This window comes from Leuresthes tenuis, unplaced genomic scaffold, assembly GCF_036924035.1.
Source record: "Leuresthes tenuis unplaced genomic scaffold, fLeuTen1.0.hap1 SCAF_8, whole genome shotgun sequence".
NCBI classification, from domain to species: domain Eukaryota; kingdom Metazoa; phylum Chordata; class Actinopteri; order Atheriniformes; family Atherinopsidae; genus Leuresthes; species Leuresthes tenuis.
In genome coordinates, this window is record NW_027325362.1 from 6800985 (window position 1) to 6945163 (window position 144179).

The 144179-nt window shown below is 40.5% G+C and overlaps 1 protein-coding gene across 3 annotated transcripts; it reads left to right on the plus strand.

Moving 5' to 3' along the window:
* Positions 1-7526: 7526 nt before the first annotated feature.
* LOC140312800 (homeobox protein Meis1) lies at positions 7527-84343 on the plus strand. 3 transcript variants are annotated; one of them, XM_072390616.1, is made up of 13 exons: positions 7528-8235; positions 9923-10143; positions 11252-11393; positions 11698-11748; positions 12288-12338; positions 13479-13622; positions 22275-22386; positions 43990-44135; positions 61835-61911; positions 75090-75152; positions 76871-76956; positions 77764-77861; positions 82494-84343. In XM_072390616.1, the coding sequence occupies exons 1-12, from the start codon at positions 8224-8226 to the stop codon at positions 77820-77822; spliced, it is 1164 nt and encodes a 387-aa protein (XP_072246717.1). In that variant the 5' UTR covers positions 7528-8223; the 3' UTR covers positions 77823-77861; positions 82494-84343. The 3 variants fall into 3 exon arrangements, with proteins under 3 accessions (XP_072246715.1, XP_072246717.1, XP_072246716.1); XM_072390614.1 differs by lacking the exon at positions 77764-77861 and having other exon boundaries at positions 7527-8235; XM_072390615.1 differs by lacking the exons at positions 7528-8235; positions 77764-77861 and adding an exon at positions 8661-9267.
* Positions 84344-144179: the final 59836 nt, after the last annotated feature.

The window sequence follows — 144179 nt, forward strand, 5'->3', positions numbered from 1 at the left end:
CAGACAGATTTATAGACAACAGTACAATGTAAAACCCAAAGTTGCAGATCCCCCTACAATACTAACGGCAAAATATTGACTTTTCATTCCCACTTTTCATTTCCAGGTGATGCAGTTTGTGGCACTTTGGAGCATAAATATTCACATTCACAAATCATGTCTGCTTTTAGAGATTCAAGGATGAAACACAAAAAGTGAGAGTGAAGAATAATTATCGGAGGCAGGTGTGGTATAATGTGTCATAAACAAAGGAGGGAAAGAAAGAGCGCCGGAACAAAGGGTATAAAGATAGAGGTGTCAAACATTAGTGAGCGCCAAGTCGTCTGTTGTTGTCTCTTGATGGTTATGACACTCATGATAATTAACAAAAGCCAAGTTGAATGTATTTACATAAAATCACGCTACCTTGATTCTTTGACAGCTGGCATGTGGATATAAAAGAACTTCTCACAGAAAATAAGTTTGTTTGAAAGACCTTGGTGGATTTTTATTTTTTTTCCCACTTTTTTCCATTTCCACTTACTGCAGCAAAGCTGGAGATGATGCACGGCAAAAGCAGCCTTCTGCATTTCACCGAATCTCTGACAGAAATTTATGCTTTGAAAGCTTTCCTATTAAGATCCAAAGGGTTGTACAGTACATATGAGAGCTAAGATGAGATGATGTGACCACTGACCTCTTCATGAACTTCGGCAGAGATAATTTTGTTTAGGAGAGATGGCAGTAGGTTTGTGAGCAACCGCTGCAGTCAATCAGTATGTTTGGTAATCTGATTCGCTGCTGCAAGGATGGACGAGTGCCTTGCTGATGAACTGCAGTGCGCATACCTGACCTGATATGCCAAATACTTGCTCTCAATTCTATCCCAACATTTTCCTCACTAATTTTGAAGTCCATAGCATAACGATCACTAAAACAGATTTTTGTTTTAGGTATATTTCCATGATGTTTTAATGCTGGTAAACCTTAACTAAACCCATGTTTACGTGAATGGCAGATGACTGAAAATTCTGACCAAAAGCTCTGAAGAAAAGCATCAACTTTACTTCCTCCCATTGGCTTGTTAAGAATCTGTTAATAGTTTTCAGTCAGTCAGTAGCACAGTTGTGTTTTCGTGCTTCTCTGTGTTTCCATCGCTGCAATCACTCTCCACGTTAAGATCGAGATTAGAGAGGAAGCAGCGTTTCATGGTCGTCGCCCCTGTAGCGGCACACCTGAAGAAACCCCCCATCTGATGCACTGTTGTGGTCCTCTCATCACCTGTTATCTGGCAGATCATTGATCTGATGGCTTTTTATGTTATGTGCTGTTGCTTGAGTTAGGATTTCCGAGTAACACCTAATTCCCATAAACTTATTGTTTCTTTTGTGTTTTTGTTTAGAATTTTAGCATTTAGAAAATAAGAAATTATTATGGGTTTTTTTGCACATTTTTTTACTTGATTATTGAGTATGACATTGCACACACTTAGCAAAGTTGAACCTAAATCACTGAACATTGTACTTATGTAAGAAATGAATGATTTAGCTGAGAACTCAGTCAAAGAAGTAAATTAAATGTTCCAGATTTTGTTTCCTTTATTAATTGTGTGTTTCCCAGCTGCATTTCAAGCGTTTAGGGCTGTCTGTGAGATACATGTGAGAAACACGCCAAACTCTGGCAGTGGATAGTGTTTTTATTCTGCCAGCTATTTTGGCAAGAAGCTGCCCATCATCTGGAGGAAAGGTAGAAACTGAGGAAAACATGCATCACACTGAACATCTAATTTCAGGTTTATAGTCTTGATACAATACAGGTTCTTGTCAACAATTTAAAGACTTACAACTTTTTACCTCCAGGAGGTTTATATAGATAATCTAAATAGTTATATATTTTAGTTTAAAAGTTGTTTTATGCTTTTACATAATACATATGTGATGTTTAACACGCAGCATTTTTAAATTGATCCATGAACTTGCACAAACATTCCCAGCACACAGTAAATCTTACATTCTGAATTTCAGATCACTTCATATAGCTGATGTCGGCTGTTTCTCTGGGGTGTGCTGGTTTATTACCACTAGGCTATGCTGTGCTCCCAGGCCACTCTCCACCCTAGCCTAAACTCACACCCATCCAGGAAAAGATGAGTCTTCACACCTCCTCTGCAGCCTTCCCTCACTCCTCCCTTCCTATCGCCCTGTTTCTTTCCCCCTCCTGGTTTTATAGCTCAGCTCCAACACCCAGCTTTTTCCACTCATCCTCTCCTCATCGTCATCCTTCATCTCTCTCTGCCTTGCTTCTCTCCTTTTTTCTCACTTTCCATCCCGCCACCCCTTCCTCTCCCTCCAAGGTGCTGATCAATTCACAGTCTCCCTGGGAGGTGTGAGAACTCCCTCCCCTCATCCTCACCCATCTACTGAAAGCCACCAGCTCCCCTCCACCCTGAATGGTGCTATTGCCCAGCACACGTCACCCCTTTACCCTCTCCTCACCCAAATCCTTCACCCGTGGATTTTTTTTTGGGAGAGTTCATATGACAACGATGATAATCCTTTCTTTCTCCCCTTCTCTCATTCATCCTTTCTTTTTTTTTTAAATCCATCTGTCTCTTGTGCTCTCTGCAAAAGTGTCTGCGACACCATTAGCACACCTGAAATAATAGTACTGGTGACAAATGCTGCTGGAAGGGTTTGGCGAGACACAGAGGGAAAAAGATAGAGAGGTAAGGAGGTGTGTGTGATAGAGTGATGAGATCTATTTCTATCTGTGGGGTTAATTCAGATGCAGCAGTCTCTCGGAGTAAAAGTGGAGCTGCTGACCCCATGGCCAGTGACACAATGTGAAAATTGACTGGCAGCGTTCAGCACAGCTATTATTATGGGAACCTGCTCTGTGTGTGTGTGTGTGTGTGCGTGCGTGAGAGCTTGAATATATATGTTTATAGGTCTATAAATGTATGAGTGCGTCTAATTTCACACAGTTCTCACTATAGCAGAAAGCAGCTGTTTATCACATATGTATCTATAGGTGTGATGCAGTGATGTCAGTGTTACTGTCACATTAAAGCTGTTCAGGTTCAGATGTTTGCTGTTTTTTGTCATTAATCCACATGTTCACATTAATAAGGTAAAGGTAAAGAAGCAGCAGCTTTCTTAACTTGAACCTCTAAAGGCCCAGCAAAGCTCGGAATTATTGTTTTACATGTAAAATAGGCAGCTTAAACTCTATAATCATTCTTAATTTGTGCATTATATTTAAGCTAAACTTTGAATACCTTATGCTTTTATCTGTTAAATTTAGGACTTTTTTATGGAGTACTACAACAAAATGTTACTTGTGTTTTTTCGCAGTAAATCAGCAGACGTTGCAATGTTTTGTGAAACCTTATCACATTTAATCATGCTTAATATGGAGAAAACATTATTTAAAAAAAACAGTAGACAAAAATAAGACACATCTGCAATCAAAGGCAACACTCCAGAAGGTGCTTTGCACTCTCACTTATTTTATTGGCATGTTGAATGATAAACACGAATAAAGATAATGAGAAATATAACAATAACTTTCAATCTTACACTTCACATACAACAGAAGTAAACTTGGAAGTTTTTGAATCCTCTTCTGCATGCAGTTTCCAACAGCGCCGGTAGAAGGCGCAAATGATTAAGCATTAATGTGTGAGAGAGACGAGACCAGCTCAGATAAACATTTGAGCCAAACTGTAGGGTCCAGCAGGAGGGAATACTCCCAGAGGAAAGGCTAAGTCCAGATAAAATAAAATGCTGCTGATTTCAGGGTTGAAATGAATTTTGCGATGCATTATTGTCATTGTGTCAAAGCTAAGCCATAGTATTGAAAGTACCATCAGTAGAGGTTTTTAATGCCATGTAAGCGTACTCTCAAGATAAAATAAAATCACGAAACTTCCCCCAACCCCCTCCACCCCCCAAAATAATCGCCCACTCTCTTTTAGAATGGTTTACTTTGTACACCTTCTGCATTTTGATAATAGCAAAATTAAAAAATGATAGATAAACATATATTAGAGTCATTATAAATCATGCCTTTCTGCTGAAACGCTGGATTTTACATGCATATTACCTGCGGGTTTTCAGACCAACTTGTAACTTCGTCATTTATTTGTACAAATCCAAGCACCTTTTTCTGACTGAATCATTTCTCAGCCGGAGCTCACTGCGCTTAAATACGCCCTAATGAGCCCGGCTGGAGGCTCTGACAGGCAGTAACATAGTAGTAGTTTCATATAATTTGATAAACTGTGAAAACTTTGTAGCAGGTCTGATTGTGTGCTGCAGCAGTGATACAAACCAGAGAAATCAGTGGCCTTCTCTGCAACTCCCAACTTGTTTGGGCGCAGAGCTGCGGGGCTGCAAAAAGTTTGACCTCAGTTTGACTTCCCAGCCTGACAGTTGTTCCCTAAACAGAGATACAAGCAACCACATAAAGTCCGACAATTCTTCAAATATGTGACCTGGTGCCATTCATTCATTTACTTGCCTCTCAAAAACTGCTTCCAATAAAACTGAGCTCATATTTGTATTTATTTCTAACAAGATCTGAACTTATTTAAAACTGACGCATACAGCGCAGTGTGGAACATATTGCACATGGATGTTCAGTATTGAGAATTGCTTTTCTTGAAGAAACTCAAATAAAAGCAACAATTTCTCTTTGTCTACACAAAACAAATCAAGACGCAGGGGCCATCTCATGAGACTTTGTTATTTCTTCAGTCAAACATGCTGTCAATTTACATTCAGCCGCCTGAAAGTAATAATTACTGATTTTATTCAAACGACTTAGAGCATTACCGTCATCGCAAAGCGGATTAAGCAGAAGTGACGGTATTTGCCCCCATGCTCCTTTTCAAGATACCAAGACGCGCTGACCCTCACGAAAGAGCAGCTCCAGGAGAGAAAGTGGTGCTCCACTTTGCTTTTATGGATGCTAATTGAAGAAGCTTAATTGCTTTATAATGCCATAGAAGTTATTTTACAGGGAGCAGGCGTTGATGTGAACTCCTTTCATGTTAATGCAGGCGTATTTCTTCTCAATTACTCACTAAAATTTAGTTTGTCTTGTATAGTGGGCAGCATAATCTTGATTGTGTATCAGTAAACCCACAAATTAGGCTGAAAGTAGATTTAAACTGCATCTTCTACTTTGGTTGAAATAACTTTCCTTCGAGAAAATATGTTTAATTTAATACCTATGCCTTTAAATGATTTACACTGCCTTAATATGAAATTTTAAAAAATTAGAGAAAGGGAGAGCTTTTACTCACCATCAACTACTGAAATAGCGCACCGGACGAGCAAAAGTCAGCCCAATTCATTCTTTTGGTCCGGTTTTTCTGCGCGTAAAAGTCCGCGCCTCGTGGCTTCTCCGCCATCCGAGCCCCGGAGCCTCGTCGGCTGGACTGCGGGAGGCTTTAACAGTCATTTCATGCCTGTAAAATTGTCCCATCGGATCCCACCGCTCGGGATTTAGTACCTCACGAATCACCGCCGAATGTGTGAAGCCGCATTATCATGTTATGACACCGTCTGTGGCACCGAGGGCAGATGATCGATGACTTAGACGCGCTGCACTGGGGGGAAAACTTCAAACAGAATGTCAGCGACCAGCAACACCTTATGAGCATAATCAGGACATAATAAGGCTCTTTAACACGCTCTCTGTTAATGTGCGATGGGCTCAGAGATAAACGAAAAGTTGAGTAAACCTCCAGTGGGTGATCATCCGGGCAACGACCACAAATATACACTTTTTTTTGGAATTTTTGGAAATCCTTACTGCATGCAAGAGCCATAAAAACTAATCGTGCTATTGCGATTTTATATCTCATTAATATTTAATGCAGATACTGAAGTCATAAAACCCAACTCTTGATGAAAATAAAAGGGATAATATAAATTAAAAAAAATTTGTGCACCTTTGTGTCCTGTTGACGAATCAAATATAGATAACGCGAGAACTATTTCAGTAATATACAGCCACACAATACTCAATTATGTTATTACTTTTTTTATTATTATTCCTTCAGAATGTAAGTTCCCCATCCATAAATTGAAGCGCATCAATATTTTTCAAACTTTTTACAATCTCTGTGGAGAAAACATTGAGGCGTAAGTGAACGGCTCATTAAAAAGAGACAAAAGTTGACTGTGGCTGACTCCAACAGCAAAAAGTTCTAATCTGAGTGTAGTTTGGCTCCGATAACTTGTGTCAATGACTGAGGTTGTTCGGAGGAATAAAGTCAGAGATGTAAAAATGAGTGTATGTGTGTGCGCGTGTCCGTGCACGAGACAGAGAAACACAGACAGTGAAAGAGATGTCTCGGTCAAATATTCGGTGTTTTGGGGGAGTTAAACTCTGTAGAAGCTGACAGAAGCGCAAAGTGTGTGTTTTCTCCCCGCCGAAGATGTTTTGTTTTTACGCCTGCTAGCCAATGTGGCCTAAAACCGATCAATCAACCCCGGATCGATCATGTGGGGAGCCAATAGGGGGCTGCCATCCCTGTGCCTTCCTGCCATTGGACAACCCGGGCAGACTGGAGCGACCCATTCAGCGCAGCTGTGGGGGAGAGGGACGGAGACCATTAAAGCTTATTTCCACATAAAATATGCTTTTAAAAAGCTGCAACAATATTCTAATGATTCATTTCTGAATTAAGCCGTCTGATGACAACATAGTCCCATAGCATGAACTTCATATGATGTTTTTATCTCGGCAAAAACAGACACATTCTTTAGGTTAAATATGTAGATTCCTCCCAAATGACTTGGAGAAAGTTGTTTTAATCGACCTTTTTAATAGGTGATGGCTCTTTTCCAGTCATATATATATTTATAAGCTGAGCATCTAAATTCTTAAATCTTGCAAATATCCTTGCAAACAGGCTGCAATTAGAGTAAATGCTGATAATGAGCTGAAAGAGGCCCACAACCTGCAAAACTGGATGTTTGGCTGCAACATTCTCTCTGGATATCATGCAGACATGATTATGGCAGCTACCAGAAGCTCAACCTCACTATAAAACTATTACAATGCAAAACAAAAAACAAACAAACAAAAAAAACTAGCCTTGGACAAGTTGGAGGCATATATCTTATTCGTAGAAATAAGATGAAGCATTCTTATTGTACACATCCTCCCCTTGAGAGTACAGACTGTCAAGGCTCTTAATTACATACCTGATAACAGCTCACACCTCAGTTGAAAGCTGCCTCAATTAGACGTTTCTAAACTATTTGGATGTAGAGAAGTGGATGTTGGACACATCACTCCCGAAATTATCATGATTCAGTGTCCGTCACTGAAGAATAAACTCAGTTAGTGAGGATGAGACGTGAATCTGGAGCCATAGGTGGATTTTCTGTGTTGATTCCAGTGTGGTTCCAGCTCGCAGTGCGGTTGGCTTGGCTCACAGGGTCCTCCCACCCCTCCTCTACGCACGACTTGCTGCAGCCCGGTGCGTTGTGTAAGACGCGACCTGTTATGGCCACCACTACTTCCGGGTTTCAGCAGTCTGGTCCAGATCCTCCGCTCCTCCTCAGCTCAACACACACATCCATTGTACACAAACGGGCAGGCAGCTCACGCATACACACGCGCTCACACACATACAGACACGTTCACACACACACACGCACAGCATCGATCGTGGCTCCTTTAAGAAAGGCTAAACCAGAATTATCACCCCACCTCCTCTTGATCTCCTCTAGACGCTTTTGCATAAGAAAATCAAGCCGGGAGCCGAGAGTGATCAAAGAAAACGAGAGGAGAGCTGCTTCATTTTTTAACTGTGATTGTGACCATTAACATTTAGGTGGTGCCGATCCCGTGGAGACGCGCGTCGGACCATCATTCATCCAGTACTTTTGACAAGCCCTCGCTTTCTGACTGACAGGCGGAGTGGCAAAAAGCCATGAGAGTCGCCAGTTTTGTTTGAGGGGCTGTTTTATTTTCATCCTGGTTTTGGAAAAGGAGCCCGGTGCCGCTGCCGCGAGGATAGCCGAGGACATATTCGCCGCGGCTGGGCTAAACTTGCACTGAGAGCGGGAGCTGGCTTCACCGTTCCGTGGAAAAAAAGGCATACGGGATTTTGGCTGAAACATCTTCTCGTTTGTTTGGATTTTCTTTCTTTATTTCGTGTCCACCCTGGCCTCAGAGGGGATTTACCTAAACTGAAAGGACGACCAGGGAGTGAGGAGGGTTATGGCGCAACGGGTACGTAGGGCAGTCCTCCCTAAAAAGTTTCTCTAAGTCCAACGCGCTTGAACGCAATGCTGCACTGTAACGTGGCTTAATGACACACATACCCACACGGACACACACTCGCGGCGAAAGTTTCTGTCGTCTTCCTGACACATGGAGACACAATTTCATGTTTGGCGTCTTTTGGCACAGTGTTACGCACAGCCGCACTCGTTTGCTCCACAAACCGTCCCACTGTGGGATATTGGAAGCGTGATCATATCTCGCATCGGCTATGTTTTTTAGATTAGTTATGACAGGCCAGTTACTGGAAGCGAAATGGGGGAGGGCATAGAGGCAAAACAAATCCCCACATTTCTCTGCTGACTGTTTCATTAAGACTTTATATCGAGAATTTGTGCGCATAAACTTCTAATTAAACTTCTCATTTCACCCGTACTTCTTCACCACTCGGTCGGACAATTGCTCTAAAAGATGCAAAATTAGCATAATGCCAGAGAGGCAGTTTTTAGTAATGAGGTGATGACAAACGCTTTGATTCATAAAGGTACGCCAGGACTGCCTCAGAACAGCGACTGAGTCCGACACAGATAGTTAGCGGTGTAAAAGTAGGGATGTTAGTGGCACTGGACACATTTAGCTGCTTACTTTGGCACTGGATCTGCACCACGCTGGGGTTTGCACCTCTTTTCCTTTAGGGTCGAAACGTTCAGCTTTAAGTGATAATGCATTTTACTCTCTCCCCGACACTTGTTTGTCACGTCTTGAGAGCACTATCAATAATTCAAGCTTAATTTCATTCTCCTAAAGAAGCAAGCTTCCCTTTAAGGTTCTTACTATTGAGCTCTTTTAGACCCGTATAAACATTTCGGAGTTAAACAAGCCAAACGGGCTTTTAAAAGCTACTAAACAACAGCAAAAAGACGAGACGGTGTTCTTCAGCTAAAAACTGACACGTGAAAAAGTTTCAATCTTCTGCTGAACGTTGTCAGAAAAAAAAACACAACACGCCTTTACTTGCATTTGTTGCACGCAATAATCATGGTGAGTTTGATGGGTATTAAAGTTCTGCACAGTTATGAGCCTTTAAAATTAGAAAGCACTGCAATTAACAAGTTTAAGACATGTTGTTGTGCGCCGTGAAAACACAGGACATGGCTGGTGCTGTTAAAATCCAACAGCTGCATGCTTAATGATATTTTAAAAATGGGCAGATTGAGCTGTGTTGCTGCAGTTTGTGCACTTTTTTTGTAATTTGGAACTCCTTGAATATTTTTTCCTCCGGGTTTCAGGGGTCACTGTGAATACGCTGAGAACAAAACTAATTTGCACTTCAGAGTTGTAGTTTTTCTTATTGTCCTGCTCCAGTATTTCAAACTTTTCTAGAGAGGGCGTAAAACATTAAACCACTGAGGTGAATTTGCTGGTTTGTCATGTGTTTTAAGCTCGCGCCCTTGTAACAAGAAAACATTCTGAATTTAGGAAAATATTAGACTCCTAACTTTGTGAATTAATACAGCTGCTTTACTTGTTTCGCAGAATTACACTTTGTTTTTAATAAACAAAACTTAAAGTTGAACTTCTACTAACTTTTGCTGCATTTCTCTGACTTTTGGTTTTCGAGCAAAGTTTTAACCAGAGTCCAATATGTCCTTGTGCATGTGTATTAACGGTGGACCCGCGTGTTTGTTGTGTGCAGTACGAAGACTTGCCCCACTACGGGATGGACGGGGTGGGCATCCCGACCACCATGTACGGAGACCCGCACGGCGCCCGGTCCATGCAGGCGGTGCACCTCAACCACGGTCCCCAGCTGCACTCTCACCAGTACCCGCACACCGCCCACACCAACACCATGCCTCCTAGTATGGGCTCCTCCGTTAACGACGCTCTCAAGAGAGATAAAGACGCTATTTACGGGTAGGTGCAAGCCTCCGGTCCGCAGAGGAAGTCTTTCCCGGATGTATCCAGGCCTGGACGGGGCTGCTGGAGAGGGCTTGTGGGTGCGAATTCAGTCATGGAAAACACCGGCTGACTACTCGGGACTGCACAGTGTCTGGAACCCAAAGTGCTGCAAAGGCGCTGGGACAGAAACAGGCTGCATGAGTTTTTTGTGCTCTTTTATTTTTGCATAATTTTGAATATTATTTCCCCCAAAAGTCAGTCATGTTTACTGCTTGTTCCTTCTGATTAAATGATCTAAATACTTGAGGAGTAAAAAAGAAAAACTCGTCTAAGTTTTTCTGTTTGAAGGAACAACCACACGGATGTACCATCTGCTTAATATTTCAGCTTAACATGGTTTCTTGAATTATGAGACAAGCATCCACTTTACTTTTTCTTAATTTCTTTCTTTTTTGTAATAATTCACCTTGCTTAGTTCTGTTTAAGAGGTTAATCGTTTATTAAGAGAAAAATAATTACATCTCCGTTTGAACCATTTCTGCTCATTTTCCAGGCTCCATCCTCGTAAAATACACCATAATTAAAGTAAATCCCACAAATACGCATCGCTTATTAATTTGTTTGAGTTAATTAAAAAAAAATCAAAGAATGATGTTTTCAGGGTGATTGAACCTAAGCAGAGACCGTTTCAACATCGTATCCCTCGCACTTTAGGAGGCGTGTTGTTTTCAGCACATATAATTACTTTAAGGACTTAAACAATAAATAATAAACAAACGTGCGCCCATGTAGCCGCAGACATCTCCAACGTTTTTTCTCTCCTAACACACACTCTCACACACACACGCCTGTGATCCAAACGGAGACCTTGTGCAAGAAATTGTTAGACAGACTCTAAAGCTTTCATGCTATTAGGCGCGACTAGATTTAATCACAGAAGTCCGCCCGCTGTTTGCAGCCTTTCTCAGAGCCTCTGCATAATATAATAGCACGGGCTGCAGGCAGCAGCGGTCCCCACGGGCGAGTTGTGGAAGAGTAGCATGGCTGGCTAAATCTAGCCTGAAGTAGTCTTGACCCCGGCGCTGTTCTCTCTGGTGACATTTGCTATTGTGTGTGTTCCCAGGCACCCCCTGTTCCCCTTGCTTGCACTGATTTTTGAGAAATGTGAATTAGCGACGTGCACCCCCAGAGAGCCCGGGGTGGCGGGAGGAGACGTCTGTTCATCGGAATCTTTCAATGAAGACATAGCAGTGTTTGCAAAACAGGTCAGGAAAGTTTTGACTTTTGGAAGCTGCATGCTCGGGCTGGTTCAGCTCCCACCTGCATGTCCAAAGTGTGGAGCTCTGACTTTTGTGCCCCACACTTAGATCTGCATTGACAGACAGTAAACTCGCATTCACTGATCAAACAAGTCATTTTAAGATGTTTGGATGCAATCTAAAGTTGTTGCTGTGCGAAAAGAAAACTGTGTGTGCTCATTTGATTTCATATTCCCTGTTATTTATAGCTGTGTATTTTATTTTATTATTATTTCCCGTTCACACATTTTCTGAAATGTTTTGTTTTTAGATTCGGGCAGAAAAACCTTTATTTTCATCGAATCCCGAGTTGGATAATCTGGTAAGACGCATCATGTTATTTTGCAAATTTGTATTTTCAAACAGTACTTTTGAATAGGCTGTACAGATGTTTACCGGCGAGCTGCTGCTATGCCAGAGAGCCACGTGGTGCTGAAAACCTAAAGCAGGATTGCACATCATGTTTCTCCGTTTGAGCTGTTTGATATCATGATGGCCCCCGGTTGTATGTGCACATGAAGGACAGCTGTCACGCGCCTTTGAACTCCTCCTGGAAAGTTATTTTATTCACTATTTTCACTTTGCTCAGCTTGATATTTTAAACGTGACGTTAGAGCAACCTTTTCCACAACTAGATGGTGGCTAATAGATCTCTGACTCTGAGGCTTATTGCAGCTTCAGCCTGTACTGCACGCCTGCTCTCCATATTGCAATAACGTCCAACTTTAATATCAGTTCCACATAAAATCCACTCCTATGAATATTTTCCTCATTTTCAGTTACTTGTATTGAGAAAAACGTGCCTGTTTAATATCAAAAGATGTGAACAGCTCATTTTTTATTGTTATTTTAATTTTTCAGATGATTCAAGCCATTCAAGTTTTACGATTTCATCTCCTGGAGCTGGAGAAGGTAATATTCTCTCGCCATTTCTGTCCAGCGTGCCACTCCAGACCTATGGGCTGTATTTGCATAAATGTATTTTTGCTAGTCGGTTATAATTAGCGTCAAAATCAATCATGGGGCCATTTCTCTTCCGCGTTTAATCACGACGCAAGCTGTTACAACTGGAACGGATATCTCTGTGCCCAAATTCTCCCCCATGTTTTAATGAAGTTTAATTCTGGCAGCAATCGCATGCAAGGTGAAACATATAGGCGAACTTTGCGAGTTTTAGAAATGATTCTTTATGGAGGGCAAAAGGCCCCAGCCGACCATCTGTGGACAGATCGAGTAGTGGGTGTAAAACTCCGATTTGTCTCTGTGTCAGATGGACTGCAAAGCCTGCACCGTCAACTTTAACTTCAACTTTATATTGAGACACAAAATCAAAGAAAGTTTTAGCTTAAGTCTGTGCATGTTTTTCTTTTTCTCTTTTGCACATCTTGTCTGTAACTCAGATTGCAAATGAAAGCTTTGCTTTGTGCAGGTATAAAGAAACTCAGTGAATAAAGTATTGTTCTCCTGATGCTGCAGACATTTTCTTTTGTTTCTCCTGAAGTAGGAGACGCGCCACATTGGCAGTGATAATGTAATAAATTGGCGAAATTAAACAGTTTACCTTAAATGTCAGTTAAGCGGGTCATCCTCCGCTAATGGCCACTACCCAGGGCACCGATGATGAATTTAACACGGGTGTTGAGTGTGTTGTAGCCTCTGAGCCCTCTTGTCACTGTCAATTTTGGACGATATCTCTATTTTGAGAGGAGAAAAAAATAAAAACTAAAGTTACCATCACAGTGTGAACAGGGCGCGCGGCCACAAAGACGTGACAGGATACGCCTCAAACTGAATGAGCCCAAAGTGATCGAGTTTTTGTTCAATTCTTAAATATGATTTTGAGCAAGAAAAATAAAGTAATTTGAGTTGTTGACCATTTTTGCAAACATGTTTGAGTCGTCAGTGATCAGACATTATGCTGACCCCTAAAACATTTCGACATTTTTGGTGCATGCTGTGATTCTGCCAAAGCGACAGTGTGTTGCACATGTCGCTGCTGTTTGATGTCCATTTTGGGTGAGAGCGTGACGCCTCTTCCTCCTCTCTCTGCAGGTTCACGAGCTGTGTGATAATTTCTGTCACCGGTACATCAGCTGCTTGAAAGGCAAGATGCCCATCGACTTGGTCATAGACGACAGGGAGGGCGGGTCCAAATCAGACAGCGAGGAAATCACAAGATCGGTGGCCCTAGATCAGGTAGGCTTCATCTCTCTCCTTCTCTGTCTGTGTGTGTATGTGTGCGTGCTTGTGTGTGGATGTGTGTGTTCTCCCTGTTGGCTATTCAGCTATTCTGGGTCACTTCTCCGCTCCGCTGTTATTTGCATATGATTAAAGCCGTTTTACATTCCATCCATCGGAATGAAAAAAATTCTGAATAATGTTGCTATTATTGGTCCATTAAGACTTGAACCCGGAACCGACCTGGGAAGATTACCTCGAAAAGGCATCGCCATAAACGTGACCTGTTCCATGTCGATTTTAATTTAGAGCCTCTCTTCATTTTTCTCTCCTCTCTTCCTCTTTTTGAACCCATAAACGAAGCGTTATCAGCTCCTCTGTGTTATGCAGCCCAAGAGAGTGCAGCAGCCTGGGCTGCACACTGTGGTTTAGATGCCTTGGTTTCTCCACTGTAGAGTTCACGGTTCATTACGCGTCTTGTCAGTATTTTTGCTTAGACATGAGTGCACATTGCTTATCGAGACCCCTCCTCTCCTCCTCCTCCTCCTTTATTTCGCTCCGAGCGCACAGATTCAGCATCAATAAGATGGTTTATTTTCCAAAGCTACAGATGCAGCGGGTATTAAAGGTAGATTAGGGAGTGTTTCCTTTTGTGCAGATATCAGAGATAACTACAGCCTTCATTATGTGCTCCACTGACTGTTGGCACTCCGGGGACACCGTATGCGCACAGGCATGACCCTAATGGTCCGTACACTGCCGTTAAATAATGATAACGGCAACCGATGATTAGAATTATGCAAATCTGGATTTTCGGCCATTAATAGCTTCAGTCATTTGAGGAGGCCACGAAGTTGCAGGCTTTGAGACCACGTTTCAGTAAGTTAAACTATCCCAGAGTTTTAAGTGAGGGCTGAGGAGTGTAGCAGCTATAAGCTAAAGATTGGAAGGAGAGGGACAAATTAAGTGTCCAAATTAAAGGGATTATCTGGATGGTCCGATATAAAAAGTAATGAAGTGATTAGGCTAAATAATTTAAATCCGTGGACTTCCATATGGTTGAGTGGTTGGTCTGAGTAGAGAGCGAGGCAGCCACGGGCTTTTATGTCCTGTGCTGAATGGCAGGACTGGGAGCGACTGGGAAGATCCCCACCCCACCGCGCATGCACTCCTCTATCCCCGGCCCTTATGTCTGATTATGGAAATGAGTAGGATCACGCGGAAGATAATACTTCATTTAATCCAGGAACAGAATTAAATAACACAGACGCCACTTGTGCATTTAAGTGTCTCTTTGAACAGCTTGTTGTATTCTCCCAGGGATTCAGTTGTCAAAAAGTTTTTTTTCTCTTTCTTATTTTAAATACTTAATATAGATAGGTCAGGACATGGAATTAAGCGTTATGGTATAGAGATATGGAAATAGTGTGTTAAAACCCTTGGGTTTCCAGGTACACGAAGAAAATGATGTTGTGCTTGGGGCACTGATGCAGATCTTTAATTGACTGTAAGCTGAAGACATGGCCTATTTTAATATAATGATGATGGTCCTTATATAGCCAATTCAGGGCAAATTCACATTAGCTTGTATTTACGTTGACAGAATATTATAAATGACCTGCAGGCGTAGTTTATATGAAAACACTGGGAAAACTTTTTGACAGATGTGTAATGTTGAGGGATGGGCTGATGTTTTATTAGGATAAGACTATCCACAGCAGCAGGCTGTGTGTAAATGGGCATATCCAAACAGGCAGAGGGTGCACGCTTCTCACTGCTGAATACTTACATTGTCAATCTTATGGCTCTGCACTTCATGACTTACTCGTGGCCGAATATATATATTTTTGAATTCTGAGAGCTATTTTTGTGTGACATCTTATCTGCGGTTGTTAGGCAGTGACATCCTTAACGAATTTGCATTGTGTGTGCATTATCTCTTTCCATATGTATTTTTAATATATGCCCTCGGGCATAAAGTTGAAGTGGACTGGAAAAAATGCTGAGAATTTGCACAAAAGAACAATGTTAACAAGATGGAGAAAGCAGGCTCATTTATTCATAAACCAATTTATTCCAGTGAGGCGACTGGAGGAGAGAAAAAAAATATGTCGAAAGAAAAAAAAAAACACTTTGAATTTATTAAACTCAACAATCCAACAACACTGACTTACTTGCGCATTATGCAGCCTTGCGTCATAACAGTAATTTTCAGCATATCCTTTACATGGGTTTACATTGTATTTTTTTTTTTTAAAGCCTGCACGCAGGCAAGTATGAAGGGACACTGGGCGCCTCTTTCAAAAGAAAGCAGAGCATAGCTGAGAGGTGAAAAAGTCAGAGGCTCTGCGCTGGCTTGTGAATGCAGCTCAGCTAGTTTGGGCTTACCCTCCGATGTTTGTGTGTGTCGTTCTCTGTGTGGAAGTGTGTGTTCAGACTGGCCTGATAAATGCAGCACCCCCCTCAGGTGTTATGTGAGTGGAGTGACTGGTTAGCACCAGTTGGACTTTAACTCTTTCCCTGCTGGTCTCTGGAGTGCTTCCCTACCCATCTGATTTCTTTACTTGAGCTGCAAATGTCTAGTTGCCTCATTAGATCCATTTCAAGCTCATCTGTATACAAACGTATAAGGCAAAACTTCACCAGCAGTTAGAACTTGTGTTTACACAGAATTTAGCTAGTTGTTTTTGAAATATGGCTGCAGTCACTCTGCTGATTGGCACACATGTTCACCTTAGGCTGAAGAACTGGGGAGGTATTTCCATGCTGCTGTACATCATTTGCACAGTTGCCTTTAATTGCACAGAGAGCATGGGGAGGGGCGCAGCAATTTGCTAATGAACTCTGAGGGCTTAGGCTCTCCGCTGTCGGGTTGAACACTACTAATAGTACTGAGGACTCACTCCAAGTCTCAAGAGCTCCTCTACTTGATTGAGCCATGCAGGTTGAAGTTGGGCTGGATATAATTGAAACTTCCTTTACAATATTTGCTGCCTGGCTTTTTTATGGATGAATCTTAAATGATTATGAATGCTTAGCAGTCAATCTGTTGGGTTAATTTAGTCCAAAGCATTTTTATTCTGAAGAGGCTTTGTGGCACTGCTGCTGAAATCATGTAAGAAGAATGTGAAATGGCAGACAATCTGAAATAACATCTATACATTTGGGATCCATTGCTGTTTTTCTTACATCCTGCTCAATCTTTCCTAAACAAACCCTGCTTGTGTGAGCTAAGTGTTGTGGTCACTGTGTAAGAATTTACTCTTGATAGCGCTATCGCGGTATCTTTTCCCAACAAACGGCACTGTTATGCCATACAAGTGCGGGTTTCCAGGTCAGTGAGACCCAGCAGTGTTGGTTTAGGTAACTCTGGCGGTCAAAGAGTGACCCCTGTCCCCCCTCAACTCCTAACTCAATGGAAACCATGACTGTTGGGGTCAGCCACTATTTGCCTAATCAGTACGCTGCTATCGCTAATCTATCTGCCTCTCGTTGAGGTATGGATCGAGTTTCACCCGACTTAACAGGCACACTCACTGGCTCTCCTACAGTGGCACACTGCTGTTCTTAATACAAACTTTTGAATCATTAAAGTGATTGTTGGTAATGGCAGCTTTTGTAGTTGAATAGAGGAGAGGTTTGACCCTCCACTCACCCCCTCCCTTCTCCTCTCCCCCTCATCCCTCTCCTCCGCTGAACTCCCCCTTTTTCCATTGGGGAGTGAATGCAGAGCGGCTGTTCAGGATTCAACAAGTGATACAAAGAGATGACCACGTGACTTGTGTGTTTCTTAGCCTCTTCATTATTGTGGTGGAATAGCAAGTAGGGGTGATTATGATTATGCAACTCAAAGCCAGAGTGACTTCAAAGAATGGGAATGTCGGGAGCCTCATAAATGCCTACATGTATTCAGACATCAACCATGCTTTTTTCTTTCTTTTGGTTGATTTATTGTTTTTTTTTTTTAATTTTGCAGTATTGCTGGAAAGTATTGCTTAGTGGAGCCACAAGACCCCACTTGCAAATAAAGTTCTTGGCTTGTGTCTCCTGTTACTTATGATGAGCAGGCATGACTGTCCCTGAGGCCTGCTGCGGTTTCTTTGGCTAAGTAAACAATAACCTGGCTTAACACATGTGTACATAGCTAATGGAAAGTTCCTCTCCCCCTTAACCCCCCGCAAGCCTCTGACAAAGGCCACCGTCACAAACAGCCGTCTCCAAGGAATCCACTGAGAACATCCCAGCACATCGGCTGCAAGTCCGGCTAGGCTAGGCTAACGAAGAAACCGCAGGAAAACATGTCATTAAGAAAATCCGCCTTTTCATTCACAACTAAAGAACAAAAAAAAAGACAGAAATATGCTTTGTTTTGTGTTGGATAGCATGAAGGGTGAGAGCACTTGAGTTGATGTTTTTGTTTGGATTTCAGCTCTCGCAGGGTAAACAGTAGGTATATTGCGAGATCTTAAGTGGGAAAGGCCATAGAGAAAGAAAATCAGTTTGTCAGTTTCCACGAGTGCCATCTTAATGGACTTTGAAAGCACTGGTAATTATCTCAAACATGTAATTATCTTTGCTTGTCTCTATGAGGTTAACATACCAGTTTTAAAAAGCCGATTGAAGAGTACCTGACGGCTATTCAATGTAGCATACTTCCCTTACTCAAGAGACCAAATCCAGTTTTCTCCCTCACCCTCTTCAGCAATTATAAGGTTATTTCTTCTTTCTTTGTCTATTGTTAAGAGTTAGGGAGGAAGGGGAGCGTAGAACAGAATGGGAGGGAGTGAGGGGTCTTTTGCTCTCTGCCACGCATACCATTATCAGCCCTTTTTTTTTATTTTAGAAGCACTAATATTGCTGTGAAGGGAAAAGAGGAGTGGAGAGAGTAGAGAAAGCAGAGGTAGTCGGGCAAGCACTTGCCTGGCCGGTTATCAGAGAGGCAGATCCTGCTTTATCTAGTCACAGTGGAAAGCAAAGTAAACAAGAGTTTACAATAGCTGGCCTTTCAGCCCCTTTCACTTACAGCTTTCCCACCAGCATTAAGCCGAGTGGGAGAATGTGTCCCGAGTCATTGCAGGCCAACTTGCTGCTGCAACACATGGCATTCTCGCAGATTTCAAATCGAGGAAGCAGCGCTGTTCCAAAAGGTCAAAAATGGTGTAAAAGAAAACAACCACAGAGAACAGATGCATCAAAAAATTCTGGGGTATGAAGTAACCCGACTGTCATCTTCAATTCAGATGTACCACCAGAGTGTATGTGTGGGGGGTTATTTGGATATTTATGTCTGTGCTGTTAAGTATGCACATATGATTATTTCCGCTCGCTCACTGGCACAGAGTGAAAAGTAAATATCCATATCATCACAAAAAGATATTTCAGAGTGAAGAAAGAGGGTAAAGCGGGGGGGGGGCAAGGCACAACAACCTTAACCATTTTCTTTATTATTGCAAATGAATTGGCAAGGCGACATTTCTTGCATGAGTGCTTGTATGATATGGGGCCTGGCACAGCGAGAAAGGGAAGCCCCTCTTGCATCTTAGACGCGGCACAATGAGAATGCATTGGATTGGAATGCCTCACCGATCATAGCAGAATCAGAATTTCCAGCAAGGAAAATCTTTTCATGGCGAATTAGGGTGGTGTAGGGAAGAAAAATGGCGGTGAAAAAAAGAAAAGAGGTATGTGTGGCTCAAAAACAGGGTTCCCTCAGCTTGGCGCTGCAGATTTAAGAACTTTAGTTAAAGCTAGGCAGAATAGAATGTGGAAAATTGAATTTACTGAACAATTAAGCATAGAATTAATCTACCCTCTGCTCAGGAGACGGCAAGCAGGAGAGAGTTAAGGAGATGGCGAGAGTGAGTGAGAGACCATGGTGGCTCATTAAGGGAAGAGAGAATAAATCAAGTGTGCAGCTTTGGGTGCTAAGGGACTCTTTACCCCCTCACTGTCTCTTCAAGCTTTCTGTTTATGGATCTTTTCATCCTGTGAATGTATATGAAACATATTTTGAAGGTGTTCCTCTTTATTATGAGTTCAAGTGCTGTTGGCACAGAGTGAGTGTTACTCTTTGTTCCTGTGTGCCTTGTGGTCAAGGTGTGTGCTTTTGTTAACATGGCAGGTGTGTGTTGTGTTTGCATAAGAGGCAGATAAAAAAGCATGTCTGTGTGTGGGAGTGTATAAGTTTACCAGCCAAAAAAAGTGTGTTTGTGAGTGTCTATTTGTGTGTGTATGTCTGAGTACACATGCTGTGCGACCTGTGTGTACTGGTAAGAGTGGGTTGTGTGATCTCAGCCGTGTGTGTATTAATTGCGTGTTAGATCAGTGCTGGGCCTGTTCCATCCAAGGGCAGCCTGTGATTATAAATAAACTCCCCGTCCCTGCGGAGATGCCACCAGGCCCTGTCTCAGCCCCGCCCAGTTTCCCATGGGGCCTCTGTGGCCACCTCCCAGCAGGCACAGCACTCTTTTGTTCAATTACAGTTAATGCAGTAGTTTGCCATTTCCCCTTCCACTTTCTAATTATATTTTCAAATGGAATTTGTCGGAGAATTACAACAAAAAGAACATAAAACAGATTAATATTCCTTTTTGTGTGCTGAGACTCTTGGGTTTTTGATAGATGTCGTTTGACATCCCCGGGGTACTGTGCAGCTCTTTTTCACAGCATTCTGAATAAACAAATTCTGCTCATTTTTTAAAAGCTGCACTTTTGGGGAAATTGGGGAAAGCCAGTGTTAACTGTTTTCATGCTGAGCATGTGGTCTGGATTACCTCACTTCTGATGTTCCCTGGAGTCACTCGGCCACGCACGGGTGTTTCATTCTTTTTGTATTCAATGGTCAGCAAAAAAGAATTTCTAAGAGGTGGAAAAAGGGATCGTCTTGATATTTCATCCCCCGTTTAAAATCAACGTTTATCTACCCAATCAACGTCCCAGTCATGCCTTTGTGCTGTGACTTTCCTCTTTATTGCAAAGCCTCAAAGCCTTATTTGGAAAATGATTATATCGTCCATGTAAGCACTGGATTATAATTTCATACCCCAGAAACATCAAAAGAGCTCTAATACACCCCAAATGTGTTGAATTTGCTGACTTGTATTTCCTTTTCTGTTATTCCATTCCATCTTCATTTTGTTTTACACAAACCCTGTGTCATGAATTAATGTCTCCTTTTTTATACATATATAAACAAAACGAAACTCAAATCCAAACCCTTCTTGCAGCAGCAACAATTGTAATATCCCAATTGAAACCAGTTGTTCCCCCCTCTCCTCTCCCTCCTCTCTTCCTCTGTGTGGGTTTCTATCACTCATTTCGTCGCAAAGCCCTAAAAGCGTGATGCAAGCACCACATTGCCCCCTTGATATCTGCTTCATTTGATTTCACTGAGCAAAGATAGGCTTTGCACAGGCGGTAGAGGAGGCTCGATAAGTGTTGTGTGTGCGTGTGTTTTGTTTGTTTGTTGTAGCTAACTGTATATGATAAGACATTAGATTCCATTTTCTTCTGTTCTGAAGTCTCTTTTCTCTCTTGTCCTGAACACTGATGTTACTTCTCAGAGGCACTGGGAGATGGGAAGTAACATCTGGTTTAGTTTCAGCAGTATGTAGCCGCTTGGTACTGCATTGAGCAGGGGGAGATTTGTGCATATTTTCTATATGTGCATACATCAAATCTGAATGTGTGTTGAAACTTCAGATGTTTCTAACTGGCTGTATGTGTTTGTTGTATGTCTACCTATCTGCTGATGCTATTTATGGTGTGTCTTACGTTTTCACTCCTCTCTGGGCCATTTGCTCTGCTGTCCAGTGTGCAGCTGACGCTCATCTGGTCTTAGACACATTCAGCTTACTATATATAAACCCAGGTCTCCCGAGTCTCTCTTGTCTAGTCAGCTGCTACAAGCGTAAAACTAGTCTCTGTTTGATTCAAGTCAGTTTGATTCAAGTGTTTTTCCTGGAGTTGGCTATACTTTAACTTTTTCATTTGTTTTTAGTCGGCTTCAGTTTGGCTGCTCATGCAATATTGTGTTGTTTGAGAAAAGACTGTGGGAAAACTTCAGCTCATTTGATTATGTCTCTGTCTTGCTGCCCAAAATGAAATTGAATTCTACAGTAGTGGGACTGGTCATCAAATTTTTTTTGTTGTTTAATATTTGGACAAACAGAAGATTTATACTGATGTGGCAATACATGAGTTATTTACCTCCGGTTGTCTCCCTCTGTTTGGATGACATCACTCCCTGGCAGTCCTCGCTGCCTATCTTAAGTTGTAGCTGTTTTGTGTTTTCATCTGTTAGTGTTTTGAGCCAAATGGAGGCAGCCGTGGATTGCATGCTTCAGAAAGCTGGGAACTAATACAACATGTTTGCTTGCTATTCTTCTGGGCCTTTCTCGTCATCAAGCTCTGATAATCTGCATTTTATAAAACTGGTTCTCTCACTCACTCACTCACGCACGCACACACACACACACACACACACACACACACACACACACACACACACACACACACACACACACACACACACACTGTGTGACTGGTCTGAGAGTTGGCAATGCTGATTATATTTTGAATGCAATTTTGTGTCCCTCTGCATAACAGTTTTCAAAAGATAATAGCTGACAAGTTTTATTGATCTTTCTGTTTTGTTTTTCCTCTCATTAGACATCCTGGAACAGAGATCATGATGACACAGCGTCCACACGTTCTGGAGGCACACCGGGACCATCCAGCGGTGGACACACATCGCACAGTGGCGACAACAGCAGCGAACAAGGTAAGAGTTCATGTGGAGGAGTTCAAGAAGAAAACTGGGACAAACTGTACACTAACATTCAGAGCATATTATAGGCTACATTTTAAAGTACAAAACAGAAAATTTATCTGTGTGTTATTTAGGTTTTGAATGGGGTTTTATTTAAAACAGTAGCTCACAAGCGCTGTTAATTATTCAGAGAGGTCAGAGGTCAGAGTCGGATATATAAGAGCCCTCCTTGGATCTGTTAAGGGTTTTTCACTTAGCTCTCGCACAAAGTAGACATGTTGTGGAGCAGGGTTTGTATTTGGGTCTCGCCGCTGGTTTAATTCCTCCTGGTGTCTGCATGGTGACTTTTAGTTGTATGCACCTGTTCAAGAAAAATCAGGCATGTAAAAGCTCCACAGATCCTCTGTGGATTCTGTGTCAGACAGCACAATCTTTCTAAAACCAAGGTTCTTTTTACAGAGTATGAGAGAAGTGTTTTTGATGTTAATGACTGTGTGTGATCAAGAGGAGATGGCTGAGAAGCTTGCAACCATTAAGTTTATTCTGTAATAAAATGATCTGAATCAGGCTGTTGACTGAATATGCAAACTGTAAAAAATATTTGCAGTTTCTTTTTGATTTATCTGCTTTTACATTTCTGCAGACCCCAAAATATAATGACCTCAACCTCCTGCTGAGGCTTGATGTCTTTCCATTGTAAGGTTATGTGTGTATGTGTGAGTATTAAAGACAGACTCAGACAGTAGAAGGCAGCAGTAGGAGAACGGGGTGGTGGTGGTAGGGGGGTTGGTGCTGCAAACAAACTGTAGGCAAAAAGCAACTTTATATATTATTGAAGGCAATGTCAAGGCGAGCAGTTTGCAGGGTTGCCAGTGCCAGGAGGCAAGGCCTGGGTGGGAGCAGAGAGCACCGTCATGTCTTCCACTCCAGCGAGCAGCCATTTATATAGTCAACACTCATTCTGTCCATCTTTGTCTCTTACCCATTCTCTTTTTACCCCCCTCCCTCCCTCCCCTTTTTTTTTTTTTACATACATTGTCTCTGACCAGCTGTTTGTCTTTCCTTATCACTTCTCAGTATTGCTCAGAACCAAAGTTTAGGCATAGGTTTAAATAATGCTACATAAAATATGATCTGATGGTCTGGAAAAGAAAACCATTGTTATAAAAGAGCACAGAAATTTCAGAGAAACAGGGCAACACAAAGAGATATTGTGTAAGTGTGTGTGCACTCCTGTACCTTTGATGAGTAATGGTCTGGGGCAGCCAGGCAAGTCTGATTGGTTGCTCTAATGAGCGTGCTCTGTGCCGAGTTTGGGCTCCTGCTTCTGTGACCTTTGCTCCCTATTGACCAAACTGACACTTCATTTTTCACATCTTTCCAATTATAGACTCGCTCCTTATGTTTGCCCCCTCCAATGACTCTGTCTCATCATCTCTCTGTCTCTTCAAATCTTTGTTCCCCCAGCTTTCTCTGGTTATTGTAGTTTTTTGTTTGTTTATAGAGTTCATCGGAGGGTAAAATATTGGGTAGTGTCTGTATAAATGTCTGTGTATTGGTTTCTGTCAGCATATTGAATTTGCTGTGATTTGTCCAGGTGTCACAAGTTGGGAACTAAGAATGATTCACATGTGTGTGCTTGTGTGTAAGAGGGTATCTGCAGGCTTTGAACTTGTAACTGTAAAAGCCAAGTTTTGGGGATGAACGCTGAAAGGCTCCCCAAATAAGTAAACAATGTTGTTGTGGTGAATGATGGTTTTCGCTAGTTAGCCAAATACTAGCCATGATTGTAAAAGTGATAAAACTCATGAGATTCTCATAGAAATACTTGTGATCATGGAGAGGAAAAAATTATCAATATTGTATTTATTTTATTTTATTATTTTATTTTGTGCCGCTGTTATGCACTGTTTGGCCCAAAAAAAATAAGCCATTACCCGGATTTAACAAAGCAAATTATCTGGGGTTGCTTCAGTTGTTCAGGTCTAGGTTCAGCAACGTTATCCACCTTAAAAAAAAAACAGTTCAAATATACTTAATAACCAGGCACAGGCATATTCTAAGATGACAATGTCAGTACTCCTCAGATTCCATTGAGAATCTTTGGGATAAGCTGGAGAGGACTTGATGTTTTTCTGACCGTTTTCCCGTAATCAACACAAGAGCTTGGCAAAAAATTCATGCTGCTCTGGTCAAAAAGGAATGTTGTGAGATTGTATAAACCTTTAGAAACAAATGCATGTCGTAATCAAAGTTAAACAAAATATTAATGTGCTCTTTTTGGCAATTTATTTTTTATACCTAATGATGGTTAGATAGTAGACACACACCCTAGATTCACCATTCTTTTGCATTGAAGCTTTTTTAGTTAAAACTGCACAGGGTAGATAAAAATAACTTAACTGTGACTGTTTTTCTAAACTCGATAAACTTGAAGATATTTTTTCAGATTAGTGACATTAGTTCCATTGACTGTTACCCTTTTGCAGCAGCATATCTTCTTTTATTTTTTGGCTCTACTTTATCATTTCTCATAGATTCCAGTCTGTAGGACAGTGTTTCTCAATTTCATGTAGATATTTCCCTGCTCCACGACACCTGATTCAAATAAAATGGGTCTCTTCAACAGCTTGTCCTCGACTTCTGCAAAAGCCTGTTAATGACCAATTTATTTGAGCCAGGTGTGTTGAAGCCAGGAAGCATCTAAAACATGTAGGACAGGAGTTGGCAAACACTGCTATAGGATTTAGGGTGTAGAATAAGGAGAAAATAAGCATTACCTCAGAATTGTTTTACATCAACATTTTTACTCCTGTTGTAATTAAACCATAGCAAAAAAAAATCAACACATCTTAAAAACTGCAGACTCTGGAAATGTGATATTTCTGTTCTGAAGGAAAACGAGTATGCAAAATGACTGCATTTAGCTCAAATAATCACCATCAGGTAATTATGTAATATTTGTGACATGTCTGCATGTATGTCAGTAATTGTCAGATGTCTGCATACATCTGGCCATGTGGTGTATTCTTCTTGATTTGGGTTTGTAAACTCGGGTAATATTAAATTGCTCTTGCCTTTCTAAAGCCTGCAGCTACCGTAACATGTGTGGGCCCACATAAACAAAACCCCCCCACACACACACACAACATCAGGACATGGTGACAACAGTAAATACCACAGGACATCTTGGACTGGTTTCAGGTTTATATGGGTTAAGAGCTATCACTGCCACGTCATATTGGCTCTGGCAGATTCTGTGTCATTCACTTGGTAATCCCAGTAAGCTGGTTATTTATCTGTTTGGCACTTTGCTCACTCTCTCCCTGACAGCTTCACCCTGTTGTCTCTCTCCCCTCTCTCACACCCTTTCATCTTTACATCCTCCCTCTGTTTTGCAGTTTTCCCTTGTCTCCCACCTACTCTTCAATCTCTCCTTTCATTTTACTGTCAGCCAGTTTCTCTCTCCTCATGTATCCCTTTGCTTTTCTCTTTCTCCTCCCCCTTTTTTCTTCCATGCCTCCTACTCACTCTCAAACATCACCTTTGTTTATCCCTCTTCTTTCCCTTTCTCTCACCTCTCGTTGTTCGCTGTCATTCTTTTCCTTCATTCTATCTTTGACATTTTTGCCACTTCTTTTAATGTTTTTCTCTTTTTCCCTTTTCCTTCTTTACTTTCCTGTTCTTATTTTCCTATCTTATCTTTTTCTTGAGATCCCTATCTTTCCATCACTCTTCTTCTTCCTCTCCCTTACCTTGACACAATTTACTTTTCTCTCAAACCACTTCCTCTTCTTTCTCTGTTATGTCTAATATAAGTGCTTCTGAAATTAGTTTTCCGTCAAGTTTTCAGCTCTTTTTTTTGGTCACTTTGTTTCTTTTAGTTATTTGGAGTTAAACTTAATGATTTCCCAATGTCAAACTTTTCAGTGTTTACTGTATATTTGTGAGCTCCAGTTATCTGGTTGCCTCGGTGACAATTTCTTTGGAGATTTTTTTATAGGCTGTCATAGATATCTTATCTTTGAAATGGAATTATAAGTCATAATAACAACTTGCCCTAAATACCCTTGATGATGTTGCTAAGGGATGGACAGTCTTGGCTACTTCCTTACTGATCTTTCTGTCTATGCCTCTTCCTTCCCCTTTACCTGCAGAGCAGCACAGCTAATGTCATCTTTCTCTCCTTGACCCATTCGCTCCCCTTTCCTCTCATCCATCTTTCAACCCATTTCCTTTACTTCTTCCCTGAGACTTTGTCTACCTCCTTTCTCCCTCAATTTTTCCCTGATTCTTCCCCTCTTGTTTCCCTATCATCTACTCTGTGTTCATCTCTCCTCCAGCCTCCAGCCTCCCCCTCCAGCAAAGTGAAGCAGCTCAGAGGAAGGATGCTGGATAGTCAAGGGGCCTTTAACACGTGAACTCTCCTCTGTCTCCTTTTTCCTTGCTTTTTTTCTGAGGCTATTCCTGAGACAAACACATGCTTCACTCTGTCCTGTTTTTTTAATGGGTCACTGCTCACTGGTATAAAAAGTTCTGCATCTACCCGGAAGTGTACTCGCACTCAAATCCAGAAGCTGGAGAAATCGTCGTGATGTCCATGCATTATGTAAAATCAGTAGTCACCATATTGACGAGTGTTGAAAAAAGGAAGACATTTTCATCCGAAAGCAAACTATTTAATCATTAGATGATGTATTTTTCAACAACAAGATGGTTAATGATGACTCTTGAACTAGCAGATGTTTTGCAGTGCTTTCTCAGTGTCACAGAGACGATGAGAAAAAAGTCCGTCTTTTATTTTTGCATGTGGTTACAATTCTCAGATGCTGCATACTTAGTTATGGTGTTTATGCTTTGACCACAATGCCAATGGTATTTTTTAGCACTAAATTCCATTGGCAGTAACAAAAAATAGAGGGAGGATCACATTTGCTTCACACATGTCATTAAAATCAGTCCTGGGTGTCTCCTTTCTCCCTAAAGAGCAGACAAAGAAGAAAGCCTCTTATTTTTTCTCCTCCCTTTCTCTGGGAGATCTTTGTAAACATCCAGCAAGCATCGACAAGAAAAGTCAGAGAGCAACCCTGTAGTTAATTAGTCCCACTCCATTAGCCCAGCTGTGTGTTAGATAGTTCCTACCAACAGGCCCCTTTGTTTAATACCCACAAGCCCTCTGGAGAAGCCCCTCTGCAGCCTTGGATCATGCTATTCTGTGAAAAGTAATGCTCGAAGGGCAAAGGAAAAGCTAACAGATCATATATGCCTGCAATGGAGGGGAGTCCCTCATGCACATGAGCGAGCCTTCTCTTTTTCTCGCAGTATAAAGTACTCTTTTTTTGCCTGTGTGAATTTGTAAAGACACCCCTTGGCTTCTCTGAGGGCCTGGCGTGCGAGGGAAACAGAATAACATTCAGGCACTGAATCGGTCAGCTGCAGCGATGTGGATGCAGGCTGAGCAGAGGAACAGAGCAGTGTTTGCTCTGTTTTTGAAAGCTACAGGGTTTCCTTCTCTGCTTGTCAGAAGCATCCAGGGAGTGAGGCGATGACTGGTGATATTAGATATGTATCACCAATTACCCAGACCGTTTGTAAAGAGTACAGTGTGCTGCGCCAAGACAAATGGCTCCCTGTAAGACTGTGTTAGTGTCTGCCTACATTTCTGGTGTCTGAGTAGTGGCCTGAGATTACTGCTTGTTGTGTGATGTCTAGCTCTGAGTTTTGCAGTTCAGTTGATGTGTTTTGGACAAATAGATTAATGCTGATATTTGCCATGCAAACCATCTAATCTATAGGAAAGAGTGCCTAATGTGGTTATTTCAGAGACCAGTGTGGTCGTTAATTTATTATTTTTATTATTAGTCAAGTCAGCTTTACAAATGTTATATACGGTGAATATATAGATGAAAACATATAATATCAGAAGGATTTAATTATCACTTCATGAAAACAATAGATGGAACTGCAAAGACAAGGGAAGAAAACATTTGCTAATATTGCTGACAGTCCCAGCTGGGATGAACATGGTTGGGTATGAGGTTCCAAAAACATTTGGACTGCCAACTTTCTTGCTGTGATTATTTTGTCCTAGAGCAGCTTTTGCCTATTCATTGTTGATCACTGTTTATAACCTTCACTGGCTGTAAACCCCCATCGATCAGGCTGGAATATTCTTGATGCTGTCATCCATTCATCCATCCATCCATGCATCTACTATCCAACCTCTGTACCCTCCAACAAGGTCAGGCCACAGAGTAGCTTTTGATTTCACTCATCCCATTGGGTGGTTTTAAGAAGTAGGGTGGGCAATCATGGACATTGACAGGGGTGCCAGGCAATCAGCAGCTAGCTCCCAGTTGTCCAATCATTCAGCTTCACGTGGTCCTCTCAAAGTCACTGATTAAGTGGTCCGATTGTCCAGTAGACTGGAAGAGAGAACTGCATGTGTTTGTGTGGTATTTTCCCCTCCCTGACTTGATTTTCTCTTTCAGTAGCTCACAGATGCTGTCTATTTTCCTTTCAATTTTAACTGCAACAATTAGATGCATGACAAGCTAAATTAGCACTATCAAGCAATACTGTTGTACGGCAGCAACTTCAAATAACTGTTTTTATTAATCTGTACTAAAGTGGTTGCTCTTTTACACCAAATATTAAAAGGCATAAAACTGCAAATAGAAACATGGACATTAAAAGAGACAGCACTGAAGTTTTTGTGTATGTTGTCTAGACATTGTCTAGACGTAATCGAGCAAGATCCTTGGTCCGGTAATTTTCTTACTGGTGTCCAGCGTTACCGGTAATCTGTTTAAATGTGGGGCTTTGTGGGTGGATAAAAGGTATGTGGCTCCCTTGATTATTCTACAGTCGGTATTACTGGAGGTGGAAGTACAGTAGCTGGCAGACACAAACAGGATTCTCTTTTTGATTTCCTCAGGGTGTGAACGGAGGGAAGAGGATGAAAGTGGAACAAAAGACAGAAAGAAACAGAGTAAAATGCGAGAGTGAGATGAGATGGAAGAGAGAGAATCTCAGACTGAATACTGTGGAAGCGTTTTGATGCTGGAGCAGTGTCTCTGTATGTGTGTGAGAAGAAGAAAGAAACGGAGCAGTTACTGCTGATTACTGTGTTAAGTGCTGCTGAGTGTTTTTTGTGAGTCTATTGAGGTGCATACACCACTGCTAGCAAAGAGTTCTTTGCATGAGTTCAAATATCAGTTCTGGTCAGGCCAACTTAGGCCCACATTTTGCCTGAGTGTGTGAAACAAAATGTGACTCAATATCTGCAAGAGCTAAAACCAGACTTTCTGTTCACATGTCTTTCATGAAAATCAATACACTGTATGATGAGCATGAAGGGTAATGGGCTTTAAAATACCTTTATAAATCACCCCACAACAACTCTGTGTTGTTGGTAGCAGCCTCAGCTGGATTTACTGCATCTCAAACATTATTACCTTTAGTTACCTGGGAAAAGACATGTTTGGCTTTTCAGTGTCCAGCAATGACCTTCCTCTCCCTGAGTTTTACAACCTCACTCTATTGCAGTGGCTGACACGTCCGCCGTCAAGTTGTGACTTGTCTTTCAGAAAATGATGGCCCTTGATGACTTTTTATTGCCTCGTAGGCAGCAAGCAAACTCAAGTGGCCCGAGTTTGCCCCTCTCAAAAAAAAGGGGAAATTGTATCAGGTTCCCACAGAGAGGAGTCAGTTTGCTTTTAGGATTAAGGCTGGTGTCACACAGCCGCTGAGGTCACAAGGAAAAAAGGGTCTGAAATAAAAGTAAACAAAGTGGTTTCCTCTCCTTTCCTACCCTCCTTTCACATGGAATGATCTTCTGCTTTCTAAATCAGCTCATGTAACTTGGTTTTATTGGCTTGAGTCAACATTTCATATGTGAGAAGGTAAATAACCATAAAACCATTTGATAAGTTTTTTTTTTGATAAGAGCTTATTTGACTCATACTTTCGGAATTATACTATGTGAGTTCCTGAGCGTATTCATTATGTGAGTCTTATATTTGTGTGTATTGTCTCTATTTTTCCCTTTGCCTGTCTTTTTCATTTTCCTCTTTTTGTATACTCTTCTTGTATCCTCGATTTAGACTTTCTGTAATAACATTCAGTGGAATCACTGGCACATTTTGAAGGTGAATGGAATCTTTCCTCTGCTCTCTGTTACTTTAACTCTCCCCTGCATTCATTCAGTTTGTGCCTCTCCGTCTGTTGGTTACACGTGGGCATGTTTGCATGACCAAAGAAATGCAAAGTCTTGCCTAGACATTACAATATGCCCCGTGTGCAGAATTTACATGAAATACATATTCATTCATGACATGAATCCACACAAAATAGCTTCCTTCTCCCTGCCTTTCATATGCCTTCACTTTCTGAGCTTGCTTAGAATGTGTTCTGTACAAAAAGTCTGTCAAATAAATAAACATTGTTTTGTTTGTCTTTTAAAATTGCCTGTGTTGCCTTTTATCTCCCTTATTTCATCCATAAATGCACTTGGATCAGATTGTGTAGTTTGCTGCGGCACAGAGGAAAAAAAACAAGAGGTTCTACTCCATTTGCTCCACAGAGGGAGCGCAAGTGGGAGGGAAATGTATCTTTAGCTCCCATGTTATAATTGTGGCACACTAATGATGTAGACAGATTCTCACTGTCTGTTTACAGGAAGCACTCTTCTTTAATTTGTGACTGGTGTGAATGCCAAATGCCTATATCTAATTACTGGTGTTTGCTAAAAGATACTATTTACACACCCTCTGTGCCTTGTTGATGTCTCTTGTGTGTCCGGGTGGGGAGATTATGACAAAGTTCTTGAATGTATAAAGGTGGTGAAGACTATTCCTCCTTAAATTTTTGATGCAACATTTTCTGTCTGCAGTGCCTCTCAGTTCATCTTGTTTAAAAACTGTTAATTGAGAGCTCTGTTGAAGTTTGTTTTTGTACAAAGCACCATCATTTGCTCAGTTCAAGTGTACATCTGTTCCAAAAGAAGATGCCACTTTTGCCAAATTACTAGATATCTCAAGTAAATTCTTTCACTTTGATTCACATATCTAAACAAAGTGAAATGTGGTGTTCCACTTGTCATGCAAATGACCTGGAAAAACGGCCTTCTCACTCGCTCAATTTAAATTTTAGTGTATGAGTGTCGGTCTATGTGAATAGTATTGTGTTCTTGTGATGACAGCGCAAAAATGGTGACAAATTTGGAATTGTCAACAGTTTGTGTTCCGTATTTTGTCTGTTTTCAGTTTCGCACCAAATTCAATTGAATCGCATGCAGACCCACATGCACAGACCAGTACACAGAGTCCCAAATCCACACAGTGAAGCGCTCACAACAGAAAATGCCCTGGCTCTTCATTGTGGCAGTACAGGTTCATAGGGAATCTGACAGTAAAATCACAGCGACTCATCACTGATGTGACACAACGCATTAGGTCTGGCCCATAAAAAGACCTTAAACTCTGTCGTCCTTCTGTCTTTGCACCCCTCTCACTGCTGATTGTGTCTGATTCCTCCTCTCCTCATCTTTCTCACTTGAAAAGCAGCTGAGCTCAGGGCCCATGAGGCCTCTGATCAGATAGATGTTAACTTTTCAGGGAAAACCCTGATAACAGACTGGAGGACTGGAGAATATAGTCAGTCACCTCTGCCTGCAGATTACAGGAGTGAAGGACAAGATGAGCTTTTTCCATGAATAAGTTCCTCTTTTTTGTTGGAAAAGTAACAGTTACACTTACACAAGGTATACATTTTAGATGGATGTGGAGGAGACACCGCTGTGACATTCGACTGTATGTAAAGAATGACAGGAAAGCAAGAGAGGTAATTGAGGGGGAGAGCAAAGAGACAAGGTATTAGTACTTTGTTTGGAAAAGAAGCTTTGTTTGGCCCCTTGGCACACACACGAAGACACAAACGAGCAACTCACACACACACAAATACACACACAGACACATGTTTATTTAGGCTTTTGATAAAGAGATTAGCCTCATCATCCTATGCTCTTAAGCTGGCCAAGGGGGTCCGTGTTCAGGAAATCCTGGCTTTCCTGACACATGGGCTTATTGGGGAACCTGGCTAAGGCATTGCTCTTCTGATATGAATACAGCTCATATTGGTGAGTTTGGCATGATTTGATCTTTATATCTGGGCAGTTTAGCCTGAAAGAGAAGTGGTGAAGGAGAGACAAGGATGGGTACAAAAAGTTTTCTAAAGAGAAACACAGAAGGTGGAGGGGTGTGGAGAAGTGCCAACTGTTTTTTCTCTTTTTTTTTCTTTATTATTAGTTCTATAGCAGTGGTTGGAGTCCAGCTTAAACCTACAAACAGAGGAGTGCTAATTTTAGACTCCAAAGAGGATAAGGATAAATAGCTTGCTGCCAGTTTGCCATATGGTCTCCTGCCGATTATATTGTGTCAGGAATATTTTCACCCCACCTCCACCCTTATATACACACATACCAGCATATTTGCTGTTTTAGTATTTATGAAGTTAGGAGATTCTCTGCATACACAAAACCAAGCAACTTGTTTTCATTTTATTCAGCTGATCTCTTGGCAAGAAGAGAAAGATACTGAAGCTGTAATGTTCAGATGGGACAATCAGCAGTCTTTTTCTTATCCATGACTACAGCTTCCAGCTGCAAAGTAACATTTGGTCTCTTCTATAATCTTCTGCCACTTGGTTTTTATTCTCACTTGTAAATATGAACCCTGAAGAAGAATAAAAATGAGCCCCTCTCAAGCAGCACACATGCATATGTTCACATGTAAATGCAACACACACTCTCCCAGCTCTCTCCATTATTTTCTCACTCTCTCCCTCAAATTGAAATAATTCAATTTATGGACACAGTTCCAGACCTCCCTGGCTAAGACCATTATGCATGGAGCCCCCCCCCCCCCTTCTGAACAAAAGAAAGGGAGAATTTACCAGCCAACTCTCCAAACTACACCCACACAAAGCCAGTTTCATGCCAGGAAGACACCAGCAGAATCACCATTTTTGGTCGCAACCTCCATCCCTATGGATTTTCTTTACTATTGATATGAGTCTGTGCTACTTAAACTTTTTGCTAGTAATTGTTTTGTAACTCTTATAGTTGAATTAAGTTAGATTTTACTCAAATTTGATCCCTGCAGTGAACCAGGTCTCTGTTTGCATGTGTGCTGTTGCAGTTACGAACACCTGTCTGTTCAGTAATTTGTTTCAGTTTAGACTGTCATGTCTGTGAGAAGCAAAAAGTTGTGAAATATCAAAGCTGAGATGTTGTGTTGTGAGTCCAGGTGACCGAGCATGCAGTAAGTTGAAGGTTGGTATGTTTTAATGCAAGTCTTCTGGCCAAAGCTTGACCTAAGGCTGACCCAGACCAAACATGCTGTCCCCAGAGGCCGCCTCCCATTGGTCCCTTTGACATGGATACCTGCTATAGGGATTCGATTTGGAGATAAAGACCTCGCCAAGCTTTTCTAAGAGTTCGGGGAGGGAGAAAGAGGAAAGAGAGGGGCTAGATAACAAATACCTGTAGATAAACAGAGGAGTAGCAGGCTAGGCTGGAGGGCAACATGGGCGTTTACTTTGTGTGTTTGCGGAGCAACACAAAGCTTGCCACTTGTGGGGCACACACTTGTGAACACACATTTGGTTGTAACCCGATCGTCCCCTCTCGCTCCAAGCCAGTGAAACTCAAAGAGATGAGCGGGAACTGTGGGCAGAGATTCTCCCTGCGATAACCTTTGCAGTAAAGACCTGAAAGGTTGTATCAAGCACACACACACACACACACGTGTATATATATTTATATATATGATATGATATGATATGATATGATATGATATGATATGATATGATATGAATATTGTACACACCAACTCCCATGGGCAGTCCTGGGTCTTTGTTCCATTGAGATACTCTTAAGCAGCAGAGAGGTCATACTCTTACAGGAAGTCACCCCGAGAGAGAGCTGCCTCTATCAGGAAGTGACTTGGTGGGACTGTGTGGCGAGAGCACCGACATCCATGGGGGGCATATCACTCCTGTCCACATGGGCCCATGCTCCACAGGACGTGGGTCGCTGTAAACCCACTCGCTTCCTCTTCCTCTGCTTCTGTCCCAAAAGTCTTATCAGGGCTGCGTATGGGTAGGGTGATAGGACTACAAATCCCCCACATCCACATCCTGTGTCTATCAAGGCCATGACAAGGAGAGAGGGGTGGGGGGCCTGGAGATGCGGTGTTCCTTAAAGGCGGTAATCTCTAATACTTGAGCTTGTGAAACCTAAATGTGGATGTTATTGAAGCACACATGAAAGAGTTTTTAAGAGGACATCATAAGATAAAAAAGCTTGTTTACCTATTAGAAATAAGCTAAACCCCTCAAATTTAAAGCAACCACCCAGCAATCCAAAATACATTGATAGAGTGGGTTGGGGCTCAGATGATGACTTAACCTGTTTTCCTAACCCTCCCCTCACTAACCTGAGCTTATGGGTGCAGGCAGACCATCTTATACTACATAAAATTCACAAAACTAAATCTTCTGCCCCCGCCCTCCCAACACACACACACAGACACGCACAAAAAAAAAAGAGAGAGAGGGGAAAAAAACAAAACTTCTCTGCAAGTTAATGCGCTATTATTAGCACATGCCACCACAGGATTAGCGTGCCTGTTTTATCTAACTACATGCTTCAGTTTGGCCGGCGCTGATAGGTTGGCGTGAGTGGGAAAATCCATGTGCATTTAATACATTTATCAGACATTGTGTCATACATACACTTACACAGGCTAGAAAATTGCAGACAAAGACGAGGGCTATGCACGGTAGCTTTGAAAAACCGAGAGTCTGTTGTTTGGTTAATGGTAGTACACCCCTAAACATGAAGGCGTGATTACAGACTGAGCAGAGTGGCTGTTGGGGCTGAAATGATACATTTAAACTTAATTTTACTTAATTAAACTGGTGGTGTTGATATGTTGGGTAAAGTCAAACAAGTTAGTGGTGCAAGATATAGTTTCACAAATTTTGGTTCTCTGGAAAAGTCCATTTCAAAGGATGTATTTTTAGTATTTCAAAGGATGTATTTTTAGTAAATTCATGTTGGCTAAAAATAATACCTTGATACCTCAGATTGGAAGAGGGCTCTCAAAGGAAGCATGTATTTACTGTCGGTTTGAGTTTATCGAGAGGCATTTTTTATGGCTCATGAGTTTCACAAGTTTATCACATAAAAATCTGCTGAATTTGGTCTATGGAAAAGTTATATAGGATGTTTTTCCTTCAGATTATCTAAAAGTTCCCTTTCTTTGTCCTACATCTTCATTGAATGACTTTGGAACGCCCTTCAGCACATCAGCTGAGTTTTGGAAAGCACCGCCGAGCCATTGTGCCGTTAAGTGCTCTTAGCTTTTGTTATAGTCCTTGTCCTCTCTACCATCCCCTCCCCCCCTTCCCGTTTTCTTCCATAGTCCATTTAACTCTCTCCTACTCTATCTGTTTGCTGTGTGCTGAGTTTGACTGAAGCTCCGTGAGTCGAAGGTGTCAAAAGCCATTTGAGAGGTAGTAAAACAATTGAGAGTGAGAGTTAAGAGTGAGAAATCGGCAAAAGAGACACAGTTTCAGTACTCTTTTTGTGTTTGTGTCAGAGGCAAAGAAGCTTTGTGCCCCTCTCGCAAGTGCTCCAATTTGAACTAAGTCAGGCCCTCTGTCTTCAGGTTAGAAAAAAGAAAACGGCAACACAAAGGAAAGAGGGAAAAAATCAATAGTTACACAGCAAAAGTGCTCAACATTAAAGGGTGAATTCATCGGCCTGCACTTTCATTTGAGCTTGTACTGTGTCTGTCCCTCATTCTTTCTTTTTCAACCGATCAAGAAGTGGCAGTACAAGGCAGTTGGTGTGTGTGTGTGTGTTGCGTGTATGTTTCTGTGCGTAGAGGCATACTGCAGTTTAATGTCGTGTCGCTGCCCTGCGCTTGAGGCTGTTTCCAGCGTGTCAGGCAGCCTGTGGTGATGACCCTTTTCAGGAAAATGGCACAGAGAGAGCAGTCACATTTACACTGACATTTTTGCCATCACCTATGGCTATGTCAACAGGCCCGACCCCCCCCCCCCATAGCAAACAGTGGATGGACCTCAGCCATAAGACATAGAAACACAAGCACACTTTAGCAGAGAAAATGACCATTTAAACAGATCTAAAATTGATTATTTTATAAGATTTGGCCTGTAACACTCAAAACATTTCCAAAGCCCAATTTGGTGTTTTCAGTGATTGCTGTGCAAAACTGAAAATATTCACTTTGTAACCATATTGAACAGAGAAAAGCAGCATGTTTGAGAATATTGAGACACAGAATTTTTGGCACAGAATTTTTGCGTTTTTTAAATTTTTTTACAAGCCAACCGAATTATTGATTTTATCACTAAAATCTGTAAACCAGAATATATTGCAGTGTCTTCTATGCCTATCTTTTTACTTATAGAACAGCCCAGCAAACACGGTAATGTGAAACACATGGGAAAGCGTACATGAATGTCTACTTATATTCAGTCTGAATACTAACAACACTGTACCCAAACCACTCAAACAAAAGGGACATGAACCTCAGAGACCTGAAGTTTTTAATGAAATACTTTTAATTATTACATAAATATGAAACTTGCTTCTTTTTTTTTTTTGGTTGTTAGGTTTATTTTGTGTCTGACTTCTTTATCACCTCCTCGAATCAGATCACCACAAATGAAATAATTGCTCTAAACTCGGCTCAGATTCTCACAACAAGAACTCTCCAGTGTGCTTTAATAACAAATAATCCTTGTAAATGACTCATCAGTTACAGTCATTATTGAGCATGTCAGTACTGATCCACAAAACTGTCATCATTCAAAGTAACAGGCTTTGTTCTTGCAAAGCACTCTTTATTTACTGTAATTACTTCACTGGAATTATCTTTGATTACAGGAAGCAATTACTTTGTCTCCTCTGATTGTTTACCTGGTGAGCCCTATTTTTTTTCCTTTTGAAATAATGACAACTTTCCCTCTTTGCCCAAACTATTTATTAATTATATTATGGCTGGTTTATGTTCTACAATGAATAATCTTTTCTTCAAAATAAAATGATCCCAAGAAAGTGGCTGAGGTTTTAAGGAAAGATGTAAAAACTGGAGAGACTCTGCAGGAAGGGAAGTCTAGACTAGCCATATTGTTTTTTTTCGACAGCGCATGTCATTATCTGTAGAGAAGTTGTGGGGATTTCTTTCCATCTCTCCTCCTCCTTGGGAATAAAAGGGAGGCGAAACAGCATTGGTCACAGAGGGTGTTTTGTATTGAAGTGTGTGAGTGTGTGTGTGTGTGTGTGTGTGTGTTGGTTTAAAGTACTTTGCTAGTCATTATTGGAAAGTTGCCTCATGGAGGAGCTGAGGAAACCGGTGCATGTGAGTGGCGTGTTTCTGTTTTGGTGCACTAAACAGGGAGATGCTTTTGAAAATGTGCCCCTACTTGCATTGCAAGGAATTCCTGCATGTTCAGAATATTTGGAGGTGGGAGGGGCCTCCAGAGCCATGCAAAGGGAACCCCCCACAGCCTGCAACCCCCTTATGCATCCCCCTGCATCCCCCTCAGTCTAGAGCTTATGAATGGCCTGAATACAATAAATGCCACTTTTTTTCTTTGCTCCCTCCCTCTTGCAAGCCCGTCTTTACCCCTCTGAGGATTTCGGGGAATGTAATGTATGTGTGTTTGTATGTGAGTGTGTGTGTGTTTTTGTGTGAATGCCAGTGAGGAAAAAAAAAGCGAGATGGAGAGCACTTTATTGAATGTACACCAGCAAGAGTGTGTGCACTTTGTCCATCATGCTTTGAGTGTGCATGTGTATATGTATGACTTTCTCGCCTGCCCATATGAGATGTGTGTATCCCATGTGGAACGGGATAGCAGGCCCTTGAGGCCTGATCCTTTCCTGGGCAGCCAATCCAGGGTCATGTGAGCTTTCTAGGGTGTGAAACTTTAGGAGTGGCCTATGAAAGATCAGCTGCAGGTCACAATCTGTGAAAGACACACGCACTCTGTCTTGGAACAAATAGCCGTTAGACTAAATGCACTGTTACAAACTAAAAATACCTGTCTTCACTCCTTCTTCACTCAGGCCATCCACAGCCTGTTGAGCAAAAACATCTCACAATATCCCCGAAAAACATTTAGCCATCTGTGAAAGGCTCCTCACACAGGATCCCACTCATGACATCTGGCAAAAAGCTAATATTCAAAACCTTTATTTCTCATAGCAGCAGTGCTTCTAAGAAGGAAAAATTATTAGAAAGCTGAATGTCATAATTCTCCTGCATTGCGCTTGAAGCATTGTCGCTGACAAGATTGCTGTTCGCAGATGAATGACTGGTGAATTTGTGGCTGTTAATTTGCCAGGCAGCAGAAAAATGGCTGACACCTCAGAATGGCACGTGTGTCTGCGCTCAGGGGGCAGGTAGTACCAGTTTTGCTCCTATGCTGTGAGATGGTTCATAATCAGATCAAAACAGATTAGCCTAGATACTGCTTGATAATGTCAGAATATGCCTTGAGAAAGAGAGATGCATAGAAGTGATAAAGACATGAGAGTGAGGCAAGGTTAATTTGCACTGATGAAGAGGTAGACTGAAAATACAAAGATTGGGGACTCTAAAAAATGTCAGCTTCATGTCTACATCAACTTTCAGTCATATTTTATCTGTAAAATAGCAGCCATTTGATATATGGAAAGCAAGTTCAAGCTTCCATTGAGGGAAGATAACAATGCCTCACTCTTACGCCCCCAATACTGTGCAAATATGTTTCATTCAAACCCAGCAGTGCAGTAGACGGAGAGGAAGAGGAAAGAGAAAAGTAATGAAGTAGGAAGGAGGGGATGCAAGAATGAAACATGAAGTGGCAAAATGGCTCAAACGAAAGCCACTGAAGCTGAATGAGCACAGTAAGCGTAAGTTTAGCCAATGCTAACAAACCTACCAGTAATGCATGAGGAGAGCTAACCTAATTTTTGCGTCATTATCTCTTTGCTCAAACTGTATGTGTGTGAGTTTGTGTGCAAGTGTGTATTTTTGTATACAACGTGAGAGGGGACTGATAAAATATTCCTTCCCTTGGTTGGCCCCGGGGCATTTCAACTGCCCCTGGCTCCTTCCAGTCAGTGGCCTGCTCCTAATTGCCACACACACACACTCACAGATCCTCTGTGGCTGAAAACACACATGCATGAGGAATGGCAGAGATACACACACATACAGACGAATGCACATGTATGCATGCGTACATTCTTCACACACAAACATGCACCCCCACCGCCCAGCATTGATTTACCCCCCCATCCCCCTCCCAGTCCCTCCTCTAACTAGTTGCAAAGACGTTGTCATGGCTGATCAGTGGGCCAGGCCCAGAGTCGTGCCTGTGGCTTTTTCCTTGTGGGGGGACTGGAGCTTGCTAGCTTAGCTTCCCAACGCTGTATGCACGCAGCCCAGGGTTACAGCCTGGTGAGGCCCTTAATAAGGCTGGCAGCCTGTATATGGAAAGTGACTGACTGGTTTATTGGTTGACAGGCTTACTGGCTGCCTGGCTAGCTTTCTGACCGACTTATTGAATGGCTGACAGGTTTGCTTTATGGCAGACTTACCAACTTGCTCACTGGCTGACTGATTTGGTGACTTTATAGACTGACAGAAAAACAGAATCCCCAACAGCCTGACTGACCACCTAAAATGCTAATCGGCTGAGTGACAGATTTATATCACTGAGATTATTCTTCTACAAATAAAGAATATGTTCAAAATTATTTCTGCCCATCTAAGCATACAACATATCTGAAATGAGGCCACAGTCATCAACTCCGAAAGCAACTCACACCAATGTGTGTACACATTAAAACAACATACCCACATTTTCTTAGCTTATGCTCTCAAAATCATATAGCAATGCATTAATTCCAAGCATTCAGTAAAAACTACTATTTTAAAGTATTCGCCCACATTGTTCCACCTTTTCTAATGATCTTACTTCTACTTCTTCTTGTGTGGTGCATTCAGCATGAGCTACAGGCATCATTTGAAGGGTAGAAAACGATGCAATGCTATGTGCATGGCCACTGTGTGTTACAAGCGAAGACATTTTCAGTTTATTTGACTACAGAACAAAACTGGAGAACAGAATGTACCACCATTTCAACATTGTTGTGTTATCTTTATAATGGGATGTCCTAATTCACACAATGATCCACAAAGTTAGTGTGTGTCAGCATTTTGTCAGTTAATCCATTTTGGAGGAAGCCTTTAGAATAATTCTGTATTTTTTCTTAGAAAAACGTCACCTTCAAAGGTCTGAAACAAGAAAAAATATTATCTGCATTACATCAACTGAATGTTCCTTGTCTGATTTTTTTTTTCCATCTAATTAACTTCAATGCGCTACAGCATCTCTTCCCCTTCCTACCCATTATTTTCTCCTCCTTCATTGCCTCCATCAGTGGCTTGAGTTTGAGCTTCATCTGTTGTTTTTCTGAATATCCTGTTATCTCTCCCCCACCTTCTTTTCTTGTACTATTTCTCCTTCCATCTCTATCTTGTTTTCTTCCCCTGTTTTAACCTCTCTGTCTCTGATAGGCTGCAGTAACATCGTTGACATTTCCCCAACATGGCTCCTGAACACAGCTTGGGCACCTTTCCTGCCTCACAGCCAGCCTTTCTCTTTTTTCTCCTCCCACTCTACCCTCACTTGCTAGGGTTAAATAAAAGCAGAAATTAGGCCCAGACCTTGCAGAGGTGATTGGTATCAAATTGCACTGAAAATGGAAATGCCAATAAAATTGATAGCCCTTATGCTTCTCCGTCCCTCCTTCTCCCATTGTAGGTAAAGTAAGGAATATTATAAAAGAAAGGAATATTAGGATACGTTAGTGTTTCTCTATCTGGTTTAAGCTATGAGTGACAAAAATGGTAGCAAGAGAATGATGGTTGTCAGCGCACTTTACTTTTGTGGTTTCTCTGCCCCTTCTTTGCATTCTGCTATCTGATATCTCACCGTTTTCCTCAGTTTGCATGCTCACTCACTCACTTCAAGTTGGTTCTCTGGCCCTTTGCTTCTGTTTTCCCAAGTCGCATGGGACGAGCCCCTCGGTTTGTTATTGTAGGCTTTGCTGAACATGAGCCGGTCTTTACTACGGATTGAAAGCATTTGCTTCCAATGAAAATCTGGTCTTAGATTACAGGGCCTCGGCTCGGCTCACCCTTCTTTTTCCAACAGGCAGAGAATGAGCGAGACGGAGGGGTGGGTGTATTTTAGCCCTGAAACAGTAGGAAGAAAAAAACTCAACTCACTTGTTAGGCCTCAGGTTGTGTTTGTCCCAGGCTAATGATGTAACTGAAGCTTGCAGTGAGAGTGTTTTTTCAGGACAGAGAAAGGCTGAAAAGCTGGGTGGAAGGTACTGTGTATGAGTGTAGCACTATGGTTAGTTAAGTGATGGATCAGTTATTCAACAACTGGAACTGATTGTTAAATATAAAGCAATATTGACCAGTTCTTGCAGTCTGATATCAACATTTACCGCTGTTTTTAAATCTATTATCTTTGGGTTTTAGACTGTGAAAGTCAGCTCTTTTGTTTAGAGGTACACAAACTTTTTTCTTCTACTTCTGCTATTTCATAGAATAAAAGACCAGTTGACTAATCAGAAACATAAAGAAATAAAACAATAATGAAATTAATCCCTAGTACCTAAACATGCATCTATATTTGAAGCTCTATCTGTCCACTTCCAGTAAACTAGAAGAAGCTACGGACTTGATTAAAAATGCTCCAACCAGCTGTACCGCTTTACCTTTTTGTGACAGTAGCCCAACCTTACCAGCAGCTTCATCTCCATATGTGCATTACCAATGTGCAGTGGGTGGCGTTCGCATCCGCACCACACATCTATGCAAAACCGGCTCTTGTTTTGTCCCTCCCCCACCCACAAAAGCGTCACCTCCACTACCACATGAGGTTCATTAAAAAGCCCTCAATATGTGTGCATATGTATCTCCTTCTGCCAGAGCAGCCGAGGAGAGAATGAGAGCTCACCAAGTGTGTTATTTCATATGGATCGTTGAGAGGCTCGCTCTCTTAATGGTGTATATAATTCAGGTGCCCTCCAGGCATGCTTTCAGGAATTCTTTTGCCTGAGGTAATGGGGAGCAAAGGCCTGGGTTTTAGGCCCTTGATTATTCCATTGATGTGGCAGGCTGGAAAAAAGTCATCTCCAACCGGATTAGCGCCAACATCCCCATTAATTATCGATGAATCTGGGCTTAGGGTTTAGTTAGGTGCTGGATGTCGCCCTGTCTAAGTTAGTGGAGTGCGGGCCTGCTTCAGTTCAGTTATCTACTCCTGCCACAGTGAATAGACCTCGAAGCTTTAGAAGTGCTTTGTGTGTAATCAATAAGTAACTGGATCCAATTTTGCGCACTGCTTTGGCAGTTTTTATTTTTTCTTCTTTACTTCCCTTCGCTTCCAGCTGACAGAGGCAATGCAGGACAAAAGTCAGTTATTCGCCGCTAAAACATCCAACAGTGAGGGTGCCACTTGTTTACTTCGCCTCATGTTTCTTTTATGATTATCATTTTCATTGAGGGTGGCTCGCATTTTTGAATAATGATAATAACAATTAAGCTTTTCATAGCCACAGATGGGAAGAGCCGCTTTCTCTCCACTGGAGCTGTGTAGAACGCGTACAGTAATTGGGTGGTTTTGAATATGTGCAGTTTGTGTGTGTGTGTGTGTGTGTGTGTGTATTGGTTCATGTTGTTGAGCCTGAATGCAATGAAAAGGCCCATGGAGCGCATTCCTTTCACTTTTTCCTCTCAGTGCTCAAATACTCAAAACCCATACTCTGAGCTGTCTCAGTGTTCCCCTTAGGTGAGGTTAACTGGCCTTAATAGAGTCTTATCGAAACCCTACAGGTTGCTGTAAGCAGCCATGATGCCATTGTTATGAAAAGCAGCTAGCTTTGTTAGAGCTGTTTGTGCCTCAGACTTCCTTTTTTTCCACATATTTTCCTTTTAATTTCTGCCTTCCCCCTCCTTGCAACCTTGCCTTTTGTAGTGCCGTGTTCCTCTTTCCACCTCAGGTGAAATGGCAGAATGCGCCGGGGCAACGCTTCAATAACTATTTTCCCCTCAGGATAATAAAGACTAAATCTCTCTGTCATTTTCAATTCTGTGCGGGCTTGGATGGAAGAGTGGGGAAATGCGACCTTACAAGTCCTTTGTGCTCCCCTCTCCTTTCTCACACAAGGATGCAAGCGCTTACTGTGTTTTCAGTGAGGGGGGCTATGAAAGGCAGGGTTATTTATAAATGTATTAAAAATGAATGCATTTATGAGGTGCTGTTTTCCAGCCATTCTCTACTTGCTATTGTTGTGTCTCTATAGCCATTCGTCTGTGCATACAAAGCTCTCCAGAATTCCTTCGAAATCATATTTATTCTCTTTGAACGCAGGAGCGCAGCAAATTCAGGAAGTAAACAAAGTGTGTGTCTGATCTCTGCTGTCTCTTCCTGTTTCTTGTCATGTGACAGGTGATGGCCTGGACAACAGTGTGGCTTCACCGAGCACAGGGGATGACGATGACCCGGATAAAGAAAAGAAACACAACAAGAAGAGGGGGATTTTTCCTAAGGTTGCCACCAACATCATGAGAGCGTGGCTCTTCCAGCACCTAACGGTGAGTTCAGTGAAATATCTTGTTTTTTTTTGCTTGCTCTCACTTTCATAACATTTGTGAATGTTAATTCATCAACCAAGAGCTGTCCCACCCATGTCCTTCCAGCTCTGATCCTCTCTTCTTTTAAATAAAAACACGACACACTTATTAACACTCATGAACACACTAGCAGAGCTCCCACCCTCCTCCTCCACAGTGTATCCCAGTTTGTACGCTGAGCACTTCAAAGACAGGACACCGGTGTAATCTGCTACTGATCTCTCATCTTCTTCTGAAACTGAATGAGGGTGAACCTAAGGAAAGCCATGCCCGGCCATATCTGCAGATATATTGATGAACTTTATTAGACACAAATCTGTCATTATTTAACAGATGCCGGGGATGCTGTGGCAGAGGCCTGTGGTTTGGCTTTATTCTTTCTCAGTTGTAGCAGAAAGTATAATCACCATCTCACACCGTTACAAATTGTTTGGTGGAAAATAACGTGGGGAGAAATGTATTCTGACAGAAGAAGATACGAAAGGGACTGTTAAAACAGAGCCACACAGTTTATACTAATTTCAAATAGAATTAATTCACCAATACTTCTTAAGACTGCTGGACATTCAAAGACTCATCAAACTCAAATTGGGAGGAGGTTAAATTGGAATCAACCATGCTTAGTGGAATATTATTACACGGTGGTTTGCAGGGGCTCTTATAAGATCAAAGCAAGCTCTTCAGTATTATTTGGATGTGGCATTTGCTCCAGTGGCTCCATTGAGGAGTCACATGTGCCGTGCTCCAGCTTGGCGTTGGGACAGCTCACTGACGCAAAGTGATAATGTTCTTCTCATATCATTGCATCTTTGAAAGTGACCCATACACACACTCAAAAAAGTAACTTTTAAGAAAGATGTCATAGATTTGATTTAACCCTGGTTCCAGACCTCTTTCCCTTTTTCAGTCATCCAAATATCATTTCAAATAACATAGAATTATATTTCATGCCAAGTTTTAAGTTAGTTTTACAACACAATTAATCCTTCAAAACATGATTTAAAGCAGTCAAATGTGAATATTCTTCCAGGGCTGGGTTCAAATATAAATTAAACATTGACACAACTTTAACTTGGGTGAAGTGAAACTACATCTGAGGTGGAGTTAAAAGTTTAGAGTAAAGCAGATGGAAAAAAACCCAGAAATCATTACTTACTTTTTTGCTTGTTTACAAAGTTTATAAAAATTTCCTCTTAGTGCTATGCTAAGGAAATATGTTTGAAAAGTACTTTACCAAACCCTGCGTCACTGACAGTCTGCCTATGTCGAGAATTTGTGGAGAACATGATACAGTTTGGGTGGGTGGGTGTTGCACAAGCCAACAGGGAGGATGCTGAGAAAAGTAATTTATTTGTTGGATTATGGATATTGCATGAGCTAAACTTTTTATTTATTTATTTGTAGCCAGTCTTTGATGTTGATGGTATCTATTGTGCAGTATCTTCCTCGGTTTCCAATGGTTAATGGCAAAGAGCAGGAAGTTTCTCATTGCATGCACTGATATGTGGCATGTAGGGAAACGCTTACAGTATATTTGTATTTATACACTCATACTGACCATACTTTTCATCCTGGTGCTCCTCCCTTCCCATTTTCCCCTCACAACTCCTTCATAAACCGCCTGCTCTCCTGCAAGCACACACACATCATCACACATGCTCACTAGCTTCGAGTCCAACTTCCTGACCTCAACCCATACACCCCCAAAACCTTCGGGGCCACAGCGGAAAGGTGTTTGAAACATGCACACATCCTCTCTGTGGAAACACAGCAGACACACTCCACATGAGACACACACAGCAACACAGCTCCTGTGTCCTATTACACCATGAGTCAGGCTTACAGGAGCCTTCTACATTGTTTGATTTTAAAGGATATAAGTGTGTGCCAAGGATGAAAGGGCGAGGAGAAGAAGGTGAGGGGGTGAAAAGGGGAAGGTGGATGAGGAAGATCCATCAACATTTTCCTCTCCATGGGCAAAAGAGCAAGGGGAACTGAACCATGCACACATGCAGGCATGGATAAATAACTTTGTTGCACACAACAGAAAAAAACTGCAGCTCTTTCAGTGCAAAGTACCTTTTTTCACTCAAGAGAAATTTTGATTAGATAACTTCCAACATACTTTTTATCTTCTGTGAAGCCAAACCAAAATGAATAGGAGCAGCATCTTTGTTTATAGAAAACGTGGTCTTAATTTTGAGAAACACTGGCATTAACCACTGGTGTAACATAGATGGGAAAGCTGTGGTCTCACTTATTTACACTGTTCACTCTTTAGTGTCACCATCCATTTAATCACCATATGTCCGTGTTTATTTTGCTAGTCATAGCACCTTTAATGCAAAAAACATTCAGAGTACTGTATCTCTTTCACTGGTGGAATACCTCACCATCTCTGCTGGAACCAACATAAGCAAAGACAGCTGATCCAGGCTCCTCCACATGTTTCATCAGCTGCTCTGTCTGTTTCACAGAGGGATGGAGGATGTGAGTCTGGCCTCTTAGAGATAGACCCATTGCCAATTAGGCACAAAGAGATTCATGCATTCACACCCACACACATGTAAACGCATCCTCTTCATGGCAGAATGCTATGGCACCACACAGACCTAAATAAGTGAGTCAGTGTTTGTGGTTTCTTAAGTATGAGAAATAGGAAATTATTTGACACTGGTACAGAGACAGAATGGAAAAACATGTAGCAAACTAGATTATAATCATAGTGGAAGTTGGATACCCAATCCTATATTTTTGTTAGTGACTCTCACAATTGGACCCTGAGGGGAGTTTCCATTGTATTGAAGAGGAAGGGGAAGGTAGGTGGCAAACTAAAGCTATGAGTGCACAGCCAGGGCAAGTTGTAGGTGGCATTTAAACAGCTGTTCTTTCCAATATGTGTTAAAGTTGCTTACCCATTATGGGTGCTGGTACTCTGTTTTATACTTGCATGAATATTTTGCATGAAAACTTTTCAAAGAATTCCTTAGGCAGCTTGTTTTATCACTGGAGCGGTCAAAGCTGTAGTGTTTTGGGTATATGCAGGGTGACAAGACCAAAACATGCTTGTGACTGACAGTTAGAGCAGTGGCATTGAATTTGGGATTATGACAACAGTTGCAGCTCACTGACTTCTCTCCAGCACACCCAATGATCTCATATGTTGTTGACAACACTTGTGGGAGAAGTTCATCGCAATAATTTGGCTGCCTTGACTTGGAGTGACAACAAAACATTAACGTTTACCGCCTGTCGCCGATGGTCGGACCATGCAGCTCACTGCCAGCTTGACATGCAGATGTAAGCTTGGTAGGGAACCAAGATAAAGGGGAGGTGGAGCCTTTTCCACTTGTTTCCTCATCACATTTTGATGTTTATTTTAGTTTGACCTCTTTAAATAAATTTGTTTTACTAATAAACTAAATGGCACATTTGATAAGAGACATCTGCTTTTTTCCCGTCTCATTTCTACATGTGTAGATAATACACTGAAGTGCTCTAAAGACGGAAAAATGTGTTTCACAAAAGGATCAAAGCGGTGGAAGCAATCCTAAACCGACTGCATCACGATCCCTTTTTGCTCACAACTAAAGAAACAAATCGAAGACGCAGCTGCCGTCCACCGTCCCTTCCCCTTGTGCAATGCCGCCACTTCACTTAGCCTGCACCCTCTCCTCCACACAAATGGTATTTTCTTGTTTAATTTAACAAGAAATGAGTAGTAAATGAGAGCTCAGGCCTCAAATCCCCAATGCGCCCTGTGCTCTGCTCTCCACTCCCCTATGAAAAGGCAATTTGTGAAATTATGTGATAGAGTAATTAGATGGAATTCACCCCCGTCTCATTGCTACACACACCACCCATATTCCTATTTAGATTGTTGCCTTGCTATACTGATGGAGGTAGGTGTGTGTGTGTGTGTGTGTTTATGTAGTAAGGAAGGGCAGCGGGTTTGGCATTTGAAGTGTTACCACTGGTAAATTCACAGACTGGGACGCATACTCTCATACACATTATCACTAACACGCTCTCATTCTGGCTCTCCTCCCCTCCTATTTGTACACAGATGCAGTGTAACGAGGGGCAGCCGTGATCGCAGCTCATAAAAGAAGCCAACCCGCAAACCCTCAATGAGCTGCTTTTTTTCCCCTTCTTTCTTCCTTTAAAATGTGTAAAATGCAGAGAGAGCGGGTATAAAAAATCCAACTGGAAGGCATAATCCGCCGTTAATACAATTAGAGTATAATTTAACCGCTTGCGTACGCAGATGTAGCCGAGCTGGGGGAGTGCCGTTCCCCCCCATTGGAAATTGTTTTCTTTTTTTCCCTCAACACAGCAGTATGCAATGGAAGTTTGAGCAGAAACAGGTGTGAAAAGTGATATAATTCACTGCACTGATAGAGGAGCTTTGCTGTTGTGGGCTCTGCTTGGTGGAGGAATTTAAAGTGAGTTTGCATGGATGGAAGGAGGTTAAGAGCAGGAGATGGATGGATGGATGGATGGATTAGGGTCTATATCTTGCTTTGGGATTGATCAGAACAAAGATCAAAAGGGAAGAGTACTGTATCCCAAACTGAAGTGTGTTGTAAACTGGACATTTCAGATCTTTGGCCTCTCAGTTAAGAGAACACAAACCAGATACGCAGCGCCTCTTCTAAACAAAAGAAGGCTGTTTGGGAAAAAAACTTTTGAGGGCAGAGTTCGTCATTGCCTCAGACGCCATTATTCTTCCGCTGTTTATTGCTGGAGCCTGGATATGTCAGCACCCTGGTCACCCATGGAAACCCTGACCCACCATGGCAATCCATCCCCAGAAGAGTGCGGTCCCATTGGGTCTGTCCTCGTACTTGGATTAGAAGGTTACTGCAGTCCACTTACATCTTCATTACAGTTATAGTGATAAAAAGGTATCAGGAAAGAGAGTTTTGGAAAGTCGGTTTGTAAAGGGCGCAATGCTTGAACTGAATCCAAAACACAGAGATATTAGTAGTATTTGTCACATATTTATGAGACAGTTGTCCTGTGATTGTTGTTAGAGTTGTTTGTCTTATCTATCCGCTGCACAAATTAAGTTTCTCTTGAAAAATGATTTTTAATTGAACGTCAGAGTCACCAGGACGCCTGTGTAATAGCTTTGAGGAGACTTGAAGATAACTTAAAAGGAGAACATCAGCTGACTGTTTATGTGTTTTCATTCATTTATTCATAAACAACAATAAAGGCATGATGTCCGTCTTGATACTGTAAAGTAATACGTGGACTGGTGTCTCAGATTAGGTCTTAATTCAATCTAAGTGGCAGTCAGAATCTTTGGCGCCACTGTATGAGGATTTCAAAGAGATCCTAAGAGACGACAGACAGATGGACAGATCTGCCAAAGGCCTGGCGTGACACTGTGACGAGACAGAGCGGCAGGAGAAAACAAGAGAACAACTTAGACTTATTCTCAGCATTTTTATTTGGTTTCAGATACTTTATCTCTGGGAATGGAATTGGCTCTGGGCTGTGTGTTTGTGTGCATCTGTCTGTGAGGCCCAGTGTGTGTGGTGGCTTTGGTGTGTGACTGTTCAAGAAGAAGGGTGTGCGAGGGCATTTGGAAGCAATGACTTGTCTGTACCAATCACAGGAGTGGTTGGTGTCAAAGAGGCGGCAGCTGAGTCAACCTGCCCACCCCCACCACACACACACACATGCACACACATACTGTGCCCCAACCCCCACATTACCCCACACCTTGTAATGAAAACATCATCAATTATCCCTCTTGACAGGCCCAAGGGACCAAAGGCAGACAGCTCTCTTTGGGGGCTTCTCTTGTGGACTGACCCTCACGGACAAACAGACCTACTACTCACATACTTTACAACCATTTAATGAAGGGCATAAATGAGCTTCTTTTAGCATTTTTATTGGATTCTGATGACCTACCTGGGTACAAACTGGATCTGAGGTGTTGTGGATAGTGACACCAGTCCATCTGGTGATGGTTTGGGGGCTAGGAAGTGTGAGTGTATGCGTTATGTGGGGTACTGACTGGGGGTGTTGAGATAGGGGAGGGGTTTGAGATGGGGGTAATGGTATGGCGGGAGCAGAGGGAGGGCATCAGTCCTGACACTGACTCCTGAAAGGCCATCTGTGTCTTGATTGATGGATGGAATGATGGATGGTTGCGTAGATGAGCAGATGGATTGAGTGATACAGTAGATGGTTGATCAACTCACACATGGCACATGTTGGCAGTTTAGAGGATACATATTGGTTTCCAGAGTTATTGGCTTTCTGATGTCACTTTTGACATTAGCTGTTCATATATGCTGAGATGCATTCTTTATTTAGTCATTAAAAATCAATATAGTTGTTCCTCTGTGTGGATGTGGTTTATATACTCTACTGCAGGTTATAATTTTGAGTTTTTGAACATATTCTATTCTTCCAAAAATCTGATTCAGTGAAAATCACAGCATACTTTGAATTCTTCTAAGTAATATAAAATGCTGATATACTTTCTTCCAAAGTTGTGTTTGCGTAAATATGATATTGGTAGAATCTTCATCTCATACATGGAAATACTTAACCTAATTGTATCATGCTTAACATTTGATGTTTGTGGGGGTTTTAAAAGTCAGTTACAGAAAAGAAGGGGGAAATACTGCTCCTGTTTTGTACATTATCCACAGGAGAAAATAGTCCACCCAGACACCTTGAGGCCATCTAGCAGTTATTTTCTTTCTTTTGAAATTTATTGTCATACGAGGATAAAGCCTCTTTATATTTCTGACCAGGCTTGACTCCAATCTTTTCTCCACTTTCTCCTCTCTGCTTCTTGTATCGTTTACCCTACTATTTAAAAGCCCTCAAGGGCAGTTAACTTTTAATTCATGTCACCTTTGAACTTTTCCAAAACGTCTGCCATAGATCTCGACCAAGAGCAAGTGTGTGTGTGTGTCTGTATATGTGTTGATCTGGCTTTAGTCAAGGGGTGGGCTAGTGTGCTTCCTTGAGAACGTGAGAACTTTACAGACCCTCAAGGTCGGTCAGTAGCACTGGAAAAGTTCAGGAGATCTAATGGCTTTCACAACACAGACACACAGTGGTCATGTCACGTTTGAATTGTAGGAGCTTCATTTTGAAAAAGAAAATGCATTTGGAATTTTATTCTGTTTAAAGAAACATAAGATCATAAGATTGTTTTACAAACATAAATGTGACAAAAACTTTAATTGAACTATTTGTACCTCATCACCATGAATATTTCTACCATCTCCTTTGGTCCATTTTGTACGTCCCTCTTCCTCTGCTTTCCCTACCCCCAACTCTCATATAATTTCATAGTTGGGAAACTATGAAACAGTTCAGTGTGGTTTCATTGTTATACGTCAGAATGATTGATGGCTTCATGCTGAAGCTGTGTTTCACACTAGTTCTATTTTTCATTATCAGCTGTATGTGAGCAGCATGCGTGTGCACTGAGTGGCTACAGGCCCAGTAACTCAGATATGTGAAATCTTTCTTGGTTTAGTACCCACTAATCAGTTTACAATGATCTACAAATCCAGAGAAGGGGCTCACTCTGTGCTCTGACACACACTGAGATGCAAATTCAAACATACAGTATACACACACACTTTTGAAAAGGCCCACAGCAATGACGTCAGTGGCTAGGTGGGGTGTGGAGTTCCCCACCATTGCTGTGGAATTTATTGGAGAGTGAGTGACAAGTTGAGTGTGGTAAAATCAGGGAAAAATATTGTCATAAGTCTATGGTTAGCTTGATGAACTTTTTCTAGCTTAGCAAGAGATTAGTAATGCTAGCCTCTGATTCTTGCGATAAGCTGAAAAATAACCACCAAAGTAACCAAAGTAGTTTTTGTTCAAAACACCTCAAATTAAGCTTTAGCAGAAAAATGTTTACCACCCATCAAGAAAAGGAGTTTAGCATAGCCTCTGAGAGTTTAGCATGATTTTGTTCAACCAGTCCTATATTAACTCTGCTAAGTGTGAAATCACATTAGCGTTAGCTGTTAGCCATTATCCATTAGGTTGTGTTTGGCAGTCCAGAGGATTGGTGGATATTTTCTGGCTGGAGTCAGCAGCTCGATACCTTTTACTTACAGCAACTGCAGCAGCTTGCCCTAGATACACTTGGCATGTGTGTGTGTGCGTGCATCTATCTGTGTGTGATTGGATATGCAGTTGTGCTATTATTTGTAAGTGTCAGCCTCATGTCTCTTTTGTTAACACAGAATGAGTGTGTGTGTGTGCCTTTGTCTCATTCCATGCGTGTGCTCGATAGATGCTCTGGCTCTGCCGTTGTGGTAATCAGTTTGCACGTTGGCTGAACTAATTTATCAATTCAGTTCCTCCCACTTGTATTCTCTCCCATGCGTGAACCCTCTCTCTTTCCCCATCTCCCCAGCTCCTTCTCAGACAAAACACTTCTTTCTGAAAGACTATACGGGTTTCCTATCTTTTATGCATGCCTTCTGCCTCTCTGACTTCTCTCTCCCGCTCCTCCTTTCTTCCATGACTCCCTCTCATTTGATTTTTCTATAATGTACAGCTGTGTTGCCTTACATTTTTATGGCCTTGAACTATGATATCATAGCCATATTGGTGCACTTGTGCCGTTTCAAAGGCACTGTGAAGAGAGCTTTGATTTATAGATGAAATCCTAAGATATCCTCATCATCTTACTCGTCCGATGATCTTATGATTGAAGTTTTCTGCATAAAGCCCTATAAACCTCAAGAGGCGTCATCGGGGAAGGTTGCACGCAAGGTATGGCCATAGGCTGGTAGTGAGTTTACACTTGACCAGCTGACCCAAGGTGCCCTTGTGTTGGGGGACAGACACACACACAGAAGTATGCATGTGGACTTGTGTATTTTCTCTGGTGTGTATTCTTGTGTGTCCAGTGGAGTGAGGGAAATCATAGCTAGTGAACCAGGTGGTGAATGCAGACAGGCAATAACTCATGGTAGAGGAGTTGGACAGAGCTGAAGGCTGGGAGAGTATGTGTCTGGAAACCAACACCAATGCGCATATATTTTCATTTTTCTCACTTTTCACTCTCTTGTCCCTCTTTTTCTTCCTCTTGAAACATTTTCATAACTCACCTCATTGCATTTTCTGGCTTCCAGCATATGCTTCTCTCCATGTGCTGTATATTTCACACTGTATGTGCGAGCGTTCTTCTGTTACTCTTTTCACTTCTCTAGTGTTCTTCTGTAGTGTTTGCAATAGCAGTGGGAAGTGAACAGGGCTGAGGGTGCTGCTCACTTGTTTGTTACGACAGATTAAGTCATTGATTTGTAAAAGCGGTGCACTGATGGAGAAGGCCCTCTGCTGTAGAAGATGAGAAGAAGGGGGGGAGATAAAGCAGAGCAGGGAAATGGAGGGAAACATTTGGCTGAGAAAAGAGAGGAGACAGGAAAAGATCAGAGCTAATTGTGACGAAGAGAGTTAAATGAAGGTGGGAGAAACTGGGAGGGAAAAGTAGGCAGCCCAAAAGATAGTTAAGAGAAATGCTAAAAATAGAGCAAAGGGGCGGAGGGGGCGGAGACGGGTGAGAAAGGCAGGGAGACAGAGGGAGGCAGGGAGGAAAGAGCGTGGGGTGTAGGTGTGCTCTGAATGACAGAGATGTCAGAGAAAGACAGAGGAGGGAGGTAGAGTGTGAAATCTTCATATTTCAATAACGGCGTCTGCATCGTCCTTCTGTCTTCTTGATGCTTCAAAGAGCATGAGGGAGTAATTGTGAAATACCTTTACCTAGTTTCAGCATTCCCTCAACTCCAGTTCTTTTCACCCCCCAAGAGGCCAACGGTGAGTTTCTAATTAAAACGTTGGGGGCAAAAGGGTAATTATGATAATAGCATAATAATATCGCCAGGGTTATTAGAATGTTCTCTGGTCCCCAAATTGCTTCCTCTGAGAGATCAGATTTCAGTGGCATTATGTAAAGTCAAATTTCCTTGAAAGTCAGGTGAAATGAAATGTATTCCCCTATGATCGACTTGCAATCTGAGAATCTGATTCCCTCTTGTATGTCATGAACACAGCTCTAAAAAAAGCTTTTTAGTCTCCCACCACAATGACATACCCAACTCCCTCTTCACTTGCTTCTTAGCACAGTTCAGTCTGAAGGCTTTATGTGATTAGGTTGTCTGTTTGCGCAGTCGTTTTTGTTTTGTCGCTTTGAACTTGCATGTAGTTTCTCTGCAGCCCTGCAGTAACGAGTTCCATGTATTGTAGCTGGGTATAACAAGAGAACATTTGTTTTCAAGCTTAGAGATCACTGCTAAAATACTAGCTCCAAGCACTGTAGCTCTGAGCTTGCTGGCGCTCTGAGGGGCATCCTACTGTTTTCACTTGGCTTTCTGTGGTACCTGACTGGGATGAGCCTTTGTGGATTCCTCTTATTCCCATTTACACACCCCCTCATTCCCGGGCAGCCCTGAGGCAGCCCACCTCCAGCTGTGGCTGCTGTTCTCTGCACCGCTTGGTGCAAGTACCGATTGCTTTGGAGTGCCTCCCTTTGCTCAAATAGGCAGTAATTACGGGCTTAAAGAGGTTTAGTGGTCCAGCAAACTACATAATCACCCCTTGAATTAGCCCCAGCTCATCAGCCTCAGTACAACGAGCAGCACTTCCCACTAGCACTAGCTAGCATGCTGCACCCCCTTCCCTTTATTGCACAATGGGAAGCACAGCGGCAGGTGTTGTGCAACATCCGGCCCCCTTAATAAATTTAGCCTCCCCTGAGCTGGAATAGGGAGGACTAATGAAGCACGCCTTCACTCTTAGTGAAGCTAACCAGGCAACATACATCACATACAGCACACCATACAAGATGCTTTCCCTCAGTATCAACAGACCTCACCCTTTCCGTTCTGCATTAAACACAAGAATATGGCACTTTGTTAAGAACTGTGACTTTGCCATGTGCATACTTGCTGAAATCTTCAGTATACACATAGGTTAGAGAACCACCCAACTGTAAAGCTCACAGATCATTGTTCACACCCTGCAGCACTGCAGCAACAGCCACAGTGGTGGCTGCTGCCCCATGGTATTCAATGTGCCCTTACAGTCTGTGATGAATGATACTAATCATCCATTATCATATTGGAGAAGCTGGTAACATAGTACATTGTCTAATCCACTTTGTACCAGAGCTTTAATGACATACTTTTCACCCCTTGCCTCACCAGCTAACTAGATTTATCTCATTCCCACAGGCAAAAGAGCTGTGAGATTTCCCTAAATCAACAAAAGCTGTTTTTTTGAGAAGGAAAATGCTCATTAATGAATGAAAAACCCAAGAACATCTGTTTTCCTCTTTTTCTTCTTTATCTACAGAAGAGATGGAGAGATTTGATGACAAAAACAGTTTGAAAGAGGGTTAGTTTGCAATTTCTGGTGCATATTCGAGGTTTTCCTCTAAAAAGATGGATGGTGAATTATTCATGCAAGCTTTGAGCTGGTTTACCAAAGACCAACACCATAAAAGAGGCTGTTCTTCTTCTTCTTGTTCTTTTGTACCTTTAAGAAAGGGACATTTATTTTACAAAGACTTTGCGGAGGGCAGTCGGAAACTCTCTTCCATTTGGTTCATTTTGGGCCTCTCACAAGATCTGTTTTCGCACTGTTTTGTTATTTTGCAACGGAGCAGTCTGAATCAGAGGAAATTAGGTTAGGGGTGCTTTGTTTTTTTTCTGTTGTTGTTTTGTTCACTCTCACTCCCTTTTATTTTTTTCTTTAATCCCCCCTTTCTCCCAGAGCCAGCTTTGTTGCTGGGTCCCTGCTCCCTAATGAAGTCAAAGGGATGTCAGTCGATGCCACCTACACAGAAAGGAATTTGAAATGGCGTAGCTCTCACAGCGCAGCATGAGCACACACAAGTGTGAAACTTCCACTGAATGAGCAGAAAAATTGGGAAATTGGAGGCTTGTTGTATGAGATACTACAGGCTTATAGTTTGGAACGCTTGTTTTAAAGTCTGCTCGTGCTTAGGGCTCAGGACATTTGTTGTGAGCATAACAATGTACTTGTCTTCCCAAATATTTAAGGCAATCTCATACATGTCTGCATGTCTGGAGCAGGCTATACTTCTAGTAAACAGTGTTCTTCCAAATGTTTGTGTGCATATATATTTGTTATAAGACATATTAGGATGGTGCAGCCAAAAGGCCCCCAGATTAGCTGTCAGGCATTCTTGATGTGCAGCTTGGATTTTAAGGAGATTTGACCTGGGAACAGTGACGGTAGCAGATCTTGCCATGTCAAAGTGGTTTACCTAAACTGTCACATGCAAGTCAATAGTCTTGCATAATGTTGCTGGCGTTTAACCTGCTTGGTGTTTCAGGTCATTTATGTTTAGAGTCAGAACCGTAACACATCTGTTATATGGAAACTTACTAAAAGGAATAAAAGCAGACAATCTTATTCCAAAAAGAGGTGGGCACTAATGCAAAGTTGTTTACTGTGATTCATTGCATTCTCTTACATCTTTGTGCCGTGTGGCTAACCCCAACCATCTGCTGGTAAAGTAAACTAACTCAAAATACTACTAACCCATGTCTGTTAGCCGCAGATTGTGCAGTGTCATGGCCCTTTTTTAAGGGACATCACATGGTCGTGGCAACATATGATTTTCCTCTCGTATTCCTCCCTCCACCCTGTTTCATGGTTGCAGTTTTATAAAGCTAATGTGGCGTGTCAAGCCTTTTTAATGGGATGCACAGAGGCTTGGGAAGAGCAGCTTTAAATAGAAATATATGCAATGATAACACCTAATGGCTAAGAAGGGAACGCACAAGGGTGTAATTACACACACTGAAATGGAGTGGTTGGATTTCATTTAAAATAAAGGATGTAGGTTTTGAATTATACATGAAATTATTTGCGCAAAGTTACTGTTGGTGCACAATAAAAAAGGAGCAATATTACATTTATAGCTTTGTTAATGTTTAGGGAAGCCAAAGTCAAATTAAAAAATGTCAAGAGACACTTAAAGAGAAATAGAGAATAGGAAAGAAAACATTTCTTTGGTGAGGAGGCGGGATGAAGAGAAGGGAAAATGGCAGCAAGATAAAAGACAATTATGAAATAGCTCTCCTTTCATGGTGAAGTGAAGCAACAAAGGAGCAAAGGAATTTAGAGTTCAAATCAAGAATTGGGGCCCCAGTTTCCTCAAACATGAATGGAAATACAGGGCAGGAAATCAAAATCATAACAGTGCTACAAGTGTGACTCCAGAATATAAGTTTTTGCTGGGAATATTTTTTTATCCTTAACTTTTCTATTTTTTATTAATCAAATATTTTTACATTAAGTCACTTTGAGATTTTAGGCCTCACAAAATGAGATAAATTAAATATTTACTTCAGCTGTTCGTATTCTGCAGAGACCTCTGAACTTCTTGGTGCTATTGAATATTTTAACTATGGCCAAAAAATATATTTATGACATGAATAATGAGATTACTGTTGTTTTTGTGGCATGTTTAATTGGTAACTATTATCACTGACATGTTTCCACTGTCGTGGCTTGAATATTGTTCTCTTAGGTTAGGCTGGGACAGGCGGAGTACAGTGGGATCTCACCGAAAATTTATGCTCTTATCTCTTTGTTAAACCCTGGGGCTCCAGATATCAATTTCCATGTCCCTCCCTTGCCTCCTCATTCTTTTCTCCTCTTTTTCCTTCTTCTATCTATCTCTTTCTTGTTCTTGTCTGAGGAGGTCAGAGAGGAAGACGGTCAGACAGGGAGGGAATGTTACTGCAGCTCTGTTACTCACCCCCACACACACACATCTGTGTACACACACACAAAGTCAGGTACTGTATGGCTGTGCGCAGCTGAACTTATACGTATACCCGATAAACTCAGTGGCTTCGATGAAAACGAGAACACACACAAACGTTCACAGCGGTGATTAACTTGCAAAGCAAAGCATCTTTGACTGCAATTGACACATTGAGCACAACAGATTTGCAGGCACACGCACACGCACACGCACACACACACACACACACACACACACACACACACACACACTCACACATACTTGGATTGATAAGACTCACAGAAGAGAAAGAAGCAGAAACACACACGCACCCCTCCTGGCACCCACATGCTCAGAGCCCTGTAGAGAGCAGTGACAGGGTGGAAATTCTCATGAAAGGAGTTGTATATTTGGAGAAGACATATCATTAAGATAGGCTCAGGGAAGAGGGAAGGGAGGGAAGGATGCGCAGAAACTTTCCATCTGCTCTTTTAAAGAACATGTTATTGCTTTTCTCACTAAAGGCCTTTCTTTCCCTCTCTCCAAACCCGCTGAACCACAGCCAAAGGCCGTTAAGACACCAGAATCACTCATAGACAGTATTAAAACTGGGTGACTTGTTGCTGAGCGAGAAACTAAATCACAGTGTTTTGACAGATAGGAGCTAATTTGGAGGTTTAGAAAAAAGGAGGACGAAAACAGTTTTGATGTTCTGGCTTTCCGGCCAACTCTTCCTCATAACTCTGGACAGTTTTTTTTTTTTTCATTTAATGTGAGAGCTAGTGAAGAAATTCACTTACAAAAGTAAAAGCATTCAGTCCTGCAAGTTACATTATCACTGACAGGTACATAAAGTATAAAACTGAAAATACTCATCAATCTAATGTTATCATATCAACATTATTTACTTAGTTTTTATAGTGCTAGGTCAAGGCAGTCTCGCACCAGCATGTGAAATGTAACACTTTCACAGTGAAGGCTTAAAAATGGTAAAAAATACTACACTTTCTGGGCAATAAAATCTTTATAAGCCTATACTCTGTCTTTGTTTTGCATTACATGATAATGAATAATGCTAATATCTATCATGCTAAGTCTGCACCACCATTGTGACACTAAATGTTGAACATGTAGACAAATGTATATATTACTATTTCTCTTGTGAGCATAGGCTACTGAAGTACTGTAGTTTATTCTGTATTTGCACTGCTAGTTAAGGAACCTCAGCCCCATACTCATTTCATTACTTGACATTACTGAAATCACACTCATGCATCTAAGTACATTTCCCCCAACACACAGATAGTCTGTCTGTGTGTGACTGGTTTTGTATGTCTGTCTGTGTGTTTATACGCCTGGAAGGGAGGAAAACATTGAAACAGGATGTATTTGTGCTGTATTGTGGCCCCTGGCATGGCTGAAGCACCCCAATATCACGAGGCAGACACTCCTGCTCCCACAGATCCACGACACGTAGAATGGACTCATTCATTCTTTTCATTTTCAATCGTATTTCATTGTTGAGAAGGGAGAGCTTATTGACTATTTTCCCCACATGATTAGCTAAGATTAATATGTCAGCAGAGAACTTATGTAATTTCTTTGAGTAAACTAAAACTGCAGAAAGTTTGTGCTCCACTCTTTGTGAAAAAAAGTTTCATGAAATTAGTCTTTTTGCTTTTTAATGCAATCCTGCTGACAGATGGACTCAGACACAGAAAACATACCTCTGCCTTGGCAGATGCGTCATCACATCAGATGACACAGGCCCTAAAGAATAATGTTTTCTCAGTTTCAACACACACCCAGACGGGCAAGTAGTGCCCCAGACAATTATTTAAATTCTGACATTATCTCATAAGTCTACAATATGGAAGGTACTTGTGCACACAGTGCTGGACATGAATAGATGGACAGTTAACATGCATATATGCACAAATACACACCCACATAGAGCAGCACAAAAATGGTTGTTGAATAAAAGTGGACACAAATTTGGCCAGAGGCGACAATGCAATTATAACTTAGTGCATGAAATTAGCCTCCTTGTGTTCCCAACCCCACAACCAATCACATGGACAAGGGAATGCTGGGAAAAATCTTTCTCTTCTCACGCTCTCTCTGCTGGGTTGTCCCAGCATTAAACACAATCCTGTTCATTATGCACTGAAAAAACTGTAATGAAAAAATGAAAAAGCTGGCGCCGCACTGATTTTGCTTGTCTGATTGACTATCAAGGGTGTCGTCTTGTTAGACATACTGCAGTAGCCACATGTGCGGCAGCTATTGTTGGTCATCGTAATGTGAGATATAACTCATAAAAGTCAGGGTTAACCAAAAGTCTAGCTCTTTGCCTGTTTCCAAGAAGATGAAGCTAAAACATATATTTACCTTAACATTCATTGGTTTAATTGATACCAATATTAGCCATTTTTGAAAATATTTTTGTAATACTGGCAAACTCAGGCCCATGTTTGGTGAATCGTCATTCACTTTAGCTTTTCATGAACTTCTTCTCTCTTGTGTAAATGTATGCACAGCAGTTAGGAGTATATAGATCCCCAGTTAGTGCTATCACTTCAACTATCCATTTTTTTTCCTTGCTCTCCTTATTCCTCCCCCCTCTTCTCCTCTTTTATAGCCTGCCTATGATGTGCAGCACAGTCTATGTCTTGTCTCAGTCATGAACAGGACATTGTCCTATGCGAACAGGGCTCTGTGCAACCGTGACACCACCCTCTCTAATATAAATCAACACACTTTCCAAGTTCACATTTATCCATTCTATATATTTAAACAGGTGGCTCAGTTTTAACTGTTCTCAGCTGGTTCGTGGTTGTTGGGGTTGAAGCCAGTGGTTAATACTGAAACACTGGGCTTAAAGTCAATTTGGTGATTCTCTTAAATGTGTGAACTGTTGTTTGTCAGGGATCTATCTGTCAGATTTGAATCCCGAAATAAATGAAAGCTTGATTAAGAATGAAAAAATGAAAACACGAAAAAGGGAAAGTGATGAGGCTTGATAAAAAACATTGAGAACTAAATTAAGATAAGATTATACAAAATTAAATAAAATTTTCTTGTCTCTGCGTGACTACATTAGAGAATTGTTACATTGTTTGACCCTCCACTGGCAGTTTGATATTTCAAGTTTAAAGAAACAGGATTAAGCGACTCACTGAGATGGCATTGTGTAATTTTTGGGGGGAAATCCCTTTTTCTTGTATTAAGCTAGTGTTCAAAAAGATTTTTAAAAATGTGCTTAAAGTTAAGCAGTAAAACTGTGGATTCTACTGAAAAAGGCAGACTTGGTCTCATCAGTGTAGCAATTTCGACAAGCATGAAAGCAACCAGCGAGTATAAAGACAAAAGATTTTTGGTTTGCTTGTCTGTCTTTCATCGGGTTAATGCTACATATTCCCCACACACTGATTACATATGCAGTGAGGTGAAAGGAGGGCCGTCAATGCGAATATATTTGTGTAAGAGGCTGCCTAATTACCAGAGCTGGTTCTCCACTTCACTTAACTTTCTAATTGGCTTGCCTTTTTGGCTGCCATTAATTACAAGATTTCATATTCCATTAATGAATGGGGGGGTATTAATGTGCACATGCTCACACATGCTTGCACTATACATCCAAAAATACGCAAAGGCACGCTGACACCTATGCACCAACAAACACGTGCACACTTCTCATTTTTTACCTCTCATTACGGTGTGAGATTTTGTGTGTGTGACGGTGAAACCTACACCCTGCAACGTCTCTTTCTCTGCTAAAAGGCACATCAAGCCTTTTAGCAAAAAACAAGAAGCTTCATTAAACAATTTGTGGTCAGCCTTTTTTCATACATGTTGTCTTTCTATTCTGCAGCATCCCTACCCATCAGAAGAACAGAAGAAACAGCTGGCGCAAGACACGGGCCTCACCATCCTACAAGTGAACAACTGGTAAGTCATTTCAGAGTTTACATGCAGTCGATTTCAGGGGTTGGACCCCCCGGGCTATCCCAGTTCTTAATGATTGGAATTAATGCCTCCACTCCACTCCTATTTTCATCTCTCTCTGACACACACTCACACAACACTTACTGAACCTTCCTCACCTAGATCAATCCATCTGAAGAGATATGGCCTGGAGTGATTTTCCAGACCAGCTGCCTAACTCAGCCAAACATGAGCATCCATGTTAATTAATTACCATCTTAGAATATCCAATAAAATCCTTAAGCATGCTCAACTTACACAGGAATTATTACTTGAAGTGGTGATTTAGAGACTAATTATAGGGTTTCAGTTTATTTTGGGATTTTGTAGTTCTTGTAGAATCATGTTTAGCATTTCTTGGAAAAAAATGTTACATTTACTCAAAGTTTATGGCCCCACTATTTGAAACAGAGATGGTCGGCCTCACAGTTTGCTTGCTTTGACACTGCAAATCTGATTTTAGCAGTTCTTATCACTAAAGCATGAGCAGCAGATTATCTTCAGATCATTGCTCTGTTGAAAATCATTATATTGGGTTTCTATTCCATGTATTATGAGTATTAAGTGATTTTTCATGACACATTTAGCATTTGTAGTTTTCTTGTTAACAAGAAGCCTCACTTAGAAGTGTGCAGTCTGATTGCTAACTTGCCTTTGCAAATTACTGCTCTGTAAGTGCAAACTAGGCAGTTAATTGGGCACAAGTGTGACGGGCCGGGCCATAAAATGTGGTTGCTAACTATCCATTTTAACCTTAGGTAACACTGTAAGAGGTATAAAGGGCCCCTATGTCCTTGTGCAGCTAGTCTTATCAGAGAGATGGCTATCAGCACATGCTTAGTGTTATTAGCCATGTCTAATTAAAGGGGCTGGAGTCTGGATAACTGAGGCAAGGCCCAGGCAGAGGGTGTTTGATCTGTGCAGCCCTTAAAATAATCCTTGAAAGTATCAGTGAGTTGCGAGGTATGAGCATGAAAGTGGCGAGGGCAGAAAAGGTGAGGCGCGTCAGAAGAAGAGTAAGAGCCAAAGAGCCAGAGTGAAAAATAGATCAAGAGAAAGAGAAGACGATAAGGATAAAGGGAGAGAAAGAGATGATACATGATAACTCCACATTACAAGCAATCTAATGATGTTAACATTATTCCCAGCCATTGTTCAGTCAGAGACCTCAGAGACCGACAGGCATTAGATTAGGATATCAGTCTGTGGAGAATTCAGATTATACCAGGCAAAAACATTGCACACACACACACAGACACACTCAACCACTGCTTCCTGACCAGAGGGAATCCTATAGAGGTTATCAAATCACGTGACCCCCCTCTGAAACCTCTGAGGGATCAATTCTTACAGCCGAACTACAGCTTTATCATGTGTGTGTTAGTCAGACAGTCACATGAACTGTAGCTTGGTAGTTTAAGGCTTACTGTGTGCTCTCATTCAGTTTATTTTTATTGGTAGGGTTATAGCACCAAACCCTGAAGGTGTGCATGTGTGACCACCACACACACTGTGTAAATCGTAGGTTGCTAATCTCGGTTTGTGGAAGATGTCACATGTGTGTTTTTAAGTGTGTGTGAGAGAGGAACCGGGGGTGGTTAATCTAGGGGTATTAGCTGTTAAACCCTGCATGCTGGGATTCCGCTGCCCCCTCACATTTCGTTGTATCTAAGTCTGTGTGTGTGCTTGTATATGTGTGTGCACACTTGTCCACAGGCACATTTCCATGCATGGTTCAGTTGTTTGAGCAAACGAGCTGTATGTTGCAGCATGGAAGGATGATCGAGAAGGAAAACAATAAAGGGAAAATGGGGTGACAGAGATAATGATGAGAAGAATAAGAGAGTTGGAAAAGAAAATAAAATATGAAAAGACGATAAAGAGAAGTAAGAAAGAGAGACAATCGCAGAGAGCAGCAGAGAAAGACACAAAGGTTATGTTAGGGGAACTGCCATTTTGCAGGCGTGCTGTTGTGCTGGATGGGAAGCCCCGTCATTGGGTGTCTCCATAGCAACCCCCAGTGATGTTACCTCCTGACCCACTGATTTGGTGAAGTCAATTTCCCTAGATGTGATTCTGTTTGTCAGTAGATTTTGAAAACCCACTGTCAAACTCATGGACACGGACAAATGTGCCCATCTTCAAATCCTCACTCTCAAACGCACACACGTGTACATACTGTACACTGACACTTTCTCATGTGTTTGCTTGTACCAGATCAGGTCTGCAACTGTAAATAAAACCAAAGAAGAATTCCGCAAACCTGAAAAACTTAGGAGGAGTGCGTCTCACCGGGGCACAGAGGCCATCGGTGTTGAATTCATGTCAAACGGTCGCAGATGAACTGTGGGTCACCCATATTTGTCATCCCAACAGGGGAGTACTTAAAGATGGAAAACGCGTGCAACTGACTAAACACAGTGCAATCCTGTCACATGTTCCAGCACAGAGCAAAATGAACACACACGGTCCCTTCCACAGACGCAAGAAACACACACAATCTCTTTGTTATCATGTGCTTTACTTCACATATATTATCACACACAATCCACTGGACACCCATAGACTCTTTCACTCATGCACCATAGATGTGTTAACACACATGTCTGTGTGCATTATTGATGAGAAAGCACGTGGTGGGGCTCAGCAGATTAAATAAAAATGCTAAAGGCCGATGAGGGGTGCAGATCACTCATGAATTATTGGTAGAAATACGCTGCACCAGGGAATCTCAATTTGAATGAAGAAAGTGTATAATACTGTATGTGTTTATGTGTGTGCGTGCGTGCATGTTCACAATTAGAGAACAGAATTGTTTGTAGAAAATGTAAACCCATCCCTAAGAGCACTTAATTTCCTGCAAAGTGGACTGTGTCGTGCACAAATTTCTGTAAAGTAACACTTATACTTTCTGGACAGTTACAGTGGACATATGTGTTGTGCAAGCCTACACACACTCAAACACATCCGTGAATATATGCATGTTTGCACATTAAAATAACCCAAAGCTATCTAGATGAATGATTTAGACATCTGATTTTTATTCTTCGTGAATTCAAATCATTATGATTTGCAAGTGTTAGAAAAAGCTGCAAGTCTCTTAATACGAGTGTCAAAGTTTATGTTAATATTGTTTATTCTAATAGAACTATTCAAATCTACGCTCTAAACTTTCTTTTAATAATTTTTGACACATACGTTTAAGTCGCTCTCAGAGCACTACAGGATTGGTTTCTAAAAACAGAAGTAAAATATCCAATCTTTGCTACAAATCTCAAAGCCATTTACTTGCAGTTTATTTATGGTAAATTTAAGCCATTTCCCCCCGAAACAGTCTTGAAGTTCTTCGATGTTCCCTTATGTAGAAATATTTCAGGAGCTGAAGGGATTCCTTCTGCTGAAGTGAGAGCTGGACTACACTGTCCAAACTGTTAAAACATAAGGAACATTCTCATAATGATGAGCTGGAAAAGTAAAACCAGCCATCAGATATTTATTTGTAACTTAAACTGCCATTTTTGTGCATGTGCATGACAAAAAACTTAATCTGAGATAATATAGGCCGACTTTATTGCTCATAATTCAACCAGACCTGAACAAAAATAACCTCAATCATTACTCTGATGCATTCAAAACATTCCAAGGCTTATGGAAATCAGCTATTTTAAACTAGATAAAACCAATGCGGACCAATCCATATGTGATAGAATACATTATGTGATATAGCTGACATTAAAAATGGATAGGCAGAGAAAGAACACACCGTGATTGGATTTAGATTTGCTGATAAACTCAGGTGTAGCTCTGTCTGCAGCCACAGTCTCAAAGTGTTTTTGAACAACACAACCTTTTACCTGCTTACACAATTACAGCACTCTGAATACAGTCAGCAGCTAAAAGCTCAATGTGCAACATATAAAATGTCTCTCTCTGGATGCAGTCAGTATCTCTGTGCTAAGTTCTTCTAACGCTCCGGTGATGTAAAAATCGATAGCGAGGTCATCAGGTTTCCCTTGTTGGCTGCCCCTCCCCTTCCTGCCTGCAATTTAATAATACCCCTTTAAAGGCAGTGTTTAAGCCCCGCCGAGCAATTGTTTTGTCAATAAGACCTCCTTTTACGAACGTCTTAAAAGCCTGGACAGAGAGAGTTAGGGGGAGAGAGGGAGAGGGAGTATTTAAAAAGGCAGAGTGAACGGACGCTCAGGCTATTTAGGAAGGAGCAGTATGGCATATATGTATATGCCGTTTATCAGGTTTCTGAAAGCACACGTCAAAAAACAGAGGAGAGAATAAGGTGAAAGAACAGACAGAAGTTGGGAGCAGGGAGGGAGAAAAAGCTCATGGGAACAAAGATTTAGGTTTGTTAGTACATGCAACGTTCTCACTAATAAAAACCTACAAAAACTAAAGGATAATTCTGGTTTGTTACATCTTAGGTTGGGTTTTCTTCGGGGGGGGGGGGCACAAGAAAAGTTTATATGATCGCTTGAGGGGATTTTTGCCTGAGGACTTAATATGCAATGAGGGAATAGAAACCTCTTTTCAAATCATGTCTTACATGGAAAAAAATTTGAATTATCTGTATCACTAGCTGTTTGTGGTTTAAACCAGCAAACTGTAAACTCCTGTGATTGACCAGTGTGTGAGATATGATATAATATCCCTGATATTCCCAAAAAATGTATGTAACTTCTAAAGAAGAGCTTTGTCTATTTGCCTTTTATGGATGTCCACCGCAACTGTTGTTTCCCCTTGAAAGTGCTTATACTTGCACCTAGCAACCTTCAAACCAGTCACAGAAACGTCTCTGATTCATTTTTCTTTTGCAAGTTTTCAAAATATTGTTCATGAATGTAAATCATCCAGTTCTGGTAAAGTTGTAAAAAAGGACAGAAAGGCACAACCATTAATTGGCAAGCAAATTTGAGTGTTGTTAATTGGAAACAAATGCTCAAAGAATATGAAACAAATAAAACTACGGTAGTTGCTATGGCCAAATCTGAGAGAAATTTTTTTTTCCTTTTCTGTGCAGCTTGTTGAAACTACACAACTTCAAAATGCACATAAAAACATTGCTGTACTTAAAATTCCGACATTTTATTGAGTAAGTGACAATCACGTATTTGATTTATCAGTAATCTTAATATACCAAGCAGATTAACACCAACTATCCCCAGGTCAGGGCTGACTTTTTTATGAATACATTCTTATTACAGCTTTTAGAGATTATAGCCAAAACTGTAAGTTAGACCCAAGTTGTAAAAGCGTCAAATGGTTAATGATATGAGAAGGAGAAACAAACTGGTAGAGTGAGATGAGTTGCATGGTTCAGTATGTTGACAGACAAAAGAGAGAGATGCTGGAACTTGTTCACAGAAAGTTCTCCGAGGTGTGTGTTTTTGGAATTAGCAGGCCGAGTTTCAGTCCATGCCCTGAAGCCTGTTTCATACACTGCAGCTCTGTCAAGTTGCTTCAGTCTGAAACTCCCTGACATTACAGCAGATACCACACACACACACACACACACACACACACTTCACTTATGACCTCACCCTCAGATCTCAACGGACTTAAAATGTGAAAATAATTTCTAAAACAATATTTTCTTCTCAGTTTGGACTCTGTTACTAACAATAGCCTTTTACAGGAATCTTCAGCCTGCGCTGACACATGCTCTTTAATGTATTATGTCAACAGAAATTTGTGTGCGAGTGTGCATGATCATACACATAAGTGTCCATGTGCAAAGACACACACCATACCGATGTGTTCCCCCCCTCCTTTCTTTCTGTGTTTCTCTTACATCACAGCACGCCACCCGAGGCCAAACCTGCATTTCTCTTCATTCGCCCCTCTCTCTGTCTTTTTATCCCCCGTTCTTTTCTTCCCACTCCTCTCCCTTGCTTTTCAACCTCCTTTTGTAGTGGATGTCCAAAACATGAAAGGCGGCAGAATGTGAATGCCAGGCTCTGTGTGGAAGCACACATGGTCGCTGTCGTACTCGCGGCCATCAGTCAGTTGATGTTCTCACGCTGATGTTTTCTTATGTTGATCAAAGAAGAGTTATGAGGTGAAATCAGCAGGACACGAAACATGCGTTTTGTACCAAAATTAAATATGTAGGAAAAATAGGACAGCTACTCCCACACGTAACAGAGGACTGATTATGATTTCATTCATTTAAAATAAGCCATGGTTCTGTGTAAAGGGTTTATTTCTGCTGGCAATAACATGGATGTGGTCACTATCGCCCACTTTTGATTTTTTCACAAGCTTTTAGACTTTTTCACTGTTACGAAAGTCTTTGGATTCTCATAAAATATATAGAATTATTATCCTTTAAAGTTGGGTTTTTACAGAAAAATCTATATATATTCATAGAGCATATAGAAATTCTAAAGTGGATCAGCTCAGATTTTATCAAGATAATGATTAAATATAAGCATGTAAATGAAAGAGATTTTGTTTTCCCTCAAAGTATTACTCCCTTTCCTTAACTTTTGCTGACAGTGGATCTTATGCCTAAAACTGCATTGGTAGTTTCTGGGCAGCCATTGGGATCCCCCACAGTGAAAGCTGCTGTGAGCCGGCAGGGGGAAGTGACACGCCAAAGACAGGATATGACACAGGCAGCATGAGGGGGAGATTTGGGTCAACCACTTTGTTTGCAACAGTCCCCACTGCAAGCTCTGTCAGCAATACCGGCTCTGTGTGACACCATTGTTCATCTCCGTCAGAACAGGGATTTCTTTGGTGTGTGTGTGCGTGGTGAGGGTTTGCATTTATTTGGTGAACATGGTGAACAAAAACACATAATGCATGTAAGCAAATGCGTGCAAACCCACACCGGAAAAAACACTCAAGTGGAATTGGGCTACTCGTGCATACACACAGAGAAACATAGACCCACACACATATTTCGATCCAAGCCCAAGGGCTAGAGGACACAAGCTCTGTCCAGTGTTGTGTTTGTAGAGTGGGCAGCACAGGGCCGCCATGTTGTTTCTGGGCAAAGCTTCAAGCCATCCCCTCCCTTTGGCATTGATGGATGACTGGTTGACCGAGTCCAAGACTCGCTGAACGTGTCTGAGGGGAAACAGGAACAGAGATAAAGAGAGTTACTGGGGTCACGTGTGACAGCTACAACCTCTCTCTTTATGTGCCTTTCTGTTATTATGGTCTGTGTTCCCATCTATCTCGTTCCTACCCCCTTTTACTCCCACTTCTGTTTATATTTTCTCTTTTGGCAAGTCCCCTTTAAAAGTCAATGAGTGTTGCAAAGTCTGCTTAGTCAGAGCCAATGAGTTCATGTATGTTTTTCAAGTGGCCAACAGTTGCTCAATATAACTCTGTGAGGCACCTGGTTGTCATGGACACACACATACACACTGAGCTCCTCTCCAGTTTGTGTGTGAATTTCTACGAGTGGGTACCCGGCCTGTTGCTCCACTCTGTAAAACCAGCTTTAGTGGTGGATTCATGGCTCTCTTAATGGACACTAGGCTTCTAGGTAGTGGTGCAACAGGGACTTTATGTGTGTGCGTGCACATAAATACTTGCATTTTATGTGTGTGCAGTAATGGGGATTAAGTGACCCCATGTCTGTTCTCAGTCTAAAGCTCCTTTTAAATTTCACACTGTTTTCTTAAGTTTCCCTCCATATGTGGCACTGGATCCTGCTAATCCTCCTCATGTTATTAGAAGCTGGATCAGCAGCCCTGCATGTACTGAATGTGTGTGGGTGTGTGTGTATGTCAGTCGGTGTGTCTGTACATAGCTATGCGTGCATTTGGAGATGGTTCAGGACCTTTTTGCCTGCCAATAAAGACTTGTATGTTATGCTGACTCAAAACACAGGCCTCTTGTCTCATAACAACCTAGCTGCAGCCAAACAGCACTCAGACTTGGTCATGTGACTCCTAAATTACCTCACTTCAACCGTACTTATCTAATGTGTGTGTCCACACTCTTTATGTTCACGCTTGCCTGTTTACGTCTTTCAGTATCCCTGCGTTAATAAGTTGCCACGCCGTCTCCACAGACCCAATGCACATTATTTGTATGAGCGGATTGGATCATGGGAATGATGTGTTGCATGTTTTGTGCATGAGTTACAGACTTTTGATATACACCATAGGTCTTTGTGGTTGGTTAATTGGTCAGAACGGTTCTTGGGAAAACATTGAGAATGATGCAAGGAATTGACAAGTGAGAGCATGTAACACATCATGCGCTGAGTCCTAAATTTGTAAATGTGTGTATGCATGTAGGAGTTTGTACTTGTTGAAAACTGCACAGACAAATTAAGGACAATGTGCAGTCTCTTGGCTCAGCATTAAGTATAGCTTACTCATGAATGGTTGCAGTCTATTTTACACAATCCACATTTAAGCTTAAAGCTTAAAATTCCTCAAAGTCAGTGGCTCCTGTCCTGTGCCCTGGATTCCCACAAGTGCTGTAACGATGCAGCTGAGTTGACCATGGGATGATTGAGGGACTAAGAGAAAAAACATGTAAATGACCCTATCATAATCTTTTTCTATATGTCTCCACATTAAGGTGATCTGAGATGAGGGAACACGAATACATGTGGCTTTCAGAGGTCACATTTCTCAGAATAATCATTCTTTCTAGGATGTTGTGATTTCACCCCCTTGGTTGTCTGAACAGCACTGGTCTAAATATAAATGATGTAAACATTATAGATTCAATTTCAGTAGTAAAGGGCAATGAGAAAATCCCTGCCTCTTAGTTGCATTAGTTTTGTACTCGTTATTTACATTTTCTTCACTTAACTGTGAATTTGTGTATGTAGCAAATAGAGTTGTGCATGCAGCTGTGTTGGTTTATTTAAACTAATCTGAATAATCTAATCCAAGCATCTGACCTGCAAATGACTCTGAGGAGGAGAGAAAGAAAAGGAGGGAAGGAGACATGGAAGGGAAACAAGAAGGTGATTTATGAGTTAACTCGTCAACTGAGGATAACAAGGGGAGAGACTCATAACTGTACTTTCCTCACACACCCATGTGCAGTGTGCAGGTACAAACGCATGAATGCACAGCCACTCCCAGCTGTGGATAAGCTCCATTATACAAATAACTAATTGCTTAAATCGATGAGGAGATTCCAGGACACAGAACAGGATGATAAAGTTGTTAGATGTGTGACATAAGAACGGTGTGTATAGTGTTAGCTTTAAAATGCTATACAAACGCTTAACTTATGACTTGTTGCTGGTGACTGTTCATTGTGTGTTAAAAAGGACTAAATCACAATGATGGAGGAATAGCTTATTTAAAAGTTATAACCAAAAGCAGAAATTACATCAATTCAGTATTTTATTTTCTAAAAATAAGAATGTGTGTGTATGTGTGTCACCAGTGTGTGTAGGAAGGATATATGGGCCAGGCTTTAATTGTGGTTGAGCAGCATACAATCGATGGTAGCCAAGCAGTGACAACCTGATGATAACTACATGACTCTACTCGTCAGAGCTTGCTTTTTTCTTTGGTGTTTTAAATCATATTGATTGGCAGCCAGGAGGAGTGTGTGGTTACACAGTTATTTTAAGCGGCTCTGAGATTTGAATATGCATGTAAACTTCTGTCGGCGTGCACTGAAATACACCGCCAGGTCCTGATGAATGTATCCGATGCTGAAATTTCCAGCTGTGCACAACTGTGCAGTTTGTGCAGGCCATGTGTGCACAAATTCTCTCAGATTACTAATGTAATACTGGTGCCGAGGACGTGTGCACAATTGCGTGTTTCAATGTGTCTTGTATTACTAATATAATATTGGTCATAGGCTCAGGAGATGTACATGTGTGAGTATATGTGCCGCAGATATTGAGAACTCTGCATGAATTTAAATCAATGAGCTCACAGGGTAACCTTTTGTATATCCAATCTGCATCTTTCCACTGCTCGTTATTAAATTATCCCCTAATTGGTCACGCAACAAAGGCAGCTGATGAAAAAGACAATTTCTTGCTTTTAATTGGGCATTTCACGTGCGCTTCTTGTACACCTGTGTGCAGCTGACTCGGTTCAGTATGTCTGTGTGAGCGTGTGTGTGTGTGTTGGATGTAATGAGAATAGGACATTAGCAAGGGCTTGGCAGACGCCGTCGCAATCAGTTCCAGTCTTCGCAGAGAAGAAGGGAGAGAGGTTGGAGAATTAATCGCGACATTTGCAACCCCAGAAGGAGAAACGGAATGGAGACAAAAAGAATAAAACTCACCCAGTCTCCTTACATGACTTCAGTACCTTCAGTTCTGCTGTAACATATGGCTGACATGCATTTTGATCCACTGTACCACGAGTTGCATGCTTCTGTCAAACATGTGTGCCCCTGCTGGGAATTCAACTCAAAACCCCAACAGTGTTCATACCATGTTTGATTCCTTGAGCCATGCAAGTCACCCTTCCTCCTCCATGCTTTCTGGTGTTTTTTGACCAACTTTAGGCGTACCACCAGTGGTGTGTCACACCAAAATAGCCCAGCTATTGTTGCTCGGAGTGGAGCCGAATAGTGCAGCTCATTGTGTGGTGACGGGAGGCAGGGGAGTGAACAGGCCATAAACACTGGCCCTATAGCACCCGGGGGTCGTGAAAAGGTGAAGCCTCACTCTTTCTTTCCTTTCTGTCTCTCAATCACTCTTTATCTCAGAGTCCTCTGCCTTTCTTCTTGTCTGTCCATCTTCCTCTCTCACAGCCTTTCTCTTGGTCAGCTTATTAACGGTCACAGCAAGAGTGTCTGGTTTGCAGACCAGAGCCCCTTTTCTTTTTTTTTTTCTTTTTTTCTTCCGCACTCTCTCTCACTCCTCCTTCCCTCCTATTCTCCTGCTCTCCATCGCTCCATTCCCTTGGCTGCTATTATGAGAGGCATTTTATCCTTTGTTCCAGGCCCCATGGTGCATCTGGCCTCAGATATGGGGATGGCGGGGACAGGAAACCAGCAAGAGTTTTTGAGAGGAGGAGGGAGTTTGGTGGGCCAGACTGTAGATTGGTTGCTGGGAGGTGGGTTGCCAGTTTCCACCATACAGGGAAGGAATGATAAGGAGGGAGAGCAGGAGAAGGAAACAGATACCGGGGAGGCAGAGTTATTGTTGTTCTTTTAAGAGCAGTAATAGTTACACACTTCTATCTTCAGTAGTTTCAGTAGCAGTCGTACTAAGCCTATGTACTTATAAGAATATAATAAATATTGATCCCATGTTTTACATCAAGTTTCATGTCTGTTGCATTTCTCTTTAAGTCACATTGTACCAGGACCAAAATGCCTGACTTTTTAAGAAGTGCACACCTGCCAAAGCAACTTCCTTTGTTGCATCAGTGTTTTTAATGTGAGATAGAGAGAACCATGTTTAGCAGCACAGATATAAAGGAGAACAGGCAAGGATACAGCAATGAACAACAAGAGGAAGGAGGTGAAGAGAAGGAGAGGTCAACAGTGAACCAGCGCTGGCCTCAAGTTGACCTCGTCCTTCTGTAAAGGGTTTGGAGAGCAGAGAAGAAGAGAGTAAAAGGAATGCTCAGGCCTCCTCAACCCTCTTTGCCCTCTCTACATTGCTCCTCCTCCCATATCTCCCCCAGCAAAACAGGGTAGCAGGGGAGGAAGGGAGGGAGAGAGCGTTGGTGATAAAACTCCAGACGTTCTCTCATTTGATGGTGCTCTGCCATGTCAGTACATTCTTGCATTCCTCCCTAGCTTTTTCTGTTTCTATCTCCCCCCCAGAAATTCCAATTCTGCATACTTTATTGTTGCAAATACAGAACAAAAATGCCAAAGCGTCAAGCTCAAATGATGGTAAGATTCCCATCACTTTGTCTTTTTTTTTCCTGAGATCATTTCACCTCACTGATGCTCCACTTGCCTCCCTGACAAAAATAATTAAACAATTTAAAGCAGCTTACAAGACATAAATCAATAATTATTGAAAAACAATGCAAGGAAACAATTAGACTGTCAAACATTCTCTTTCTCTGGCTGTTCATCGTTGTCACCCTCTGTCTCTTCATTTCCCTGTAGCTCCATTTTCGGACTTTAAACAAGGACAGATAGCAGGCGGAAAAAGGGACATCCAACATAAAGGATTTTATATTTAGGAATATTTTTGAGATACATTGAAGAGGGTTTGTTCACTTATTAGAGTTTTAAAAGTACTATTGTTCCCTTTAACTTCAGCCAATTCCCCCCTTTAGAAATTAAATAGTGTCCAGTGGGGCAACAGCAGGAACACATAAATCAAGTCAAAAGTCCCAGGAGCCCTCTCTCTTTGGGGTCATTAAAGGCCAAAGGGTCATTTCAAAAGGGGTTAGGCTGAGCAAGGCCAGAGCGGTGCCTATGTGAGTGTGCACAGGGGCTGAATGTGTGTGAATACATGTAGGAGTGAGATTGTGTGTGTGTAAATGGTTTGACTGTGCACTTATATAGGAGGTCATGGAGTAAAGAGGTTAGTCCAAGGATATATGTGCAAAATCTTACCCCTATGAACACACACTAAAAAAAGTAACACATGGTCACCTGTCGTAGCAGAGTATCACCCAAAACAATGCCTCTCACCAGTGGCAACGTGACATGTTTCTGTCAGCAACACTTCCCACACTGCCACATTCAGAGCCAAGCGTGTTAAACAGTCAGCAATCTCAGCTCGTTGTGAGGTGGAACATCTCCAACAAAGCGAGATGGGTTGAAATGTTTCAGACAGGCAGAAAGAAAATCTCAGCTAAGCCTCGCCCCACAAAGACCCCTGTGTTCAGGCTGACTGTGTGTATGTTGAGACAAGTTTGCACAAGTTGTGGAGTTTTGCACTTTCAAAGACGAGTGCTGCGGTTATTAAGGTTGTTAAGATCTGACTTTCGTGGTGGCTCTAAGGGGGCTTTACTGGGGCTCAGTGTTGCTTATGGGAGAATGATTACTCCATATAGTTGTTATGGTTAAGAGAAAACGAGGCTGATTTGGCAGTGTGGTTGTTTTTGTGCTGGATGCCAAGATATTCAAAGTATTAGTCAGCATTTTTGCTTAAACTTGTTTTGAGTAAATCTCTTACGATGTTTCTGTGTTTTTGTCTCTTCTCCTTCCTTTTCTGTCCCCCTCCCTTTACCATCCATCCTCCTTCTCTTCATCTTCCTCAGGTTCATAAATGCGAGGAGGAGAATAGTGCAGCCAATGATCGACCAGTCAAACCGTGCAGGCAAGTCTCCTATAGTTACTGTTTTCAAGTCACGCAGGCGAAAGCCATCCACACTCCATGCACCCGGAGGCCCCTCAGCTGGTAAATACAGGACTGATGCTCACTTTTTGGAATGCCCAAATCCTCCGGGGACTTTCCCCTTCACTATCATGACTTACCACTAAAATTAAGAATCCAAACAATACAACATTAACAGCAACTATTAATCAACTTTGACATGCCATTTGGGGTGAAAAACTATTAATTATAAAGTATAATAGTCTGGCTAAAAATGAGTTAATGATGAGTGGATTTATTTTTCTTCTTCTTCTTAAACAAAACTACCTGTGTTCTCAGTAAAATTTGCCCTTAACCCCTTCCTCCCCACTTTACCAACCAGGCAAAGGGAGAGGAAAAAAAAAAAGACCTCCCTAGTTCAAACTATAACATAAAGACAACTACACCCGTTTCTTTTTTTGGATGACCGCTGATTGGCTTTTTGGCTCCAGACCTGTTTTTACCCCGCTCCCCTCCCACTCCTTTAAACACCCTCCCTCCACCCTATTTGCGGCTGTTTCAGTGAGCGAGGGGAGTGAGTGAGCGGTCCCCCTGGTGCATGGCTTGGTTTGGACTGCCGTAAAGTTTATTACCTGTAATAGGGGTCAGAGGTCAGGGTGGCATTAGGGGCGCAGTAAAGTTCAAAGGCATTCAGTGGGGCCGAGGTCTTGCTTTTGCTTGACTGACCCCCAAACAGCCTAAATCGAAGGTAAGTGGTTTTCTATGAGAGCAGAACAATGGAGGGGAACAAAAATTGAAACCCTATCAGGTTTCACTTATCCAGGCTGCTAAGTTTTAAGCAGGATTTATAAGATAAAGTATTTAGGTAGCAGCAGATTCTGCAGCTATTTAGCAAGAATGATCTATTGTTGTCAGAAATGTAGAGTGGTGAGAGTGTCAGCCTGAAGTTAATTTTTGGTCTTTGCTCACATGTTTAATTTAACATTGATAGGAGCAGCAGTTACATTAAAAGCATTGCTCTGTTATGTGCCAACAAGTTGCAGGATATTTGAACTTAGCAGCAATGTTTTGCATATAAATAGGAAAATGTCCACTGCCCTTACAACTTACTGTTGGCTGGTTGTGCAAACAGAAGCCATTCAAACACAAAACTGTACACTTAAAGTTTGAGATCTGTAGCTCAGAGTTTCTAGCTAATGGAAAACTCCTGGCTTTGGCTTTTTAACCCTGTAGACATCACAAAGAGTTTATACAAGCTGATAAACTGTACATATGACACTGTGAGTCAGGTGATAAACACTCTATGCTACTAAGTATATTATGAAATATAAGGAATTAATTCCTAATCAAACAAGGACCCCAGTAATTTCCACCACACAGGTTTGCTTTTGGTCACTACAGTAATTAAATAATTATATTAAAACCAAAGTCCTTGTGTGTCTTATATATACCATAGAATATAGTATATTAAACTCTCAGTCTGATCCCTATTAGAGCATTTAGCTGCACTAAAGTCTTCCAGGGGCTTACAGTGGAGAGCCTGCTGCACAGACATGGAGCAGAATGATGCTGAAAGACAACGGCGGCTTCCTGTGCGTGCACCAGCCAACAGATGATCCCGCTTCGGCCACTGATCCTTAATTAAAAGCACTAATTGACCACTCTGCTCCCTCCCTTAAATCCCACTATCCCTCCCTCCCTGTCTTCTCCTCCATCCACAGTAAGTCAAGGAGCTCCCTACAATCCAGATGGCCAACCGATGGGGGGCTTCGTCATGGACGGCCAGCAGCACATGGGAATCAGACCACCTGGTAAGGCTTTCTCTGCGTGTCTGTCCCTTTCTTTCATCCCTTGTGGTTCCCATCTTTCCTCTGTGTTTCCTTGTTGTTGTTAGCTCATTTTCATGCCTTTGTCCTCTTGACTCTGAGACCATCAGTCCTTCCTCTGGTTTCTCTGTCTCCTCACATTCCTCTTGCCCTCCACTGGTTTTCTTTTTCAGTGTATATGTAGGCTTCACACAGTATCTGCTGCCATGATGGTGGTTTATTGTATCATCATGCTCCTTGTCTTTTCTCATGCACACAAACATTGAGAGCTACATGATTCCATCCTCTTTTTCCCGCACAGTTTATACCTAAACCACCACACAGCGCTCACTGCTGCCCCCCCTCCCTGAAATACGCAAACCAGAACAGGTGTGGTCAATCACATTACACCACCATGCTCTTCCTTACTCCCTCGCACTCATTCCTTCTCTCACGCAATCAGGTCTAATCCTTAAGTTTGTCCTTAAGCTCCTCTCCTCCTATATCCCCTGTTTTCTGGAATTTTCTCAAGTCTCTCACCCCATCTTACCCTCCACACAAAGTCAGCAGGTTTGGATAAACTGCCAGGCTACTTAACCACCCAGTACCCCTCCTCAACATTTTCACACAGCTCACCCTGCCAGATCTAGAGGGCTCTGTTGCTTTGCTGTCTGTCAAGTTGGCTTTACAGTAAAGCCACCATGGTGTTAAGTGCAGGTTTTTGTAAATCGTTTCTTGGTTACATTAATGAATATATTATAACTTCAACAAAGGCAGTAAGACATTATATATGTCTCTCTCTCTGTTTCTCAGGACCAATGGGTGGAATGGGCATGAACATGGGCATGGAAGGTCAATGGCACTACATGTAGCCTTACCAGAATCTGACCAATCACAACACAAAGGGGAATGTAAGTACACACTTAAATAAACTGACTCAGACTAGCATATCGTTTTTGTATACAGTACACTCTCGATAAGCCGAGGTGTACCCTCAACATTGTAAAAAGGGGTCTCAAGGATACACTGCATTATAGATAAACTGTGTACTATTAGTTAAGCTTTTATTCTGCAATGCAAGGTGTTTATCTAGATATTTCATTTATAGAATTTCTATGGATTTACTCTTATACAACTATAAGAATGTAATGACTTCTAAAGTTTTAGAGGGTGTAGGTTCTCGTTTCGCAAGTGGATTTTCTCCAAACTGATATCTGGCAATTGTTTTCATTTTTTTTCTTTTATGTGCCTGAATGGGTTTTAGATACAAACAGGCTCTTGTTCTTCCCAGGCTGATTTTCCTCTGTTACTCTCTGTCTAACTCTCCCACCCTCGGCCTGGTGATAAGAGCCTTTGATCACAACCTTGTACCTCTTTGTTAATGTCTGTGTGTGCGCGTGCTCGTGTGTGTGCGTGTTGCTGCTCAGCTATCTCTCACATCCAAAGCTACTAAACAGTTATTTTTCTATATCAGACAAGACAGGTAAAATAAACAAATATAGGCAACTGAGAAAAAAACTAAAGACACAAATGGTGATTATTAAGATTCAGGCACAATCTGTTTAAACTGAAATAAGTGACAATTAAGCATTTTGTACATTGTGTGTTTTTTTGTTAGCATGGGGCAAAGAGAGACACACAGGAGGAAAGGGGTGATGAGAAGGAAAGAAGGCGGGGATGGGTTGGGACAGGGAATGGGTAGGGGACTCGGGAGGGGGGCAGGTATGACGTTGCTATGGCAACAGACTGATTGGCAAAAATGTAAGCAGTCGTTGCTGGTGCAAGGAGAGAGAAGTGAGCGCCCCTTAAGTGTCATAAATCTGCCGGGTTGCTATATGAGCCACATTAATACACACATGCTAACCAGCTACAGTATTCCCCGCCCACCACCACCTCTGTCTTTCTAATGCTTGCGCTGTCTCGCTCCCTCTTTGTGGTTTTTCTCACTGTCAATTTTCCTCCTCCATCTCTTTCACACGACACCTTTTCCTGTTTTTTTTTTCCCTTTTCTCTCACCTCACCCCCTTCCTCTTTCCTTCCCTCACTCTTGCCCCAGGGCAAAACAGACACCCACATAATTCAGGATTTATGCAGGCTTGGTGTTCTCACAGTGCACAGTGTGTAAAAAGTAGCTCAGAGTCCAATTGTACTTGAATATCGTTGTTTTCTGAGTGAATATGTCTGGGTTAGTTCAGCATATGCACCTGTGTGTCAGTGCCACTGTGGCTACATGCTGTACATAGTCTGCCACACAACACTCATACAGTATGTGAAATACATGCGTACAATCATGCAGGTCTGTATAAATGTGTATGTGCATGTGTGTGAATGGTAATAGGATTACTCCTGGCACAGGGAGGGGACACAAACTAGTGCAAAATGGAGGAGGTAGCCAGCAGGGTATGGAGCTTAGCTGGGCCTAATTGACTAGATCCAAATTAAATATGCCATCACTAGAGGTGTGACCAATGGATTTGACTTATTCAGTTTACAAAAATAGAGACCATTAACCCTCCACATAATACGCGTGCATGTGTGTGCACCTCAGTGAAAATATGCCACCCTTGTTGCCATCACAAATGTCTACAACTAAAACAAAAGAAATTCTCACGGAATGGCATCTTTCCGGTTTCAAATGCAGGAAGGAGAAACAGAAAGCCTGTGCTTCAGAATGAGACGTGTGTGTCTGTATTTACGTGCGAGTGTGTAAACATGAGACTGGTTCGCCGTGTCCAAGCAGCCTCTTTCCAGCAGCTGCTAGCCTTCCCAGCAGACCTTGCTTTAAACAGCCTCAATTTGCCGGCTGAATCTCGTAATTGGGCCACCAGAGGAATCCTCAGTGAGAAAGCAAAGCGCAGAGAAGACGGTAGACAGAGGAAGGAAAAAAAAAGACAGAGAGGTAGACAGAAAGAGGGAGGGGCGGATGAAGAGATGGCGAGCAAGAGTAAATGACGAGAGGGAGGGGCAGATGGAGTAAAAGGAGGAAGGAAGGAGGGAGGGAAGGAGGGAGAAGCTGGGAGAGGGATGGTGACAGAAAAATGTCTGCTCTTCTTCACAAAGTCTTTTCTTTACATCCTCATCAGCTAGCCATTGCTAATGTAGCTAGCCTTAGTCAAATATAACTACTTTCTTTTCTAGGTCAATTAAATGTAAGTGATGTGTTATATTCTTTCATGACCAATTAAATTAGGCACAGGTTCATTATATTTTATAAGCAATTTTCATTAGCAAAGCTGAGATTTTGTTACCGCAGGGCTGAATTGAGAGGTTATTGTGCATGGGAGTGCTGAGCCTTGATACAGAAGGTGTGCCTAGCAGTCACACTGCAACATTAGTTAAAACTAAAGCCAATTAGTCCTGCTTAGTGAAGAGCGTTATGCTTTCCACCCAATGATGATTACAGAGCTCGTATCCCCTTGCGAAACAATACACCTGTCAGCAGAGATGAAGCCCAGCAACTGAAGCAGAAGCGAGCTGAGCCTTTGATAGCGTCCAGAGTGACTCTCGGTTGACCCTTACCCCCTTTCCCCTCTTCCTCTCCCCTGCTTTCCCCCTTTCACAACATTAGCCTGGGGCGGCTCCTGAAAACTGTAATTTTCGGTTTCAGGACAATAGTTATCACAGAGTGGAAGAATTAGTTACGACGCAGAGTGTATGGAATTTTTCCTGGTCATGCCCACTCAGAGCTTTTCCCCAAAATGTTGAGTGGAACGCTTGAGTGAATGCTGCTTGTAACCCCTTTGCTTCCAGTCTCAGCTGGAGACCCTTTGTCCCAGAATTCATTGCTGCAATCATTAAGCACAAATTTGTTAACCTTCTGCTGAGGGGTCAAGATCCCTTCCCTCAAATTCCAGCTACTACAAACCCTCCCACTGTCACCCCCAACCCTAAACTTATTTTCTGGTGGATGAACGTTTACTATTAACGAACACTAAAAAAGAAAGAAAAAAAAGGTCCCGATGGGGATTTTGTGCCCCCTTGTATTGTCCATGTGAATGTGTGTCCCAGTTGATTTGGCCCTTGTGGAATCCCCCTCGGAGTCTCAGAAATAAGGCTTGCAGCTCGATGTATTGATTGGCTTATTAAGTGAAAAACCTTATTAGCAATGTGTGCTCTTTCAAGCACGCATAGCATTTATGAGACTCTTGACATGGATTTACAGCAGTAATCAGAACAGTCTTGTTAACCCGGAGTGAAAATGCATGCAATTCAAACAAGTTGAGGTAACAAAGCAACAGATGAAAGGATTGTTTTGCAGATTTTTAATTATAAATATAAATTTGGTGATGTTGGTCATATTTCAGTCAAACTGACTTTTTCTTTTTAACTGCCTGTCAGAAAACAAGCTAGCGCAATGACTTACTCCTGTTGTTTAGGTGAGAGCTGATGGATGAGTGGAATAACAAATGTGTTCACTCCTTTATTACCGTCCTTTCTCTGTGCTCACTTTTGTCTGTAATGGCCCTCTTGTGTATGTGTGGCGAACACGTGGACAGGCCCGGGGCACTCTCAGGTGACGGGCGGCTGTGGGTCTCACCTCTCCCTCTTTGGCTTTGATAACAATGGCTGTGGGTCCTCAGTGGTGACTTTCCACCTGCAGAGATAGATGGCAGCTATTGTTACCGCTAAGGAGAGGAATGCAGGGAGAGAAGAGGGTGCATAGGGATTTCTTTACATTTTTCATTGTCTGAGCAGGTTTGACAGCATGCAGCAGGTTGCACCAGTTTAAGCTGTTTAGCTGAACAAAACAAATCAAGTCAATTCAACTCTTTAAAACAAATGCAGACTACAAACATTTGCAAGAAAAATCTGAGTTCAATTTTAAGTTTCCTCGTAGTCCAGCTAAACAGATTATCCTGGAAATGTTATGCACTTGACCTCAGTATCATCTCAAGTCGATCGTGTTTGGTCTCCAAGTCCTTTCCTACTGTTAAAGCAGCATTAATGTGGGTGTAGGATTAACTCGCTAAACCCTCCAGTGCTCTCTGTGTCTCTCTCATGCTTCCACACAGTATGAGGAGAGAAGACTCAGGTCTATCTTCTGTCCCAGATTAATGTTGGGTTTCCATTCACTGCTAAATGCTGTACTGGTTCTACAGGGCGCTGTCAGCTACTCCCACAATGTTCATGTGCCATCAGCCTGAAAATGTAACCTGAGACTCTGCTTTCTGAAGTCTACTGTGATCTATTGTTGTATTTAATGAATGTTTAATGATATCTAACTCATTTAATAGTTTTCTTTTGTAGTTAAATGCTTACAGCATCTGTGGTGGAAACATAATGCCAACACGTTCGAAGCTTAATGTCATTCATTTGACTTGACCGATAGTAGTTTTTTTTACTTTATACCGTGACCAAAATGTACATTTTATTGCAGCTATGTTAATCTGCTGTTTGCACATCATCACAAAGTGTATGATAGGTTTCAACTCATACAAGATTCTTAAGCAGTTTTGAGAATCACACTATGTCATTAGGCCTGTCTGAGACGTGTGAAAAACTGATCATTGATCATTAACCAGTTTGATCCTTTCTTTCCTCAGAGCTGCAGGGCAAATCGGGGGATCATGTGTCTCACAGAGGTCTGTGGAGCTTGGGAATGGGACTCCCGACTTCCTGATGACAGCACCTAACAGAAACTCCTCTGTTCACCTCCAAGACCCAACATTTTATTCAGTGATGTCCGCAAGATGGAAGCCTTCCATGGCTGCCCATGATCTTTCTGTATCCAAGCAAAGGTGATGCACAGAATATCAAACCTCACCCAAGTCAGATGAGCCCCCTTTCCTGAGAGACTCCTGCTTCTTCTCTGGTGGGCACAAGATTTCGCCCTCTTACCACTGCCCTCTACGCCCACACGGATTCCTCCATTTAAGTGATTGTGATTGACTCATTGGGTCATTTGCCAGTACCTTCGGTGAATGTGGAGCCTGATGATTTATTCTTGACTCTTCTGTAAACAAAAGAGACTTCCTGCGCGGAGCACTCCACTCTTTGGGACGATGGAATTGGACCAAAGAGAAGCCAATGTCTGTACCTGACAGGACAATAGCAAAGCAAAAGAGGTGCCCTTTAAAAACATATAGTGGTTTGAAACCTGCAAGGAGGAAAAGCAAGAGCAATGAAATTAAAAGTATAACTATATCACGCCCAAGTTTGGGAAGCAAGTGGAGAAAGAAAATATACTGTATACAGTTGTAAAATTACGCTGGACTCTCACAAGAACTGGGAATTTAAGTATTGTAAATGCTATTGTATTGTTCTGCATATTATGTTGTTTCTAATAGATTTTTTAAAAAAGGATGTGAACTTTTTTCTCTTTTTTCTGGTTTCTTTCCACAATCTGTGTGTGTGAGTGAGCGAGTGCACCGTCTCCATCAAATCTGCCCTCCCTCCATTGAACCATAATGCATTTAAAAGAAAGCAGTGAATAAATGAACAATGCAATCACTCGTTATTTCTTGCGGCCTTTATTTGGATTGTTAAAGAGAGTGATGGCAATCCAGGCTTTTTTTTTTTTGTGAAATATACAGTACAGAGCCCCTCATGGACATGCAGGGTGCAGCTACTTGTATTACTGTTGCTTTGTCTGCACCTTGTATCTCCAATTTGAGCCATTTTTAAAAATTTTCATATCAGTTTCTTACATGAGCCTCTACAGGTTTAAATATTTTATTGGTATTGAAAATAATCAGTGTTTCTGGGCCATGACGCTTAATGGGCAAACTCCAAACACACATGTTGGATAGACAAGGTTGCCATTGTCCTGTTTTCTACTTCATTCTTTTCTACTCATTAGGAGAGACACATAATGTAGGTGCAGACGTGGCTAACATCATGGCATGCTAACACACAAGTTAAAAAAGAAATTATGGTGGATGAGGAAACTACAAGTGTCCCACAAACTTATTTTTTCTCAGTGTGTGTGTCTGTGATTGAGGGCCTCTGAAACTCTATTGCAGTGTCTTATTGATGTGTTTAATGTCACATGGCTGCGCACTCGCATGGCCAATGGATTCTCTTCCCCTCATCATTTGATGTGGCCTGCTAATGGGGAGAGGCAGAGGCTATGGGAAAACACCATTTATGCCACAGTCCCTTCACTTTGATTTAACCAGATGATGTAATGCTGATCAACAGACAGGAGAGAATGTAAAAGTCACTGTGTGTGGCAGAATGCATGTGAGAGGGAACATGCCTGTTTGAGAGTGAGTGTGAGTGTGTATATGTGCTTGTGTGTTTTATTAATGCTTCCATTATCCATTGCTTCAGACATGTATTACGCACATCTTTAAAATTTCCTTTGAAGACAAGTCATGATTCTTATGCTTTTTTTGAAGGGTATATGTGTACATCTGTGTTGTAAATAAATCTTTTTGTTCAAATAAGAGAACTCCTAATTAGTCTCAAACTATATTTGATAAATACTGACAACAAAACAACCCTTAAGCCCACAAGGGATGGTGTAAAGCTAAATCATGTTTATGGTGAAGAAAGCAGAGGTTCGTTTATACTTAAGCAACATGGACTTAAGTCTTCCTCCCTCCCATAGCTGCGGAAAATGTGCAGCTAATGCATGCGTTTTGCTGTAATTTCCTCATACATTTAGGGGATGCGAGGAAAGAGGGGCTCGGCAAGAAAGCCAGCTATCCCTCATTTAGCATTAAAATTAATTTAGGTAAAATTGCTACAAACGTGTAAATGGGAAGATTAGTTCTCCCTCACGCCCTGTTGCCCGCAGTCAAAGGGCTCCGCTTGAAGCCCGTCGCTCTTGCAGCCGAGGTTGTCTCCGGGATTACACTGCACTTCAGGAGGGAGAGGCTGAGCCGACGGAGGAGACGAGAAAAGAGCCGAGCGAGTTCTCTCTTTTTAGTACTCAAGTCACTATCTTCTTAGTAATGTTTATTTTTTTCTCTTCCCCAAATCAGCGAACAAGAGTCTGTTTTATCCACAACGATAAACGCGTATAAATCAATATTTTACCCTTCTCTATCTCTCCTTCAAAAAACTATTGTTTTTTTACTGCCTTTGCCGAAGTGAATGCTATTTACACTAAAGAAGACGAAATAAAATAGACAAGCTCTTAAAAAACCCAGGCGACGTTTTAATTGCTTCGCCTCTCCACCATGGCTGGAAAATCCGAGGCTGTGAAATGTGAATTCCTGAGCCTGTGGCCGCTGGGAGCTGTGGAGACAAGAGGAGAAAGCCCATGCTTGACTGCCCTCTTTAGGGAGGCCTGGTAACTGTCCTAGGCAGGGACGCTTGGAGATGGCGCACAGCACCACGTCTCCTTTTACGCACGGACGCAGAGCACCCACAACATGCGTTTGAGTGTTTTTTTTTAAAGTAAAGAAGCTGTGAATGGTCACAGAGGCGGAATCTGCAATATTGAATTTAAAAGAAACGTATTCTTTAACATTTCATTCGACCTTCTATTTAAAAAGAAAATCAGATGATTCGGTACGTGTCAGAAAGTTTAAGCAGTGGACATTGATTCGGTAATTATGTTTAAAGTGGTGCCAAAATCTTAGCATCAACACAGTTATTTTATTTAAGTAAATTATATAACTGAAATATAAAGACTGAGTTGGATTAAAATATCCGTGATTCGTCTACAAACATTTCTATTCACATATATATATTTAAAAAAAATTGGCACTCATTCTGTGTTTTAGTAAATGTTAAAACGTTCCTGCTAAGGAACATTTTTGTCAGAGCTGACCTATATTTCAAACTGCTATGTCTTCTGCACTTTGAAACGCCCCGCACGGAGCTACATTAAGTTTGACTTTTGGTTTCTAAAACTGAAAGATTAAAAAGTAGTTTGTAGCTGATGATAACCACTCTTTACAAACACGCTCTGACCGCGGAGTGAACTGTCAGAGTAATGAATGGAGCAGAAATGTGTTCCAGAGCGCTGGAGGTGCCCACACAGGCCTGCTCTCCTCCCACAACTCTGATATTTATGCACCTTTACTGCTCGAACAAGTAACCGTGCCTCCCTTGTTCCGTCCTCCAGAACAAGTCATGACAAATATCAGCTGCAATAATGTGTGAACTCTTAGTTGTTAATCCAAAAACACCAATTTGAACACCATGGCCTGTTAGTCAAAACTGTCTATCAGTGCGTTCAGTTAAAACCATTTCTATCTTCATTCCTTACAGCTACGGCCATTGCAGCACACGAACAGCACATGGTGATCTATTATTGTCTTTTCTTTACATACCAGATATTCATACTTATATTTAAAACAACAAAAATTGTATACTTTCATAACCGCTGCAAAACTTCAAATAATAGTTGAGCTTTAATAGCTTCTTATTAAAATCGCTTAGTAGGCCTTGAGATTAAACGACTGAACCAAATGGAAATCCTATAAATTCTTTTATTTTTGTTTCCTTTACACCAGAAAGCCAGATGTTAAATTTCGGCTGTAAAATATGTGATATTAAACTATAAATCCGCCACTTTTACCTTCATGTTTCACATCTATAGATCTAATTTAGAGGAAGGAGGCTTAAGAAATAGGAAAGACTTGAAAAGAGTCTTTTAAACATGACAATACCAAAGCAATCAATTTCCCTGAGTTATCTAAGCGAAAATCATTGCACAGGAAATACAAATATTGCTACGATGACATGTCAATATAGCTACTTTATGAGATCAATATGGACAAGGATACATAAAAGATTATAGTCTCCTAACGCCTCCCTGGACAAACTTTCCAACCCCCCCCCCCCCCCCAACAAAAAAAAAAACCTCCACCTTCAAACGTCGCGTGGCAGCTGGTTTTGAAACAAAAGAAGGAGGAAAAAGGAGGGAGTAAAGGCAAAAAATCTGTTGGTGGGGGAAAAGAAAGCGAGAGAGAAAAAGAAGAGAGGAGGACTGTTGAGCGGGGGCCATTTTGGATGTCATCTGTCTCCTTGGCGACGGGGCCCCGGCCCTCAAAAGCCCCTTGGGCGAGCGGATTGTTTGAGAGGAGCCCGCTATTTTCTGCAGCATCATTTATCACTGTCACCACATAATGATTCCCCTCGCAGCTCCTTATTGATGTTTGTAATTGCATTATCTCATAAGGGGGGGATGATCAATGGAGCCGAGAGGAGCATCGAGGGGTCAGGAGATGCCGGATTGCTGTTTGTCCATTTAATGCAACCAGGCTCTCATTATCTGCAGCCTGTCTACGTCCAGGCTAAATAGCCTATACTGCTCTCCTCTGAGGTTTTACTGAGGAGAAGAAGAGGAAAGAAGGCGAACATTTCGTTTCATTTGTTTAACCTCAAGACACTGCAGATAAAAAAAATAGAAATATTAAGGAGAGACGGGAGAGTGAAAGTAACGTGATTAAGTGTTATGTTATTAGGTCCATTAAGTCTGAAAAACGAGATTTTGAATTAAAGTGCACAGCTTCGGGCTTTTAGGCTGCAGTTGTCATGTAATATGTGATGATTGAATATATCTATAACATGACCCCCCTGGTTTGAGCGTTCAAACTGACCGTATGTGCGAGAAAAGAAAGGAGGAATCTGGGAAAAACACTTTTTAGGCAACATGATTGGGGTTATTTTTGTTTTCTCCATGGACAGTGAAAGTGGGATTGGGGTTATGAAGGTCTGACATGTGGAGCATAAACTCCGGATGATGCTCTCTTTAAGGAGGTTCGTGTGTGAGGGATGAAGTGGTGAGATCCAGTTTCAGAGGCCGACTGAGGCCCCGCGTCAAACAAAATGCGGAACTCACCACTTCCAAATGGACTGTGAGGAACCGCGACGTTTTTATTTTGACGTGAGCACGCGCCACCATCGCGCACACAACCAGAACATCCTTCATCATTAGACTAATTTATTGCAAATGTGCTCTTTGAAATAAATGATTTTCATTTTCAATTTGACCAGACAAAATTTAAAAGTTTCAGCACTGAAACGAATCAGATTAAGAGAATGTTTACATGAAAAAAAGGGTTGAGTTTTTTTTTCCGAGGAAGAAAATATACTCTTCTGTGATTACAAGGTTTTAAAGCATCTAATAGTTTTGCTCAAATAAAACTAGATAAATTAAATCTGAAAAAAAATCACAAACATATGCAAGCATCATTTTAAAGGTTACTTTGCTTTTCTGGAATATTTCACAAGTTTACAGCTGAAAAGAGTTCTGAAATAAAGAATAATCTATCTCGCAGTAAACCTTCAGAAGTTCCTGTACAAAATGCAACGACAGGGGATGGAGGGGTTTTTGTTCTGCAATCCAGGCATGAACGCGCTGTGCGTCACTATGCACAGGGGGCGGGGGTGCTGTCAGCAGGTATGGATGTGGATATGTGGGGCCAGGGACTGGAGGCATGCGTACTAGTGTGTGTTAGGCGCAGGCTGTAACAGACAGCCTGACTCAGAGAGATACAAGTGGGTAACAGGTAAACACTTCAGCCACTGGTTTGTAGAGGAATATGAACAACTCACCAAGAGCATGAGTTTTAAGTTGGGGATGTCTTGCGGGCGCGTAGTGTGTTTCTCTACTCCACAGCTTACAACCAGAGACATCCGGTGCTTGGGATAACATGATTTTGGCCGGAGAGTTTTCCCTGCTTGGTGCTCCTGCTGCGGGAAGGCAGACGCGGCTGGCAACGCACCTTCCCAGCGGAGGGAAGCAAACCGCGGCTGGTTCATAACCAGAGACGTTTCTGTCAGCACCTTCCTGAATATCCCCCTCCCCTCCCACCGTCTCTCCTTGGAAGGTCACCTTGGCAGCACCAGGCAGGGCTGGAAAGCCAAAAGAGCGGAGGAGGTGGGGTCGGCTGCTCACAGCTCACCTGGTGAGGCCAGCTCCAATGAAAAAGGCCCGCCACTCCTCTTGCAGCGCACACCACATTACAAACCCACCCGCCCGTCGATACAAGAAGAACGACTTCTAATCGCTCATCATTAACGACATATTAAATTAAAACAAAACTTTTTTTTAAACCATCCGTCCTCAATCCGGGACATGAAACAGCCAGAAACTGCAATCATATCTATATCTCTTTATATCAGATATTATCTTTATTATTATTAGTTACATCGTGATTGTGCGTCAAACTTGAAGCGGAGCCGCCCTCAATATTTAGCTCGCGCATGGGTTTGAATACTGTTGTTCTGCAGCCGCCTTCACTCTGCACAGAGGCGGCATTGAGCGGCTGCAGGGACCGGCTTCACTGCTTGGCCTCCAAAAGTAAACAGTGCGGAAGCAAGTCGGGACAGGACAGCGGGGCTGAATTCCAGCCACAGCACAATACTCATACAGTACCGGCCCTGGGCTATGTCTTCCTTGAGTTTATTTATGTTGAGGCCACTTTACCGTTCACCAAACAAACTAATCTAAGGTGTAAAATAAAGACGTTTTGGGTAGTTTGGGTAGTGATTTGGACTCCGTCCAAGGCTCTTGTGAGTGTGAAATTGTTTACTTGATTTTTTATAGAATGGACTGTTTATTGTTGAAGTTACAGTAGGCTATTGCAGCCACTTGAAAGTGCGTCACTACACACCGAAGTAGTTAAGCTGTCATGTGATTTTAGTTTAAAATGATCCCCTGAACTATAAGAGTTTTTCTTCACTATTATAGTAAATCTAAACTTGTATTTGAAAAACTGGCCTAGACAAAGCTAGGAAGTGAAACAGTTTGCAAAATTCTCCTCTCCTATCTCACTGTGGTAATTGATAGACCCAACACTGTGAATGTGTTACCCATCGCACGTATTCATCAGCCTCACATCAGTGATGGGTAAAGGAAAATGTCAGCTCCCTGCTTTCACCCTGTCAACTGCTTTCCGCCCTCCAACTGTGAAAATGTGCATCTATCTCTGCTGTTGTTTTGTCTCTCTGCCATGCCTGCTATAAATACAGTGTGTGCATATTATGAAGGATAACTTCAAGAATGAGAGTAGCTACGACCTCGTCATCTAAGTGTAACCCCAATTCTGATTTAATTTGTGGTGGTTGACAAATAAATTATATCCAACAGATACTTTCAGTAAAACATGCAGTGTTCTGCATGCAGGAGGTTATTTTTTCTCCATCCCATGTGATCAACCTTTTGAAACTTAATATACAAAAGTGTAAAGAATGTTTAATTACTACAAGACTCAGTCATGGGCTCAAGTTTACAGTCATACATTGTTTGTACAGACATTGTTTGATTTTTGTAGACAAAGCAATCTTTACTTTTTGCTTCATATGCACGTTTTATGTCTATTTAAAAGTAGCAAAAGAAAAAACCCTCAGAAGTGATGCTTCAGTATTGGAGGCTCATTTCTATTCTAAATTAATTGTATTTATTGTAATCTTCAAAATATGTTTCCAACATACCGCAAGTTTTAAAGAGACAAAACTTCAAAGCCATCTAATATCATGTTTTGTAAATTCAAAAAACACTTCGAAGTAAAATTAGGAGCCACACACCTAAGACAAAGTATTGCAATCCTTCTTATGAACCCCAGGAGTGTACAAGCCAAGGCCGAAATTACCATATACATTAGGGAGGACACATCCCCCCAATATTCAGATATGCTCAAAATGTCACCCCCCAATATATAGCGAATTTATTTCTATATATATATATATATAGAAAGAGAGAGATTTGCCCCCCCCCTGAAAGATCAGGGATTAAGCACCCCAGTCTGACCAGAAAATGTATGATACACTTGTCAACTTGTCCACATGGGTAAACTTTGAAATATTAACATATTTTCAGGTTTTCTGTCAGTGTTTACGTGACATGACAGCAATAGAAACTCATGAAGATGAATGAATGAATGAACTTCAACTGACTAAACCTAACTATCATTGATGAGAGCACAGTAGAAAGTTAAGGAATTGCAGGAGTGTGGGGAGTAGAAAAGTCCTATGCCTACTGGAAGCCAGGGATTTTTCAAGCTAAATAGTCACAAAGGCTCATGGTTTAGCAGCTCTTGCCATCCCCTCCCTTCTTCCTTATAAGCGTTTGTGGCTCAATAAACTATAAAGAGATGTGTAAAGGGGACATCATTGCTCTGGAACAGGAAGAGAGATAGAGGATGCTGATGTCAAGATGAAGAACGATGACCTGCTGACAAATCGGAACTTAAGCGGTATCTTTATAGTGAACAGAGTAATTGTACAACTTTTGAGCCTTCATAGTGAAACTACAACAGTTTGGGCTGTGGACCAACACAGGTATTTCACGTTAATTAACACCTAATTTTGATTACAGAACCATTATGGTGACAAGTTTGGTTATGGTTCCTATTGGCCAAACATGGGAAATGAAGGACCATTCAACAGCTCACACCTCTTCCATACATGTGACTGACATACAGGTTGTTTCCATCACTAACAGGAGCTCTGAAGTGATATATTAACTGGTTAGCAGCTGGGAGAGGTGTGAAAAACTCCACGTCGTTTAGGATCAGTGAAGACTGAACTTCACTGTTTGTCCATTTCTCTGAATTTGTTTGATTTTTAAAAAAATATTTGAATTATATTTTGTAATGTTGGATGTCAGTGCTATGTGTTCATCACTTACTACGTCTGCTGCATTCACTGAATTCTGAGTAACAGATGGTTACTGTTGTGCTGGACAGAGTACCGACTGATGTCGGAGCTTAAAAAGATCCATACAAATGATGTTTGTTCTCAGTTCATACAGTGCAAACACACAAGAGGAGACAACCCCAACAGGTATGAAAGACTAACTTCTTCCTTTGATTTGATGGGTGCTAAAAAGCGCTTGAATTAAGTCTTTTGAACATGTTAATTCGTAATGCATAATTATCAAAGTACTGTAAATGCTTCAGAGAAACAACTGCAGTTCAGTGGAGATAAGCTTAGTTTATCGTTATCAATATAGATTTTCAGGCTGTTTTGCTTAGAAATTTAATAACTGTCACATCTGCGAGGTTGTTTGATCCCACGTTCCCTGAATCACAGACAGAATGCATGATTAAAACCTCTCTCGTCACTATTTTTTTCTGTCTTCTCTCTAAACCCCGGGACCTCATCGCACAATTTACAAAGCAAATCTCAGCCATGACAGAGAGGGAAGAGGCGGGGGCCCCCTCAGTGTGCATGTCTCAACACTGTGCAGTCAGTGTTATGTTCGGCGCAGCACAATTTATGGACCATGGACAGTTTATAAGAAGCAATGCACTTTATCTAGAGAGACAGGAGAACCAAGGACAAGTAGGATCGTTTCCATGCAGGAAGCTGTGTTTTGGAATAATACACGCCATGATAAAGATGTTTCCCCTGTGATGTAAAACAGCAGGGAGCACCAATGGCCACTTACTCCTCCAACCAAATATGAAAGAGTGGTTTTGAGTTGCCATGTTTTTTCTCTTGTAAGCCTTGTGTGAAACTGAGATGCTGCGACTCTGGTCTTTTTGGGTTCTTTATCCATCCGTTTAGACTCATAATGCAGTCTTTAGTGGAATTTAAACCATTATAAAAACAATTATGGTTGTAAAGAACATGATCTGGATAGTTCATTTAACATGCTGTGATTAACATGTGTGGACACAGGTTTTACTATAATATACTTGCAACCCAATCACATAACCGAACATGAAAGCGGAATGTTGGTCCACAGTATACAATGTGGCAGTTTTACAATTAAGCCTAAAAACTTGTACACTTACTATGCTTTCCTTTAACATGTTCTCTACAGCTTAAGTTTTGTGTCTCTACATGATGACGCCCACTTTCTGCATCTTGCTACCATTCACTTGGGCACAAATTCTTATAAGGAGGAAAATGGGGGCGACTGAAGGCACTCATCCATAGACCATCGTGTAAAAGATTGATAGTTTGAGACTTGTCCCGCAAAATGTTTTCCACAGTTCTTCCACTCATGCAATTCTTTACATTACTACTGCACTCTTTGCTGTGAATGGTTAGGTTGATAAGTTCAAAGTTCAAAGTTAGGTTGAAACACTACGAAATAGATAGAAAGTTACAATAAAATGAAAATCCTCACAGCTTAAACATTTTACTAATCAGAGATAGTTATCGCTTACATATTATGTGACAGTTGCTTGACAGAAAACCACATCCCAGAGAGACATTACCATCTCACGACCAGGACACTACTAAATAATGTAAATAACGAAAATCCATGCACTGCCAAAACAAGGAACTCAGAATCATAAAGAAGATGAAGCATTACTCACTCACCCACACACAATCTAACATATACTTAGAAGAAAACTGAAATAGTGTTTTTGTAAGAATGTTTCACTTCTGTGATAAATCAATAAATAACTATAAATACTTTGACATAGAATTCATAAACAAATAACCACAAATAGTATTGGACAAAATCTTAAAAGACTGAATCTTGTCACATCACAATGTGAAAGCCTTTAGTTAAAGTTTGTGTGATTTCAGAGGGGATTTCACTGTGACGATGGATTTGGGATTAAGAAAAAACAACAACTGATTTTAATCTTGTGGAGCAGACATTGATGAACATGTAGTGTTTGCCTGAGGGCAGGCATTCAAACAGCTGATGAACAGGGTGTCATGAGTCTTTAGAATACAGCACAGGATTCTTCCCTTAAAATGTGTGTATTATACATTTTCTGGTGAGAGTGGGCTCATTTCTACCACAACACTGTCAACTGTATATTAACTTGTATTTTCAAAACTCCTGCTTAGCAATTAAAAAAAATAAAAAAGATTTCCATCTATTCTTGTATCATTCAAGCACTGACAAATTTAGGTAAATTATTACCAGAGATGCCAAAATAAATGATTATTGTCAGCATTGCATTATAGTTTGAGATCAACCCGTTATAGTAAGCTTTACGATTATATCAATATTATTCACATCTCCAGAGAAAATTGTATTAAATGAGAACGTCATAGTGTGTCAAATAAAACATGAAATGCATCCATTACTTGTTAAATGATACCTAAAATTGAAACAGCTATTTCTAGGACGGACCCATATGAATTAGGATTTACTTTAACTATATACACTCACATCATGTTTATGTGACTTCTCAAAGACTGATGACCACAACATACCTTGGATGAGACTCACATCGCAATAACAAAGGCTGTTTTGAAAAATGGATGAACAGCCGGAACAAAAACTGACAAAAGCTCAGACATGATGGAAAGGCAAAACTTTCCTCACAAGCCTGACATCTGTCGAGGCGTTGGTGTCATGAGGATAGCTTGTTATGCAAATGGGGGATGCAGCCCCGTGAGACTTTGACCAGCCAAACTGCTTGCTGTCTTGACATCAGTGAAGATGTCGTCGATCACACGTCTCCATTCAGCTATCATGTGGCTTTTAAATAAACCACTGCTGGTGTCAGGGAGAAAGACAAATCTTTTGTTAGTCCATTTTTTATCAACTGGTTTTATGTTTCATGTAGCTTTAGGGAAAGACTGAACTTCAGAGTGGAACATAAGAGCTGTGAAACAGAACTCCTAAACATTTAAGTTTAAATCATGTGCCTCCATCAATGCGACCTGCTAGTGGTTCAGGGGCTGTTTATGTATGTGTGGGGAATCCTCAGCGGAGGAGATATCAAACACATCTATCTGATAAGGGGTTTGAAAGACAGCTGCAGGCCCCAAGAAGCACACACACTCTCAGGCCTCATCACATGAACACATGCATGCATCCCCCCCAACACACACACAGCAGGTCTGCAGGTTTCACATGAAAAGCTTTTAGCTGTGCAGAAGCAGCTGAAGACATGTCTATTGTTAAGCTCCATGATGGATGAAGCACTGGTGCGTTAGTGCTTGCTGACTAAAACACAGCTGAATTTATTAGGAAAACGGGTAAGCAGGGTCATCACCTCCAAATGGAATGCCAATGAGCCAAAACCAATTTCAAAGTAAACAAGAAGCACTTGTGTGAGAAGGTTATGTTAACGGCAGCCTAAATGTGTATATTTACATGTGAGACTGAAACTGAGATGGTTTTAAATATTTCCCAAATACCACAAACACACCAACCACCCACTTTCACACAAGCTACATAACATAGTCGTTCTAGTGTACTGTAAAGTAAGGAGTCATAGTGCCTGCTCACTAGATAATATTTTGGACACTGACACATTGTTACTTTCAAATACATTTTTAAAGTGAGCAGAAATTTTAATGAAACTTTTAAGTTAAAATTTGTTGAACATCCTATTTTGCTCATCTCTGTTAAAAAAGACTTGAATAATGAATGTCAGCGTGTCATAACAAAAGAACTCAAAAATATTCAGTAATGACAACATTTATATACTCCAAATGTGAAATGTTTTTTAAAATAAAAACAACATTTATAAAGTGGAGAAAAAGAAGAAGACCAGTGTTGGGATGAGAAGAAAACGTGGTTCATGCCGTTTTGTATGAGCATTCGTTTCCATGCTGACCAGATCAAAGGAGCTAAATAAGGAGTTCATTTTTTTTTTTTGCCACAGCTTTAACATGAACTAGTTCCAGTGTAAAGTAAAAATGAAGGGTGCACTCGTGAGATCTAATGTTATGTGGTGTTGGTAAGTTTTTTACTCAAAGCACACTTGCATGTATGTGATAATACTGCTCTGGCCTCAGCAAATCATCTATCCGTACGTAGGGATAGAAAAAAAGTATTTCAAGATTTATATGACCTCAGAACTGTCTGTCTCTTCCCATTTTATGTATGAATCAAATTGTCAATCTATCAAAAAGAGAGAAGCCCTTTTTTTCCCCCAACTTCATTTTCCCAACGTTTTTCTGCTCTCTCTGACCCTGAGTGATCAGGGCAGCCGAAGACCTTGGCTTTCCTCAGTTATGGCATCGGCCCGAGAGTTGTGGCCTGGCGTTAAACTGCGCTCCAGCCACAGTCAATGTTTATGTCTACCAATCAAACGCAATGTGTTTATGTTATATGGCATTATGGACAAGGAGGCTCTTTAAAACACAGAGGCTGAGAGAGTGCGGCCCAAGACGAGGAGTTCACGGTCTATTGAGCATCTGAGAAAAATTAAGTGTTTGTTGGAGAAGTGAACAGAAAAGCTGGTTTGATTTTATGTTTACGTTTGACAATGTGGACACAACTGAAAGCTGAAAATGAAAAGTGTCCATTAAAATCTTATATCGAGTACAGCAACCATGTTGTGGGTTGTACACTGAACCTTTTTGCCATAAAGAAGGATAATTATAAATTGGCATGATAACTACTAATTAATTCATTCTATATAACGTTTTCTGTGAAAATCTACAAAACTTCAAACAAGTGAAACACATTAAGTAAAAGGCATCCTCTGCCAAGACCAATGTTCCATCTCATAACTCTGAAATTTCATTGTAAGATCATTTAAACCTTGCCACGTGCTATGTGACGACAAAGCAGCGCTCTGTTTTTTGAACAAGCTATTTCTTCCTTGTATCAACCTGTTATTAGTCTCTTTGTTTTAAAGGCTTCCCTGGATATACACCCAAGTTTGTGCACACCGGTCTTTGTCCAAATAAGCAATTTCTACATTTTCTGCCACAGAATAACCAGCCTTGTTCAACTACCACAACGAGGGATACAATCTTAGTCCATAAAGGTTGATTTCCAAACACATAGAAATCTATGAGCTATTTTGGGGGCTTTTCTGGGTTTCCTCTGGCCCAGAAGTACATTGGACTGTTCAAGCATGACACCCAGTGGGTTTTCAATATGGCACGTTTCACCTTTAAGGAATGCAACTGAGATCTGTAACTAAACATCACAGGTTCTTGAATTCATGAAATTCAGCAAGGTCATTTTTTGTGTCTTGAGCTAACAGACAATCAACAAGATACAACGCAAACGCATGACAACCTGTGAGATAAGTATTATGCCACGTGGGGAAACATGTTGCAATTTCACTATAAAGCCTAAATAATGTTTGTTTGGTACCAAGCCTTTAAGCGGAAGATCATTAGTTCAAACCTCATCCTTCACATCCTATTTATCAGTTTATTCACTTCTCTACTTCATTCCCACCAGTTACTGGTTCCATTTAGGAGTTAAAAGAACACGGTTGGGGTTAGAATGAAGTCAATACTTAGGTTGACATGTTAAAAAATGCACATTATCATGGAGCACAAAATTTTACACCCATCAGTTGTGATGCTACCTGGCACAATACACCATATCACAATTTTGACAGCTGGATTGTAAAACTACAACACATCGGAAATGTCGACAAATGTTCATAGTAATGTTAATTTTTGTGATACCATACACAAAAGGGTAGTGATCAATAAAAAAATAAAAGATATAAAAAAAATCACCACTTTCTGACCAATTCTCACTGCCATCAAGGAATACTCACACAGTACCAGGTGACAAGAATTCCCAAATACTTGTTTTCTATTTTTCCTCTCATGTGACAAAAGTTCAACATTTTGTTTGCATTTTATTCCTCAAGTTTTGATTTCAGCTACAGTAGAAGCCTTTACTCTATTCCAACTGAGATTATACTCCTCCCAATTAGAGTGTGTCGGTCATTTGCTCATGCAGCCCAAAACAACCTGTAATTACACAGAATATGTGGATTATGTGACCTTTACAGCATGTGAAGTGTAAAAAAAGTGTTCCTTAAGCTGCCCATAACTGTACCCTCAACACAACCTACCTATCCCCTCCTGCCTCGCCATAAGGATTTGGCAACGTTTGCATGAAAAGACTTGAAAGTGACATTTGCTCCGATGTGTAAATACTCATATGAGTAATGTTTCCCCTCTGTAAAGGTAGTATAATGCAGTTCTGGGTCTGAACAAATGAACAACACGACCAGGTCCGTTGGAGGACTTGTTGTGACAGCCACGTGCACTGCAGCACACATTGTCACCTTTTGACAACACTACTCTGTGTAGTTTATCTGTGCCAGATATGAATTTATATGTAAAAAAGCTTTAAATTCACATCACAACTGGTTGCAAACAGCTAATAAGGACCATCCTTCTATGAGAGAAATACCACTAATGGGGCTTTAATGGAGTTAGTTTCATTCCTGTCTGACTGTCCTGATAATCAAAATAACATAGCATTTTAAAAACAACAGCTCTGGATTAAGTTCATTTAGATGTTCAAGAACTCTGTATGTGCATATACACATATTAGGTAAAAAAAAGATTAGCCATGTCCTGCCTTGTCCTCAGCTCCACATGTGAACAGAAAACATACAGTTAATCCTTCTGGATACAGAGACTTGACATCAATTTGTCCCTGTAGGGGAGGGGCCCCTTGCCAAGTTCCTAAACCCTCATGTCTCTTTGTTTCACTGCCAAAATGGCCCTCTTTCTGTTTCTATCCCCTAAAAACATCTGGATGGAAGGCCTGACATTACACACTGTCCTCTTCCGCCAGAACTACCCTCTGGTATCCAGAATTGCGATTGAGTAGTAAGTGGAAGACTTGGGTATGGTTGGGCAGCTTTCCACAAGCATTTAGCATTTATTTATTTTGAAGAGCTCTATGGTGAACAAGAATCATTGGAGGTTTCTGTGTTTCAAAATTCTTCACACATTCTCTATTGTGGACAGGACTGCAGGCAGGTTGGTTCAATATCTGTAACCTCTTTATCTGCGTCCAGGAAATTTTGAAATTTCGCATAGACTTTTTGAAAAATGCATCAATGCCCCGGGAAAACACGCCATCTTGAAGGACGTATACTGTTCTACTTATCACTGATTAATGTTACTATCACAGAAATGAAAATGGGTTTTGCCAAGAGCACTGGTCCAACCCCATACCATTAAAGAGCCTGGCTTTTTGACTTATTGTTGAACTTATTGGTCTTTTGATCACAGCATCCGTTGTTTCCAAACAAGATCTAAAATACAGATTTTTGATCACAATACACATTTCCACCGCATGATGGTCCACTTCATATGTCTACAAGGTCAGAGAAGTTGACACATCCTCTCTGGAAAAGGTTAACTTAAGTATTCTTTTTTAACCCATTTTTGGCAAGCATTTTAGACTGCAACTCTAAATTTTAGTGCTTGACAAAGATTTCCCACAAAAGTCCCTTGTCGATGTGCTGTAAGTGGCTGATGGATTACTTTTCTTGATGGAGTGATGTCCAAAAGATCAGAGGTCACAAGTGCTCAGCTTAGGCTTGCACTCCTAGTCTTTATGCACCCAAAATCCTAAAGCTTCTTTGAATAGTTTATTGACATTATGTACTTTAAATTTGGTGTTGTTTCACAGTTTTTAACATTACATTTTTCCTCACAAATTTGTTGACTAAACTAGAAATCCTCTGTCCATTTTTTGCTGCTTGAAGCTTCAACTTTTGTGGCTACAGTAAAAGAAAAACATGATTAAGATCATCCATTTGGAATAACATTTATTTTTCTGCTTTTATACTGACTCCTCTTTACTAGCCCTAATTTGCCCCTGTCCCAATGAAAATCAAAATAAAAGAATCATTGCACTTTTTTCCCCCATATAGTTGCAATGTTACAATGTTTCTGCTTTGCTGTGACATCTGGGTTGTGAGATTGTAAAAGATGGGGGAAATAAAATATGATTTGCACTTTAAAACCAACCAAGAATTCAGACTTCATGCATTCAAAAAGCATGTAGTTGTCCAGGGAGCTGAATAAAGACTTTGTATTTAGTTCGAGCCCTGATAGGAAGATAGATTGTAAAGAGCACTACCTGTAGAAACTTCAACAAAACATGCACTGAAGATTAACAGCCTTTGCTCTGTCTGAAGTTTGCAGGAATCCCGGAACCTCTTTAGGAACTATTCCAAATAATTTGTTGTTGCAGATATCTAAAATGTGTCAAGTCCAGTTTGCAGATTTTTCCCAGAATAAGCTACCAAGCATCTGGTGGTTGGAACAGCAGATGCAGAAACTCACATGAACCATTTGACTGAATCACTGTCATTTTGTATCAGCTGTTTGTAGAAAACGGAGAAAATAACAGATAATGTACAGGATAAGCCTTTTTTTCTGCCTCATTCGCATTTCTCTCATTCTTTTTCCCCACCATCTGTAAGGTGGAAGCGATAAAACAAAACCAGTGACTTTTCCATCATTCCAAACTAAACATCTCCCATTTCTCAAAAACATTTAAACACATCTGTTTCAAAGTTCATTACTGGTGCTGTTCAAGTTTGATCATTATACTCACGGAGAGATGTATGTTTATCGTGGCAAAAATAAAAATAGAATTTTTATTTTATTTTTGCATCAATCATTTTGTGATCTGTCAGCTTTATCTCAGAGTGAAGATCTCATCATCTTCACCATAACCCTGCTTCTGTCTCAACAGCAAAACAGATCAACTTCCCTTCTTTTTCACTTTTCCTACTAAATTCTCTCTCTCCAATGGAATATTCCACCATTCAGAGTTGCACTCCACTGTAATAAATCCTCCCAAGGTGGTTTGAGACAGAGCGCTGTAACTCATGTCACCACTGAAGTTGATCCTGAGCACAGCGGACAGCGTGATGCAAGCATGTCGGAGATATACTCCGAGGGATTTCTTGTGCTATATTTCATCTGAGGCAATGCACAAACTGTTTAAGTCTGTTTAGCAATTATGAGCGCAGTGATGCCTTTTACTGCAACAAATCGATGAGCAAAGTGCGAGACCCCTCCGCACACACACACACCCAGCTCCCAATTTGTAGATTCTCTATATCTAATTTCCCACTGGCACTTTAATTACTTCATGTGAACTTTCAGAATGTAATGTATTGCATAAGCAAATGTTGAATGAGATCACCTGGTTTGTGTCCTGAATGAGAATCAAACTAAAGCCCCTGACTCTTTATATGGTATTATGGTCATTGTGGTGTTTATGAAAAGTCAAAGTATAAAAAATGGAGAAAAAACTTTAAAATTGATGATTCGAGTTAGCCTGAACATTTCACAACAGGACACTACAGTTGATGAATTTCCAACTGGTGCAAGATCCAGATTTCCTATATTCTTCACATCTCCTTCCAGATGTAATCTGCAATTATTCAAGCAGTGTTATTCTGTGTTTAGACAATGCAAGGAGGATTCTTGGAAAACCAAACACTGTTTTGTTCATATTATGATCTGTGTACTTGCAAGCTTGAATTATAGTAAAAAAGGGGTCACTAAATAAGCTTTTCATCAAATATATAGTGTAGTCTGATGCCATTTTCTTTTCCAAATAGACCTGCGCTCATGTTTGGCCACATATGCTGATGGAATTTGAAAATCTGTCAGATTAAAGATAAACCAGAGTTTAATGCTGTAACTGGTTACTGGAACACATGTGGGTTATGGCGAGGAGATGGAAGAATTAAAATAGGCCAAGAGGAGGCAAAGAACACAGATACACCGGGGGAAATAAAATAGTTATGGAGGAAACTCAACATTAAGAAGGCTAACATGATGTATATGCAATTCTGCACTTGTAGACTGGTTACTCATTGTATGTATTGATCACTGTTTTTTGATGTTAGATGAATGTGAAAGCAACATCCTTAACCCAAATTCCCAAAAAGTTAGGAGTTAATGTAAAATGTGAATGAAACAATGTAATCATTTTCAAATCTCATAGATCAATATTTTTTCCACCATTAAACACAAAAAATATTTCTAATGTTCAAAGTGGTTATTTGTTGTACTTTGTGTTTCATGATGCTCCAAATGTTTTCAGGTGGTGAAACATCTGGACTGCAGGCAGGTCAGTCCAGCACCTGAACTCTTCTACCACGAGTCCATGCTGTTGTAATATATGCAGGATGTATATATATTGTATATGTATATTCCCCCTCATACCATCAGAGATGCAGGCTTTTACAACATCACAGAACCATTTTCAGTTCATCAGTTTTTCACATTTTTCATTTTGCATCAGTTCATATTAAATGAGCTTGACAGAGAGGTGACAGCAGTATCTTTGGATCATGTTCACGTTTCTTCTTTGCATTATAGAGCTTTAACCTTTACTGTATTAACAATGATTTCTGGAAGTGTTCCTGAGCCCCAACCATGTCCCTTGCACAGCTAAATTTCTAAAATCTCTGAATATTTTGATGGTATTATTTACTGTAGATGATGGAATAATCAAAGTCTTTGCAATTTTATGTTAAGAGACATAATTCTTAAATTGTTCCACAATTTGTTGACAGTTTGTCGCAGATTGCTGAACCTCTGCCTACGTTTATTTAGAGAGGCTCTCCCTTTCTTTCATGCACAATCATGTTATTGACGTGTTGCCAGTTAACCTAATTTGTTGTTCTTGATGCCCCCATCACAACTTTTTGAGAAATGTTGCTGCCATTAAATTCAAGATGAGCTAGTATTTTTCATGACTTAGTGAAATCTGTCACTTTAAACATTTGACGATTTTCTGTGTTCTGTTGTGAATAAAAAATATGAGAATTGCAATTCATTGCAATCTGTTTCTATTTACATTCTATACAGTACTAAAACCTATTTGAAATTGGCTTTGGAACCCTACATTCGTCTGATGTCTTCAAGGATGATTTTGTGGTCGGTAATTTAAATAAGTTGTCAACTTTCATTTTAACTGTCATTTTTGTAAAACTTAATCTTTGAAAATAGCTATCTTTCATCTATAAAAAGACTGTTAGAGTAATTTCTTCCTGAAGTTGAATTAAAAAAAAACTGCAGATGAAAACTTGTAAGAGCAAAGCAAAAAAGCAAACCTGGAGCAAACCAGCCATGTATTTTCCCCACTGCGAACATGTAACTCATAAAAGTAATCAGTATATGTTAAGTGGATCAGTCAGCTTTGTACAGCCTAAACTTGTTTAAATTTACTTTAGTAAACTACTTTCAGTACTTTTACTTTTATGGAAGATGCCTTAAGAAATAATTTAAAAAATCCTGTTTCTGAGCCGTCAAAACACGTCAAAAGAGTTATTGTGTTTCTCAGTATTTTACCACCTTCGGACTGAAAAAGAGTGGAGAGAAATAAAGTTACAAATTAGAACCCATGCTTTGGGGTTTAGCCATTCAGATTCTAGCTTCACTTCACAACCAAAACTTGAAAAAAGTTGAAAAATACACACAGATTTTTATTTTTACCTACGTTTCAATGACATTAAAAAGCAAGATATGTTTCTTTTGTAATGCCTACAGGTTAGGACATACACTGGTAGCAGTTAATTACCTTGCAGGGTTTCAGGTGGAACATGCAGATCTGTGGAAAGATTTGTAGAAAAAGCCTCCCCTAGCTTAACCCCTCCCCCCATCGATTTATGCTTTTCACTTTTCTTCCCTTCCTACTTTAGAAGACTACAGAAGAAATCTCCCATAGTGAACCCAAGGGGTGAGGGAGAGGACACGGTGTCTTGTTAAACATATGCGCTTAATATTAGGGTCATAAAACTTGCAAAATTAAAAGCTATTTTGGAAAATAGAAAGAGAAATATTTATGCGTCTGGCTCTGTATAGAGGTCGTTTTATCATGAGGCAGCGAGGGCCCTCTGGGGCACAGGTAACGACTGTCAACAGGCGAGGGAGGGGTGGGGGTGAAGTGCTGTTGGGCTGCATGCTCTCTATGTCCTACCAGATGTCCACATGTGTGACTGGCTGACTGAAAAGGGGAAACCCAGAGTGGCCAGTGTCGAAGTCTAAAGAGAGCAAAAGAAATAGAGGAGGAGAAAGAGACAAAGTCTGCTCCTGATTATGAATAAAAGCAAAAAGAAAGAATATTTAAGTTTTGCTTACATCAAAAATATCACACTGACAGTAAGAAGAAGACAGCTGCCCAAGGTAAGTCACTGTCAAACAGAGCTGCGCCCCTTACCAAAAAGGTGGTGCTGGGGGGGTTGAGAGGTGAAAAAAACAAAACAAAATAATGTCGACCAAGTCAAGTTGATTGAAAAGCTGCAAAAAGCAATTATGATTGTGAGAATGTGCAGACCCCTCATCTTAGCAGCCAGAAAACATTGTAAATCGTGTGGCAGCCTCTGTTTACATTGTGCTGACCTCTCTATGCCCTCGAGTGCTGGCTGGACTCTCCACATCCTCAGCACTGTTAACATACTGACACATGGAGGCCAGTTCAAATATACATAAACTTACTACGACTTTTTTTTTTTTTTAAATTCCATTTTAAGCTCAGGTATAGTCATCAAAGTGGAATTCACTGCTGTATGTTAAGCCTTGTGTTCTGTTTTTTTACATCATCTTTCACAGTGACCAATGCAACACTGATTTCTTTTTTGATCTCTTATCTTTCTTAGGTAGCTTTTGATCTGTGTTGGACCAGGTAAGAACAAGAAGGTAACAACTTTAGCTTGTGGGACAGGGTACATTCTCTAGAGAATCCTTTCCTTAAAAGATCTCCTCTTAGTGTTAATTTTGGAACATGTAAAATTTAGTTTAACTCTTTAAAGGCATCTTGGGTTAGTCTTTTTAAACAAAGCATTCAGACTTTACCTCTCCTCCCTTCTCAACAAGTGACGTGAGATGGAGCAACAGCGATGTTTAAGATGTTAAAGTAAAGGTCAACTTGTCGCAAAGGCAGAACAAAATTGTTAATTTCACCTGGTAAATCAGAGTATGATTGCACGTTTTTATTCATGTATGCTGCATAATTATTATACCTTCTAAATTAGAGGCTACAATGCGATTTTTCCACCGTTTTATTTATTTTCATATGTTGCATACTGCTTTGTGCTTACGCAGTAACCGCTGGAGGTATCCTCCTGCATCCATAACTGCTGTGTTACTTGCACTAATGATAAACGCCAACGGAAAACATTCAGGGTAGCAGAGCCCACAAACATGAGAGTCGAGTCATAGACCAGCCATGCTGTTTTTAATTTTCTCTCTCTTATCGCTTCTCATTTTCACTTTATTGGCACTGAGCATACTTGGTTGGGATTATGAAAACAAAGGTCAGGAGTTTTTACTGCCTGAAATCACCACTAATATTTTTGACATAGCCATGGAGACAAAACCCTCGACAGCTGGGAAATTACTTGCAAGTCCACATCTACGCTATAGGGATAAGCTGCATGTTGAAAAACTGTTACAAAGGGCTCTTGACCTAACAACGTGTATAAGATGGTGACGAGTTGGGGGTCAGAACAAGTTGGTTAACCAAGTTAATATTAGTGATTTAAGGTTACCTCTTCACAGTGCCGAACAAAGCCGCATAAAATTATACAAATAGTTGAAAAAACATTGACAAAATATGCAAAATAGCCTTAAAAGTAGCATACAATAACTGAAAAGTTATTGAAACAATGATAAAGAATTTTTAACTGAAATGAGGTAAAGGTTGTGTATTTACATTCAATAAAAGCGACCTTAACTAAAGTGTTTTTGCCAAAGCAGTGAGAACTGTATAATTTCAGCAATTAAATCTTTGTACTGGTTATAAGTTACATCTAGATTAGACTTATTGATGGCTTATAAATAAATTAATCGATTGATAAAAACACATTTCTGATCACCTTGACGAATACAAACCCAGAGGGGGTTTAAGAACTGAGAACTTGGACTATATTTCTGAAGTGCCCTGAGAGCGCTATATAAATAAGACTGAATTGAAGTGAATTGAATTGGAACTACTCAGCCGGTAGTACCTCAGGTTAGAAATGCGGTCAACCTGCTTTCAGCTAAGACTTTGCATATAGATGGAACTAATTTAGTGATATCTGAGATGTATTTGATCTGATGCAGTAAAAAACTATGCTGTCCTAAGCCTTTGTCTTATTAGTGTCTGCAGGGTTCTAATTTAATGCAGAATCTGGATAAACGTACAATTAATTAATTTTTTTGTAGGCTACACATGTTGTTTTTGAGTGAGGCTGTAATAATTGTCACTCCCTGTGTGCAGCACTATGAGTTGCCTCTGTGTTTAAAAAGCTCCATATAAATAGATCTATGCTCACTTTTCCTGGAGATAGGCTTTGTACACAATCCCCATTCTCAGGTGTGAGAGTTGTGTGCCTTGCACTGTTTATATGTTTGTATGGGACAAGGCGTGTTAATCAAAAGGGACATTAATAACTTCAGTGTAAATATACGGGGTTCGCCTGACTACTTCTGTAAAAAGGAAGATGGACATAGTCGAAACTGAATTTGTCTGCATTGAGCATCTCTGTTTAAGAGCTACTTCAGCACAGGCAGCTTAATGGGTGTGAAAGGCAAGAGCACATCAAATAGCAGCTCAATGAAAATACTAGATATTCACTTGCTGTATGATAACCGGCTTCTAGGCACCATCATATAAATGGGACATGACACAGGTGCATGCACAATCAGGGAGCAAAAACAGTGCTCTTTTGTGTGTCTTCAAGCAAAACATGAAAATACTTTATGTATGTTTTTATCTCTGCTGACACGTTTTTAAAGTTTTTTTCAGGCTAATGGGACACAATGAGAATGTTGTCACTGCGTTGCTTTGAAAAATTCAAAACGAACTGTTGCATCATATTTAACATCACACTGAAAGATAAAAGAGTCAGTTGGTGGAGCGGCAAACATGATTGTCAAGCTGAAGAACTGAGTTTGATGCTATCATACGGTAAGTTTTAAATTTACTTTGAAAGGTAATTCCTGGGTTTCACTTGCTCTTTTCTTTTGATTTCAGTGACAGTGTTGGTGGTTCAGAATCACAAACGAGTTGTTACGGTTTGGGAAACATCATTGCTTGTATTACATAAGATATTATAATAACGTCAAAATATCTGTTTTCTGGATCACAAGCTGACGAGTCCTCTCAACAAAACCCACCAAAAATGTTGGACACAGTAATGAAGTGTCCCACTAAAATATAATACTTTGAAAGATGTGTACAGAACACTTTTGTTTTGATACCATTTCACATTTTTCCATGAGATGTGGCTAGTCTAGCAGAGCTGCCAAATATCGATAGTCCAAGGGAATCAAATCCCTTTGCCAAAAACAGAAGATTGTGGATCCAGGCTATTAAACGAGTGGACTTTCTGCAGCATCCATTTCATGTCTCAAAATGAAAAACTGATCCTGTGTTATTAAATATCATCTCTTATGAATTACCACAAATAACATGATTATATAGATCTAAAGATTTGTAAGCTACCAAGTCTTAAGATGTAAACATAAAAAAAGTGTCCGTCATTGCCTGAGCTTCTGTCACACACGTCTTCCACAGTATGTTTACTGTAGACGTAATTTCTTAAAAATTTGGCAGGTAATAAAGTAGCCTCTTAGCCGAGTAATGCTAACGTTTAATCACAATCCTACTGACATGATAAATTAGAAAGCATTAACAACTAACCCGACACAAATCAGGTTAGGTCATTCAGAAATGTTGTCCGTTGTTGTTTTACGCCACTCTACATTAAAGGGATAGTTGGCTTTTTTTTTTTTTTTTTTGACGGGGCTGTGTGAAGTACTTATTAGTAGTTAGTACCTTACCTGCAGCAGGCAGCTGTCAGAACACCATCAGTTTAAAGAAGCTGGTAGAAGCTGCCTGAGGGTGTGCCATCCAGTAATGTTTAAAAGCAAGACACCTTTCCTTAGAAAAAAGAAATTTGGCTGTTGAAGCCAACACACTTAACTATGAGAGAAGCACACATCTAATAACAAAAACATGTATGGGCGGCCGTGGCAAGTGGTTAGAGTGGGTTGTCCAATAACTGGAAAGTTTGTAGTTCAATTCCCACTCTTGCCACACAAAGATTGGTGAAACTGACAGCTGGAGGACAGCTGTCACGGCCAAGGTGCCCTTGAGCAAGGCACAGTACCCCCATGCACTCAAGGAGCTGTGAATGGCTGCCCACCGCTCCAGTGTATGACATCTGTCTCTATGAGTGTGTGACCCTGTGCATGTGCATGTATGTGTTCAACAGGTGCCAGCCTGGATGTGTTAAAAGCAGAGGAGAAATTTAATGTATTTCCCTGTACATGACAATAAATCTAATCTTAATCTTAACAGGTGATGTGTGGCAGGAATTGAGCAAGTAAAGCTTAGTTTTTGGTTGTTTGTGATCAATATCCAAGTATTACAGCACAGCTTTACTCACAGCTTGAATAAGAGCTAATTTATGATAGCACATATTTGTCAGTGCTATTCTCAGCCCCCACAGAGTGAAGGATTTGGGGTATTTTTTCCAACTACAGACAGAATGAGGTGCAGTCCTCTAAAAACCTAACAGCACTGAGATCTTGGAGATGGCTCTATGTGTTGGTTAAATGCTGATTGGTTGAAAGCTTTCAATCGATCATTTATATTTATTTTTAGTTTCACCCCTAAATCCTAAAGCACCAGACTGCAGATCTTTTCCCATTCTGATTTCTGTCTTTTCCACAGAAGAGCAAAGCTAAAGGACCAGCAATGGCTTCAACACTACCAAAGGGGAAATTACTGTAATATCAAAAATATCAGCATTTCAGAGTTAGCAAGCGACAATGTAAAATGCATTTTAAAGAGTTTAGTTTTATTTTGAGGTTATGATTCTAACAAATGTTGGTGCAGTCTTTTAATTGGTGAAGGTTGGTATTGGCATGTGAATATTTGATGTACAGTTAAGACACTGCATAATGATAACTTTTTCTATGAAATAAAGTAGGACTGCTGTATATCTGAATCAAGTCCTTGTGTTAAAATTGATCCCACTGTTCTTATGTCGTCTGAGAAGAAATTTACATTCTAAATGGAAAATTTGAACCGGATTATACATATTTTCCTTCAGCGGGAATATTTCAGCGATGCCAGGTAGCCCATCTTTATCAGAGCTTCACAAAGAAATCCGATTTCATCTTAAGGTTTTCTGACCTACTCCTCTGATGTACACTACTAAAGATGTGGAGCACAAGCAAAATGTATAGACTATCTAGTCTTTGAGAGGGAATTTGTGGGAACATTTGTAGTAGGTTTATATGTTTGTCGTGTCGACATGTGTTGGGCTGTGGGTGCATACGTACTGTATAGTAAGTGCACAAAGGTTTGGCGCTCTGGAAGACTATTCTGTTTTGAAAAAAAAATACACACACAGCTTTTCTCTGTGAATCTCATGCACACCAATGCTCTCAACATACACCTCTGCACATCTCAGCACCGCCAAAATGCACTAAAAATTTATGACCTTAACATTCCTGCAGGGTCAAGCAATTTATCAAATCCTGCACATTCTGGTTTCAATTACACAGCCGATTGTGGAGAGCGGTTATTTTAGCAGGTTCATTTGGCCCAGTGGGGAGGTTGACTCTTTTTGCTTAACACCACATCCCCTGAACACAACTGGGCATTAGTTTCTGGACAGACGCTTCTCTCTTTGGATGCTACAGATGGCGAGACAGAATTTGTCATACTGCTTGAAACTGAGCAGATGAGCTGTGGGTGTCATAATACAACAGTCTCCTAGAGTCTTTTCTGTCAGGGATTTTCCAGCAGCAAACTCAGCCTAACACTGCATTTTTCTTCCTTTGACCTCCTTCATCTGTCTGAGGCAACAAAACTGATAGAAGACTCTTCATCAATGTAAAGCTTAATTCTTTATCCCTCCGCTGGTTTCTCTTCTTATACCTCTCTATTCTTTGCTTTACCATGTTACCTCTTTGGTATCTGACTTTCTTGATTTCTTCTTCAGTTTCTCTGCCTCACACCCTCTCCCTCCATCTCCCTCCTCTCCCTCTGTGGTAGAGTGGTGATAAATCCCCATTTTATTGCTCGAGAATTCTTCTCTCCCTGCAGGGCTGACAGCTCCCCACGTTCTAAGACACTGCTAAGACCAAACCCAATCCTCCCTCCCTGCATCACTCCATCTCTGCCTCCATCTGGCCCTGATTACTGAAAAAGTGGAAGGTTGGCGGAGCGGAGAGAGGGAGACATTGGGAGGAAGGCATCACAACATTACACCCCAGGAGAGGGAAGAAAGACAGGAGGAAGGGATGGAAGGAGTGGATGATGCACAACACGTTGGTATGGGGAGGAGGAGGATGAGGAAGAACACATGAGGTTGAGAGGAAAGCAGAGAATAACGATATAAAAAGAAAAAAAACCCAGTGGTGGAGATGAAGAGGAGGAAAGTGGAAAAGTGCAGCAGAGGAATTCAAAGGGAAAAATGTATTTTATGTTTCTGAGTACATCCAGTTGTGTTTTAATGGGCTGCTGTTTTTTTCTGGGTCAAGAAAATACTGGCTCAAATGACTAACAAAACTAAGCAGCAGGCAGCAAAAACCACAGAAAGAAATGAGATGACCTGAGGTACAGTGGCGTGGAAAGGAGCAGAAACTGTTACAAAGTATACAAAATGACCACAACACAGCTCTGGTAAAGTTAGTTCTTTATCAGCGTCAAGTTAGATGAAAGAGATGTCAGTCTAATATGTGAGAGGGTAGCAAAAGGAAGGGGACTTAAAAAAAAGGTGGGAGAAATTATAGAGACAACAAAGAACAACAGGCTACAGTCACACAAGTGCCAAGACAGGTTTAAGTGAACATCCAACAGTAAAAAGAGACACAGCATAGGATATTACGCATACTGAGTCGCCTTCTAGTGGCTCATATGATTTAAATTCAAGGCTCCATGTAAGGCTTGGCAAACTGCTTTGTTAAAAGCAAAAATAAAAACTATGTTACCATTATATTTTGAAAAAGCATTTTGAAGAAACCCATAATGTGATAATTCCTTGCTAAATGTCGGGTTCATGGGGGCTGGTTGCATATTTTCAAGTTTCACAATATGGTGAAACAGCAGCTGAGTCCTGCACATGTGATAGAGAAGTGATAATGACCATCATTTGGGTGAAAAGAGGCTAAATGGAGAGGAGAGTTGGGAGGACTTTGTGTGTGTGTGTGTGTGTGTGTGTGTGTGTGTGTGTCCTGGCAGACTGACTGCACTGCAGCAGGTGCCAGAGGAGTGTGTAATAAACACAACTGCTTTGGACAAGCTGGCCTCTCACATCAAATAATGTGTTTTGGCGATGTCCACCTCAGCTGTTCATACGAGCAATGCTCAGCGGGCTCTGAAGACAACACAAGTAAGTAATATTACAGTTTTCCATTGTTAAGCAGGGCTTCACCAGAGCAGAGATGTCTAGTTCTGGTTAAGTTCTGGTTATTCTCTGGATGGAATTATTCCTGTTAACCAGTCACTCAACTCTGGTAGGTGAAAAGTTTCATGTTCAAAAGGGATTTCTGCATATTTTTAATGAAATTACAAAATGCTGATAATAATTAATCTTACACGCTAAAACGAGCCATTGAAATTTATTATACATACAATCTCCATATCGAACATACCTAGATTGATAACATGCTGAAGGATTATACATTTTACTGTCAAAAGGTTCAGGCTGACTGATGAAAACTGCAATAAAAATACAGGTTTTAAGATAGAATTATAAATTCCACTCCTCTAATATGTTTCCGCAGTGATTTACCTTCACAAATTATGCATTTTGCTTTTTAATATTCAGAAAATTCGGTCAAAGCATCAATGCAGCCTTTTAGACGTTTATTCCTTATATTTTTCCCTTGCAGAAGCACATACCAAACATCAAAGAGAATCCTCTACACTGTTGACCAAGCTTTGAGTTTCACATCAGATTATAGATCACTTCCCACCTCACTTGGTCTCCCACCACCTCCACCAAAATAATCAGGATAATTTCTATTCATTATTACACCTCCATTTATCTGCGAGACGAGACGTGGGGAGGACGGGGTATAACTCTGAGGAATAACAATACCATTAAAAAGCCTGTGCGGCAAATATCAATCATTGTTGCCGTTAATGTCCCTCCAGCCTATTCAGATGGCCTCTCCTCTTTCCCTAATGTCCACCCATCTGTGTGTGTATGTGTAAGTGTGCATGTGTGTGTGGCTGCTATATTCAAAGCCCTTTAATCAACAATCGCTGCATCTGGGCCACATAATGGATTGCATTGTTTATAACCTCACTCCTGTACCGTGCGGTGATAAATGCATATGCGCCTAATGCTGTCATTTGAATAAGGAATGAGATTGTGCTTTATTTTAATATTGAGGAGAGATTGTGTTAATATAAATTTCTTGCTAAAGTTGTGATAATGATTGTGATCATGATGATGTTCCATTTTGTCAACCAGCCAAAGGATTAAACCGTGGCAATAAAATTGTGAAGATGCAAAATGAAGATATCATGTAATTGCTTTTGATTCATGGCCTGTGACAATAAGACAGATAAACATAAGTAGTTAAAAGCAGCGGAGAGAAAAATAGATTTATTGAGCCACAAATCTACCAAAAACAAACATCAAAATGTGCTGTGAGCATTACTCAAAGTGCAAAACAGTTTTCTCCTCAACCCACAACAAAAGTCCTCCATCACAGGAGCACCAACGTTTGTGCAAAAGCTCCCATCGTATTTATTTTCCATTCTGACACATGTAGCAAAATTACTATGCAACACTGGAAACTCTGCACTTTATAGTTGTAAAGTGAAAGCAATCCTTGCTCAAACACGGTAAAAATTACACAGGAGCTGTTATGAAAACAACGGTTTAGATTGAAATGTCGTATGTTGAAGACTAAATCCTGTTCAAAATCTCAACATCACTCAGCCCAAACTCATTTAAATGACCACAACCTGTAAAAAAAAGACCATGTAAGAAGTTAAACATACTTCACTAGAAACTTCTTTCACAAAAAAATACAAATTAATGCAGACAGTCCATGACTGAGGAAGAAATGGTACAAGAATGGAGAGTATGATATTCATTTTTATTTTATTTCAAAAGTGACAAAACTGCACAAATATGTGTGGATTTTCACAAAGGTTTGAAAGATAAAGTTGGAAAAAAAGCCCTGCATGAGAAAAAGAAATACAGTGCAGGCAATTTTCTTGCTCTATTTCCTCTGTGACATTATCCCACTGGAATAGCAGTGTTGCAACCCTGCGTGTTGTCACAGTGGAATACAGATGGAGAAAAGCCCGGCGTGCACAAGCTGGGGATTTTCACCGTCCAAATTTCTGCTGGTTTCTCAGTAGTTCTTGGCCCTTAAACTGTGAAATGACAGAAAGGAAACCACCGCTAACCACCCCCCCCCCATCCATATCAGCCAGTATCATTGATAAAGACAGCCTGTCAGAGGTGACACTGATAGCTGCTCAAAACCATTCGAAAAGTCATTTGCCTGCTGTTTTAACTGTCGCTGCCTTCTCTATGATGCATATGTGTTCAGCAAGACAGCATGAGCGCTAATAATTTAGGCATTAGGCAGAACTCGAAAGGCCACATAAAGTGTGAAAAATTCCACAATTTCCATACATTAAATATTCAATCCAAATAATCACACTTTTCAACATTAAATTTCTATTTCTTTTGCAAAAATAATCACATTTGAAAAAAAAACTTATGTTAAAATGTCATTGATTTAAGATGCAAGTAAATTGGGGAAGTCATTCTTTTTGCTCCTGGTTTCAGAAATCAGCTAAATTTGGATCATGCAACAAAGAAAAGCTTCAATATCTTGTTTGCAGATCAGCACCCGGTACTGTAACAGTGACTGATATCATCTATTCAAAAAACACATTGTTAATCTAATTTTATCAACAAACAGGACCTGATCTTAGAACTACTGCGACATGTCAGGTCATGAAGGGAAATCACCATTTATGAGTCTCGAATTAGAAAAGCTTTCAACACAAAAAGGTTTCATTTGTTAGTCAAAGTAAAGCTGACTGTTAATTTAGTCGGTGCATTTAAAGGAAGACCGAAATCCTGAAGATGTCTGTGTGTATTTTAAAGACTTTGACACACGTGCCTGCAGGCATAATTTGAAGGGGACACACTTTTCTTTGAAACTTGAAAATGTGCCATGATGGCTTTAATTTGCAGCATTTAAAGGCCATCTCTGACATGAGATGGAGACGCAGTCCTCACTCCATCTTCTCCCCTCCTCGCACCTCTATCCCCATCTTTGCTCCAAATGAAAGATGCCAGCTGGGGTCGGCTGGCTGATGCTGGGCCCTGCTAGGTGGCATTGACAGCTGAATTATCCCACAGGCCGCGGCGGCTGATTATCAGCGGAGAAGTCATCAGGGCATCCCAGCCTCCCCCTCCCACCCCCAGTCCGCAATCTCTCTACACCCCCTCCCAAGTCCTCCTCTCCGTCCCCCTGTCACCCCTCGTCAAGGGAGCGTCGCCCTCTCCAAGCCTGCTGTCCTGGTCCTCTTGACAGGTAATCTCAACAATAACAATTACCACCATTACTGGTGTCATAAACAAGTGGCCAACCCCAAGCCAGGGCAATAACAAAGGCTTTATAATTCACCATGCAAGGCCATATAATACATGCCAACAGGTAACAAAGTAATCTAGCAGGGAGGATGAGGATCGCTGCTTCTAGGCACTCAAGTGAAATTCTATGTGTTTGCTGTGGGGATTGAAGCCACTTCTGAATATAATCACATCAGCAGAGGGATTTTAGAATGAATATTTTGACTGGGTGCAAATCATATTGCCTGATATTTTTACCACATCCAGTGGAGCAGCTTTGTCAGGTCCATCTAATGATGGGATTATTTTATCCTAGAATACCATTGATTTTTTTTTTTAGGATTTTATTGATTTAACAACTGAGCCAATATTGCCATTTAAATGTTTGGTTATCAAAGAGAAGGAGATGATGGTCAGACAAATAAAATAAAATCTGATCCAGCAAAAATACAGATGAGGAGCAGAGACATTATGATGTATTATTGATTCAATTAATTAGATTTTTAAAAGACATTATGTGAAATTAAGAGAAACATAGATGTGTTTAAATACCCTTGTAATACTTAGAAAAACAAACTGATGTAGAAATGGATATATTTTTTTTATCCTGAACATTTCATTATTTTTGTGCTCATTCTTGAAGAAAAAAAAACAGTAGAAGCGCGGATTTTTTAATAATCACACGCATTTAATCATTTGATTATTCCACATCAGATAATTCCGCCTGAGCAATTTGTGCCTTACCATCTGAAGTTTGGGCCAGCTTGCTCCCACTCCTCAGCAAAGCAAACAAGGCGTTGTGGCCCGGAGCGCTAAAATAATTTGAGACTCCCTGATGAGGAGAGCTGAGCAGCAATTAACACGTGTCAAAGTCGACATCATCAGGTGCCACTCTCATTTTCTTCCCGAGACTTGATAGATTTTTCCCCCCTTCTTCTCCCGTCATTTCCTATTGTTTATTCTTACCCGAAGGAGACGGTGGGGAAAAAGAAAAAAAAGAAAGGTTTCCATTTCTGACGCGGCTGGACTTTGGCGCGTTTAACGATCTCGAGGTAACGCCATCGACATCCTCGCGCAGACCTCTCGCTTGATCCTTTATTCGTTTTATTTTCTTCTTCTCGTTTTTTTCTTTTTTTTCTTCTCTTTTTGTAGCCGCAGTTAGACCACACAGGTCAGTTAACGGTGCACAATTCCTGCAGGAGCGATGCTCCGAGCGGAGAAACGGGCGAGGAGAGGAGGGAGAGGAGAGGGGAGGAAGAGGAGAGACGGAGCTGCGGCGACAATCTGGTGCTGATGCAGATTCTGGACGGGTGTTTATCAAGATTAAAAGTTGGATCATAATTTCAGACTAGCAACAAGTCAACTAAACACCGAGATAAATTGACAAATAACAATTTGAATGGAGTACAATTAAAGAAAAAAAAACATCCTGTTAAATGCACAATGTTGACAATAGATTTTACATTGACAGACAAAAAAAAAACAAGATTATCATGACACAAAACGAAAACATAATTAAACTACACTCTGAAATAATAATTTTAGTAAGTTTTAGTAATAAGATTACTTTTAAAAACAGGTTAATCAAATGATTCTGGAAAATATTGTGAAAATTAGATAAAAAGAAATTAAAAAGATGAGCATTTCACATCTTTTAGAAATATATCTAAAGGCAAAGTATATTTGTTTGAAGTGAATGCTAAATGAAACACGATTTGAATCAAATGTGTGAATAACATTTCTAATTATAACCATCTTTCCCAATGGTTGACAAATGCATTTAATTAAAGCAGGTTATCACACTTCAGTGTTGTCTACACTCCCATGATTAACTAGCTGTGTTGCGACTTTAAATTTCCAAATGAAGTGACAAAGAAAATCAATGTTAAAATTCCCTTTGAACAAACAGGACTGAGTCCAATCAGAGGGCACAGTTAGGCTCTTGGCTGAGCTTATTTTTAATTTTGTTCTTTTTTCGCCGTGCTTATTTATTATTTAAAGTCTGGCTGTTGTGCACGGAGGTGTATTTATCCCTGTGTCAATGTGCACACAAAGATGAATAACAGGGAAGCAAATATACTTAACAACAGCAGTCCAGAAACTGAAATGCATCAACATCAGCACTATGTAGCAACACGACAGCCTCATTTCTCAGATTGTATGTTAACCAGTTTGTCTCTTTCCGTGCCCTCGTGGATGCAGGGTGAAGGAAAAGAAAGCAGAAGAAAAGGAGGAGGTGTTTTTGTTGCCATTCTTCTGACCTGAGTCGCTCATCTTCCTCAGAGCTCAGCGGGAGCTCGGCCGGCGCTTGCCTCGCCTACCCAGGGTCCTTTTGCTGTGTGCATATCATTAGCATACATTTCTTCCTGGCTGATGAGGCTTCGCCATCATTAAAGCCTCGTCTTGCAAATTCCCTCCCTGAATCCTGCTGGTTCTTGCCGCCATGAATCCATACCTGTGGTGGTGGCTGGTGACGGCATACCGTTGTCCAAAAATCAACCAGACAAGGGTGAGATTATGAAAGGGGAGGACATGCGGAATGAAAGAAGGGATGTATGGGAAGAAAGGGCAACAGTGTCTGTGCAGTGAAAACAAAAGAGAAGGCAAAGGGGAGGAAGAAAAAAGAGAGAGTGGATAAATGAGTCCTCTGTGTGCGGTAAAGATCTCTCAGCTTCAGTCTATGTTTCTCTCCCTCTTTCTGACTCTTGAACCAGGCTCCATTTTGTGTTAAGCAGCTCCTTCTCACGACAGATCTCTGGTAGGGTCAGGGGTCAAAGTTGAAGATAGGGTCAGCTGTAACACAACTTGTAAGAGAACTCAGCAAACTCTGCTGCTCTCCCCCGCCCACAAAAATCTCCTCTATCACTCTGTCCCCCTCAGCAAAATAATGCCTCATGAGTTTCAGGCTGAATAACCATTTCATCTTTAAAATACAAGCATATGCTATTTGTCAACAAATCACAAAAAAAAAAAAAAGGAAGTAGTACCTGAGAAAAAAGCCTGCATGAGTGGGGCGTGTTGCTGTGGGTACGATCCAGGAAGTCAACTTTGATTAATAGATAGAGAAGTTAGAATGCTTATCAGATGCCAAAACACCATGCTGTGGTTTATAAAACCATCAGTCCAGATTTTACAACCGTGGAAAGTTATGACAGTGACAATTGCTTCAGTGACTGTGAGGTAAACAGAAGAAATACAGTTCACAGGAATGACGCTCCAGGCAAAACATCCCATAACAGGTCTTCTCTTACTGCAAAGAAACAGTGGAAAGCATACATTTAGGTATTTGTTTTACCCTTTGAAAACTGGACTTTTATGCAACGGAGGACATTTTATTTAGAAATTGCATCATTTGTATACTTAAGTGTGCACATTGAAAAAAGTCCAAGTTTTAAGATGGTCTCTATAACCCGTCTAGAAAAACATTACACACTGTAAAAAAATTAAATTTTACAATAGATATCCATCGATTCCCATTAGCAGCATTTACATTTACCCACTTTATTCCAACATTCTTAAGATTTTCATAGATGGGTTTGTTTATAAATAATTTGTAACATTTTCAATTCTCAAAAACAAGGTGGAAAAAAAGTTTTTTTTTGCTGTTGATTTATGGAGCGATAAACAAAAAGATATCCAAAATCCCCAAATATATACAAACCTTTAACTCACATGTCATCAAATTCACTTTTGAACACACAGCTTCATCCAATAATACGATTCCTGTCCTCTAGATGTTGCTAACTTCTAGCTAACTTCTTGCTAGCTAACTTGCATTTTTAAACAGGGATTTACTTGAAACTTGTAACTTAAAATAAAAAGAAAGAGAAATTCTCAATGCAAGTGATTGTGGAGTGAAATTTCATAGAAGGCCAATTCTCACTGGTAAAAAAAAGAATTACCCTTCCAACTGTAGTGCATCTCCTTAAAAGGGAAACCGACACAAATGTGTTCTTTCATTTAATTGACAGGCTTTTGTGGCGACTTGCCAGATGATGTTGCACCACCATGTACAAAAAGTTGAGCCAAAATTTATGTCCCGTCTTTGTGGGACACCTCTACTTTGACATCCCCACTGCATCAACACAGTTATAACACAGTTTCCATGCTGTGCAACTGTGTTAGTGTTAATATTTCCAACAGTAAACCCCACCTTCCCTTCCAAAAACACCGCAACTTCAGTTGTTCCAACTGAGCATGCACATCTTTAGTATATAACAAATATTTATTTTCACGATCAAAAAGGATCATTTCTCAATAAAACTGGGTACTGAAGCGTTCCCCCAGATTTCCTATTGCAATTTCTCTTGTGAAAGTCCTGAGTTTGGCAGATAATTTCCTCTTTTTTTAAAAGACATGTTTGATGTGGTTTTGGTCTTTTTTGTGAGAGAGTTAAAGGGAAATTAAAGTGTCTGTAACTCAGATAACTGATCAGTTGTCTTTGCTTCTGTAAAAGAAATATGACAGCTGATATAAGAGTCAGTACAAGGTCCACAACTTAATTCCCAAAGATCACTCTCCATTTCCCCCCTCATAGTCTAAAGTAACTGGATTTTTGACAATTTTTTCTACCTTTTATTTTCATTTCCTTTTTTATTTACAACCATAGGCACCGCAGCTGTAAGTGCAACCATGTGATTACAATATGCAGCCTAATTTATTCTCTCCAGACTGGGTGGTGTGCGTTTAATTCCACTTCAAAGGTATTCTTCATATTTGACAATCATACGGAAACATGCTTTATGGGAATGAAATTGACTCAAACTACAGTAGCTGTGTTTATTTTCATGAAGTTTCAACCAGCGAGACAGTGTGGTTCAGTGATGAGTTTTTGCTCATGTTTGAACAACTACTGAGACCTATAGTTTCACCCATATCCTTTAAAAGCATGTACTGTATGCATGTGTGCACTCATGGGAACAGAAGGGCACAAGGATGAGTTGTTGAGGACAAAGACATGACACACCAAAGGAATTTATAGACATTCTGCACATACGAAGTGCTCAAACACTCATGGACTTAAACCACATCACTTAAATCTCCACACCACTAAACACAAGTGGAGGCCGAAAAACAGAGGGAGCCAGAGAAGGAAAAAATGATGAAGTCGGACTTGAACATCAAACAATAAACAGTCCATTAAGTCTGTGGGTGGAAGGGTTTGGATGGTGGGGGGTGAGAAGACAGATATTGGGGAGGTGGGGGGAGAGGAATGATGGGAGTTTATTTAAAGCATGGTGACCCCGTGGCCGAAGGCTGCCTCGGTGCAGGGATGAATAAAACTTTAATGGCTCATAAAACACAGCGACCCCTTCTCCGAACCCAGCTTCATAGGGTTTACTCCAGCCGGGCTGGCCAATCAGATTGCTCCAAACACACACTCACACAGAGGAGAGATTCAGAGAAGTGTTAAAGGCATAGTTCAGCATTTTGAATAATATTTGCTGTATTTGAAAACAGAGGTACTCGTATCTGTGCATTAACTATGGAGCTGTAGTCAGGGTTATCCAACGCACAACTTACTGGCTTAGCCTGTACACTGAGGAGATCAAATGTGTTTGTCAAAAACAGTCATTAAGTTTAGTGTAGCCTCGATGAAGGAAAACCTGGTAATCTCACAAATCAAGACTTCAGGTGAGAGACTGCACGAGAAGCGGACAACCCATTGGTTTGTGAAGCTTCAGGGTGTTGTGAACCTAGTTAGACAAAGATTTCTCTTTAAGGCCTAATATTGATTTAATTATGGAAGTAATTACATTTCAAAGCTTCACACCGATCAGAATAAGTAAATATAGTTAATGACACAGTAATGATTTATGGGAAATTGTATTTATTGATTTAGCATTTCATGACAGATTTTTTATTAAACAGGAAACTATTGAGGTCAAATATGTTTTGGAGCCACTGTGCAGTGGCCATCAGTGGTACTGCATTTTTTAGGCACTATTCACCAAGCAGTTGTTCAGCTCTGAATTTCCATTTAACACAAAGTACTCAGCAGTCAGCTGGTAAATGGTTCACACTTGTATAGCTTTTATAAAACCTCATCCAGGTTCTATAAAACTCTTTTTCTCATTCCCTCAAACAGTCCTTATCATATACAATATGCAGCAAATTTGATCTTAACTAAAATAAAATGATCATCATTATCAAGGTCAATGTGGGATTCAGTTTATTGCCCCAAAACACTTAGACATGTAGAGGAGCTGGGGATCGAACCAATGACCTTCCAGTGGGAGGACTGGGCCACATTCTGAGCTAGATAGTGTAGACATTCCCCTGATATCTTACAGGATTCAAACTACTGCACTTTTCATTCTAAAATGTACATCGGGCAATCCCACCACTCTCCTGTTTTAGAGACTTCTAAAACAGAGACTTTGAGGCTGCTGACCTGGTTTCAGTTATATATTTCATTCTGGAAATGAAATGGAGACTTTTGGACAAAATGACGGAACTTTCACGTTTGTTTGTAAAACAGGGAGCCAACACATGATATCCAGGCCTACATACCGTTTGTGATTTCATCTGTCCTGTGTGGCTTCTAATTTTCTATTGCCTTGACTTCTCCTGGCAATGGATAATGATCCTGCTACTGCTCTATAACACTGCAGCATTTACATTGCAACAACTCAATTTATGTTTTTCACCAACTGTCTGTAACTGTTCCATCCAGTTGTCTGTCCAAGAATCTCAAGTCTTATTCTCTATTGTCATTGTTCCTCTGCTTTTTCACTCAACCCACGACTTCCTGTTGACACCTGCATGCACATGCCAAATGGACAAAATCCGTTTTTAAACTTGTTAAAATGGACAGAGTATTACTGAGACAGTTCTCAAACACTCCTCTGGAGCTTAAAAAGTTTTCTAATGAAGCTGTATTGGACCGAGTACAACCTTGGGACGAAAGCTGATGAGCACATTTGCAAAGAAAAAACTTCTGGATTCTGTTTTAGAAGCAGAAAAGAGGTGGAGATTGAAGGAAAAAGAACAAACTTAGAGGCAAGATGAAAAAATGGGAAACATGTTGTTAGAAGAGGCAGGTTTGGGCAATGGAGGTGAAAGGGAAAAAAGGGAGCTCAGGGTGAGAAATGATATTGAGAAAGACAAGACCACAGATGAGCGTGCACCATTTATCCTCATAAAGTTTCACAAAGACATGCAAATCTCTCACACAATGCATTCCCTGGCTCCATACTCTAACCATCACAGCTGAATACCTGCCCCTAAACCCAACTGTAATCTAATTCTGACCCTGACCCTAAAACCAAGTCTTAACCTCTAAAAATCAATTTGTAACTGTGGGGATACAATTTCTGTCTCATGTTCACAGGAAGTCCCCATTCAGTGTGCAATCAGATTTATTTATACTCACAAAGGGTATTTTTGCCCAATACAGTTTCAAAGGAGAATACAACATTTTATGCCTATTCTTGCATCAGTTATTGATTTAGGAGCTCTAGATTATTTGAGTCGCTACTCAATTCTCAGACATAGACATAAAAAAAGAAAAAAAAAAAAAGCATGCAGGAAGGAAAACAGAGGCTATTCCCACAGTCAGTCACTTTCTTAGGAACCGACATATTTCAGTGAATTGATAATTTTTTCTGGAAAATGGGTACGACAACTAATTAAAGGAATTAGTTTCAGTAATCCAAGGGAAAGCAAAAGTGCAAATGACAACAATTAAACCCAACGAGATTCTTTCTGGATTTCATACAGCTAAAGTGAAGTGAGTTGAAATACAAATGCAGAGCGTTATTTAAAGTTGCAGCTCCCAGGGGTGACAGCAGCATGGATTGACACCTCAGCTTCAAATTGTCACAGGCCCGTTTCCAAGGAAGCAAATGGTACTTGGCAAAAAGTTCAGCTCACATGGGTTGGATTAAACCACCAGTGCTAGTTTGTACCTTCGCAGTGTGGTGCTAAAAAGGTTGAGGGTTGGTTTGTGTGTGTGTGTTGCGGTCCGTGACCCTCCCTGCCCTTCTGTCTCTTACTTGTTCAGCTCTACGGGTGTCATTTTCAGGTCATGAGACTGTAAATATACAGAGTTAGAACCTAGAGCCGTAAATCAGAGTGAACAGCCTGAACTCCCTCATGGAGAGATAACACGAGACATGACTTGATCTGCCTGCTGGAGTAAATAATAGTAGCACACACTCTTAGATAAAGATAGTAAAGAAGATCATATTAATCCAAATAATACTATTATTTCTTTCACTAATACACAGTGCCACTACAAAATAATGTTCACTATTACTACAACTTGAACATACATTTTAATAGCATTAGAACCCCTCACTAATGCTCATATTGTTAATCATATAACTATCTCAAACAGAACAATCAGATGAAAAAACATACTTTTTGCATATTTAGTTTTTCTACTTTCACTCAGTTGCATGTTCACTAGCAAATGGAGTGATAATGACTGTAAGAATCAAGCTCCAGCAGTCAGAGTTGAGACTATTTTGTCAGACAAGTCAATCCAAAGTTTAAAGGGAGCTGTTGTAGACTTAGAATTTGTTTATCAAATGTTAAAAACCAGACAGCATGAAAACAAACACCATCACTACCAAAGATTTAAGTAACGAATAGACCCTCACGGATGTAACAATGTTAATTTTTGTGCAATCATGCTTTTGAGGATGTTAGAAAAGGCAAATTTCACCTCTAATTTAGCATGTTCATGATGAAGAAGTCTCCGAGGATTTCAAAGTGACCTATGCAACATGTGGAGTTCCTAACCAGCCATTTTCTTTACAGAAAAAGAAGCAGCCTTTGGAAAAAAAACGCATTTTCATGCAAGATAATGTAAGAACCAAAACAGCTGGAGGTAGTACTGGCATCCTCAAATGAGATGCAGATAGAAACTACACACGGATGAGAAGGAGTTGTAAATCTGATCCCAAAAAAGGGCTTCGAGATTAATTATTTTTAAACAGTGGTTACTTTTTTCCAATAATGTTGCATGTAACTACGACAAATATTTTCACGAGTGTCTACAGACATCTCCAGATGCTTTGACCTTCACCACCACCACCACCACAAATGCCATTGCTGCGTCTGCTGCTGATACCATTAATGTTGTTGATGTGTTTCTCTTATCACTGTTGTTATTGATAGTGTTTTCAGCTTGTCAAGGCTCAGAACAGTGAACTGAAACAACTCCTATATGGTGCACAATCTACGGTGCATCTTCATTAAAAGCTGAATGAGCAAAACAGTCCATTATGACTGATAGAAACACCAAGGCCCATTAATGTGTCTGTGACGGAGGAACAGAGCTGAATTCTTGGATTAATCTGTTTGTCGAGTTTCTTAGGAGAACAGTGTGATCGGACTGCAGCTGATTTTCCTACAACATTTAGGAATAATAATAATAAAACTGAATTATGACATGGCACTATGTGTCTTTAGTTCACATACATGGATTGTCATCCAAATATCCATATTATGGTTTAATCCTATTAATTTATATATGTTGAAAAAAAATTAAAAAGCAAAACAAATGCACTGATTTTTATCACAGTAGCTGAATCATGTGTCTGGAAACTCCTTAAGCAAAAGTTACCCGCCAAAGCCTGTCATTAAGACCAGGTGTCAAGTAATATAAAGATAACTGTTAAGTTTTAAACATAGCTTTAAAAATCACACTTCCCTCATTCTCACACGTTTCAAACATATTTTATAATCCAGAAAGTATTTCTACTTTGCTTCAAGGCAACCAGCCTTTTTAAAAAACACTTTTTCATATCCTCCTTGTAAAAAAAAAAAAGTCATCACTTTTTCCTCTTTCCAAGGCTGGAATCATGAAAAGGCAAAGAATGCTGTGCCATAATCTTCGATAATAAAGACTACCAGAGTAGATGTGCACGTCATGATTGACAGTTTTGAAAGCAATCAAGGGCAAGTCAGACATCGTGCAGTTCTTCTGTAGTTCTTTGCTCTCTGTCCACACAAACACAACAAGTAAAAAACATGATTCAGACTATTGTTCCTTAATGGGTAAACAAAAAATTTACCCAGACAATATACATATACATATATATATATATATATATATATTTTTTTTTTTAACATTTTCTTTAAAATACCTAGCAATATCTCAAATAAGATGCAATAATTTTTTAAATTTCTACACATTCAGCATAGTCAAATATCATCAAATAAAGATATAAATGAAGCAGAAATGAAGCTAGAATCTATCTTGGTTTAGTGCCTTCGAGGAAGCATAGAATTTTTTATTGTAGTCTTAAGTGCATAATTTTATGAGCTCTAGACCTCTGTACGGCAACAGCAAGCTGCCCATGAGCATTGCTGGAAATAAAACAAAACATTTTTGTCCCACAAACAAACCTATAAATAGAAGCTCATTAAATCTCCACGGTCACTATATTCCATCATTAATATTAAATGAATGTCAACTCCTATCCAGAACATCAGCTAAGGGTCCATTCATCCAGCCTTGATGATAACGACTGATCTACCAGTTCATCTGATCATGTCATTAATGATGTCGACTCTGTGAGTCAAAGGTGTCCAAAGTGAAATACAATATGAAAGGATTTCATCTTCGACACCCTGGCAAAAGTTAAGACTGAAAAACTAAATCAAAACTTAACATCATCTTCTGATATCAGCAGACAGTTAGCTTGAACTGCGTTTCATTTACATCATTCCATCTGTGATCTCTGAGGCGGTAAATGTTTTTCCAGGCATTAACGCATCATCAAAGTGTCTGAAACCCAAGAGGGTTTGATCCTCTGGATCTCTGGAGGGTCCGCAGACACAAAGCCCACAATTATCTCTCTGTTATGTCAAGTGCGCTTGAGCCAAAAATTGCTCGCCTTGGACTGTTCAGAGCTATCGGGTTCCCATGTGAAAACACAAGAACATGACATCACTGTGTCACTTAGCTAGCTAGCTACCTCTCTCTCCGTCACACCCACACTCTCTCTCTAATCCACGGCCTTATTGTAAGGCCTATATAGGCCATTGGTCCGTCTCTCTCCTCACTTGGCTTCCATTGTTGAGCTAACCACAGAAGTTTTGGAAAACGCAAATGTGTCACCATGACAGTGTCATGACAAACAACACTTAATGTCACAAGAACACGCAGAACAGCACTATGTGCTTTTGTTTGAGTACAGTGAAGTCGTGTCTCAAACTGTTTTCTCTGCCACCTATTACCCAACATGCCTTAGAAATGTGGGATAGTAAATATTCCCACTTAAAGCAAAACTGATAAAGAATTGAGACCAAAATCAATACAAAAATGTCATCCACTCATAATTTGTTATACACCATGTAAAGCAGAGCACAAATGTTTATTTGATTGAGAGTTTGCCCTTAACATCACAAAGTTATGGCATTGTTTTTGACACAAGGTCACATCTAAAACCACCCATACAGCCACCCATCACCTGCTTATGCATTGGAAGTTTGCTGATAGCTGGAGCTTATCCCAGCTGACACAGAGAATCCAACTGTTGAAAGCAGCATAAATGCTTCCAGCAAAGACCCACTAGAAACTAGCTCAAAGTGCCACCAGGCCCGCACCATGGGCCCCGGGGCTAACCACTTTCTCAAGGCCCTCCACGCCACCGCCACCGGGAATACATACTTATAATACATAAAATAATGCTTCAAGAATCCCTGCAGTATAACTTTTACTGTAATAAAACATACTTTTAATGTCAAAGAATTTTACATAGCTCTACATATCTCTATACAGAAATTGAATTAACATACTCATACGACACTATGAGCGCTTTGTGTATGTCCGCGGGACCCAATCCCAATGCAGCCCTCTAATACACAGAACCATATGTCTATGCACAGAACGGTCTGAACGGTCACACAGGGAGCATAAATGTAAAAAAATAAAAAACATCTACGTAGGCCATTACAGCCTGTTTAATTTCTCTATTTTTTTAGTTTTTGAGCTCCACTTTCTGGTTTCTTTCCCAACATTTTCCTTTACTCACAATTTCCACTTTGGCAGAGTTTCAAACATCACAAGTTAACAGCCATAATCATTAACCAATCACAGTGGCTTAAATTTATCCGATAAATCCCCCCCCCCCCTCTCACTCACAACTGTACACAGACAGCAGTCAGAGCAATGTGCATGATTTTTTTTCCGATTTTTTATTTATTTTTATTCCTTGAACCTTGCGTTGGGCCTACTATGTCGTCGGGCCCTGGGGCTTGAGCCCCGGCAAGCCCATGCATTAGTACGGGCTTGAGTACCACCTGCTATAGAGTGTTTACAGCAGATTGGGAAGTATTTTCTATTAGATGGTGTTGTGGTAATGCTGGAAAATAGTGCTTAACAAATATGATGAACCATTTCTCAAAAAGTAACCTGGATGCTCCAGCAATTAATTTGGTTTCCGGAACTGTTATGTATGACAAGTCATTATTAATTATCATTACCTAATTACCCTTGATGAGTTTTAAATAAAAACAACAACAACAAAAAAACTAAGTTTTTCTAGGAGAACAGAAAAAGCTACTGAACTTAAGGCTATGAAAATGCTTTAATTTACTTTTAAACAGACAAAGGAAAGCGGCACGCATAAAGAGGCATTATGGCTGAGCATGCAAAATTACTATTCACAATTCTTTAATGAAATACAAAGCCTTCATCACACTCTAAATTGTAATTAAGATTTTTCTTTAAATCACTAACAGTCCTCCAGCTTCAGTGTGCGTCTCACCTATTACCCTACAGTTAAGTGTCAGCTACATTCATGCGTTTCCATACTACTGATGCAATTAGCAAGGCTGTCATACAGGTGAAGACAGAAGAGAGCTCGGAGAGGTGAGAATGAGCCAGATAAAGGGAGAGAGTTAAACCAAGTCATCACGTCAAGAAGAAAACTGGCTGCAGGTGTAAAAAGTCCTGGAAACCATCGCCTTGTTAATGTGAAATCAGCAGACGCTTTTCAATTTAATGAATAATTAATCTCAATTTACCTAAACGGTTAAATGTTGTTTCACTCATGCACTCATTTTATACAGCGCTACTGAAACTGAAAGAGGAATAAAGTGCAATCTGATGCAGCAGAAGGAAACATGGATCTTGGAAACTTCTTTAGATAATGCAAAAGAAAAAAAAAAAATTTGAATCTTATATTTGATTTTTTTTTTTTTACCCCACATCTCAACAACTTTCTGGTCAATTTCTAGGATAGCCATATATTTAAAACAATCCTGTCATGACCTTGTGTAAAAATAAAGAGGAAGCTGAGCCAATGTTGTGTCAAACCATAATTCAAATTTAGAGAGATCATTACTCATTCTCTCTTCATCTTAACACTGACACGTTCCCTGCTCTTTAACTGCCACCATCAACCGCAGTGTAATAACACACACATTCATAAAAAGCACTCAGAGTAATAAATTACAACGCACATGCAAATATCACATCAAGCTATACAGCGTGAACTTTGCTACTATCACTGGATATGTGTCCTGTCGCTGCTCTCGAAACACAAGTGAAATAAAACGTCTGAGCCTGTTTTTGTAACCAATCTCACAACATTCACTCTCATCACTAATCAAAACATCAGTGTTAAATGTCATAAAACCTTAAGTAAAAATCGATTAAACTCAACCGAGATGCATGTCGGGGCAGATGGGATTTAATCATTTCATGAGTTTGTGAGACTGGTCTTCTCTCGATGGTTAAATGGAAAAGAACACAGGAAAGTAGAAGGTTTTTTCTTAAAAACAAAGAAATTTCAGTGTAGAATTATAAATCTGAGTTAAATGGCTTTTCTCTCTATAAGTTGCTTGAACATACATATATTTATGTTTGTGAGAAATGCTGACAAGTAGTCCAGCTCTGAAAGTAAAGTGATGCGTTAAATTCTTGACAAAAACTTTAAAACTAAGATAAAGTATAGACTTTACTGTGCTTACAATGAGAGTGAATGAACACTGTATGCATACATTTCAGAATAAAACTTTTCACCTAACTGTGATTAAAGAGAATCTTTATTTGACCAAATTACACATTTTGGTAAATAACGACACATTTAGATGCTTTAATGTTTAAAACATACAATTTCCACTCTTATAGTACACTTCTGCAGCTCTTCTCACCTTTATGCCGCCTCCTTTAAGGGGAAATCTGTTCCGATTGGTCGAAAACGGTGAGATGGTCATTTGGCTTTGGAGTTGTGCCAAACTAAATGGTAGGCTTTAAAATTTGAGCTGTGATGATGTCATTCAGGAAAATAATTGTTTTCTGTAGGAAGGAATAACTTTTTGGTAACATTTTGCAAAAACACTAAAGGAGAGGTAAAACAAAAAGAAATGCTACGTTCAAATGTAATTTACAGCTAAATTTGTCAAATAGAAATTTACAATATATCTATTATGGCATAAATACTTTTGAGATTAACTGTAACTACTTCTATGAGAAGAAATCAGTTAATAAAGGAATATTGTTTAGAAGAATCTATTACTTTACCCCTTTTATTAGTGATACTTTTTTAAAGTGAGACTTAGAAGCCAATAATGGCTTAATTATTAGAAAACACACTCATTGTCTGTTATAGTTAGGTATGGGATTTGAAATTACTACAGGTTGTAGCAAAGGGGAAAAAAATATTAAAGACATTTACTGATTCCCTTTTAATGATTGGCATTCTAATTGATGAGTAATTGCTTTAAACTGCACTGTTTAAGAGTCACACCAAGTTTAACAAGTCAGTCCTGCGCTGAGATGAAATTTGACTAACTAGGACTGCCCGTAACGTTGGCCTCCCTCGACTGCAGGTTGGAGTCGATACTAGGCACATGGCTGGTCATAAGTCTTTTCTCACTTTGGGGTTCAGCGATTTGAAACTCTCAAAGTGATCTTTGACAAACTTACACTCACACACACGCTCCTCGTCTTTGTATTGGCTTTGATAAAAAGGCCTGGGAGGTGGAGAAGGGGGCAGCGGAGTGTGTCTGCTGCTGGAGTTGGCTTACTGTGCTAGGATATGCACTGGGCCATTACACATGGCCTCTGACCCTGGCAGGCACCCTGAGGTGAAACGATGCGGGCCTGGTCTTACTCAGCCGGAACAAAAGAGAGGAGGGAGGCACAGGGTGAAGCTGTAAGCAGTGCAGGTATGTGCACATATGCATATTGGTTTGTGTGTTCATACATGCACAGATGTGTTGGTTCATGCATCCAACCCCTCACAAACACACCACCAGCTCAGTCACAGACACACGGCGAACTGCAGACCCGTTCTGTGGCCATGCAGATGGAAACTGGGCGGTAGAGTTCACATCTAAGTTTTAGTTACAAACCATAACAATCTTGTGTGACAGTCGGAATAAAAGGATGCCAGTGCTATTATAAGCATGTTTTATCGTTTTTCTTATAAAATGCAATCGTCTGAATAACATTCTCAGAGACTTTGGGATGGTCACTGTACATGCTGTTTTACTGGAAGGGAGCAAAGGTCTAAGTCCAGGCTGATAACATGCCAAATGTGCATGTGTATGCTGAAATCTTTCCAATAGCTCCAGAACAACAGAAAGAAGTCCAATTTAAAAAAGCTACTGTGCAAGTAGAGTACTCAAAGTGCACAGAGTCAAAGTCTTTTTGGGATAAGTCATTTCACCTTTGTATGGAAGACATTTTACTCCAAAATGCTGTGATTAAGAGTTGAAATACATAAAAACTGTTCAGTTATTTCTTAATATGGCCTATTTAATTGCTTCCCTGGCATTAAAGGGAGAATACATGACACAAACAATCAGTATCAGATATTGGTCATGGTCAAAATGACCATCTTTAACACATGTGTCTGCTCAGAATTTACGCTCGCTGTAATTTCCAAGATTATCAGAGACGTGAGGATGAACAGTCACTACATGTACTGTCAGCACACACAGAAGCTCGACAGACACATTAACATAAACACCCACAGACATGCAGCGCTTGATATTAGAGATTCTTAATTAGCAAGGAGCGTCTTCATCCTCCACATGCCAGTCACCCACCATTGTGACAAGTCTGTCTGCATTAACATGACCCCCCCACCTCCCCTCTGTCTCACTGTCCACTCCACTGCTTAACACACAACCACTCAAGCATGGACACTCTGCTAATTATGGCTCAACGTGTGTGTGTGTGATGGTGGTGTGGAGTTGGTAGGGGGTGGGTAGGGGTGTGGGTACGCCAGTCAAGGTACATGGTTTAATGGACACTAACAGTCTGCTGAGAAAAGATAAAAATTGCCATGTGCAAATATTCTCAGTTCATTACCATGTGCTGATCTGCTGGCTGCATATTAAGAACAAAGGATTAGAAAATGCTACTTTTATTTTAGATTATAGTAATACATTTATTTTTTGGATATATTTTTACTCAGATATTGAATTAAAAAAAGATTCCCCTAATTGAGTTTTGATGCATTACTCCATGAACAACTTAATCCGTGTAGACAGAACTCTGATGTTCATTAAGAATAGTAGGAACTTATAGTTTTGCTTATTTTCATTCCTCATGATTTAATTTAAATAAATGCACACATTAGTTTTTACATGGATTTAATTTTACCTCTCAAACAATAGAAATGCAAGAATCACTCCAAATCTTGAGATAAATTGAGAGCAGTGCTTACTTAGATGTCATTAGATGTTAGCCAGTAGTCCTTCAAAAGTATCTGCAGTAGTACAACAAAACAGAGAGAAACAAATGTGATCGTGAAAAGTCTTGATCATCAGTAATTTGTATCTACTGATTACAAAATTTGGCTGAAAAAAAAACAAACAAAAAAAAAACATTTGACCCACTCCTGGAAATTAATGAGGCCAAAAGTTTCACTCTTCACCTCTCATCACCTGCTCACTCATATATTTATATTTGTACACACTGGCAAGTCACTGCTGAAAGCGATCTTCAGAAGAGACAAGTTACAAAATAGGTGCTGACATTGATATGTAAATATAACCCAGAGCGAGCCAGCGTCCACAAGCACCCACACGCTTCTTTGTTCGTCTTCAGTCAGATAGACCCACCCCAAAACAATGAGGGTGGATGGAGCGGGGTGGGAGGGGGGTGTTATGTGACCAATGCCACCCTTTCGCCAAAGGGATGGGGGGTTTCACACAAGGAGGGTCAGAAGACAGTGAGCAGGGTGAAAGGTCAGCAGCAAGTGAGTGTGTTTGTGTGTAAGCCTTTCTAGCTATTGTTTCCCAGCAGTGTGTGTGTGTGTGTTTTCTTTCTCAGCGCTTACATCACTCAGTAGGCAATCCCATTAGTGCGCCGTTAACCAAAACGCCACGAGAATGACCAACAATGACAACTAAATGAAACTGTTAAACCCTAACTTAAAGCTATACTGATGCACTTAGGAAAATATGAGGAGAAACGGCGAGAGGATTTTAGATTTGAGGGTAAATGCAACATGCAGCCTTATCTGTCCAATTCAGTCAATGTAAAGGTGGGTTTAAGTGAGTAGGAATCATCTCATATGGTGTAAATGGGCACGTTACCACATGATTATGAAAGTCATTTGGAGAGGCTCTAAACATTTCTAAGCAATTTAGAAAATAGTCAAGGACACATGAGGTAATCGCTTCAGGGTGCCAACTGGCCTCAACATGACGGTTGCGATTGAAAAGATTTCTAAATAATACACAAACGCACTCAGAAAATATACACTTCCAGCACATGTGTATGCATAAATTCATGCAAATAAACACACATGTGGATATGACACATTTATACACACACAACTCCAAACTTCTAACAACACATCTGATCTGGCCTGTTCACACACAGCGCCGACCTCACACACACACTCACACGCAGCCATTATAACCAGCATAAACAAGAATGACAAGTTGAGATTAATGAAGGGCCCAGCAGTGACAGACCAATTTAATTGTCAACCATGATGGCTGTTGAACCCCACTAGTGTATTTATACAAGGTTACCGTAGTGCCTTAAAATGTTGCTAATTGATCATGACCAATAACTAATTAGAAAAACTGATAGTGTGTCCTTCTTCCACACGTGTCAAAGGCACACGCGTTCAAAGGGGTCGCCGAGGAGCGGCGAGGGAGAATAACTACTGAAAAGAGAAAGAGCTCAAATAATGTGTGACATTTTATTTATGGAATCATGTCAGAGAAGAGGCTGCGTACTGTAGTTGTATATGGAGTAGGTAACGCATTGTTTTTATAAAAATTTAGTTTAGCATCTGTTTTACCCCATTTTTCATGGAAGACAAGAGAGGTGATGTTATTTAAACACATTTAACCCCCCTGAGGGAGTATGGGTAAGATTTTGTCAACACATCAAATCAAATTAATTCTGCATAAAGAAGTTTTAAATACAGCTGGTTGAGATATGCAACTGCTCAAAACAACATTTTGATTAGATGAAGGAGTGCAAATGGAGTTGGAGTTTATACACGTGTGCGCACATAGGAATTAATGTCTTTGTCATCAACAGAGGTGGCCTCGTGGATGAGGGATTAATGCAAAGCCTCTAAAATGCCAAATCACCTTTTTCAGAACAACAGAACGGTGAAAAATAAAGAGTTTAACTTTAAATAAATCATTTTATGAAGATAAAAATGATGAGCTAAGTTTGAAGCCACCAAAAGAACAAAGCAAAGAAGAAAATGGCTGACTATGAACTAAATACTGATTTAATGTTTTCTTACAAAGTACACACTCAGGAATAAAAGAAACCCAGAAGAAATGGATGAAGTCACTATTTCATCCCACTGACAAATTGGTGATACCCAAACTAAACGGATACATATGAAAACCCTGCTTCATTTGATTTTTCCACATATTTAAGCCCCAACAGTCTTACTTATCTACCATCTTACCTCTCACCAGATCTTCTTGCAAGCCTGGGTCTGATCCCAGTCCAGTTCCCAGGAGAATTTACTGGGTTATTCTAACACAGTAAGCGCTGACAGTGGCCTTGGCTCCATGGCTTCACTTCATGTCCTCCACTGGCAGCCCAAGGCCTGGTTCACTGAGAAGGAATGTGTGAGAGAAAGACAGTGTAAATAAATAAGGTCTAACAGTGACAGCGCTCCCACCGGTGAACCCAGAGTTATAAAACATACAAAAAATACATTTTGGTAGCTGAAGAATGTGCCAACACTGATTTTAGTCACCTGTCTTTTTTATACGATCAATATTAAACACAGATTGCACCACATATGAATATTTGAAAAAAATTAAGCCTTTTTTTTGCCATTCCCAAAAATGAGCCTGGTGTAAATCCCAAGTCGCTGCCCAGTTTACATGATGTATTCTTATTCAACAAGTGATGGTATTCTTATCCTAACCAAGAAGTTTAGGTGCCCTAATCTAACCAGATGGTGAGAGAAAAACTGAAAATACAATCATGTCACAAGAAATGGGAACTGAACCAGGATTTCATGGACTTGAGTCCTGTGACTCCTGCATGATGCTGCACTGTTTGCTCTTAGCATTAAATATTGCTGTGCAAAGGAGGAGAATGAGACAGACAGCCACCAAATGGCAAGACAAATGTTCAAGAATGATCCACTTTCAGTGTCTTTCTTTATCCCATACTGAGTCAATTTTCAGAGAGGCCTTCTAAATAGTGAATGGACTCTATAGAGCTTTTTTTTAGTCTAGTCGATGGCTCAACTTGCTTTTGCACAGCAAGCCAAGTTCAGCTATTCACACACACAGCACTTCTTAGTCGACACAATATTACAGGCTGCACAGTATTTGTTCTCCATTAAACATATTCACACATCAGTGGATGTGTTGGAGGCAACGTGGGGTTCAGTGTCCTGCCAAAAGAACAAAAACATGTGGTTCAGGGAAGTCGGGAATTGAACCAACGACTGCTCTTTCTCATGAGCGACAGCTGCCCTGGCTTTAAAATCTAAGCATTGCTTATGAGCCTTTATTTACCAGCCTTTAGAGAAAGTAGAAACCTGAAATAAAAGACTACTAAATGATCTCTACCCATATGTGAATCAGTATCTAAATGAAGAAAACTTTGTAATGAGTCTTCAAAAAACAATGAGATCATATATATAGGGTTCATGCTGCATTGGGCATCAAAGGGAGCTGTATATTGCTCCAGAGCTGAAGGCGATATACGTGCATACAATGACGTTGGAAAGGACATGGAAAGTTGGAAAGCTGTAGACATAATTTAAATTAATGGAATCAGCATAAAGAGACCCAATATCAATAATGGCAGCAAATCGTCCACTCTAGCGAACTGAGTTGAGCAACACTCAGTAAACATCACATGTAAAATCATTTTAAACGTGTCGTTTATGGGAGAAACGTAACAAAGCTGCCAGAATTGTCAAACAGCACAGTTCAGCAATTCCACATCTACTTGATGACAGAGGTGAACCTAATGTATTAAGAAATGTAGTAAGAAAACAATTAAAAATGTAATAAATGGCAAACGCGTAATGCTGCTCTGTTGTTTGATCACTTTCAGATGAAACAGGATTCTGGTTTGTTCTCAGGTTTCCATTTGCAATTTGAGTTTAGTGATCAACACTGTCCTCTGAGGTCTTACTGAAGAACATATTTCTAAGGTTCCTTCTGGGACCACAGTCCTGTGTCTGTGATAAGGTCGAAAGAATTCAAGGAAATCTTTCTGAAACAGCACGTCTGCCTTGAAGATACAGATTCAGAGCTTTCAAAAATACTCGAATGACAAACTTTTGAAGCATTTTGTTATCTATAAATGTGCTACATTAAAAAGGCACATGCTTTCGCAGAGAGCAAAATACAATTTGTGCCTCGAACTGGTAGCTTGCAAAGCTGCATAACCAAGCACAATCCAGTATGGGTAGAATCTGACATTAACATGGCAAATTGGTCAATAGTGCCTTTCATGGCATTGGAAAGTGAACTTACAATTGCTACAGTCAGGAGTAAACTAAAAGTCAGTCTTTACACAGTGATGCTGTAGAAGCTGTGAACATACATGCTTAAAGTGAACACCAGGAAACTGCTAACCAGGACATTGAATACCTGCACTGGACACGACTGGCTGATAGTTTACAATCCTGACACCTTTTGTCCATATTAGGCTACGAATGAAGATGGAGTTCAGTGGGAACTCATTCAAACAGACTCTTCTCCCTCTGATGGTTTACAGTGCAAATGACAACTTTTAGTGCAAATTATGTGTGAGAGTCTGTATGAGGATATAATTCATATGACACATGTTAAATGTGGCCAAGTTCAGTTATTTTATTAATTTTTTTAATTATTTTGTTTTTAGACTTGGCTCACAGTAGAGTTCAGAGAAGCTGCTTCCAAGTTAAGGTTGAGAAAAGATAGAGGGAGAATAGCTGGGTAAGAGCTGGTCACAGAATAGGAGTAAAGCATACCCAAGTATTACTTTAAGACTTTACTGAGACATATGAGAAGCAGACACTGATGTGTATTCGAATGGTAACAAGCATCTTAGATCGCAGTGTACATGAGAAGTACATCTGTTTATTCCGTTTGCAAGATTTGTTTTCCTCCCGCAGATTGAAGCAAAACACAATTTCTCTGGTTCACTACACAGAAACACCCCAAAAACCACACTAGAAGTGTGACCTCACCCAGATGCCATCAATGCTGATTAATCAAGGTGGCAACATATTCACTTCTAAGCAGCTGTAGCGCATCACCTTATTGTAGCACTAATATTTTTTACGATAGAAGGCATCCCTGTTAGCATCTAAACCTCAGTGTCATTACAGCTTTCCCAGCAGCAAATGCACAACAAGTACATTTGCATGCATCACTAAAAGCACAAAGTGTTCATGACCCTCCCCATTTTCTCAAGTTGTCTTAGGGCCTGCTGTTAGCACAAAGGCTAATGATATCCAGGGGGTTGGGTGCGTTCGGTTGTGGGTACATGGGTGTATGGAGGGGTAAAAGGTGTTCACCCTATCATTTGCTGAGTTGATACTAACCTCTACAGACACCTAAGAAGAGGAGGGAGGGTGCGACCTCACTCCTGACATAGGAGTTGGCACCTGTCACGCACAATCACACTCACACACAAACACAGGACAACGTGCATGTATAAATGAGTTTTGTTCAAAGGCAACTTTCAAAACACATCTTCAGAAACAGACACACAAACATAACATCCTCCCATCCCTGTCTGCCACCTCCAGCTCTCCTGTTGGCAGCCGGCTGGCGAGCTCAGTGGGCTCTGCCAGAAAAAAAAGGATATGCACAGGCTTCATTTCAAGGTAAGGTGTGCAACAACAGAGGAAATCAGGGAGCTGATTAAGGTCTCGTCAGGTAAATAAAACATTAAGACATCCAGTATAAGAGACCTGGGGAATTAGAGCGTGTCCTAGGTTTAAGTAGAGGAATGTGCAATTACAACAGCTGCAAAGGGATACTTTAAAGACAAAAGTGCAATGATGGAAAATAATCCAAATCTACAAAAATTAAATTAACAATCATCAATCAAAACCCTCCAGATTAGTCATTTAAAGTAAACTTAAGAGAATCCAGAATTTTACAAAATCATTCATCAAAGACCTGAGATGTTAGTATGTATCAACAGTCTGTGCATATCTAGACACCAAGTAATTGCTAAATATATCATTCTTGGCAACCTCTTGTGCTAAGGACACATCTTCATACATTAATAATCAGTTTCACAATTTTACTCACAGCCATTTCCTCCCTTTGTTGCCAGTGAAAATTTGTTGTATCGTAGATCTCATCCGGGTGAGGAAAACTAACAGAATGTGAGGTGAAAAATGAAGAAGATAGATGAGCCAAAACCAATTCAGGCTCTGTACGTCTCTAGATGATCCAAAGTAAGCACTTGACCAAAGCTAACATCATAGACGAGAGCTATATTTATGGTGCAGATAAAATATTTATACAGTGAGTCAAAGTCTGGTCTTGGAAAACAGCTGCAAGGGTATTAGACTTTGCAAACCTTTGGCAATTAAAATTATTTTTTTCCACGTAGGATATGCCATTATACACATACCATTTCAGTACAGTGTGTATAAAAAACACCTCAGTGCAACAACCTCTCCTTCAAAGTCTCTTAGTCTTGTTATTTTATGGTTTTGTGGAAAAATTTCCCTTTTTGTGAATCTCCCTGTCAGTTTCAGAGCCAAGAGGACTCCTACATTTTAGCCATACACCTATAAAGGCACTTAATAGACAACTATTAAAAGTCACAGACCAAAAAATATTATGACAAATAGCAATATCAAAACAGAATTTTTTAATATAATCATTATTATTGTTACTTATTACACTGTTTTTGTGAAAATGGCAAATAATTCGGCATCCTGTCTGTAAAGGGGGTGCCATGTCACATGTGCAGAATTCAACCTTGGACTTCAGACTATGTGTGGAAAAAACATACTCTGAGGTGAATGAATGAATGAATGAATAGAATAATCACATAATGCATCAAACTCTTTTAAATCAGTACTCAGGCTGTTTAAGAGGGAAACTGTACTTTAGAAAAAGAAAAATCTCTTATCGAGAAATCTTTACTTCCCTGGCTCACTAATGCTGCTTTAAAACTTGATCTTCGGTGAATAATGGATTGTGGCACTATCGAATACAGAGAGGTGGATCAACCTTGGTGTCCCAGACTAAACATTGGCATCGGTACAGGAATCAGTTATGTCTATTCCGGTCTGTAGTTTCATGATTTTGAATGAAAAGCAGCTAATTAGACATCAATAAATCATGGCAAGCTATCTGTGGCTGTAGGGGCTGGTGTTTGGTATCACATACTAGATCTGAGACACAGCAGAGACCTGACTGAAGTTAATAATGGATTCAATTCAGAAAACACTGGTTTTATATCTATTCAGACTGAACGTTTGTGGATGTACCCAACTTGCTAACCTGATTGCATGTTAAAATGTTTTAATTTAAAAAAAATAATTGTAGTTTTGTTGATCGAGTGTATTTAAGCACACAAGATACTTTGCAACTTTTACAGAGGGAGCAGAAATCATCATCCAACGAGCTGCAAAAGACGACGTATGGAGCATGCAGCAAAGATAGTCTTTCAGGCAAGCCTTGATGTTTCCTTATCCTATGAAATTAGTTTTAATGCCTATACCTAACCAACACACAAATGAAAACAAAAGTAAAGCAAATTTTAGGCAGCATCTTTTTGGTCAAAATACATTTTTTTAACAGCTTCCCAAATCATATTCTTTACCTTATTGAAAAGTTAAAGATTCCTATTGTGACAGTTTCACAAATTTAATTAAGAGTCATTTTCATGTTGAGAGTCATGTTCAAGCACATGAATGTTCTGTGATAGTTTCACAAACTTCTGTGAAACTGTGTTGAACAGACATGTATTTATACTCTTATGTGCCTGTGACAAGGTCAACTACTTCTAATGAAGGGAACGCTAAATGCAGTCCAAAACTACAACAATTCAGGCAGCTGGCCTCCAACTTAGGGGCAGCATTTGTGGTTTTTAACATACCATATTTAAACCAATATGCACAAAGACAAATCCAGAACAAAAAAGTTTCTCCGTTTGGGTGTCTAAAAAAAACCAAAAAACTAAACTCTAAAGCCAACTGTGAGCCCTGCATTGACCAAGTACCAAATCCCTCAGACTGGGATAAAAGTTGGACGTCTGTGAACGTTTGGCCAGGTATTGTAGTCAGACAGTGTAGTACAGGCTAATATAAAAATTGGCGTATATCATATTATTATTTTGTGATTTAGTTAGGGGGTAAAAAAGACATTTAAGCAGGAAATATCAAGAAGATGAGATGCTTATGGTGTCTTCACAGAAGAATATCACTGGATCATATTCCTGTTCTGTAGCACTGGTTCACAGACAGACCTCACAGCCCTTTGCTTTTGAATGTAGAACAAAAAGTGACAAAATACCACCAAGATCCAGAGGGGCGTTATGGAAATGGAACAAGAATCAGGTCATATTTGATAATATGCACAAACTGTAGAGAGGGACGGAGGACAAAAACGAGCATTAATGCAACCATTAAGACACTCTTTCCCCAGTCTTATTCATTAAACATACAAAAATGTTCGCACTTGCTGTGAATCTTCCCCTTGAGATGAAATTCTAATGTGATATTAAGAGAACTGGAACAACTGCAGCTTATTATCATGAAGCTGAGACAGGCAGGCTGCCATGCCTTCTGTATGTAAACATGAAGTGAGCAGTGAGAGTAAAGCTCTCGAGAGAAGCAGATATTTTGGAGCAGTATTGACAGAGCTTGTAAGTTTGTGCAAAAAGTTTGGTCTTGAGCAAGGATCTGCTCTCAAGATGCACTCGTACAGTATTTTCAAAACCTAAACCACATATAAGTTTAGGCCCTATAAACTACGTGGGTATTGTTTAGCCTTAAAATATACCCCTTCATGATAACAATGCCTAAGAAATCTCCTTTTTTCAAGATTTGCCTCATCTGCGAAAGACAAACATTTTGGCCTAAAATTGGTGCAGAGGGTCATTTCCCATTTTACCACAAGGCCGAAATGGGGCACCGTGAAATATCACAAATTACAGCGGAAACAGACTTCAGTCAAAGCAAGGAGAATATTTATAGAGTTGAATGTAGAATTTACAGCCAAAAGAAGAACTTTTTTTATTGTAGTTTTTTTTTATTTGTTTTGTAGCAGTGGCTCACATATTAATAGTAATGTAAAGATTCTCATTTGTGATCACAAACCCACAAATACACACCACAGACGCTCAGCAGTTTCACTCATATTTGGATAAAAGCCAAATGCATAAACATAAACAAATCTTATGTTTCTCATATATATCTTACATATCATATTTTTACAGACCGTAATTTAACTGTGTCTGAAAAAAATATTTAAAACTCCTTCCAACACCAACAGAAATCTGGCTTTTGACTGAATTAGGAAGGGTTTAATTGGCCTTCAAGCTATGTGTATCTGAAACTACCACAAACTCACTTAATGTTTTTAAGACTTTAAAACAATCGTGGTTATTAATTGGCTCCAGGTCTAGACAGCACTGAGGGAAGCAACGTGTCCATCCACGTGTGGATGTTGATGTTTTGCTCTGGGTCCTGTACTCAGATGTATCAGTGGCCAGACCTCATTTTTAACCTTAATAAAAACATATTTACTGAGCGTAACATGTCAAATACAGCTGGCAGCTTTCCCTCAGTCCTGCTACATGAGGATGGCACATGCATTTCAGTCAACAATAATGAATTTGTCTAATTATCTAAGAAAGTCTTGAAAACCAGAAAACATGGTCGACCCCATCCTGCAGGATACAGTGGGATGGCACTCGTAGGGTGAACATGCAGCGCCTATAAAAGGATTTTATTGGTTGCTTTAGCAGGTGAACCCACGTTTAAATAACCTGTTTAAACACAGCACTACGGCATTTGGCTTCAGTTTAGTACTAAAACTTTTATTTTTCGTGCAGATTAATCTGTTCTGTTTTTTTAGGCTTCTTGTGAAGTTTATTTTTGAAATACTTTATTTCTGCCTCTGAAAACTGGCTCCAGTTTTGATTTAGTCTCATCCAAGCCAACACTGTGACGAATGCCAAAAGCTAAACTCAAATGATAGTGTCTGTATCCGCCACATTTTCATGTTGTGTTTACTGAACTCAATGACAAAAGAAATACTGTAGTAAAACATCATGCCATCGTGTGTCTCTACAGAACAGCCCAACGTCACCTCTCTGTGCACAGACACAACACAGACCCAGACACACAAGGACCAAGGACCAGACATCCCCTTCTCTTGTGGTTTTCTGTATTGCATCTGCATTGTGGATGATCAGAATGAAGAAGTGGAATCAATGACCATCTCCAAGTGTGATACTAGTAACCAAATGTCAGCCTGCTGTGCTGCAAACCCTCCTTCCTCTGCTTAATTTATTACATTTAGATTAAATCCGGTGAAATTCAATATTTTAATTGAATGTTTAGAGCCTGAGTGTTCAGTGATAAATTTCCATTGGCACCCTGTGCTCCACTATCATGTTTCTTGGCCTAATTACATTTGCATAAATTATGTTCGTCATTATCGTCACCGGTTGGGCACTGGAGGGGTGAAGGAAGGAGCTGTGCAGTGTGAAGAAACAAGGGTGCACTGAAAGGACACCAGGATCTTTTTTTACTTTTCTTTGTGATGACCCAAAAAAGCGCCCAGGATACATGTCTCTTCAGTGTGGCAAAAGTGAGAGTGGTAGACTTTTCATCCAAATGAGGTTTCCAAGAAGTGAGTGTTGGTAATATCGAGTCTCAGTCCCTGAACAACCAAATTGCATGAATAACCAAGTGGTAACAGTTTGCCTCAGACAGAAACGAGCCTGCGAAGGAAAACTATCCAACAATGACCTACTGTCTGAGATCAATGAAAAATACATTTATCTCATCTTGATAATGTCAGGCAAACCTAATGCAAAGACAGTTCAGTTTATTATGTATTAACCTTTACCTGCAGTTCATTAATCATAGTAATATACAGGGCAGCTAAAGGGATGCTACAAAGGATTTCTTGAAGGGTCAAATATAACATTACAGAACTTATACCTGACAAAAAGAAAAAGATTTTTGATACGAACTGTAAATAATGTAAGTGAAATAAAAATGAAACTATCACATATCTTTGCAGCCACGTAAGATTTTTAAAATTTATTTGCCTCTGATCTTTACTTCTGGTGAGCTTTTCTACCAAGAGATTTGCATGGAAGTTTTAGCAGAAATGTGGCAAGGGCCAAATTAAAAGTGATTTAGTTCTTATTTCGATCCAAATCAAGAATTTTTTTTATTCAGCCTTGGCAGAATTATGTTGTCTTGGACTGCTACAAATTTATAGTCTTCCTGTCAAGAGACTCAATTAAGTGTCTGACCAATGCAATGAGGGGAAAACAGATCAGCTGTAAGACATACAGACTTCAAGTTTTCTTGGAATGCAAGATCACTGAATGCGTCTGCCTGAAATTTTCATCCTGGTGAGAGTAAAAGCCTAAACTATCTTCACACTTGGCTAGTGTTGAAATGAACTTTAGCTGACACCAGTGGTGACAAACGTGTGGCTTGTTACAAGGCTGTGCAGTGATATGGGCACTCACTACACACAAGGTAGGTCAAAATATGTGGAGACGTTAGCAGATGTTTGGAGTATGGGTTGCTTTTTATTTCTTTGCAGTATTTCCTAAACATCCACACTTCCAACTGTGTTCATTTCTTTACTTGCTTTACAAACACTTTGCATCTAGTAGAAGTTAAACCCTTTTAAACTGATTATAACCATAGCGACATGGTACAATCACTGTAAACTACTAAGATTTGCCACATTCTCCTCCTCTACATTGGCTTGTAGTCTCTCATAACGGTGGTGTTGCCACCTATACAACACATAACTGTGACATCAGTCATCAAGCTCTAAGTTGATGTGCCATGTTTCCACAGTCCAATAATGTCTAAACTTCATAGCTGTAGCCATTTTACATCAAACTTAGCATGTGCACACAGGTTTTACAAATGCAAGTTAACCATGTTGACACAAGATGACTGACTCCATTTCCACTTCTGGAAGCAGCGTTGTTACCTGCCTGGGACTCATTCCCTTAAAACAAGGGAGTTTTAGCTGCTGTGAAGACAAGTAAAATACATCAACTGTGTCACTTTTTATAAATGGGCTGGTACTCTTATTGGTGTCGGAGCCTTCACGCGTGACATGGTTGGGAAGCTCATGTTCTTAATTTTTTTTTCATGGCTGTGCTCACTCTTGTGGCCCTGAGCACTCAAAAATAAGTGTGACATGTTTCCATCACGGTCTATGGGAGTGGGAGGTGATAAATACCTGGGACCACTGCAGAGCAGTTCAATGCAGATCATTTCCTTTTGTATCCTTTCCTACTCAAGACAAAAGCCAGATGTTTGTGGGTTCAGTGGTCGTTTGTGTAGTGTGAAAGGGGGTTTTGCTACAATATGTTGTGTATGTTGTTAAATTTTGTGTTGTTAATGTTAAGAGCTACTGTGGACACAGCAATGGTCAATCAGCTTTAATTTCTATTCAGTGCTGTAGTGATGCCCCTCCTCTGCCTGTGATGGGTTTACCTGAACATTAACCTACCTCTCTGCCTCAGGCCTAAACCAAACTGACCCATCTAATGAAGGCAACGAATGCCAGCCAATCAGAGAACAGCAACAACAACAAAAAGTGTTGCAACACACTGCTCAATGTCATCAGTGAGCTTAACCATAGGGTTAAAAAGACAAAAATGATAAATAAACACATAAAAATGTAGCTGCACCAACTATGACTAGTCTCATTTCCTGAGGTAAAGGTGCAATATATTACAAGAAAGTTATTTCACACTAAAAGCACCTTACTGAGAAACTCCTGAACAAAGTAAAATTTTCTTTAAAGACATGGCAGAGGTCAAAGCAGTGCTAAAAGCAGCATAAATATTCAACTTACATTCATCAGGTGAGTGGAAATTTGGCTGTGAATGAATTCAAACGTTGCTTCATGTCTGCTAAATGTTTGCAAACACACTGCCATGGTTCAATATTAGCAAAGATCCTAAAGAAAAGTCGGGTCACTTTGTGAACATCTATTCCTTTTTCTCTGGGCAGCAACAGATTAGAAAAGCATTACAGCTGACATCTTGTAAGTACTTTATGTACTTTCCTGGTAAATTAATGAAGTTGATTATACCACCAGTGGGGGAGCTCACTTTAAAAATGCATATAAACTCACCATAATTTATACTAAAATACACATTAAAAACCTTCTTGTTCAATCAAAACTGTCCAGAGTATTACAAAACCAAACATTCACATGTCCACCAGCTTCATGGAACACATTTAAACAAAAAACAAATGTCAGCTGCCCCCTCTGTACTCACAATGGTACAACCAGGAAGTACAAACAGTCAGGAGATCCTGAGCAGCTTCTTCAGTTAGACACAAACTGTAAAAACTGCAAATGAATGATTCCTCATAAGGAAGAAGAAAAACAACATATATAGCAAACAATACAGGAATTTAGCTTAAAGAAGAGGTTATTTATATGGTGTATTCTTTATTTGGACAAAGTATTGAA

What these genes read in the sequence shown, in the direction of transcription:
- LOC140312800 (XM_072390614.1), top strand. An exon ending in TAGCAGTGTTTGCAAAACAG is followed by an intron (nt 11,394 to 11,697) that starts GTCAGGAAAGTT and finishes TTTTGTTTTTAG; the next exon opens with ATTCGGGCAGAAAAACCTTT. An exon ending in CATGGGAATCAGACCACCTG is followed by an intron (nt 76,957 to 82,493) that starts GTAAGGCTTTCT and finishes TTCTTTCCTCAG; the next exon opens with AGCTGCAGGGCAAATCGGGG.